General features: G+C 59.8%; 15 protein-coding genes and 2 long non-coding RNA genes across 40 annotated transcripts in view; 9 read left to right on the top strand and 8 right to left on the bottom strand.

Moving 5' to 3' along the window:
- The first annotated feature begins 670 nt into the window (after positions 1-670).
- On the top strand, positions 671-3067 carry CDK2AP2 (cyclin dependent kinase 2 associated protein 2). Of its 3 annotated transcripts, none has more exons than XM_027089809.1 (4): positions 671-1382; positions 1688-1788; positions 1876-2008; positions 2538-3067. In XM_027089809.1, exons 1-4 carry the CDS (start codon positions 1301-1303, stop codon positions 2603-2605), a joined length of 384 nt encoding a protein of 127 aa, XP_026945610.1. In that variant the 5' UTR covers positions 671-1300; the 3' UTR covers positions 2606-3067. The 3 variants fall into 3 exon arrangements, with proteins under 3 accessions (XP_026945610.1, XP_026945611.1, XP_026945608.1); XM_027089810.1 differs by lacking the exon at positions 671-1382 and adding an exon at positions 1392-1524; XM_027089807.1 differs by lacking the exon at positions 671-1382 and having other exon boundaries at positions 1537-1788.
- A 1186-nt stretch (positions 3068-4253) lies between these two features.
- On the top strand, positions 4254-17545 carry PITPNM1 (phosphatidylinositol transfer protein membrane associated 1). 2 transcript variants are annotated; one of them, XM_027089803.1, is made up of 24 exons: positions 4254-4419; positions 5365-5483; positions 6973-7187; positions 7273-7394; positions 7598-7822; positions 9285-9611; positions 9689-9784; positions 9868-9975; positions 10695-10756; positions 10850-11100; positions 11418-11607; positions 11707-11814; positions 12051-12208; positions 12296-12501; positions 12955-13125; positions 13793-13957; positions 14186-14334; positions 14460-14570; positions 15008-15124; positions 15338-15486; positions 15573-15722; positions 15803-15986; positions 16280-16408; positions 17042-17545. In XM_027089803.1, the coding sequence occupies exons 2-24, from the start codon at positions 5406-5408 to the stop codon at positions 17303-17305; spliced, it is 3735 nt and encodes a 1244-aa protein (XP_026945604.1). In that variant the 5' UTR covers positions 4254-4419; positions 5365-5405; the 3' UTR covers positions 17306-17545. The 2 variants fall into 2 exon arrangements, with proteins under 2 accessions (XP_026945604.1, XP_026945605.1); XM_027089804.1 differs by lacking the exon at positions 12955-13125.
- A 558-nt stretch (positions 17546-18103) lies between these two features.
- Positions 18104-24441, bottom strand: AIP (AHR interacting HSP90 co-chaperone). Of its 2 annotated transcripts, none has more exons than XM_027089805.1 (6): positions 24231-24441; positions 21049-21228; positions 19560-19748; positions 18993-19169; positions 18750-18891; positions 18104-18418 (listed from the first exon to the last, which is right to left on the bottom strand). In XM_027089805.1, the coding sequence occupies exons 1-6, from the start codon at positions 24327-24329 to the stop codon at positions 18213-18215; spliced, it is 993 nt and encodes a 330-aa protein (XP_026945606.1). In that variant the 5' UTR covers positions 24330-24441; the 3' UTR covers positions 18104-18212. The 2 variants fall into 2 exon arrangements, with proteins under 2 accessions (XP_026945606.1, XP_026945607.1); XM_027089806.1 differs by having other exon boundaries at positions 18279-18418; positions 18758-18891.
- A 2789-nt stretch (positions 24442-27230) lies between these two features.
- TMEM134 (transmembrane protein 134) lies at positions 27231-32150 on the top strand. Of its 6 annotated transcripts, none has more exons than XM_027089981.1 (7): positions 27231-27475; positions 27648-27736; positions 28419-28483; positions 28954-29043; positions 31359-31403; positions 31619-31672; positions 31757-32150. In XM_027089981.1, exons 1-7 carry the CDS (start codon positions 27302-27304, stop codon positions 31837-31839), a joined length of 600 nt encoding a protein of 199 aa, XP_026945782.1. In that variant the 5' UTR covers positions 27231-27301; the 3' UTR covers positions 31840-32150. The 6 variants fall into 6 exon arrangements, with proteins under 6 accessions (XP_026945782.1, XP_026945787.1, XP_026945785.1 ...); XM_027089982.1 differs by lacking the exon at positions 27648-27736 and adding an exon at positions 29172-29248 and having other exon boundaries at positions 27244-27475; XM_027089984.1 differs by lacking the exon at positions 27648-27736 and having other exon boundaries at positions 27237-27475; positions 28419-28494.
- A 5699-nt stretch (positions 32151-37849) lies between these two features.
- Positions 37850-41008, bottom strand: CABP4 (calcium binding protein 4). Its single transcript, XM_027090324.1, has 6 exons — positions 40652-41008; positions 40229-40259; positions 40005-40148; positions 38845-38954; positions 38346-38493; positions 37850-38233 (listed from the first exon to the last, which is right to left on the bottom strand). The coding sequence occupies exons 1-6, from the start codon at positions 41006-41008 to the stop codon at positions 38205-38207; spliced, it is 819 nt and encodes a 272-aa protein (XP_026946125.1). The 3' UTR covers positions 37850-38204.
- A 1751-nt stretch (positions 41009-42759) lies between these two features.
- Positions 42760-44800, top strand: GPR152 (G protein-coupled receptor 152). The gene has a single exon (XM_027090688.1). The coding sequence runs from the start codon at positions 43077-43079 to the stop codon at positions 44460-44462; it is 1386 nt and encodes a 461-aa protein (XP_026946489.1). The 5' UTR covers positions 42760-43076; the 3' UTR covers positions 44463-44800.
- Positions 44801-47388: 2588 nt separating this feature from the next.
- LOC113611430 (uncharacterized) lies at positions 47389-48885 on the bottom strand. The gene is made up of 2 exons (XR_003429463.1): positions 48592-48885; positions 47389-47655 (listed from the first exon to the last, which is right to left on the bottom strand). It is a non-coding gene; the product is annotated as an uncharacterized LOC113611430 (long non-coding RNA).
- Positions 48886-49043: 158 nt separating this feature from the next.
- CORO1B (coronin 1B) lies at positions 49044-54473 on the top strand. Its single transcript, XM_027090152.1, has 11 exons — positions 49044-49138; positions 49947-50146; positions 50546-50668; positions 50773-50902; positions 51069-51250; positions 51339-51458; positions 52152-52256; positions 52338-52483; positions 52665-52722; positions 53547-53825; positions 53999-54473. The coding sequence occupies exons 2-11, from the start codon at positions 49949-49951 to the stop codon at positions 54122-54124; spliced, it is 1467 nt and encodes a 488-aa protein (XP_026945953.1). The 5' UTR covers positions 49044-49138; positions 49947-49948; the 3' UTR covers positions 54125-54473.
- A 111-nt stretch (positions 54474-54584) lies between these two features.
- On the top strand, positions 54585-57193 carry PTPRCAP (protein tyrosine phosphatase receptor type C associated protein). Of its 2 annotated transcripts, none has more exons than XM_027090156.1 (2): positions 54585-54868; positions 56344-57193. In XM_027090156.1, exons 1-2 carry the CDS (start codon positions 54866-54868, stop codon positions 56956-56958), a joined length of 618 nt encoding a protein of 205 aa, XP_026945957.1. In that variant the 5' UTR covers positions 54585-54865; the 3' UTR covers positions 56959-57193. The 2 variants fall into 2 exon arrangements, with proteins under 2 accessions (XP_026945957.1, XP_026945956.1); XM_027090155.1 differs by lacking the exon at positions 54585-54868 and adding an exon at positions 54880-55547.
- A 109-nt stretch (positions 57194-57302) lies between these two features.
- Positions 57303-63889, bottom strand: RPS6KB2 (ribosomal protein S6 kinase B2). Of its 3 annotated transcripts, none has more exons than XM_027090144.1 (15): positions 62799-63889; positions 62396-62610; positions 62179-62299; positions 61761-61829; positions 61074-61221; positions 59946-60003; positions 59727-59827; positions 59558-59648; positions 59383-59473; positions 59158-59265; positions 58551-58613; positions 58329-58406; positions 58138-58245; positions 57926-58038; positions 57303-57726 (listed from the first exon to the last, which is right to left on the bottom strand). In XM_027090144.1, exons 1-15 carry the CDS (start codon positions 62874-62876, stop codon positions 57534-57536), a joined length of 1635 nt encoding a protein of 544 aa, XP_026945945.1. In that variant the 5' UTR covers positions 62877-63889; the 3' UTR covers positions 57303-57533. The 3 variants fall into 3 exon arrangements, with proteins under 3 accessions (XP_026945945.1, XP_026945947.1, XP_026945946.1); XM_027090146.1 differs by having other exon boundaries at positions 62396-62436; XM_027090145.1 differs by lacking the exon at positions 58329-58406.
- Positions 63890-63995: 106 nt separating this feature from the next.
- Positions 63996-75065, bottom strand: CARNS1 (carnosine synthase 1). Of its 4 annotated transcripts, XM_027090140.1 has the most exons (9): positions 72471-75065; positions 71997-72036; positions 70394-70667; positions 68766-69592; positions 68360-68534; positions 68189-68274; positions 67260-67491; positions 66886-67166; positions 63996-66226 (listed from the first exon to the last, which is right to left on the bottom strand). In XM_027090140.1, exons 2-9 carry the CDS (start codon positions 71997-71999, stop codon positions 65000-65002), a joined length of 3105 nt encoding a protein of 1034 aa, XP_026945941.1. In that variant the 5' UTR covers positions 72000-72036; positions 72471-75065; the 3' UTR covers positions 63996-64999. The 4 variants fall into 4 exon arrangements, with proteins under 4 accessions (XP_026945941.1, XP_026945942.1, XP_026945943.1 ...); XM_027090141.1 differs by lacking the exons at positions 71997-72036; positions 72471-75065 and having other exon boundaries at positions 68766-69253; positions 69503-69592; positions 70394-71980; XM_027090142.1 differs by lacking the exons at positions 71997-72036; positions 72471-75065 and having other exon boundaries at positions 68766-69253; positions 69503-69592; positions 70407-70514.
- Positions 75066-78131: 3066 nt separating this feature from the next.
- Positions 78132-84855, bottom strand: TBC1D10C (TBC1 domain family member 10C). 5 transcript variants are annotated; one of them, XM_027090148.1, is made up of 10 exons: positions 83986-84855; positions 83575-83753; positions 82727-82826; positions 82394-82501; positions 82154-82307; positions 81832-81946; positions 81075-81282; positions 80761-80950; positions 79111-79265; positions 78132-78811 (listed from the first exon to the last, which is right to left on the bottom strand). In XM_027090148.1, the coding sequence occupies exons 2-10, from the start codon at positions 83748-83750 to the stop codon at positions 78464-78466; spliced, it is 1554 nt and encodes a 517-aa protein (XP_026945949.1). In that variant the 5' UTR covers positions 83751-83753; positions 83986-84855; the 3' UTR covers positions 78132-78463. The 5 variants fall into 5 exon arrangements, with proteins under 5 accessions (XP_026945949.1, XP_026945948.1, XP_026945950.1 ...); XM_027090147.1 differs by lacking the exon at positions 83986-84855 and having other exon boundaries at positions 83575-83951; XM_027090149.1 differs by lacking the exon at positions 83986-84855 and having other exon boundaries at positions 81832-81942; positions 82201-82307; positions 83575-83949.
- A 123-nt stretch (positions 84856-84978) lies between these two features.
- On the top strand, positions 84979-88310 carry PPP1CA (protein phosphatase 1 catalytic subunit alpha). Its single transcript, XM_027090154.1, has 7 exons — positions 84979-85137; positions 85663-85794; positions 85948-86178; positions 86791-86895; positions 87340-87563; positions 87646-87780; positions 87862-88310. Exons 1-7 carry the CDS (start codon positions 85083-85085, stop codon positions 87970-87972), a joined length of 993 nt encoding a protein of 330 aa, XP_026945955.1. The 5' UTR covers positions 84979-85082; the 3' UTR covers positions 87973-88310.
- RAD9A (RAD9 checkpoint clamp component A) lies at positions 88096-94891 on the bottom strand. The gene is given in 12 exon segments (XM_027090153.1): positions 88096-89032; positions 89120-89327; positions 90063-90200; positions 90292-90356; positions 90446-90517; positions 90519-90556; positions 90647-90753; positions 93242-93341; positions 93429-93543; positions 93997-94125; positions 94577-94647; positions 94735-94891. Coding segments are annotated over 12 exon segments (1173 nt in total). The 5' UTR covers positions 94769-94891; the 3' UTR covers positions 88096-88936.
- An 11940-nt stretch (positions 94892-106831) lies between these two features.
- Positions 106832-116823, top strand: CLCF1 (cardiotrophin like cytokine factor 1). Of its 4 annotated transcripts, XM_027090672.1 has the most exons (4): positions 106832-107100; positions 112548-112580; positions 113364-113530; positions 115378-116823. In XM_027090672.1, exons 1-4 carry the CDS (start codon positions 107085-107087, stop codon positions 115870-115872), a joined length of 711 nt encoding a protein of 236 aa, XP_026946473.1. In that variant the 5' UTR covers positions 106832-107084; the 3' UTR covers positions 115873-116823. The 4 variants fall into 4 exon arrangements, with proteins under 4 accessions (XP_026946473.1, XP_026946475.1, XP_026946474.1 ...); XM_027090674.1 differs by lacking the exon at positions 112548-112580 and having other exon boundaries at positions 106833-107100; XM_027090673.1 differs by lacking the exons at positions 106832-107100; positions 112548-112580 and adding an exon at positions 107598-107755.
- Positions 116824-116944: 121 nt separating this feature from the next.
- LOC113611537 (uncharacterized) overlaps positions 116945-128004 on the bottom strand; it is a 38400-nt gene continuing 27340 nt past the window's right edge. For both annotated transcript variants that reach the window (XR_003429497.1, XR_003429496.1), the window contains one exon: positions 116945-117793. This is a non-coding gene — a long non-coding RNA (uncharacterized LOC113611537). The remainder of the gene's footprint in view (positions 117794-128004) is intronic.
- POLD4 (DNA polymerase delta 4, accessory subunit) lies at positions 124728-126651 on the top strand. The gene is made up of 4 exons (XM_027090676.1): positions 124728-125148; positions 125386-125475; positions 125690-125801; positions 126154-126651. Exons 1-4 carry the CDS (start codon positions 124833-124835, stop codon positions 126176-126178), a joined length of 543 nt encoding a protein of 180 aa, XP_026946477.1. The 5' UTR covers positions 124728-124832; the 3' UTR covers positions 126179-126651.

Below are 128004 nucleotides of genomic sequence, written 5' to 3'. Positions count from 1 at the left end.
CCCTTCACTGAAGCTGTTTCATACATTTGTGATACAGTTTGATTCTTTTGTCATATTCTGCGTTCCATCCTGGGATCCCCTGACCTCCTAAATGATTTTTTAAATCATTAAAAAAATGTTCGTGATTGAAGCTCACTCTTTGACAAATGCTTGAGGAGAATGAAACAGTAAGCACTTTATGAATATTCACTTAATCCACACAACAACCCTAAGAGATAGTTATTATTAGCGTCCCCATTTTACAGACGGGGAAGCTGAGGCCTATTGAGGTAACTTGCCCAAGGGCAAATCGCTAGCTGAGGTGGTGTGACATTCGAACAGTCAGTCTGACTCCAGATGGTGCTGTAGTCCATGATCCAGGACGGCGCATGGTACAGGGCCCGGCCTGCAGTTTAGTATTCAAGGTTAGCTGTTCCTGCTATTGTCATTATGAGGCACCGGCGTGGGGCCTTAGGGGGGTGGGGGGTGGGGTGCAGGTTGAGGAGCCTTTGAGGTCGCCCTTGGACCTTACACCAGCCTAGACCCGAGGTCCAGGCAATTGGGAGGAAGAGGCGCATCAACAGCGTTGGTGACGGACCCGTTGCCATGGGAACAGACGGAGGCCTCAGGAGGGCGCATGCGCCGATCGAGGACAGGTTGCTGAACCGGTGAAAGGTGACGTAAAAGCGCACGGGGTGGGGCGCAGGGTTGGGAACGTCAAAGCCCTGCGTCCTCCGGCACTCAGAGCTGAGCAAAGGCGCGCGCGCGCGCGCGCGCGCGCGGCGGCGGCGACGGCGGCGGCGCTGGCGACAGCAGCCCAGCTGGACCGGGACCGGGCAGCGGGAAGCTGACGTACGAAGCAACGTGAGTGAGGCGCGAGGGCGGCACCCAAGCCCGGGAAGCCCGGCTCGGCGCGAACCGCGGTGGACCAGACCCAGGTCCAGGCTTCCGAGGCCCCGCCTCTCGGGTTTTGGGACTAATCGGATTGAGAGCGCGCCGGCCCGGGCCGCGAACTCGCCAATTGCGGAGGGCGTCGGCCACCGCCCAATCCGAAGCAGACAGGTGCGAGGTCCGGAAGGCGGAGACCAATCAGCAGCGGTTGCGGCCTGTTGGGGCCGGTCTCGGCCAATGAGAAGGCCCGAGTGACATCTTCGCGCGCCAATCGGGAGTGAAGGAGCGTTCGTGCCCGCCCGCCCTTCCGGCCTGAGCTCTATTTACCAGGGGCGTGCTGCCGGCTTGCCAATCAGAGCGCGGCTGAGCGGCCAGGCAGCCAACCCGGGAGGAGCGGCCGGCCGGCGTCTGCCGCACCCAGGAGTTGGGGATGTCCTACAAACCCATCGCCCCCGCCCCCAGCAGCACCCCCGGCTCCAGCACCCCTGGGCCCGGCACCCCGGTCCCTACAGGTGAGGATCCAGCTCCACCCCTGCTTGCCTGCCCGGGCGGTCGAGGTCTCGAAGAGAAGACGGCCTGAGTTCTGCAATACTGGGCCTGCCGCCTACCCTCGCTGAGCCTCAGTTCGCTGGCCTGTGAAGTGGGCGTGGTCACGTAAGGGCTTGTTGGTGAGGCGCAGGGGGAGGGGTTTGTCCTGAAGTTTAGCAGCCTGGAATGAAGCCCTTTGGAGGGAATCGGGCGAATCTGGTCCGGGGCTTGGAACGTCGGGGCGAGGCGTCCCTGCCCCACGCTGACCTCTTACTGGCGCATGTTGCAGCCGGAAGTGTCCCATCGCCGTCGGGCTCGGTGCCAGGAGCCGCTGCCCCTTTCAGACCACTGTTTAACGACTTTGGACCGCCCTCCATGGGCTATGTGCAGGTGAGTGGAGCCGAGGGATTGCCTATGGACGGGGACTGGGGGCCCCTTCTTGGCCTGAGCTCACTGCCCTGTTCTCTTTTGACATAGGCAATGAAACCACCTGGCGCCCAGGGCTCCCAGAGCACTTACACCGACCTGCTGTCGGTCATAGAGGAGATGGGCAAAGAGATCCGGCCCACCTATGCTGGTAGCAAGAGCGCCATGGAGCGCCTGAAGAGAGGTAAGTGAGGCCAGGCCCACCGCCCCTGCCCGGGAGACAAACACTGGACAGTGCTTCACTAGGTAGGGAAGGAAAGACATCTGGAGGCCACCTGAGCCAAGCCTGGACTCGGGCCAGGGTCACTATCCAGAGTGGCGGGGTTTTTTGGGTTTTTTTGTGTGTTTTTTTGGCCACGCCATAAAGCATGCGAGATCTTAGTTCCCCGACCAGAGATCGAACCCATGCCCCCTGCATTGGGAGCGTGGAGTCTTAACCACAGGACCACCAGGGAAGTCCCCCAGAGAGGCGTTTTAAATTGAATTGACATTGAGTTAATTTCCAGGGAAGGACCTGGGAGTTTGTATTTCAACAGGGCATATTTGAGGATTAACCTCTAAACCTCTAATCTCATCCAGCCCCTCATTAGATTATAGTCCCTTTTACTGAAAGGGAAGGGGATGGAGAGGGAGGGTGTTTTTCACTGGCGGGTGAACTTGGGACTTGGAGGGTCGCTGAGATCCTGTATGTTACTTCCGCATCCACACCCCAGGCATCATCCATGCCCGGGCGCTAGTCAGAGAGTGCCTGGCAGAGACAGAGCGGAATGCCCGCACGTAACAGGACTCGACTCCGCCTCAGCATCTGGACCTTTCCTGGCCACTGCAGAGCACCTGCTTCTCCCTGGCCTTCACCCCGAGTTGCACTTCCCATCCTGGGCTTCCTGTTCTGTGTCCTTTGGTGGGTGCCCTCCAGGAACCAGTGGGCGGCTCTCGCTCCAGTCGGCAGCACTAACTGGAAACCCCCAAAAGAGTTAGCAGCGAGGTCACTGTGAATCCCACCCATGACCTGCCAACAGTGTTGATCCAACTGGAGCTTCCTCCTTTCTGTGGCCCCCACCACTCAGCACTTACCCAGGACTTCTCACCACTTTTCCCAGACCCCTTCTCCCCAGCAGGGCCTCAGAAGGCCTGTCACCTCCCTGCCCTGTCTCCTGGGCCGTGGCGACTCTTTTCTCAGTGTGTCTTTTGCTAAATATGCCCTTTTTGTATGAATAAAAGATAATTTGGAGTTGTTCTCTCAGCTCGTAGTTTTTGAGTCTGGTGCTTTTGCTAAGCCTGGATGGGCGGAAGGTGGGGTGCAGTGGGTGGGAGAGAGGCCCACGGAGCCTGGCTTTGCCTTGCCTCCACTGTCCATTGACCTTGAGTGGAACCCTGCCCTTCTCTGGCCCTCAGCCTTCCAGCTGTAAGTAGTGGAAAGGGTTGAGCTCCAGTAGCCGAGCGCCCTGCCCTCCCTCACGTGATGCCACCAGGGGGCAGCGCAGGGCCTTGGCTGCCTCCACGGCTGGAGGGCACTGTCTCCAGCCTGAGCCTAGAGGGTTCTTTCCCTGGACTAGCAGTGCCTAGCTGGTGGAAATGCCAGTTCACTTAAGCCACACCCTCACATGCCTTAATGCCCTAACATCCTAAGCTCGGAATCAGCCCTGGAGGCTCTGAATACACCCCATCTCTGAGTCCTCAGAGAGGAAAGAAAGGGAGCATTGCTGCTTCCCTCCCCACAGGACCTGAGAAACAGTCAAGGAGAGAGAACTGGTTTCCAACATGGGTGAGACCCAGCTCGGTGCTGCCATACACTGTCCCAGTGCCTTGTAGCTGACTGGGTGTGGTCCCACGAGCCCAACCCTAGGCTGTCTCAGCCTTTGCGCAGGATCTGGTGGCCATTGACCGGACTGTGGACCCAGAAGATATAGGTGGGGAAAGCCACGGGTCCCCATTCAGGGACTAGCGCAAAGATTTGGAGTGACTGCAGGCCTCTGCCTGTGTGTGTGGCAGAATGACCCTAGAGGTCTGGGGCACTGGAACCGCACCAGCTAGGTAGAGGCAAGTCAGAGACCAGCTTCTGGCTGCACTTTGGACGGGGAGGCATTTCCCCCGCCCTGGGCCTCAGGATCCAAGGGCCTGGGAAGTTGGGAATGGGACTCTGTCATATTTCCATAGCACACAGGAGGGCTGGGCCAGGGTGGAGGTGGGAACCCAGAGTGCTTTGGGGATCCCAAAGAATACAGCGGGACTGAGAAGCGCCAGCCTGTGGAGAAGGGCCTCTTCTTCCCCCGCCGCCTAGGGGAAGGAAGAATGGGGCCGCCCTCCTCCGCCGCGGGCGGGGCTGCCCGGACCCGGCCCGGGTGGGGGGGAGGGCCGCCGGGCCCAGGAAGGAGGCGGGGCGGCCGCAGTGACGCGGCGGGCGACGGGGAGGGACAGCAGGGGCACCGGCGGGCAGACCTGGAGGAAGGTCGGGGCCATGGGCCCGCGCTTCGCCTCCAGGGGGTCCGGCCACCGCTGGAATCCGAGGCCGGGGCTCGGGGCGCTGGGGGCTCTGACCCGCCGCCCGTCCGCCCCAGCCCGTAACGGGTGAGGGGCGCCCGCCCTAAACTAGAGGTGAGCCGGGACGTTGGCGGGCGGGCCAAGAGCACGGCGGGGGACGGGGACGCCGGGGAGTGGAAGGAAGTGGAGACAACGGGGGCCTCTCGCCTGCTCAGTGGGTGCGAGGTGTAGGTAGGGGCTGCGGCGAAACCGGGGCGCAGGTGGACGGAGGGGGTCTCTCAGGGCGGGGGCCCGTGGGATACTTCTGCCTCAGCCCGAAGAGGGGTCAGCCCTCGGGAAGGATGTTGGGGCGGCTGCGTAGACAAGTGCCGGGGGTCCAGAAAGGATGCTGGGAAGGGGAGAGTTGGGGACTGGGCTGCCGGCCAGGGTGGGGAAGGCAGGTCTAGCGGCCGGAGGTGTTAGTTATCTGGTCTTTGAAGGTAGGTTTGGGGGCGGGGGGTGGGGAACACTGACAGAGATGCTGAGGAGGGGTGCACGGGGCTGCTCCGCATAGAGACACCCCAGGGGACAAGGTTCTAAGTGGACGTCCAAGAGTGGGGGACACGGGACCGACTCGGGGAAAGGGATGCAATGGGCGGGCCCCGAGGGGCCGGTTGTGGAAGGCGGGCCCGGAAGGAGGGGCCCGGGGGTTCCTGGGGGCGGGTCCCTGAGGGATGCCGTTCCGAGGGGCTAGGACGCGGACGCGGCCGAAGAGGCAAGGCTGGCCAGCCAGCCCGCCGGCCTGAGCCCGCGGCTCCGGGGGGCCAGCGTCAGCGCGCGGTTGCCGTGGCGATGGGCGGGCGGGGGGCGGGGGCTGCGCGGAAAAGAGGTCAGCGCTCAGCCTCGCCGAGGCTCCCGGCCCCCCGCGGCGCTGGCTGCAGAGCTGGGCTCGCCTCTGCCTCCCCTGCGGCGAGCCCGGGCATGGGGTCGCCGGGCCCGAGCCCCTCGGCCCTCGCGCAGGGCTCGGGGCCGCGCGCCGCCGCCGCCCCGCACTGACGGCCGCGCGGTGTCCTGCGCCAGCGGGAGCGGAGGCCGCGCACCGCCGGCCGAGCGCCTTCAGGATGCTCATCAAGGAGTACCACATTCTGCTGCCCATGAGCCTGGACGAGTACCAGGTGGCCCAGCTCTACATGATCCAGGTGAGGGCGGTGGGAAGTAGGCGACCAAGGCGCGGGGTGGGGGGAGGTATGCTTCATGTTGGGTGTCCGCAGGAGCGCGCAGGCCGCACCTGGGACCAGGGGCCGGGCCCAGCTCAGTTCCCCTCCAGTCCCGCTCTGGGGCTTGGAAGGGCTCAGGCCAGAGGAGGAGAGCGAGCTTCCCCGGTCGGATGTGGGGGAGGGGTGGTGGTGGTTAAAGTCTGTGGGAAGAGCGGCAGAAGGGCCTAGTGGTGCCTCCCCACCCCAAGTGCCCAGCCCCTCCTGGGCGCTCAGCCCCCATCTGACCTCCTTTAATCCTCCTTAGAATGTGTAATCCTTTGGGAGTAAGCAAAGGAGCGCAGGAGGATGCAAAGGAGCGGGAGGCAGAAAGTGAGGAGCAGGTCCCAGGTGGTAGGGAAAGACTGGGAGGGGTTCCCAGAGGGCCTTGGCAGGACTTCGGTAGCCCCAGGCGGTCAGGGAGATGGGCTGAGGATCAGGCCCCAAATCTGTCATAGAGAGGAGCAGGCAGGGACCCCAGATGCTGAGGTCTGGGCTAAGAGGAAGGGGGTAGAGGCCCTGGACGTCGGGAAGAATGAGCCAGAGCAGGCTCTCAGGGAGGGGAGAGGGTTGGTGCCCGTTCCAGACGTGCTCCCCAGAAATGTGGGACCAGAGTCTGAGCAGGCAAGGGGGCCGGGATCTGGCCTCAGAGGGTTAAGTGGGCCAGGTTCAAACTCCAGAGCTATGTAAGGACGGGATCTGAGTGCTCTCCGACTATGAGGGGTGTGGCAGGAGCTGGTGTTGGGGTCCTAGAAAGGTGGGGGCCCCTTTTACTCTCCTGGATTCTTCCAGCCCACCCACCCTGGCCCCTGGCCAGCAGCACACGCAGCATGCGCCCACCTCAGGAGCTTACACTGGCTTCCCCTCTGCCTCGAATAGTGCCCCCACCTCACACCTGCTCAGCACCCTCCCTTCCCCCAGGTCATCTTCAGATCAAGGTCATGTTATCTTCTCAATGAGGCCTTCCCTGACCATCCCATCAAAATTGCAACCCCCAGCCCTATCCCCCTTACCCTATTCTGTGCTTTCTTTTTACCACAGCACTTAGCACCTTCTAATTTGCTTTTTTTTGTTTTCTGTGTGTTATCTATCTCCCTCCACTGGAACATACGTTGCACAGGGGCAAGCAGGGGTCTGTGTTCTGTACATCAACAGATCCCAATTAACATAATCCCAAACAATGTCTGGAATAGAGCAGACAACAAATACTTGAATGACTGAATGAGTCCTGGCTTGCAGAACCCCATAGGGGACTGGACAGCGGCTGTAATCCTGACCCCAGGAGCTACAGGGGACCAGGGTCAGGTTTCAGAGAGTTAGAACGGCTGGGACTAGGGCCTCAGAGCTACACAGGGGACCAGGCCTAGCTTGGGATCCCATCCCAGGAGCTGATCTGGGGCTGAGCTGCCCGTTCTACTCTTGCCCTGGGCTGCAGAAAAAGAGCCGAGAAGAGTCAAGTGGTGAGGGCAGTGGCGTGGAGATCCTGGCCAACCGGCCCTACACGGATGGGCCCGGTGGCAGTGGGCAGTACACACACAAGGTGTACCACGTGGGCTCCCACATCCCAGGCTGGTTCCGGGCACTGCTGCCCAAGGCCGCCCTGCAGGTGGAGGAGGAATCCTGGAATGCCTATCCCTACACCCGCACCCGGTGAGTGGGTGGGGCAGGTCTGGGACCAGGAGGGGAACAGCACTGGTGGGCACAGCCGTGACCCTCACCCCCACCCTCTGCCCAGGTACACCTGCCCCTTTGTGGAGAAATTCTCCATTGAAATAGAGACCTATTACCTGCCTGATGGGGGGCAGCAGCCGAATGTCTTCAACCTGAGTGGGGCTGAGCGGAGACAGCGCATCCTGGGTGAGGCCTGGAGCCAGCGGGGGGACCGTGGAGCCCCTCTCAGGACACCTGCCACCTCAACAGGCGGCCTCTGACAAGTCCCAGCTCTCTCCCGGTCTAGGCTTCCTGTGCATGGAAAGTTGCCCCCCCAATCCCGAGGTGGGGGAGGAGTGGCAGGGGCCGGAGGGGGCTGCTGTTGCTCAGCGCTGCCGGAACCCCCCCAGATACCATCGACATTGTGCGGGATGCAGTGGCCCCAGGCGAGTACAAAGTGGAAGAAGACCCCCGGCTGTACCGTTCGGCCAAGACAGGCCGAGGACCACTGGCTGATGACTGGGCACGCACAGCAGCCCAGACGGGGCCCCTCATGTGCGCATATAAGCTGTGCAAGGTTGAGTTCCGCTACTGGGGCATGCAGGCCAAGATTGAGCAGTTCATCCACGATGTCGGTGAGTGCCCAGCCTTGTGAGGTTCTATTTACTCGGCATGCACCAGGCCGCGCGTTTGAGCCAGGGATGCTCTCAGTCTACTGGGGACACAGAAACATAAAGCCGTCATTTCCGTTTGATGTGGTGGGCACTGAGGCAGAGGGGAGCCGCACAGCCTAGCTAGGGGTTGGGGGAGCCTAGCCTTGAGGTACAGGTGAGAGTCAGGCAGGCAAGGAGCTGACAACGTGATCTCTGAGGTCCATGCCGGTTCTGACATTCAGAGATGCTGCTTCTCATCTATTAAAATTCTAAGACTCTCCAGTGTTCTGTGGGTCAAGCGAGACTTAGAGGCTCTCAGGCGGGTCACCAGCTCTAACCTGCAACACGCTAAGGAGTGCAGGCCAAAGCTGTGACTCTGTTGCTCTCTCCAAGTCCCATCCTTTGGCCCTGTTATCCAGGAGGCCCTGTTTCATGCCCCCCCTAAAACTAACCCCACAGTTCCTGTGGCTCAGCCCTGCCCCACCTCCCAGGTCTGAGGGTAGACTACCTGCAGGTAGAAGGATGGGGGTGTCCAGGGACCTGGGTTCCATTCCACCACCCTCGTGGAAACTCTCCTCCAGGGAGCTACTTCCCATCTCTGCGCTTTAATTTTCCCTTCTGTAAATGAGGAAGAGGTTGGGCCAGATAGTAAAAAGCTAATATTGATCACCACATGCCCAATTCTCTGCTAATCACTTCCCATGCAAGATCTCCTTTAACACCCCCAACACCCCTCAAGGTAAGAACAATTATTATTCCCATTTTACAGATGAGGAAATTTAACTCAGAGAGTAATACAGGCACCGTATCTTAAATTTGGAAAAATGCCAAAGAGCACAAATTAGAAAAATGAAACTCACCCACATATAACCACTATTAAGATTCTGGTGTATTTCCTTCCAGAAGTTTATAACAATAATTCAATCATTATGACTTTATTTCCTAGATATTGAAGTCTCTAAGTTTAGTCCTCTGCTTAGGATGAAAATATCCCAGAATGGGTATCATGTTTTGCTTCATTAAGTGCCAACACTTCCATTAACTCTTAACACCTTCATTAACCATCAACAATTTCATTAACTATCAACGCCTTAATTGTTAACTCTTGTGAAGAAATCAGCAGGAAGCCAGCTGAAAGAACAAACATTGCTCCCAGCTTCCCAGGGTGTCGGGGTGGGCTCAGCGCTCAGAGTTGGGGTGTCCAGAGGGATAAAAGAGGCAGTGGGCAGGGAGGGAGGTGGGGCAGGAAGACAAATGCCAGTTTCCACTCCCGTCTCCCGGACAGTGCTCACCCTGCCATACTTTGTGGCCCTGGGTGGGTGGTGTGCCCAGGGGAGCCATTACCTGAACTCACGGGCTGGGCATGTGGCTGCAGTGGCAGGGAAACTCGGGGCTGGGGCGTGTGGGTGGGGAGGGCATGGCTTTGATGCCTGGGCGCCTACAGGTCTGCGTCGGGTGATGCTGCGGGCCCACCGCCAGGCCTGGTGCTGGCAGGACGAGTGGACAGAGCTAAGCATGGCTGACATCCGGGCACTGGAGGAAGAGACCGCCCGCATGCTGGCACAGCGCATGGCCAAGTGCAACACAGGCAGTGAGGGGCCCGAGGCCCAGCCCCCCGGGAAGCCAAGCACTGAGGCCCGGGCTGGGACCAGCCGTGCTGGCACCCCCGATGGGCCCGAGGTGCCCCCAGGCCCCGATGCCTCGCCCAATGCCAGCTTCGGCAAGCAGTGGTCCTCGTCCTCCCGTTCCTCCTACTCGTCCCAGCATGGAGGTGAGGCTGAGGCAGAGGGGCGGGAGGGAGCGGCCCTCAGGCTGGACTCCCAGGCTGAGGCCAATGTGGCCCTGCAGGGGGCGTGTCTCCCCAGACTCTGTCCGAGTGGCGCATGCAGAACATCGCCCGAGACTCTGAGAACAGCTCTGAGGAGGAGTTCTTTGATGCCCACGGTCAGCACCCCAGACCTGTTAGGGGAAGGGGGGGTCCCTGAGCAGCTCCCGCCAAACCATGACGCAGCCCTTCGTCCCTTCAGAAGGTTTCTCGGACAGTGACGAGGTTTTCCCCAAGGAGATGACCAAGTGGAACTCCAATGACTTCATCGACGCCTTTGCCTGCCCCATGGAGGCAGAAGGGGCGCCAGGTAAAGATCCCACATCCAGTTGCCAGCCACCAGCACTCCGTATGCGGTGGGGACTTGGAGAACAACTCATTCCTAAGTTTAATGGGGTCCTGAGATGAATGTCAGTCCAGAAAGGGTGCTCATTAAATACACAGACGAGTAATGAGCAGATAATGGGTGGGTGGATGGATGTGGGGCGTGTATTCAGGGTTCAGACACAGCACAGAGAATGGAGGAATTCATTCGGAGTCCAGGAAGGCTTCACGTGGGAGGTGATGTCTAAGCTGGATTTTGAAGGATTGGACGAGCTCTGTCCAAAAGAACTTTCTGAGATGATGGAAATGTTCTAGCCACTAGCCACATGTGGCTAGCAAGTACTTGAAATGTGGCGAGTGGGACTGAGGAACTGAAATTGGTATTGTTATTTTAATTCATTTCAGTTTAAGTAGGCACATGTGACTAGTGGCTACCATATCGGACAGGGCAGGATTAGAAGGAATTTTCCAGGCAAACAGGGCTTGTGCGGAGACGCATGCCTGTCAGCAGCAGGACTGGCCATGTGCAAAGACGCAGAAACGTGAAATGACCTGGGAGAGTCGGGTGAGAGGAGAAGGTCAGAGGAAGATGGGGGGCGAGGGCGGGTGCTCAGGCAGACAGCAGAGCAGGGGTACCTGAAGTACCAGATGAGGGGATCCCCACAGACCCCTCAGTCCCCTTCACTGGCTTTCCCCATCCTGCAGACCCTGGAACCGAGTCCACCAAAGATATCGGGGACGGGGCCCGAGCACCCAGGGACCCAGAAGTGAGTATGGTCGGCCACCCCGCGTCTCATTCTGCCCACCCACCGGCCAGGCCACTGCTCTGACATCCCTGGCACCCCCCCTGTGCCCCGCAGGGCCCGGATGGAGCGGGGGAACTGGGGGCGGAGACATGCGCAGTCCACGCCCTCTTCCTCATCCTGCACAGCGGCAACATCCTAGACTCAGGCCCTGGAGACACCAGCTCCAAGCAGGCGGATGTGCAGACGCTAAGCCTGGCCTTCGAGGCCATCACCCGCGTCCATTTCCCCGAGGCCCTGGGCCACGTGGCGCTGCGCCTGGTGCCCTGCCCACCCATCTGCGCCGCTGCCTATGCCCTTGTCTCCAAGTACTGGTCAGGGATGGGAGGGTGGGGGACACACAGGGTCCCCAAGGTGTGGACAGCCACTTGGGGGCTCCTGAGACCAGAGAGGCCCCATGGGGGGAGGGGGAGGAGGCCAGGAAGCCAAACACCTGGGCTAGTCACCTACCCAGCTGGATTTCAGTTTCTAGTCAATGGCTCCATCACAAAGGCCTCTGGGATACTGACGGTCCCCACAAAGGCCCTCCAGTGCTAGGACTTGCCAACAGGTCAAGGGGACTTAGAGGGGGCAGTGGAGGGCCTGGAGGCCCCCCACCCATCCATTATACCCCCTCCTCCTACAGCCTGAGCCCCTACAGCCATGACGGTGACAGCCTGTCCCGCTCCCAGGACCACATTCCACTGGCTGCCCTGCCGTTGCTGGCCACCTCATCCTCCCGATACCAGGGCGCTGTGGCCACGGTCATTGCCCGCACTAACCAGGCCTATGCCGCCTTCCTGCGCTCGTCTGAGGGTGTCGGCTTCTGCGGGCAGGTCAGGAGTTAGGGATGTTCCCAGGGAACTTGCTGCGGGAGCCCCCCATCCTCCTGCCTCTGCTGCAGCCCCTCCTGATGGCGCTGCCCTTCCACCCAGGTGGTGCTGATTGGGGATGGCGTCGGTGGAATCCTGGGCTTTGACGCACTCTGCCACAGCGCCAGCGCAGGCACTGGGAGCCGCAGCAGCAGCCGCCGCGGAAGCATGGTCAGTGTGGCTGGACCTGCCTCCCCAGGAGGCCGGTGTCTCCCCGGCTCTAGTTCTCTGCCCCTGGAATATGACCTCTCTCCGGCCTGTCCCCTGCTGCCTCATTCCACCTCCTCTGGGGCTCTACTCTTTGTTTAAGTCCCTGCCCAACCCCCAAGCCTCTTTCCTCACTTCCAAATAAGTAGAAATCGACTGTCTCCAGTCCTAAGGCTGTTTCTGTCCCCTATTCCGTCTAGAACAATGAGCTGCTCTCCCCGGAGGTTGGCCCAGTGCGGGATCCCCTGGCAGATGGGGTGGAGGGACTGGGCCGGGCCAGCCCAGAGCCCTCAGTGCTGCCTGCCCAGCACACCCACAGCGACATGGCCAGTCCTGAGCCCGAGGGCTCTCAAAACAGGTGACATTCCTGCCCCATCAACCCCAAACTGGGCTTGTGCTGGGCTGCGGAAGCAGCAGCACTGAGCACCCTCCCGCCCTCCCCCAGCCTGCAGACGGTCCCCTCAGCCACCTCCTCTGGGGAGCCCAGACGGGCAAGCACAGCCTCCTGTCCACCCGCTGCCGCCTCTGAGGTTCCTGATGGTCTCACCAGTGCCACCCGCCTTGACTTCAAGGTCTCCGGCTTCTTCCTCTTTGGCTCCCCTCTGGGCCTGGTGCTGGCTCTGCGGAAAACCGTGATGCCCACGTTGGAGGGTGAGCCCTCAGGGTGGGGGTGGGCTTCACCTGCCCCTCCCCCATCTCCTCTTTGTTTCATCTGAAATGGGGGTGTTTATACCATTCCCCACTGTACAAATAAATGGCTTGGCTAGAGAGGGAAAACCTGAGGCCCAGAAAGAAGGGACTTGCCAAGGCCAAGTGTCCCAAAGTGCACCAGGAGGAATGCATACCCACAGATGCTTTCATGAGAGGGGGTCCAACAGGCATGGGGAACGCTTCATCTTGAACATCAGCAAATCGAAGGCTCTGATCTCTTTTTAGCCGAGAGACCTGTCTCACTTTTAAGCACTCCCATGGACCTCCCAGGGAGTAGAGTCTGGGAAGTGCTGGTTCAGGGTCACACAGCATGTCAGGGTGCCGCTTCCCACAACCCCTGCCTCCCAGTATGCCCAGATGAATCCCCTCCCCCCTTTATCTTCTGGGTACCAGTGGCCCAGATGCGGCCAGCCTGTGAGCAGATCTACAACCTCTTCCATGCGGCCGACCCCTGTGCCTCCCGCCTTGAGCCCCTGCTGGCCCCCAAGTTCCAGGCCATCGCCCCACTGGCTGTGCCGCGCTACCAGAAGTTCCCCCTGGGAGACGGCTCATCCCTGCTGCTGGGTATGCCGCCAACCAAGATAAAGGGGAGAAAGAGGACGGCACCAACAGTGAGGGATGGGTGTGGGCCCCCCTCTCCCAAGAAGACATGAGGTAGTTCCCACATCATTGGTACTCTCTCATGTCACCACTCCCAGGACCAGGGAGCCCTCCCCTGGCCCCTTGGGCAGTCTGGATCCCCAAGACCCTCTAACATTCTCTGCCCAGAAGTTGGGGGCAGTGGTGACAACTGGGCTGAAGGGAGGAGGTGGTGACACTGAGAGCAGCTGCCCACCACCAGCGGGGAGAGAGGCTGCTGTGTCTGTGTAGGGATGCGTTGTGTCTCCGCATGCACTTGTGTTCGTGTATTGGTTTGGGGTGTGTACTCATGTGCATGCGAGTGAGTAGCCCTTTGGCCCCATGAGACAAGTGGGCCTGGGTCCAGGTGGTGGCGGCAGTCATGCTGGCAGGAATGCGGCTGGCTGTTGGGGTGAGCTAACAGGAGAGGCTGCCCCCACCCTTCACCTCCACCCAGATGTGGGGCACTTCAGCCTTAGCCAAGACCCAACCAGGGAGGGCTGGCAGGGGGGATGGGGGAGGGATGGGGGCCAGGCTGTCCTGGAACCTTGGGTGGGAAGACAGGAGGGTGGCCTGGCCCAGCCCGCCACTGAGGTCGCCTGTCCACCCACAGCTGACACTCTGCAGACCCACTCAGGCCTCTTTCTGGAGGAGCTGGAGATGTTGGTGCCCTCAACGCCCACTTCTACCAGCGGAGCCTTCTGGAAGGGCAGTGAGCTAGGCAGTGATCTGCCAGCCCAGCCAGCTGCCCCCAGCACCACCAGTGAGGTGGTTAAGAGTAAGTCAGCCAGCCACCCAGCCTGGGCAGGGAATACTTATTCCACCTTCAAAGCCCAGCTGAAACACCCCTGCCCCAAGCGTTTGCTCTGGAATGAGTGCGCCCTAGCACCCAACTCCAGACTCAGCAGGGTTGGCAGAAAAGAGGGAGGGAAGAGCATTAGGGGCCAGACGGGTGGGCATGGGGTGGGAGGCCACCCCTGACTCACTGCCCACCGTGGCCGTACAGTCCTGGAGCGCTGGTGGGGGACCAAGCGGATTGACTACTCGCTGTACTGCCCTGAGGCGCTCACCGCCTTCCCCACCGTCTCGCTGCCCCACCTCTTCCACGCCAGCTACTGGGAGTCTGCGGATGTGGTGGCCTTCATCCTGCGCCAGGTGGGCCCAGGGATGCGGGGTGGGAGAGGGAACCGGACAATGATAGGGAGCCGTGGGCTGGGGGAGGGGCAGCCCCAGGCACCCTTCCCCCCTTCACGTGGCCTTGCTGGTCTGATTCTTCGCAGGTGATGGAGAAGGAGCAGCCGCAGCTGGCCGAGTGCGAGGAGCCGTCCATCTACAGCCCGGCCTTCCCCAGGGAGAAGTGGCAGCGCAAACGCACCCAGGTCAAGATCCGGGTACGTGCCCTGCCCCTCGAGCCCTCAAGAGCGAGGCCCTGCCTACTCTCCCCAGGATCCCCGCCCCTCAAGACCTGCCGGGGTCCAATCCCGCCCGCTGACCCTGGGTCCTGGGTCCTGGCCCCACCTCCTCATGCCTCGGCCCCGCCCCTGGGTACCAACTGGTCTCCTCCCTTAACCATCCCGCCACCTCCTCATCCTCTGCACCCCAACCTGTCATGCCTCCGGCCCCTTGGAACCGCCCTCCACACAGAGGCCCTCATGACCTCAGATCGGGGTCAGCAAAAGCGCCCATCCCTCGGGCCTCGCCCCTCTCTCGCCGCGACCCCGCCTCCTCCAGGCCAAGCACCCCAGTCTGAGCGCGGGTCCCCCTCACCAGCACGTCCCGCATCCCTGTCACCTCTTTGCTGCGGGCTCACGCCGTCTCCTCCCACCAGAACGTCACTTCCAACCACCGGGCGAGCGACACGGTGGTGTGCGAGGGCCGCCCCCAGGTGCTGAACGGGCGCTTCATGTACGGGCCCTTGGACGTGGTCACGCTCACCGGAGAGAAGGTAAGGACACAGAGGCCTCAGTCCCGGGTAGACCGGCCGCCCTCGGGCCGAACTCGCCCCAAGCGGGAGGTCCGGGTGCTGCCTCCTGTCCCACGGATAGCTCCCAGTCACACTAGGTTGAGCCCCCAACCCCGTCCTCCCCCAACAACAGGCCCGCCTCGGCCCTCCTCCGCTCAGCGTCAGGGGGACCCTCTCGCCCCCTCTGCCTGCTAGGTGGACATCTACATCATGACGCAGCCGCTGTCAGGCAAGTGGATTCACTTTGGTACCGAGGTCACCAACAGCTCGGGCCGCCTCACCTTCCCGGTGCCCATGGAGCGTGCGCTGGGTATCGGCGTTTACCCGGTGCGCATGGTGGTCAGGTGAGCGCGGGGTGGGCCGGGCCTCTGCGGGGTGGGGCTCCTCTGGGCCCCGCCCCTATGTCGCTCAAGCAGCCCTTGGGCCGTAGGGGCGACCACACGTACGCTGAGTGCTGCCTGACGGTCGTGGCCCGCAGCACGGAGGCCGTGGTGTTCAGCATCGACGGCTCCTTCACCGCCAGCGTCTCCATCATGGGCAGCGACCCCAAGGTGCGCGCCGGCGCCGTGGACGTGGTCAGGTAGGAGCGGCCGCCCGGCTTGCCGTGGTGACTGGTCTCCACCCCTGGCGCGTGGAGCTGACCGCCGCCCCACCCTGCAGGCACTGGCAGGACGCGGGCTACCTGATCGTGTACGTAACGGGCCGGCCCGACATGCAGAAGCACCGCGTGGTGGCCTGGCTGTCACAGCACAACTTCCCCCACGGCGTAGTCTCCTTCTGCGATGGCCTCACCCACGACCCGCTGCGCCAGAAGGCGGTGTTTCTGCAGAGCCTGGTGCAGGAGGTGCGGCGACTGGGGAGGGTCCCTTCCCCGCCGTCGCCCCGGGAGGAGGCCCATCTGGTCTCACCCCCATCGGCCCCCGAACCTAACAGACCGCCAAGGCCCTCGTGGTCCCAGGGGCCCCTTGTCCTTGGGGCCAACTAGAGAGATACGGCCGGTCCCGACCCCACCCGGACCTGGTGAAGTAGACCATATGGCCTCGACCCGAAACATTCTGAACCGGATGCCCACCAGACCCCACCCCCTGCCTCACGACTCCGCCCCCCGGGGCTGCTGATTGGCCTCTCTGGTCACAGGTGGAACTGAACATCGTGGCCGGCTACGGGTCCCCCAAAGATGTGGCCGTATATGCGGCGCTGGGCCTACCCCCGGGCCAGACCTACATCGTGGGCCGCGCCGTGCGGAAGCTCCAGGCGCAGTGCCAGGTGAGGACCAAGTGAAGGTGGGGACTGCGAGCCAGCTGGGGAGTGGGAGCCTGGGTCTGGGCCGGAAGGACCACCCGTGTGTTAGGAAGCACCTAAGGCAGGCGGCTGTGAGAAGGATGGCTGGCATCAGGGAACCTGGGCTCCTCCTAGGATGGGGGTCACAAGCAGCTTGGAGGCGCTGGGCAGGCCAGGATTGATACTATGCTCAAGACCTTGAGTACTGGTTCCACTTTGGCACGGTCCTGGGCATAGGCCTTGACCTTTCTGAGCCTCAATTTCTCGTCTGCAAAATGGAAATGATAAGATGGACCAGACCTCAACAGCTATCATGAAGAGCACGTGATTTACTGCATATCAGCGTGCACGGGGCTGGGCGCAAAGCAAGTGCTTGCTAAACGTTAGTTGCTGTTGTTTTCCTCCAAAATCCCATTCTACAGATGAGGAAACTCAAGATGAGACCCAGAGAGAGGCAGAGCCAGGAATAAAGGTGCCCTGGCTCAGCCTGGGGTTGGTCAGGCTGTGCCAGGCCTATTATGCAGCCAGCACTGCCCAGGACCCTGGGGAGGACAGGTGAGGGCAGCGTGTGGGCCTGAGACCAGCCATCCCCTCATCCCTGCCCACCTCTGCCCGCAGTTCCTGTCAGATGGCTATGTGGCCCACTTGGGCCAACTGGAGGCCAGCTCCCACCCTCATGCCCCTGTGGGACCCTCGAGGGCCGCCCTGGCCAAGAGCAGCTATGGCGGGGCTGCCCCTGTGGACTTCCTCCGAAAGCAGAGCCAGCTGCTTCGCTCGAGGGGCCCCAGCCAGGCAGAGCGGGAGGGCCCAGGGACGCCGCCCACCACCCTGGCGCGAGGCAAGGCCCGAAGCATCAGCCTCAAGCTAGACGGCGAAGAGTGAGGCCCAAACTGTGGCTGGACTTGGGTTATTTACTCACACACTTGAGAGGCCCACGTGGCCGCATGTGGAAGGCTGGGCCCCCAGCCCCACATCCTGCATCTCTGTTTGCCCCTCGGTGTTAGTTCCCTTTCATGTTGGGGGACCCAGCCCTGGGGGTGGGAGGAGGGAGCAGCAAGGGCCCAGAGGCTTTTCCAGTGTGTGTAAATCCATGAAAATAAACACCACCTGCATCCCACCTGATCGCCCGCCTGCTTGGCATCACAGGGCAGCCCAGCCCCCAGTTTCCAGTTCAAGAGAGATGCTGAAGGGCAAAGAGGAGTCAGGATGTGCCCAGGGTCACGCAGCAGGTCAGAGGACAGGGCCAGGATTGGGGCCTGGAGAGCCAGCCTACCCCCGCCCTCTGCTCACCACCCGGGCTGGCCTTTCAGTTCCCAGGGGCCACACTTGGCTTCTCACTGGAACCTCTGCCTGCATTAGCTGAGGCCATGGGATCGGAGGGGAGCCCGCCTCACCCGGACACTAGGCCCCCTGGCTTGCACTTGCTTCGTCTCCCCCGTTAAGACTGAAAGCTCCCAGGCAGCTTAGCCCTGGCCAGCAAGAAACACTTCCTTTGTGACAGAGACCACCCTCACTTCTCTGGCAGGGACACTGAGGCCCAAAAAGGTCTGAGTTGGTGAATGGGGAGCTGGGATTAGAACCCCAATTCTTTGCCTCCCCAAACCACCCAAGGACCAGGAAATGAGGGGTGATGACCCCAGCTCTCCCAATGGATCAGCTCAGCAGGCCCAGAGAGAGAGAGAGAGATAAATAAGGCCTTTATATACAGAGAAGCATGATACGGCGGGGGCGGGGGGGCTGCTAGCAGCAGCAGTGAGCTGGGCAGGGTGGCTGGGCCAGCAGGGCCCTGTCAGTGGGAGAAGATGCCCCGGAAGCGGGCCCTGTCTTCCTCGTCCTTCTGCCGGATTCTTGCCTCGAGGGCCCGCAGCTCACGGCTCACGATGGGCGCCAGGGCGGGGTCCAGCTCCAACACCTTGGCAAAGTCAGCCTGGGCCTCCTGGGCATTCCACACTGCCGCGTGCGCCTTGCCCCGCTTGAAGTAGGCCTTGACGTTGTCTGCAGGGGGTGCCAGTGGGCAGCAGGCACACAGGGCACGAAGGGGGGACCAGCCAGCTACTTAGCTTGACTTCTGGCACCAGGGGCCCATCATGGGACAGAGCCCATGCGGAGGCCAACCCCACCCCGAACCCCCTTTCATATCTCACTGGCGCAACAGGGCCCATGGTCCTGCCTGGGTGGGCGATATTTGGTCGGGTTCCCACGGGACTTCAGAATGGGGGTGATATTAAAGGCTCAGTTTCGTGCCCCGGTACCCAGGGGTTACGGAGGAGGCTGCTCTACTGCCCACCCGCTGGCCCACCCTGGCGGCCCAGCGCGCGGTGCTCACCATCATACTTGTTGAGGATGGAGGAGCAGTGGTCCAGCACCTCGTAATACTCCTGGGCCGCCAGCTTGCACTGACAGTAGTTGAGCAGCAGTGGTGTGATCTGCAGATCCAGCTGGATCCAGTCAGGGGACCCAGGCTGTTCCTGGGGGCGTGGGGGGAGGGAGAGGGCAAAAGGTGCTGAAACCTGGGCCCCCGGCCCCACCTCAGCCCCTCCGCTCACCCACTGCAGCCTCCAGGCGGCACCTTCATCTGAAGGTTCTTGAGGCAGGCGATGGCGTCGTAGTACTTGGCGGCAGCCTCCTTCACACGGCCCTCGCGGTACAACCGGTTGCCCTCCTGGTGTATGACCGGCACTGCCTTTGCCTTCTCCTCATCCGTCATCGCCCACGGGTCCTGCTGGTACGTGCCAGGGTTCTCCACCTGCCGGGGTGTAGGCCAAGTCAGGGCCGAGGGCCAGCCTCTGGGCTAGCCGGGCCTGGGACATTGGACACCGGAAACAGAATCACTTGTTCATTCTCTGACCATTCAACAAACTGTTTATGTAGCACCTCCTACAGGCCCAGCACTGTGCCGGGTTCTAGAAATAGAGCACCGAACAAGATGGTGAAAATCTCTGCCCTTGCAGTGACCTGAAGGAGGGGGAGGACACTGCCAGGGGGTCCACAAAGGTGTCCTTGTACCTGCCCCACCCCAAGCCCAACCAACAGTCAGTGGGCCCACCAACTCTGGGCAGGCAGGTGGGACCAGCACCCGCTCTGAAGCTGGGCAGTGGGAGTTTGGCGAGGTGCCTGGGGCTTGGTGGCCCCTCACCTTAAGCATCTCGATGTCGAAGATGAGAGGCTGGGGGTTCTGCTGCAGGGCGTCCAGATCGGCGTGGCCCAGGGAATTGTGCTCGTGCATCTGGGCGATGCCGCAGCAGTGCCGCTGGCCCTCCAGGGGGTCTTTGCCAGCTGCAATGTTGCGTAGACTCTTGGCCACCAGTGGATACAGGACCACATGCTGCCGGAGGGTGAGTGGGCACCAATGGGCTGGCTGGTCACCAGCCCAAGAGGCCCAGCCCCCTGCCCCCATCACCATCTGAGAAAGGACACTAAGGCCCAGAGAGGGGCAGGAACTGGTTCAGCAGAAACACAGGAGGGCGTTTCCCTCGGGACTCCTCCAGCCTCCCAGCCCTCCAGCCCGGTGCGGGCCTCAGCTCCTGCCACACTTTCTGGCCACCAACCCAAGCCAAGCGCCTACCCCGCCAGCCTCCACACAAACACACACTCCCGCTGTCAACCGGTCTCCCCTGTCCTTACGAGCCCAGTGGAATTCTTACCTCCGCCCCTCCTCCTTCTCCCAGGCTTGCAGCCCACAAGCTGGGGTCCCTCCACATTCTGTTCCCAGCGCCTCTTCTGTGCTGCCCCATCCCCACCCCTTTCAGGGCCTATCTCCGAGGTGGGTTTAGGGCAGCAACCTCAAAACCCTCAGGGGAGACCCTCAGGCATAGGGGACCTAGCTTTTTTTTTTTTTTGGCCACAAGGCTTGTGGGATTTTAGTTCCCCGACCAGGGATTGAACCCGGGGCCACGGCAGTGAAAGCGCTGAGTCCTAACCTCTGGAGCGCCAGGGAATTCCTGGGGACCTAGCTTTTGACCTTTCACTAGGAACATCTGCTGGGATGGTGGGAGCCAGACCACCCTCACCCCAGTCTAACCAGCTCCTCTCACTGACCCTGCACAGGGCAGACTGCTCGGCTAACATTCATCCAGCCAGCAGATGTGTTCTGAGTCTTGGCTCTGGGCTGGCCCACACTGCGCATTTTGAAGGTAAACAGGCCCAATCCCTGCCCTGAAGTAGCTTAGATGCAGACAGAGGACCAGATCCTGGCCATGCAGAGCATGAGGGGCTGGAGAACCCAGAGATGGGGTTCAAGTCAACCACCAGTAGTCAGGGAAGGCTTCCTGGGGGTGGTGACCCAGGAATTCAGTTTGAAGTGGGAGGGAGGATCTTGGCCAAGAAAGGGATGGAAACACAGGGAGGTGAGTGGGAGGGAGACCCTGCAGGGCCATGTGAGCATCTATGGCTTACACTTTAGCTCGACAGTGACCAGGAGCCAGAGGGGTTTGAAGTAAGGAGTTGTGTGGGTCATTACATTTGAGAGCCAGTCCCTGGCTGCAGTCCGGCTAAGGGAGAGGAAAAGGTGGAATAGGGGCCAGGACGCCAGTGTCCTGGTGGTGTGGTGCCCTGGAGGGAGTCGGTGGTGGCCTAGCCATTGGGTGCGGGCAGACAGATGCAGGCAGGCACAGGGCATCGGGTACCTTGACGTCGCAGCAGAACTGAGAGATCTCGCCCTCCCGCATGGTGCGCACAATGGTCTCCCACACGGGCAGCTTGAACTTCTTGCCGATGATGAGCTCCATGGGCTTGCCGCACACCCGGCTGTCGTCCAGCACGGTGCCCTCATCGTCACTGCGCAGAGTCCGGTAGTGGAACGTGGCCTGCGGGCCGCAAATGGGATCAGACAAGGGCACAGCCTTCCCCCATCCCCCAAGGACAAGCCCAGCTCGCAGCCTGCAGATGGCACAAGGGACAGGGCTCTCCCGGGGGTCACCGCCCAACCTTACACCTGGCTTTACCATACCACCCAGGTGAGGATACTGTCACCGAGAGGGAAGGGATCCACATCACATGGCTAGTGGGTGGACAGGCTGGGACAGGAGCCCAAGTGGTCTGGCACTAATCATTCTTTCAATAAATATTTACTGAGCACCTATTACATGCCTGAGCTCTGTGCTAGGCCCAGCAGTGAACAAAACAGACAAAAGTCCCTGCCCCCGTGGAGCTCACATGGAACTTCTAGAGGAAAGAGATGGGCCTCAACATGTGCTGTGTGAGGTTGAGCTAAGGCTATGAATCAGAAAACAAAATGCAGCAGGGTAAGGCAGGGTGAGTTCAGGGGGCAGGAGTCTCTGCGAGGACAACATTTAAGCAGAGATCTGAGGATCTGAGGGACTTCCCTGGCGGTCCAGTAGTTAGGACTCAGTGCTTTCACTGTCGGGACCTGGGTTCGATCCCTGGTCGGGAAACTAAGATCCCACAAGCTGTGCTGTGTGGCCAAAAAATACCCCAGAGATCTGAAGGGAGAAGCAAGCCAGGCAGATGCTGGGGTAGGAAGGGGTGGGAACTTTCTAGGTCAAGAGAATAGCAGGCGCAAAAGCCCTGCAGAGGGACAGTGTGTGGGGTGCTCACAAAACGGGAAGCCAGTGTAGCAGAAGCAGAGTGAACAAGGGCGAGGAGTTGTGCATCACGGGGTCACCAGGTCAACAAGGATGGACCCCACAGAGCCTGCAGGCAGTGGTGAGGAGTTTGTTTTTTCACTCTGAGTTGAGAGCCAGTGGGTGGCTCCAAGCAGAGGAGGGACATGATCTGACGTGGGTTCTGCTGCTGCTGGGATGAGAAGAGGCTGGAGCGGAGGGAGGACAGAAGCAGGAAGGTGGTTACTGCAATAACCCAGGAGAGAGATGATGGCGGCCTGGACCAGGGTGGTAGTGGCAGAAGTGGTGAGAAGTGGTCAGACCACCGGTGTATTCTGAGGATCTTCTGTGGGAAGTGAGAGAACAGGAGGAGCCATGGAGACTGGGAGGTTTTGGGCCTGAACAACCAAAAGGCTGGAGGTGCCCTTAACTTAGATGGGAAGGCTTGGGGGGAGCAGGTGAAGTTTCAGGTGCCAACCAGACATCCAGGTGGAGATGGTGAGTAGGGAGCCGGATATCAACTTTAAAGGAGAGGGAAGGCTAGAGATAGACATCTGGGAGCGGCCCAGGCATGGAGAGTTTTTTAAAAGAGATAAGCCTGGATGAGATCATCTCAGGGAGAGTGAAGAGAGAAGAGGTCTAAACACTGAACCCTCCACAGGATATGGTTAGAGGAACCCACACTCTTTGCCACCACCCCTAGCCACTCCTCTGAGCTCTGTTTCCACATCAGTAAAATGGGGTCAACAATAGTACCTATTCCTCTTGTGAGAAGGAAAGAAAATAAACTTGTGAAGCATTTAGCACGGTGCTCATCTGAGCCCTCAATCAATGCTGGTGATTGGTTTTTTAATTTACCTGTACCTGTTCCTTCAGGGTCATTGTTCACAGATCTTCACTATTTTTACAGTGTTCTCTCCAGCTGGTGTCTGTTCCATCCAAGATCTCCCTTGCCAGGACCTTCTTCAAGGCCACCAACCCCCCAGCCCATGGGGGAATCCACCCACATCCACCTCCCTTCTCGCATCTGGGAAAGGATCCCTCTTGGTATCACTGATCACTAGGGCTGTGCAGCTCTGCCTCAAATCACTCACACTGAGAGAGGCTAGGATCTTTATCTGCTGAATCTCGGCGCAGTAGCTCTTACTTTTGGTGGCCCCAGTATGTTTTGTTTTGTTTTGTTTTTGCGGTATGTGGGCCTCTCACTGTTGTGGCCTCTCCCGTTGCGGAGCACAGGCTCCGGACGCGCAGGCTCAGCAGCCATGGCTCACGGGCCCAGCCGCTCCGCGGCATGTGGGATCTTCCCGGACCGGGGCACGAACCCGCGTCCCCTGCTTCGGCAGGTGGACTCTCAACCACTGCGCCACCAGGAAAGCCCGGCCCCAGTATGTTTTAAATGTTAAACTGTTGTAGTCATCAACAAGGTATGTCACTTCGGTTATTTTGGGGGCCAGGATCTTTACTCATTCGCTCAAGATGCGTGTCCTATGTGACTGCTCTGCTGGGCACAGGGGCTGCCCCCAGGAAGCTCCTTACTCTACAGACAAGTGGCAACAGGGAAAGGCCCTCCAGGAGGAGGGAAATGCATAAGCAGAAGCAGGTAAGCCTGGAGATGTACATTGTTTGGGGGAAGGGGCCGGAGAGGCTGGAGGTGGGGGCCTGGATGTACAAAGGAGGAAGATGGGAGGCTCTTTATTTCCCAGCCCTTATCTGTCCCGAGCAATGCCACGAAGAGCACTCGGAAGGCTGCCAAAAGGATTCTGCTCTGGCAGACCCAACCTCTGGGCCTGTTTGTTCTCTCGGTTGGTGCGTCGTCCCTGGGCCTCGATTTTCCCATCTAAGAAATGGAGCTGGTCTGTGTTTTCAGAAGACCCTTCCGTCTATAGATTTTGAGGCTTGCAAACCAGGGGCCCCTCCCAGAGCCCAGGTATCCGGTTTAGGGTCTTCTCCAGCGCTGGATCTGTGCAAGCAATAGGGTCAACCCTCCCACCTCCCGCAACCTGTTTATAATGACTGACGGCCTCCCCAACCAATGTGGCCACATGGCCAAGCTAGGGGGCGGGGGCAGACGCATCCGAATTCACCCTCTACTTAAATCCAGACCAATCAGCGTCGAGCTCGGCATGTGAGAGGTAGGGTCACCGACCACTGCTATCTGGGCATGCGCAATCTCTCGCCTACAGCCTCCTCCCGCCTCGCATGCGCACCGCGCCACGGACGGTTAAGGGAAGGGGATAAACACGAACCTTAGTTCCATCCTGAAAGTCAGGGAGCTCTCCTCGGCCCTCCTCTATCACACGCTTTTGGATCCCGTCCTCCCGGAGTCTTGCGATGATATCCGCCATCCTCCTTCCCCGCTGCTCTCTTTCGGCAACTTCCGGACTCGCTCGGCAGCTTCCGGACCTGCTTCGTCAACTTCGGCAACTTCCGAGCTGGCGCCATTTTGGCTAAGGGCAGACGCCGTAAAGGGCCTGAACGTGGAAACGGACAGTGATTGGTTCTCTGCGCTGCGGCTGAGCGCGCGGATCTGACCAGGGGCGGGGCCTGAGACTGTCTAGGGGAGGTGAGAGAGGCGGGGCCAGAGTCGGCCGGGCGGGGCGGGGGCGTCCCTAGCAATTGTGTCATTAAACTGATATAGACTGGGCCCTCCCAAGTGGCCGTGTGCCACTCTATTTTAAGTTGTAGGAATAGTACAACAGCGTTACAGAACTAGGATGGAGCGGGGGCTGGGGGCCCGTCGGTAACGCCACCCCCTAAAACTACTATTTTTGTGTATTCCTTTCTGGGTTTTTTCTTTTAGCATACCTAGCACAATAGTCGTGACTTTTGCATCCTGGATTTTTCTCTTTAAATATAAATAAATAAATAAGTAAAACTAGGAGTAAGAAAGAGAGGAAGGAGGGTTTCTGTGTTCCTGTGGGAACCGTAAACTCCCCAAGAGACTGATAGTCCCTTGTGGGGTCCTGGCTGGATGTGTCGTCACCATGGAATCCTCCGCGGTGTCTGGCACATAGTAGTTGCCCAGTGAGTATTAGGAAATATAGGAATGATAGAAGTGAGGCACTTCGGGGGTAGTACAACATTTCTCTCCGCCTCTGGAAACTAGCTGTGAAGAATAGCTGTAAGAGTTTTCTGCTCCCACTTTCGAGGTTTAGGCAACCGAATAAAGGAATGTCTTGGGACCTGTGCACTGTCTTCATTCCATCCTCATAACTGCGAAGAATTATTGTCCGTCCCCTTTGCCCCACGTGCTAAGGGCTTCAGATATTTATGCTGGTTCATTTCCCCCCCCCCCCAAAGTCCCCTGAGAGAGGTGGAACCTCTGGGGTGAAAGGGAAACATGCTTTGTTTGTTTTTAGCTTTTTTTTTTTTTTTTACCCACACAGGAAGTTTTTCAGGCGACTTCTGCCGAATTCTGAAGCAACAAGTAGTCTGTATCCTATACAGATTGCTCCAGAAAATGGAAAAAGAGGGAAAGCCAACCAACATATTTTATGAGGCTATTTTAATCTTGATTCTGAACCAGATAACTATACCATAAGGCAAGAAAAATATACACCCATTTTACTAATAAATATAAATATGAAAAATCCTAAATGAATGTTCAGCTAATTAAATCCACTAGTATATATAAAAATACCTCAGGGCTTCCCTGGTGGCGCAGTGGTTGAGAGTCCGCATGCCGATGCAGGGGACACGGGTTCGTGCCCCGGTCCGGGAAGATCCCACATGCCGCGGAGCGGCTGGGCCCGTGAGCCGTGGCCGCTGAGCCTGCGCGTCCGGAGCCTGTGCTCCGCAACGGGAGAGGCCACAACAGTGAGAGGCCCGCGTACAGCAAAAAAAAAAAAAAAAAAAATGTAAATAGAATGAGTTTTATACATGATTCCATGTTTTTAAATTGCAAACACATCCACATACGAGCCAATGCCATGTGGAGTAGGGGGCCAGACAGAATTCAAGGCAGCCGACTGAGCACACTGATGTGGGATCTGATGAAAGGGAGGAGGAAAACGGTGGAGAGAAGGACGGAAAATAAATTAACGTAACTCAAGAGGGGCCTTGCTCATAGTGATGATGTGTCATAAACTGAGAAGCAGGATTGACTCAGCTCTGTACACGAGGTCATAAAATGAAGTGGGTCGGGTGAGTGCAGGAGGATGAGCACCCCTAGAGCTAGGTGGACCTGAGTTCAAATCCCAGTTCGCACTTGAAAGCATTTGGGATTTGGGCGAAGCGCTCATTCATGTGGTCCACAAATATTTATTGAGGACCTACTTAGTGCCAAACACTGTTCTGGGCACAGTGGACACAGTGGTGAATAAGACAGTGTAAAATAAGGTAATTTCGGGTAAGCACTGTGTGATGTGAAACTGACTTTAGATTGCATAGTCAGGGACGGCTTCTCTGAGAGATGACACTGGAGCAGGGACACCGATGATGAAAAGATCCCCCTGTGAAAGAGCAAGGTTAAGTGCTTTCCAGGCATAGAAAAAAGCACGCACGTGCAAAGACCCTGAGATGGGAACGAGCTTGGCCTGTGTGGCTGAGTGAGATGAAAGAGGGGCAGAGTAGGACTTGATGCGATTGGGAGAGGTAGGCAGGGACCAGAGCTTTGTGGGCCTTAGTCAAGAGTTCACATATTATTCTAACCACAGTGGAAAACCAAGGGATGGTTTTATGCAGAGGAGTGACTTGGCAGCATACTTTAATTAAAAAAAAAAAAGTTTTATTTAAGACTAACACACAGAAGAAAAGGATCAGATGTTTTAAAAGACCACTTTGCCGTCTGCGTGGAGACAGAATTGGAGGAGAATGCAAGCCACATAAGCTCTCTGAGCCTTTTTCCACATTTGCACGGTGGCGACAATCCCCCTCCCGTGCAGGGCCGTGGTGAGTAAGGGTGGGGAAACGGTCCCCAGGAGTCTCCTCAGCACTCGAGGAGCGGGCTGGGATGCAGACGACTCCAACTCGGGCCTGAAAGGTTGGCGAGTGGCAGCCCCTGCAAGGCCCTTGTACAGACCCAGGGATTGCTTCCGAGAGGCACCCGCTGTCGCTCGCCGAGGCGGCCGCTGGGCGGCGCGGCGAGCCCAGCTCGGTCCGGACGAGAGAAGGCGCGGTCACTAGTCTGCTCGGCGCTCGGCAGCTCTGGCCTGCTGAAGGCGGGCGGGGGCGGGGCCGTTATGTAAGGGCGGGGCCTCGACCAGGGCGCCGGACTGTCGAGCAACCTAGACGACGGCACGGGGCGGGGTCTGCGCGCGGGGGTGGGGCCGGCGGGAGCGGATGGCGACGGTGCTGGGCGTCTGAGCGGGCCGGGGCCATGAGTGCCGCCCGGCCCCAGTTCAGCATCGATGACGCCTTCGAGCTGTCCCTGGAGGACGCGGGCCCTGGGCCTGAGTCCAGCGGGGTCGCCCGCTTCGGGCCGCTGCACTTCGAGCGCCGGGCCCGGTTCGAGGTGGCCGACGAGGACAAGCAGTCCCGGCTGCGCTACCAGGTGAACCGCCCGGCCCACCTCACCCCCAGCCTGGGTCTGGGCAGACCCCAGGCCGGACCCTGGAGAACCCCAACTCGGGAGAATCTGACTAGAGGCCTCAGCCGGAGCGGGAGACCGCCCCCCGGAGCCAAATCACTGCCCAGACCCTCTCAGCTCTGATTTCGGTCCCCAGCCACTACTGGAGAGCCTAGAGCCCAGACCTGGCAGCTCGTCCCTCACCCCCAGCTGGCGATCCCAACCTGGAGTCCCCACCGATCCTGGGTACTGACCCTCCCTCCCCTTAGCACGCAGGGATGGGGAACTCTTCTGTACCTGAACCAGACTTTGTCCATATTCAGAAGGACTCCCCTGAGCCCCAGGCCAGATAACCCAACGGGAACCAGCACCCCCTCTTCTGTTCTAAGTCCCCACCCCATCCTTCCCTCCAGAGCTGGAGGTCCCCACTCACATGATGAGTCCTTGCCCATGCCTTGGCTCCCACTAAACTGGAAATCCCCCTTTCCCAGAAGACCTCCACCAACTCTAGAATCCTTTTCTTGGCAACCTGAACTAGATTCCTATGCCCCAAACCTGGAAACCATTGGCCTGCCCTTCCCTGGCACCGCAAATCCAAGGCCTCCACACTGGGCCCCTGAAATACCATCCTGACAACTCCACCCTGATTCCCAAGCTTGGGAGATCTCCTGGCCCTGGGAACCCTCAACCAGCCCCTGCCGGCTCCTCCCTGCCAAAGCCCCCAGCACCCACCTCCTACCTGGGTTTCAGTTTCTGTGAATCATCAAACCCGTTCTTCGGGGAAGGCGGAGGGAGCAGCTGTCAAGCGGCCAAACAGCTGTGTGTCCAGGCAAACAGCTGTGTGCGCTCGTTTTCTTCCTCTCCACCAGAGGGGAGGGAGGAAGGGCCTGAGCCCAGTAACCCTTCTGAGCCCTGTGTTCTGGAATAGAACCTGGAGAACGATGAGGATGGAACCCAGACCTCTCCGGAGCTGGATGGGGGAGCCGGCACCAGGTCAGGGCCAGGTGGGGACCCACCCCATACTCTTAGCCCCATGCTTCTGTCTCCTGTCCCCAGGCCCCTGCTCAGTCCTCCAGCTCACCTCACTCAGCCCTCTCACGTCCTGTCCTACGAGAGACTCCTACACGGGGTCCCCTGTCCTGCACCCTACCCTAGTGCCAGCCTCACCCACCCACCCCACCAGGCTCTTTATCTTGCAGAAACCCCCAGCCTGGTCTGGCCCCTGTCTTGTCACAGGTCACTTGTCCTACAGGAATCCCCAGCTTTCCTCAACCCCCCGTCCTGCAGAAACCCCCAGCCCTTGAATTCCTCTTCATCCCGTCCCTTCTTAGTGCCCCCTATTCTGCAGGAACACTTAGTTCTAGTCTCTGCACCATCCCCCAGGATGCCATCACGACTCCTATCCCAAAGGGTCCCCTTGCTCACCTCCCCTTGCCCCCTCACCGGGCCCATTTGTCCTGCAGGGATTCTGGCCGAATATCCATCCGCAGCTCCCAGTGGTCCTTTAGCACCATCAGCAGTAGCACTCAGCGCTCCTACAATGCCTGCTGCAGGTGAGACCCTGCCCCAGTACAGGCAGCCCTGACTACTTCCCCTTGGCTCTCTGGGTGGGGGATGGTGATGGGAGGGGGTGGGCCTCCTGTCGCCTCTTTCACACCCCTCCTGCTCTGCTGCCATCCAGCTGGACTCAACACCCTTTGATCCAGAAGAACCACAGGGTAGTGCTGGCCTCCTTCCTGCTCCTCCTGCTGGGGCTGGGTGAGTGCCCCCGAGGGCCCCCTGCATACCCTGCCTACCCCTTGGTAGGGTCCACCCTCCTTTCATTTGGGCTCTGCATCGCATCCCCCTTGGCACACTGAGCCTCCCAGCACCCTGAGGACGCAGCTGGCTGCCGTGACCCCACCCCCATTTTACAGGTTAGGAAGCTGAGGCCTTGGGAGGGGCAGGTCCAGCCTCCTGGTCACAGAGTCAAGAAATCACACATAGTTGAAAATGGAACGTGGTTCCATGCTCCAAACTTTTCCTTTTTTTTTTTTTTTTTTTTTATCCTGTTTAATCCATCAGGGAACAGAGAGTAACAGCTACTATTTATTCTCTGTCTACTTCGAGCCAGGTGCAGCGCAGGCTTATTTTCCTTCCGTACAGAGGTCACACAGCAAGCGAGAGGTAGGGCCACAACCCAGAACCTATATGTAGGGGCAGTGCTCAGGGATATGCCCAGCCCAGTGGCCAAAACTGCAGAGTGCCCTGCCAGCCCAATCCACAGGGCACCTGTCACTTCCCCTCCTCAGGAGTCTGAGAGCTGATAAGGACCTCTCTCCCACCCCCAAGATACTCAAGATAGGGAAACTGAGGCCCAGAGCAGGCAGAAACCACAGCCAGCTGTTTTCTAACTCCCACGCTCCTCATTCTGTGAGGCTGAGGAGTCAGAGTCCCCAAAAGGGATCTAGGGTTGGGATCAAGGGGAGCCCTTAGGGAGGGCCCAACTGTGGCACCTGCTCTCCCTCCTCCAGGAAGGTGAGAGTCCCCTAGCTGGAAAGCTGAGCAGCATCCTTGCCTCAGCTCTGGGTGTCTGTGTGCAGGGGAGGGAGCTGCGGCTTCCCCAACACCTGCGAGTTGCACTGGCCACCTGCCTTATCTCATTTCATCCTCAACACCTGACAGGGCAAGCATTATTACTATCCCAGTTCAAAAGTAAGGACACAGACGCTGCAGAAGAGCCACAGCTGGGAAGTAGATGAGCTGGGATTTAAACCCACATCAGTGATGTTGCGAGGCCTGTGGGCCACCATAGCCCATAAAGGCCTTTTGCAGGAATTAGAAAAAGATGCCTCCTCTGAGTGGGCAGAGCCCACAGCCCTAAGCCAGGGTACAGGGAGTGAGTTTCAGCCCCCATTGTACCCTTTTTGAGGTGCTCTGTGCAGGGCACAAACCACACAACAGTCCACGGTGGCCCTTCAAGCCTCTGTGCTGTACGGTCCCCCATCTCCCCCCCGCCATCCCATCCTCTAACTGGGGACCCAGGACTCTCTCTGCATCTGAAAAAGTGATCCAGCTATGACCACCCCAGCTTCCCCAGTGCCCACTGTCCTTAGCCAAAGTCCACATCCCTCCCCAGGGCCTACAGATCCTGCCAAACTCCTCAAGCCTGGACTCTTGCCTCTCCTGTCTCGCCAAAAACTGGAAGTTCCTAGAAAGCCCTGAGTTCCCTCCAGTCGCTGGGCCTTTGCCAGGCTGTTCCCTCCATCTGGAATACTCCTCTCCCTTTCTGCCTGTGCCATGCCCATAGCAAAGCCTCTGGAGTCAGATCACCTCCACCTTCTAAATGCAGTCCTGGGCAAGTTACTTCCCCTCTCTGTGTCTCAGTTTCCTCTGCTGTGAAATGGGGATGGTAATACCTGTCTCAGTCAAGGTGGCAATTAAATAAGGCCCTGCATGTAACACACTTAGCCCAGTGCCTGGCAGCAGCTGGTAGGTGGTCACTAAAAGGTAACTGCTACTGCTGCTGCTGTCCCTGCTCAGCTTAGATGCTACTGCCTCCAAGAAGCTCTTCCTGATACCCCAGGCTCCCGAGCTGTCTGATCACCAGGGTTGTAGCTTGGAGGTTCTTGTTGCTTGCTCCACTAGGGAAGGGCCATGGGGGCAGGGACAGACATTTCCCAGGGCCTGCCAGGTGCCCTGCTCTGAAAACACAGAGCTTGGTGAACTTCCCCTGGTGGTTCTCTGCCCAGGGGACCTTCAGCTTAGGTGGGGGACACCATTCCTCAGGCCTAAGCCATGTTGGGGGTTGCGGGTGGAGGTCCCCACCCTGCCACCAGCTGCTGCCCCCTGCTCCTGCCCTCACCCTCGTGTTTCCATCTGTGTGCAGTGTTGATCCTGACCGGCGTGGGACTGGAGGTGGCCCCCTCGCCAGGTGAGCGACCCCCTCCTACCTCCGCGGGCAGCGGTCACGCCCCTCGTGTGCCCAGAGGCCCTCGGCAAGCCCTTCCACCTCCCGCAGCGCTCAGCGCCCTCCCGGCAGAAAACGGCCCCTTTTACCTCGGAGAGTGAGACTTGCCCAGGCAGTGACCCCGCAGTCCCGCCCGGAAGCCTCCCTGCCCTGACCCGGCCCCTCCTCCCCTCTCGTAGGTGTCTCCAGCGCCATCTTCTTCGTGCCCGGCTTCCTGTTGCTGGTCCCGGGAGGTGCGAGTGGGCGCGGGCAGGGGCGGGGCGGGGCGGGGGCGGGCCCTGGGCGGGCCCCCGGCGCTGACAGACCCCGCCCTGCAGTCTACCACGTGACCTTCATCTACTGCGCGGTCAAGGGCCACCGGGGCTTCCAGTTCTTCTACCTGCCCTACTTCGAGAAGTGAGCAGGCGGCGGCAGACGGCGGGATCCATCGTCGGCGCCGAGAGGCCCCGCGCGGCCTCCTCGCGTCCCTAGGGGGCGCCCCTGGGGCCCGCGCCCGCTTCGGTACCCTCATCTCAAGGGAAAAGACCCTGCGGGACCCTCGAGGCTCCAGTCCCCTCAGGAGTTTGCTCCGGAAGTTTGGGGCAGTGGGCCTCAGGCCACGACCTGGGCCTGGGAAAGTCGCCCCTTCCGTGCTCCGTGCCTTAACTTATTCTTGGGGGGCTGCTGGGTTGGTGGTGTTTTGTGCTAATAAAAGGGTAATGCTTAATTCCAGCCCACAATTGCTTTTTACTTCCCACTTGCCCTGACCAGCCCATCAGCCTGGCCACAGCCCCCTTTCAGAAAGGCTGAGAAAAGGACTGACCCTGGGGCTGAAGGGCTCTAGGACTGTCCATCTCCCCATGGTACACATGACAGTCCTGATGCTCCATGACTTGCCCAAGGTCACACAGCACGTCAGGGGCAGAGCTGGGCCTGGGGCTCTTCTACCCTGCAAGCCTGGAGAAGACTCTCCCTCCCAGTCCTTAGCAGAGTCAGTCCTGCCCCTGTCTCCACTCAGAGAGGCAGCATTGGTGCCTCCCTTGGCGGCCCTGGCCAAGGGCACTCAGATGACACAGGCCTGGGGCCTGGAGGCTGGTATCCTGGTTCCAGCCTGGCTCTGGGGCCCTGGGCTGCCACAGCCGGCTCTGAATGTGGGCCACCAGGACGCAGCAGCCCAGCCTCCTCCACCCACTGCCCTACTTCCCAGGCCCAGAGGTTGGGAGAAGTAGGGGTCAAAGGACATAGGAAGCAGGCCTGTATAACAGAAAACCTCAGTGATCAAAGACTCTTAGAACCACAGAACATTGGAAACAGACCACTGCAGAATTTTGGAAGGTCCAAGCATCTCAGGATGTCAACAACCAGGAAACAGAATCTTTGAGAACCCTGAAAGCTGAGGTCATAATAGCTACCATTTATCAGATTCTTAGAAGGCGCTTGACACAGGTTCTTTCTGGTCACCCTCCATAGAAACTGAGGCCCAGAGAGACTGGCTTGGCTGAGGGCAGAGTGAGGAACACAACCCAGGGCTTCTGTGACTCAGAGGGGGGTGGGGGTCAGCAAGCTGGTCTGGTCCCCAGCTGACCAACTGAGGGGCTGGCCGAATGAGTGTGGGCCTTGGAGACCCTGTTCATATACTTCATGTTTACAGTCTGCCACCCCCAGTGAAACGCGAGTGCCATTAGGGTGTTCGGCCTCCACTGTATCTGCAGCGGCCAGGACAGTGCCTTTAGATTTCTGTGATTTTGTTGAAAGAATGAGCACCCAGACCCCCGCTCTCGCTCCTGATCTCCTGGCCCAGCCAGACTTCCCACCCTCAGCCACCAATCAAGGCACTTTTGGGGGGTACCAATTAGATGCAGGAACTCCTAAATGAGTGATTCTCAAATTAGCTGGGGACCAGTTTTCATTTCTAATGCAACATGGACCAATAATTTTGTAAGGTAAAATGAAAACTAAAAAAGTGAAATAAAAAAACAAAGATACAGAATATAAGCCCACAGTTTGTATTATCAGATTAATCAGACATAAAATTACATTTCAATAGATAAAATCAGAACAAACATGGAAAGAAGAAAAATTATGAACACCATTCATTGAAAGTGGGCAAATTAGCAATTAACATAGAGTTGCTACTACGCTCGTAACTTTCTGTCACTTCACAATCTTAGCTAAACAGCAAGTGATCCCAAAAGTGGTGATTCTCCATATTATAAGACTATCTCAGGGGTCAGCAAGCTGTACCCCACAGGCCCAATATAGCCACCAAACTAAGAATGGTTTTCACATTTTAGTAATGGTTGGGATAAAAGTCAAAGGATAATAAGCTTTTGTGACACAAAGTTTATAAAATTCAAATTTTGATGTCAATAAGTCAAGTTTAATTAAATTATTATTTATCGAATTTCCAACACAGCCACACTCTGTATTGACTTTGGCTGCTCAGCCATACAAACTACTACAGCAGAGCAACAGAAACCATATGGTCCCCAAAGCCTAAAATCTTTACTGTCTGGCCCTTCACAGAAAAAGTTTGCCAACCCTTGGTCCATAGGAACATGTTGACAGAACACTGAATCGCAACGCTTAAAGTTTTAATGTGACCAATGTGCTTGATTTTTGCTGGTTAATTTATGTAATCCAAGTTGGATTGACAGCAACACCATCCTCAGGAAATGATGAATACCCAAATTCTAAATATGATTTATTTTTAGTTGGAAAAGGCATTAATAGTTGCACACAGATTAAGAACATTAGATTTCCTTAGTGAATTGTGACTCAATTTATCCCTGATGCTCTTTGCCCCATAGCCCATTTTGTCTGATATGTCTGTAGTTATACTAGCTTTCTTTTGGTTAATTCTCCCCTAGTAAGTCTTTTTCCAAGCCATCACTTTCAGCCCTTCAGCTGTCATTATGCTTTGAATGTGTCCTTTTTTTTTTTTTAATTTATATTTTATTTTTAGCTGCGTTTTGCTGCACGCCGGCTTTCTCTAGTTGCGGTGAGCGGTGGCTACTCTTTGTTGCGGTGCACAGGCTTCTCACTGCGGTGGCTTCTCTTGTTGCAGAGCACGGGCTCTAGGCGCGCAGGCTCAGTAGTTGTGGCCCACAGGCTCTAAAGCGCAGGCTCAGTAGTTGTGGCACACAGGCTTAGCTGCTCCGTGGCATGCGGGATCTTCCCGGACCAGGGCTCGAACCCGTGTCCCCTGCATTGGCAGGCGGATTCTTAACCACTGCGCCACCAGGGAAATCCTGAATGTGTCTCTTATATGTGCACTTAGCTGTGGGAAGAGCCTGGTATCTGCCTTTATATAAAAAAAAAAAAAAAAAAAAAAAAAGTTTTTTTTTTTGTTTGTTTGTTTTGTGTGTGTGGTACGCGGGCCTCTCACCGTTGTGGCCTCTCCCGCTGCGGAGCACAGGCTCTGGAAGCGCAGGCTCAGCGGCCATGGCTCACGGGCCCAGCCACTCCGCGGCATGTGGGATCCTCCCGGACCGGGGCATGAACCCGTGTCCCCTGCATCGGCAGGCGGACTCTCAACCACCACGCCACCAGGGAAGCCCCTATTTATTTATTTATTTGTTTGTTTGTTTATTTATTTATTGGCTGCGTTGGGTCTTCGTTGCTGTGCGCAGGCTTTTCTCTAGTTGCGGCGAGCGGGGGCTACTCTTCGTTGCAGTGCGCAGGCTTCTCATTGCAGTGGCTTCCCTTGTTGCGGAGCACAGGCTCTACACACGCAGGCTTCAGTAGTTGTGGCACGTGGGCTCAGTAGTTGTGGCTCACGGGCTCTAGAGCGCAGGCTCAGTAGTTGTGGCGTGCGGGCTTAGTTGCTCCGCGGCATGTGGGATCTTCCCGGACCAGGGCTCAAACCCATGTCCCCCGCGTTGGCAGGCGGATTCTTAACCACTGAGCCACCAGGGAAGCCCTCTTTTGTTTTGTTTTAAGGATGAGTTCTACCTTGTGTTTTAATGTTTTCTGTAGACTTTGTTTTTCTTTGCTTTTCCCTCTTCCCAGCCTTCTGCTAGCTTAATGAGGAATTCTTCACTTTCTCCCTTTTCCTCCTCTGTTGATTTGACTATCGAGAATGGAACATTCTATCTCTATTTCTGTTATATTAATGGTTACCCTTACATGATTAACAAAATCTAAAGTTAATCAATGAATCTGTCCTCCTCTAGGAAAAACAAGCATGTCTAGAGTATCCCTTCCCATCTTCCATTTTATTTTTGTCTATTACTTTTTTTAGTCCCTCCTGGTTTTTAAAATCCCCCAAATTATTTTTTATAGTTCATGCTTCTTTAGCTCTACCAATATGTTTACTGATTTCTCTCCTATTGTTTAGTACATACTCTGCTTTCAATTTCCTTCCCACTGAAGCCATCCCTTCAACAAGAGTTTGTGGGTGGGAAACCTTTCAGCCTTTGTTTGCTGAAAAAAGTTTATATTTCATCTTCATTCTTGAGTAAGATGAGCTAAGTACAGGCTTCTCAGTTGGCATTTTTTTTCCCTCTGCACGTTGAACAATTTATTCCATTTTCCTCTTGCACGTGTTGTTGTCAATGAAAAAAGTCTTTGGAGAGTCTAATTGCTAATCCTTGGTAAGTAATCTGACTTCTTTCTCGAGCTGTTTACAAGATTTTCCTTTTGTATTCTGCAGTTTCACTGGCATGCATCTAGATATACATTTACTTTTTTTAAAAACTTATTTATTTATTTTTGGCTGCATTGGTCTTTGTTGCGTGCATGGCTTTCTCTAGCTGCGGTGAGCGGGGTGTACTCTGCTTCGTTGCGGTGTGCAGGCTTCTCATTGCAGTGACTTCTTTTGTTGCGAAGCACGGGCTCTAGCCACGCGGTCTTCAGTAGTTGTGGCGCACGGGCTTAGTTGCTCCGTGGCATGTGGGATCTTCCCGGACCAGGGATCGAACCCATGTCCCCTGCATTGGCAGGCGGATTCTTAACCACTGCGCCACCAGGGAAGTCCCTATACATTTACTTTTATATATCCTTCTCTGGCTCCAACGTGCTCCTTCAATCTGGACTCTTGCCTTTGTGGAATTCTTTTTTTTAATTTATTTATTTAGGGCTGTGTTGGGTCTTTGTTGCTGCACGCAGGCTTCCTCTAGTTGCGGAGAGCAGGAGCTACTCTTTGTTGTGGTTCGCGGGCTTCTCATCGTGGTGGCTTCTCTTGTTGCGGGCACGGGCTCTAGGCGCGGGGGCTTCAGTAGTTGCGGCACGCAGGCTCAGTAGTTGCGGCATGCAGGCTCTAGAGCGCAGGCTCAGTAGTTGTGGCGCACGGGCTTAGTTGCTCCACAGCATGTGAGATCTTCCTGGACCGGGGATCGAACCCGTGTCCCCTGCATTGGCAGGCAGATTCTTAACCACTGTGCCACTAGGGAAGTCCCTGTTTGTGGAAGTCTTTATGGAAGTTTTTCAATCATCATCTCTTTAAATATTGCCTCCTGCCTGTTCTCTACATTTTCTTCTTCTGAGATTCCTAATGACTTTTAACTACTCTTTAATATTTTCTTTCATTCCTCAATGCTACCTTATGGGTGATTTCTCATATATAGCTTCCAGTTCATTAATCTTTTCTTAAATTGTGTCCAATATGCTGTTTACTTTACCCCTTGATGTTTTTTCATTCCAATGGCTATATCCTCTATTTTTAGAAGTTCCTTTGGGTTATTTTTTTAAATCTTTCTGCTCTGTTTTCGTACCATCCTGTTACTGATAACGGTCTCCTTTCTTTTACCTCAGTTTTTTCTGTTTGTTTTTGCGTTTCCTTAATGGCTTCTTTTACATTGTTTTATGATTTACACTTTGGGTGCTGACTCTTCTGTTTACCGCATCTGCCTAGTCTCCCTCATGGTGATTTGTTTCCTTATGTGATTTGTAACTTTTTGTCATGAGTTCATCTTCAGAAGTGACAGGGTTGTTTGGGTTTTTTTTAAGTCCTATGTGCCCTGGGTTGAAAGAGTGCCTTTCTCAGCAGTTTTTTCCTATTTCTTCTGCTTTGCACACCACAGAGATAGACCGCACTCCTGCTTGACATGCACACCTGAGTTGCAGGTTCACTGGGGTAACTTTTTCCACTCAAGGTCCTGAACATCTGTACCTCGTCACTTTCTCAGGCTGGTGGGTGGAGGTATATTTGGGTCGCCTTTTCAAGAACAGGGTAGCCCGCTGAGACGCTGGAGTGTACTGACGTCATGCCCTGCTCCCCAGCCTCTTACAGGTCTTTTGTCCCGCCTGGGTGTCAGAGCCCAGGCTCCCAAACCTCTCCACCTCTGAAGCCCCCATGGCATCTCCTCCTTCCCACCACCCAGCTTTGGGTTCTCTCTTTGTCTTTGGTACCTGGGGTTATCCCTCTCTTTCACGTTCAGCTTTAAATAAAAACATTTCCACATATAAAGAGTGGGAGGTGTCCAGCCACCTTCTCAATTCACCGTGTTACCAGAACCAAGCCCTACACTGCCCCGTCTTTGAATGCTGCCAGTGCCAGGGAGCTCCCTACCTCCCAAGTGTCTGGAGAGATTCAAACCTTGCTCACACCGGGGAATGATGGGTGGTTGAGGGCACATTTCCTCCAGGCAGCTCGGGTGGAAGGGAGGTGAGGATGAGGGTGGGCAGGTGACATCACAAGCCAGCTCTCCAGCTAGAGGGTATCAGGAGCAAAAGAAGCCTGGGGCTGCTGGGTTTCTTTCATCCTGGGGCCTTGTAGGGAGGGTGTGCAGCACGAACCCTGCTGGCGTCTGAGGCCAGAGGGGCAACAGTCTCCCTCCTGGAGCCTCAGCGGGTGGAAAGCATCATCACAAACTCTGCGGGGGAGAAGGGGCAGGGCTTGGGCCAGTCCAGGTCAGCCGTGCCGGGAGACACTGAGCTCAGCCTGGGAGCCGGAGGGATGCGCGTTTGTCTAGGTAGGAGACTCACCATCAAAGTCTACGGTGCCGTCCCCATTGAGGTCCACTTCTCGAAGCATCTCGTCCAGCTCAGGACCCACCAGTGGCTCCCCAAGCAGAGCCGGTGCTGCCTGTCGCAGCTCTGCCACCGTGATTCGCCCGTCCCTGTCCCTGTCAAACTGGGATTCCAGCAGGGCTCAGCCCTTCCTACCCAAAGCTGCCTCTGCCTGCACCCGCCTCCACCTTGCCACATCCTGTGCCTGGACGCCCACACCTTCGTCCGTCCACACACTCCTTCTTCTACCAGGCTGAGGCCGTGGGCTCCCTGCCCCAGGAGGGCTCCCTGGCTGGACCCCCAGCTGGGAGTGAGCCAAACCCTCGTCCGACCCCTCCCCAGCCCTAGTCCCACCAGCTGCAGGGCCCGGGGCCTCCAGAGGCTGAGGCTCCCAGTCTCCCCTGGCCTCCTGGGGGGGAAGCCAGTAAGGATGCCACCCAGCCACCCACCCACCGCCCATCTGGACGCTCCACACCTCGCGGAAGGCGATGCGCAGCTCCCGCACCCCCAGCATGTGCGCCGTCTCCTCCCTCAGCTTCGGGCCCATCATCTCCACAAACTCCTCGAAGTCCACGCGGCCACCCACTGCAGACCCAGGCAGAGGGTCACAGTGGTGAGGGCTGGGGCCCGAGGAGGGGCATCACAAGGGCCAGCCCCTCCCCGGCTCTGCATCCAGGAAGGACACCGGTGTCCACGTCCCTGGGCAGGGGCGGGGCGGGGGGGTAGGAGGCTACAGCCCGGGGCTCCGATGGGGGCAAAGTGCTCAGGTGTTCTCAGTGAAGCCCCGGGTGTGGGGGAAAGAGATCAGGCTGTGGAACCAGACAGGCCCCAAGTTCAAAGCCCCCTGGCTCTGCCACTGATGGTGTGGCCTTGGGTGACTTACTGAGTCTCCCTCCTCATCTGGGGACAGGGTGCTGATGGGGCTGGGGTTCATGGCTGTAAAGTGCCGGAGCCCCACGGGTGGCAGCAAAGACCCCAGGAAGCATCCCCAGGTTGTCCCTGGATTCTAAGGTGCCGTCAATCATAAAAAGCACCAATGGTCAACTAGCAGCTTTGGGGAGAAGAAAGAAGCATGACACGAAAATATTCACGTCAATTGTACATCACATCCCATTTTGGAAACTGTAAAGAAAAAGTAAATGCGGGAGTCCTGGGATGAAAGGAATCTGATATTTGACAAATTGGCTAATGATAATCACACAAGGGCAGCCCATCAGACATTTAATCGCAAGGCATGGCCAGGGTCTGTCACGCTCGGCCTCACAGAACCTCAGGAGGCTCTCTCAGGAGCCTCAGGAGGGTCAGAGAGAGAGACAGAGACAGCCCTGGTGGCTGGTACCAGCATGGACCACTTTACCTCAGTCAGAGACGGGGGTCCTCGACCTGAGCCCCAAGGGGCTCTCTTGGGTCACCCGGTGCCTTCCTTGTCACCCTCAACCCCTGTGCCCCCGGGGGCCAATGTCAAACTGTCCTGGAAACTGTCACCCCCTCACGCCACCGTCACCGGGGCCTCACCCCACAGCCGCCTCCCACCACCTCTCGTTCCCCTGAACCACGAGGCCGAGAGAGGACCCGCCCAGGTGGCTCGCCGTCCTGCCCCGCCCCGCCCCCAGGCAGGTGTGGTCAAGCACTGACTTCGCATCTTGACATGCTGGGAGACCTCGATGAGCTCCATCTCCGTGGGCATGTAGCCCAGTGTCCGCATGCACTCGCCCAGGTCCCGGTAGCCGATGTAACCATCGCGGTCCGTGTCAAACTCCTCGAAGGCAGCCTGAAGCTCTGCAGGGGAGGGAGGTCAGGCGCAGGCAGCCAGGCTCTGGGGCGCCTCCCACCCACCTTCGCCAGCATGGGCCACTCACCATCCAGCTCCTCGGGGCCCAGCTCGCGGTCCTGCAGGGGCACAGTCCAGCATGTCCCTGGGGCCGGCCAGGGCTCTGGCCGCCCTTCCTCCTCCAGCCCCAGCCCACGCTGGCCTGGCAGGGCCCATCCCACAAGGGCAGGAGAAGGCAACTGAAGTCCCGCAGGCCCCAGGAGAAGAGATGACCCCCTTCCTGCTTCTGGGGCCCCACGCTGCCTCAGATCCCTGGGTTTGGGGTCTAGCTCCGCCCACTGCCCAGGCCACCCCCAAACTGCAGAAACTCTACCCCCTCAGCCCAGGCTCCTGAGTCTGGAGCAGAAACTGGAGGAGGCCTGAGTATAAGGGGCAGGGTGGGCTGAGCCTGAGCCCATGAGTCCCCAACCTCACCCCCAGGCCCCCCAGCCCTGCCCCAGCCCCACCTGACCTTCCCAAAGATGCGGTTGAGCAGGGGCCCGTATGTCCTCTGAGCAGGATCGTGCCGGGGGGCAGGACGATGCCGGTGGGACTGGCGACGAGAGGCTGGCCCCTCCTGCCCGTCTCCAGTCCTGGAGGGGTCCTCGCTGCCCCCCAGGGCCTTGGGGCCCTGCGTAAGGGTCTGCTCCCCAGAACTGCCAGTGCCCTTCCGGGACCCTCGGAGCCCCTTCGTCCTCTTGCTGCTTTTCCTCCTGGTCAAGGGGAGCCCCTCAGCACCACTACTGGAAGCCATGACCCCCACAGGGGGCTGCTGGGGTCCGGGGGGTGGGTCTGGGCCATGCTGCGCCCTCACCTGCTCTGTGGCCATGCGGAGCACCCCTGCCTCTCCGGACCCATAAAGCTGCTTATGTACCCGCAGCCTGAGAGCTGATGGCCAGGGATCGGGCCCTGAGGGGGATTAGGGTAAGTGAGGCAGGCAGCCCAGGCGCTAATCCCAGCCCTCTGCCTGGGGGTGGCCAAGGCAGAGCCAGATGGGTCAGGGGGACCATCCTCAGCAGCACAGCGTGCCAGGACATGTTGGCTGCAGTGAGCTCTGGACGCCAGCTCTGCGGCTTATGAGCTGGGAGACCCAGCAAACTCACTTCTCTAAGCCTCAGTTGCCTCATCTATAAAACGGAGGCCATATCGCTGAAGCGTCAAAGACGGCCCAGTTGTATGAGACAGGCAGGATTTAGCTAAGAGGACACGGAGAAGCATCTCAAGCAGGAGGAAGAGTGTGGGCAAAGGCTGGGAGGTGGGAAAGGAGAGGATGAGGTGCCCACCGCAGCCCCCACGTGGGCGACATCCTGGCCGGAGCAGAGGCTTTGTGAAATTCAGGAAGAGAGGCCAGACCAGAGAGGCCTTGAATCACAGATGATTGAGGGTGACCTCGGAGGAGGTGGACCCTGTGGGAACCCAGAGCCTGCCCTGAGCTGGAGGGGCCCAGGGCGAGGGGTTTCAGCCATCTGGCCCTGTCAGGAATAGGGGGGCCTGGCTGGTCACTTGGCCTTACTGGGCCGGGGTTAGGGTTTCCCGGCGAGCAGCCCCATGAATGATTGATGTCCTCCCAGCTTGGGTTTCACACCGGCCGCCTTAGTGCCGCCGGGAGCCATGCATCAGGCCCCGGCGTGGGGCCGTGCGGACGGCCGGACCTCTGGGCAGGCAGGCACGCCCTGCTCCTTCCAGCCAGCAGCCTGCACCTTACAGGTAAGCCAGGCCTCACCAACCGGGCCCAAGGGGAGCCCAGGGCTCTGATCCAGTAGGGGCTGGAGCTTGCAGAGTGGGGTCTGCCTGAGTAAGGGCCCTGGAGGTGGGGAGACAAGCAGGCTAAAAGGTCAAGTGGCTGGAGCCATGGGCCACGTGGCAGGATCCAGTCTTTCCTGGACATCTAGTTTCTCCACCCTCAGAGGGAACCACCCTCCCCCATCTAGGGAAAGTGGGGTGAGGGCGGCGAGCCTCTTGGGACCCAGCCACCCTCATCCTCATCACATGGCTGAGTCCCCTGCCCCCTTTTCTATTTAGTCGCCCCAGGGGACAAATGGGGGCCACTCTCTGCCCCAGACTCCCTGTCCACCCTTGGATTCCTATGGGTCCAGGGGACCTGAGCCCTTCCTTCTTGGAATCTTTTTTCTTTTTTCTGGCCACACCACAAGGCACACGGGATCTTAGTTCCCTGACCAGGGATGGAACCCGTGCCCCCTGCAGTGGATTCTTAACCACTGGACCGCCAGGGGAGTCCAAATCTTTGAACCCAGGATACCGACTAAAAGGAGCCTGTGATGCTCTGACCAAGTGGGTTTTTTTGTTTTGTTTTGTTTTGTTTTTTGGGCCATGCCACATGGCTGGAGGGATCTTAATTCCCCAACCAGGGATGAAAACGGGGCCCATGGCAGTGAAAGTGCGGAGTCCTAACCACTGGACTGCCAGAGAATTCCTAAGTGGTTTTTAGACTGTGTTCCCTGGAGCCCTAAGAGTGCTCTCCCTCCGTTATCCTGAGCACACAGTTTGAGTTCACATAGGAGTTCTGCTATAATATTTTAATTGAAATATATTTGAAAGCCTCTGGTTTGGTCTGCTTGGACGCCATGAGAATCCCGTGTAGCAGAATGGTTAGAGTCCTGGTGCCCACATTCCTACCTCTGCCCTTGGGCAAGCCACTGATCCTCTGAACCTTCCTCTCCTCACATGTAGAATGGATTGTATGAGGACTAGGTGAGGTCATCTGTTTAAAGTCCCTGGCAAAGGTCAACTACCCCAAAGGTGATGATGATGGCCCAGAGAGGGACAGCGACTTGCAGGGAGATGCACAGCATCCTCTCTCTTCTTTTCAGTCATTCGTGCCTTCATTGATTCACCAGGCACCCACTCCACGTCTAGTGGGACACTGGGGACCTCAGATGGACACTGCTATGGAAATCAACCTGGGTGCCGCTGGCCACGGGCCCCGCACAGAGCTCGACGATGAGGACTACCCCCAGGGTGGCTGGGACACGGTCTTCCTGGTGGCCCTGCTGCTCCTGGGGCTGCCAGCCAATGGGCTCATGGCATGGCTGGCCGGCTCGCAGGCCCGGCAGGGAGCGGGCACGCGGCTTGCCCTGCTTCTGCTCAGCCTGGCCCTCTCTGACTTTTTGTTCCTGGCGGCAGCAGCCTTCCAGATCCTGGAGATCCAGCATGGAGGGCACTGGCCACTGGGGACGGCCGCCTGCCGCTTCTACTACTTCCTGTGGGGTGTGTCCTACTCCTCCGGCCTCTTCCTGCTGACAGCCCTCAGCCTGGACCGCTGCCTGCTTGTGCTGTGCCCTCGCTGGTACCCTGGGCACCGCCCAGCCCGCCTGCCCCTCTGGGTCTGTGCCGGGGTCTGGGTGCTGGCCACCCTTTTCAGTGTGCCCTGGCTGGTCTTCCCCGAGGCCGCCGTCTGGTGGTACGACCTGGTCATCTGCCTGGATTTCTGGGACAGCGAGGAGCTGCCGCTGCGGATGCTCGAGATCCTGGGGGGCTTCCTGCCTTTCCTCCTGCTGCTCGTCTGCCACGTGCTCACCCAGGCTGCCACCTGCAGAACCTGCCGCCGCCAGCCCGGCTCCACGGCCTGCCGAGGCTTTGCCCGCGTGGCCAAGACCATTTTGTCAGCCTATGTGGTCCTGAGGCTGCCCTACCAGCTGGCGCAGCTGCTGTACCTGGCCTTCCTGTGGGACATCTACCCCGGCTACCTGCTCTGGGAGGCCCTGGTCTACTCTGACTACCTGATCCTGCTCGACAGCTGCCTCAGTCCCTTCCTCTGCCTCCTGGCCAGTGCCGACCTCCGGGCCCTGCTGCACACCGTGCTCTCCTCCTTTGCCGCAGCTCTCTGTGAGGAGCGGCCGGGCAGCTTCACTCCGGCTGAGCCACAGACCCAAGCGGCCTCTGGGGATCAGACTCTACCAGGGCCAGTGGCTGAGGCCCAGCCACAGGTGAACCCCACAGCCCAGCCACTGTTGGAGTCCGCGGCCCAGCCACAGTCAGACTCTCTGGTCCAGCCTCAGCTGAACCCCAGGGCCCAGCCCCAGGAGAACCACGAGGCCCAGCCCCAGCCGGATGCTGGGGCCCAGCCACAGGCAAGCCCTGAGGCCCAGGCCCCTGGAGCCCCGGCCAGCTCAGCCCCCAGCCCCTGTGACGAAGCCTCCTCTGCCCCCTCCACGGATTCCACCCCAGAGGCCCCTGTGAACCCGGCCGAACCTGCTGCCTCTGAGGGAGAAAGCCCCAGCAGCGCCCCCCAGGAGGAGGCCCCGGGTGCAGGCCCCACGTGAGAGTCTGGGAAAGCCAGGGCCGCCAGGGCAGCAGAAGAGCTGGGGAGACAGAGGAACCAGCCGGTCAGAGGACGACGGCTGCCGTGGAGGAAGTCCTCATGGAAAACCCCAGCGAGCCCCTTGGCCTGGCAGACGGACTTGGGCGACGTGAACACGAAGCAGCCAAAAGTCCCGGACAGCCTTGTTGTGAGCGTCATGTCCCTGCCGGATCCCAGCAAGCTCCTCTGTGCTTGGCCCACACACGGTGGTCCAACGGTCCCCTGAGCTACCACAGCTGATGGTGCCCTGCCGGGCTCTGCCCTCCGATGCCCCCCAGACCCCACAGACAGTCTCCCCTTAGCCTCGGTCCTGCAGGAGAAAGACTGGCAGGGTGACTTCTCCGGGCTTGATCTGACCTCCCCTGATCCTTCCCTCCCTGCCCCACTTCCTATCCCAACCTCTAACCTGGATACGAGAAGCCGAAGAGGAAGTCCCTGCAGAGAAGGGAGCCGTTCATCAGGAGCCCAGGGTCTTAGGAACCCACAAGCTGGCCTGGCACGGCCAAGCCCTCTCTGCCAGCCCCCTGCACCCAACAGGCAGTGGGGCTGGGGCAGGACTTCCCTCAGCAAGGTGGTGGGCGCAGAGGCGAGAGCTAGCAAGCCTGGATTCAAATCCGGCGCTGGGTGACTCTGGACAAGCTGATTCACCCTCCGAGCTCCTGTTTCATCTGGCATTGTGAGGATTAAATGAGAAAGTGTGTGAGGTGCCTGGCAGGAACTGGCACACAGTAGGGGCTCGGTGAACAGGGGCTCTTCCTTCACGGACATCCAGGGATGTCCCTGCAGGGGCTGGGCATGGATTGGAGGAGGTGCCACCTGGCCTGAGCATCTGGGATCCTGTGAACTTCGGGGCAGACCATGGTGCCCATGACCAGCTCTGGGCTGCAGACACCCAGGTGGCCTGAGAGAGCATGTGCCCGCCTCCGTGCCTCGGGCAGCTCCAGGGGACTTCAAGGTCTGCTACGTTTAAGGGTTCGAGTGCTCACCTGCCCATCCCCCACCAAGGAGGAGGTACAGAGTGCCCTTGTCCTGCCTCAGCCTGAGCCCCTTCTATACACTCAGCCCAGATGCAGAGATGGGAAGATGTCCCAGCAGAGAACTCTGGGGACCAGGGGCTCCAGAGATAGCACAGGCTCCTTGGAGGTCACACGGTGTCTCTAGGGCAGAGCCAACCTCCTCCCTCTTAAGCTGCAGACACTGCTAGAAAAACTAGGAAGTGCTGAAGGTCTATTTTCAGAACCCCCACACCACTTCCTTTTCATACACATCACTCTCTACTGGCACTCACCCTACCCAATCCCCAGGGTTCCAAAATCATGAACCCTTTCCCCTTCCCCCCCCCTGCCCCCCCCCCCACCCTTTCCCATTAGCTCAGCGTTGTGACCTTTAGAAGCTGAGAGATGTCCTTACCAGTAGGTGTAAATGACAATGACATTTTACGTGCTACCCTTCCCAGGGGTGCTTGCTGTATAGGCAGACTGAAGTGGTGCAGTCAGATTTGGATTCTGGTTCCCAGGTCGCTCTTTGCCTCAGTTTTCTCCTCTGTAAAATGGGGTGATAACATTCCCTTTGCAAGTGTGGCTGTTGTGATCATTAACCAAACCCGGGGATGGAAGCATGCTGGGTGGTGGTGTTGCTGATACCAGCAGCATAATCATAGCATTTCCTGCAATTGTGGGCACCGAGGCTGGTGGGAGAGATTTCTGGACAGGCACAAATTTGTTGAATTCATTCATCCAGCAAATATTTATTGAGCACTTGTTAGGTGCTTTTTCAGCCAGGCTTCCATTTTGGGTGGGGTTAGCACATGGCCTCTAGTGCCCCTCAGAGGTTGTTTGAATCCTGGTTCTCCACAGCTCACCAGCTGTGTGATCTTCAGCAAGGCTCTTGGCCTCTTTGAGACTCAGTTTCCTCATCTGTAAAATGGGGATCGTAATCATGGTTCCATTTTCTAAGTGTTAATCCCTGTGAAGTGCTCAGATCCTTGCCTGGCACACAGTGCTTAATAATTGTTAGCCACTCATTCAATTATGCCAGTGGACACCCCCAGGTCTCACTCAGGCCTGGGACAGCACTGACCCCCCAGAGCCCACATGGCAGCATCCTGCCCACCAGGCATTGCCCCCCCCACCCCGCCCCACCACACAGCCTCCTCCTCCACTTTCCAAATGCTTTCACACTTCCCACCCCATTGGACTGCACACGTCCTTAGGGCAGGGTCTGGACTGATGTCCCCCTTGCAGAGTGCCCCTCTCCCTTCTCCCAGGTAGGGACCCCGAAGCTTTTTCACATGGCAGGCAGATCAGGGACTAAATCCTCAGTGCCAGCCACCTGCCTTCAACTCTGGTCCATACTCCTAACCCCACCTCTTGGGGGACCTCCCTGGCGGTCCAGTGGTTAACACTCTGTGCTTCCACTGCAGGGGGTGTGGGTTCCATCCCTGGTTGGGGGACTAAGATCCCACATGCCACGCAGTGTGTGGCCAGAAGAAAAAAAAGATGCTACTAACCCTACCTCTTGGAGAGTGTGGGCCAGCCCCACCTCCAAGGTCCCAGATGGGAACCCCACTCATAATGGGTACTTGCCATCCAGGAGAAAGAGCAGTGCCATGAAGGGTTTTGTGAGATAAAGAGGAGTTCTCCTCCCGGCCCACAGAGGAGGGTTTTGTATCGGAGGAAACATGCACACCCAAGGCCAGAGAGGATGAAGGGAGGGCTTACCCCCAACATTCCACAGCCCCTCCCCTCACCCCTAACACACTCCATGGGGCTGGGTTCCTGTTACCCTCTGGAAGATTCATCCCTTCCACAGGTGAGAGACACACTTCCCTCTCCTTCATAGGTACCAGACATTGAGAGCTATGAATATGAACATTTTTCAATTCCACATTCAGGGCTGCTGTTCATTTATTCATTCAGTATACATTAATTGAACACATACTGTATGCTAGGTCTTGTTCTAGGAACTGGGGATACGGTGGGAAACAAGGCAAAGTGCAATCCTCAATTTGCGGACATCCTAGCGGGACAAGGCAGACAAAAAGCAAATACACAAATAATTAGGGAATTCCCTGGTGGTCCAGTGGTTAGGACTCTGAGCTGTCACTCCTGAGGGCACAGGTTCGATCCCTGGTTGGGGAACTAAGATCCCACAAGCTGTGCAGTGCGGCCAAAAATAAAAAATAAAGCAAATACACAAAATAATTATACAATATAACATCAGGTAGTGATTAAGAACGTACAGGGGGAACAAGTAAGGGCCAGAGAGTGATGGGTAAGGGGGATAGTCAGGGAGGGCCCCCAGAGGAGGTGACATTTGAGCAGAGACCTGGAGGAAGTGAGGGATGGAGCCTTTTCAAGATGTGGGGGAAGCGCTTCCAGATGGAGGGAACAGGATGTGCCAAAGCCCTGGGGTGGGAAGGGAGGTGGTGTATTTCAGGGATAAGGAGGGTCAGTGTCACTGGGCCACATGAAGAGAGGAGGATGGAGGAAGGTAACAGGTGGGGGAGGGGGCAATGACAGTGGGTCATTGATGTGATGAAGGGCAAAGGGAGAGGGTTCGGGGTAGGGGATCTGGTGTGGGCTTTAGACAGACCCCTGGCTGTTGCCTGGGGGACACAACAGAGAGGGAAGCTTTGTGGCTGCGTTTCCTTTTCCAAACCGCCCACATTCTGGTCCTGGGCTGGAAGGATTGGCCTGTCCTAGGGGTTATGGAGCAGTGGGAAAAGCAAGGACTTTGGAGTCAAACAGAATGCCAGATTGGAGGGGGCAGATTCTGCCTATGGGACCTACAGGGACACCTAAGCCTGCCAGGGTGGGATGGGGATGGGGTAGATCCAGTGGGCCAGCCTGTCTCAGGAGCTGGCCAGGAGGAGGGAGACATCTGTGGACAGACCTCCAGGCCTCGGTGGGAGATGGTTGAGGAAAGCAAGGAAGGTTTGAGGGGTCTGGAGGTCATGGCCCTATTTCTCTTTTTAATAAGGAGGCCAGGCAGGACCCAAAGGTGTCCATCGGGGAGAATGAGAGGGCTGGGCCTTCCACTCGCCCCCTAAAACACCACTGTTTTATTTACATTGTACCAAGAGCACGTACCTTTGTAACTTGAGGCACGTGAATATATCGCCTGTCCGAATAGATACTATATTTCGAGTTGAGGTGGACTCGACCGGGAAGTATGCATTGAGGTGGGGGATTGGGAGGGCGGGCTCCACCCAACCCTGGAGACTCCTGAGGACACGGACAGGAGGAGCAGGATGGGGAAGGGGTCCGGGTATGCCGCCAGGCTGCCGCACCACGGCCCCATTCCCATCCCGGCCCCTACCGCTGCCCCTGACCCTTTGCCCCAGAGGGACCTGGAGGGCTGCGGGGCGGAGCTCTCTCAGGCCCCGCCCAGGCCCCGCCCCTGAGCCCCGTGAGGCTCCGGACCCGCACTCCTGGCTCCGGCCTGCCAGGCCACAGCTCACAGCCTCCCGCCCCGCCCCTCCGCGCGTGACCTCGGCCCCGCCCCCTTGAGCCCCCGCCCCGCCCCCCGCCCCCCGCCCCTCTCTCCTCTGTCACTTCCTGATTCCCGCTTCCTGCTTCCCAGAGACTGGGATACGGAGCCACCCGAGGACAGTGCAGCAGCCTCCAGGCGTCCCTGGTGAGCGCGACGGGCCGGGGCTGGGGGCGCAGGCGGGGGGTTGGGCGGGACTTCGGGGGCAGAGCCGCAGGGGGCTGGGGTGGGGGTCGCGAGTCCGAAGAGCCCTTCCCCTCCGCGGCGCCCCACCCTCAGTCCCAACTCCCCCTGGCCGCTCAGCGTCTCCCCTGCCAGACCGGGATCCTTGAAGTTGGGCTCCTGCTTCACCTTGGACCCCCGCTCTGAGGGCGCTCTGGGATGCTCTGTGGCTGGGAGCGGCGTCCCGACCCCCGCCCAGTCCTGCCAGGGCCCCTGGACCGGCTTGGGGCTCCCTGCACATTCCTGCAGGCACTGCACATTCCGTGGGACCCAGAACTGTGGCCTAGCGCGGACCCACAACGGAGATCATTCTGGCCTCCTCTGTCTGTCCTCCCCATCACCCTGCTTCCAAATCCTGGGCAGGAAGGAGCCTGCTGGGAACTGACTAGGACCCACCAAGGAGCTAAGCTTGCACTGGCTCGGGCACCTCCCCCCTCCTCCACACGCATACCAGAGGCCGGGGAGACGCCCTGGGTAGCGTCCAGCAGAGCCCCTCAGGACTCAGCAGTGGTTCTGCAGGAGGTCAATGCATTTCTACCTTCAGATCCCCCCTTGGGGAGAGGCGGCCAGGTCAGCCCTGTGACCCTATCCTGTAACTTGGGAAACCGAGAGCCAGGCAGGTTATCAGGCCCAGGCGCCCTGTTGCATCCTCCCCACTCCCTTCGTGCAGCCCTGGGAGGCTTGGGGGTTGTTGGGATGGGCAGCGGCTGACCTACGCTTCTCCACTCTGCAGTCATGTTCCGCAAAGTGGTTCGGCAGAGCAAATTCCGACATGTGTTCGGGCAGCCTGTCAAGAATGACCAGTGCTATGAGGACATTCGAGTGTCCCGTGTCACCTGGGACAGCACCTTCTGCGCCGTCAACCCCAAGTTCCTGGCAGTGATTGTGGAGGCCAGCGGTGGAGGCGCCTTCCTGGTGCTCCCCCTAAGCAAGGTGGGCCCCATCGGGGCTGGGAGGGGACTGGAGCCAGCTTGGTCGCATCTGCCAGGTCTCTCTGCTCCCTTCACAACCCATAATTTGCCCATCCCCACACTGCCCGGCAGCTGTCGTAATCCACATTTACCGCCTGGGAGGTGTTAGCACAGATAGGGAAAGCCTGTTTTTTATTGCCACAGAGTCAGGGTCAGAGGCAACAAACATATCCTGCTCATCTGGTGACACCTGTGAGGAAGAGGTGGGTCAGGAGGAGGCAGGGTGAGAGTCACATCTGGGCCACCTGTGGGCCAGGCCAACCACATCATTCCTTGTCCACCGAGGGGAGGGCTGAAGTTCTGGGAGGGATGGAGCCTGGGCATCTTGGGTCCCCCTTGACTGCCCCCCTCATGCCTGCAGACCGGCCGCATTGACAAGGCCTACCCGACAGTGTGCGGACACACAGGACCTGTCCTGGACATTGACTGGTGTCCCCACAACGACGAAGTCATCGCCAGCGGCTCGGAGGACTGCACGGTCATGGTGAGGCATGGGGCTGTGATGGGGCGGGGGTCGCAGATGTGGCTCAAGGCTCCTGGCAGCAGGGCCAAGCAGGGGCCTCATCTGCCCTCCCCACCCCTCCCCAGGTGTGGCAGATCCCGGAGAACGGGCTGGTCTCCCCTCTGACGGAGCCGGTGGTGGTGCTAGAGGGGCACAGCAAGCGAGTGGGCATCATCACCTGGCACCCGACGGCCCGCAACGTGCTGCTGAGCGCAGGTCTGCACCGCTGCCCCTGCCCTGCCCCTCGATGCGCACAGCTCCGCAGCATCCCACACCCTCTCCCAGGCCCGTCTGACACCCAGGAAGGTTGAGGCCCACAGAGGTCGAGTGCCGGGTCGGGTCCCAGGAGGGTGGTCATTGCTGATGGCCCCCCGCTCGGCAGGCTGCGACAACGTGGTGCTCATCTGGAACGTGGGCACGGCGGAGGAGCTGTACCGCCTGGACAGCCTGCACCCCGACCTCATCTACAACGTCAGCTGGAACCGCAACGGCAGTCTCTTCTGCACCGCGTGCAAGGACAAGAGCGTGCGCATCGTTGACCCCCGCCGCGGGACTCTGGTGGCGGTACGTGGCCCTGGAGGGTGAGGATGGCTGCAGACTGGCCGAGGGGCTCTCTTGGGGCTCCACACTGACCGCTCCGTCTCCCCGGCAGGAGCGGGAGAAGGCTCACGAAGGGGCCCGGCCCATGCGGGCCATCTTCCTGGCAGACGGCAAGGTGTTCACCACGGGCTTCAGCCGCATGAGCGAGCGGCAGCTGGCGCTCTGGGACCCGGTGAGTGGCCCGGCCGGCCCAAGCGGGTGGCCTCAAGACGGGCTCCACCCTGGGCGAGGAGGGCGGGGTCACCTGGAGAGGCCTGTCGTTCCCAGGTTCTCAGCCTGGCACCTGAGGCACCCAGGACCTGCAGCCCTGCCAGCCTCTCCTCTCCCTGCCCCCTGCTCTCTGGCCTCCCCCACCGCCTCCACCTGCCTCCGTGTCTGCCCACAGTGTTCTTGCCCCTGAAAGGCCCTTCCCTCCTTTGCTTGTCTGTTAACACTCGGCTGTCCTTCGAGGCCCAGTGCAGAGGTCCCCTTCTCCAGGAAGGCTTCCAGCCTTTCCTGTGATGTGCTCTGTCCCACAGGCTTAACCTTCTGTCTGGCGACCTCCGGGGGCCCCTCTGAGACAGCAGCTAGCGCTGCCCGGCACCCCTGGCTCCTGCGTGGTGGGGGCTTTCTCAGTACTTGCTTGGTGGCCTGGCGGTAGTCTGAAGGCCTGGAGTAGTCGGGGAAAATGGGACCGTGGGAGTGGAGGGAGGGGAGCCAGGAGGGCCTGGCGGGGCTACACCGTGTGGGCAAAGGGTGGCAGTGGTAGGGGCAGTGCCAGCCAGCTTGTGAGGCTAGCTGGGGCCAGTCCCAGTGAGGGGTTAGGACAGTGAGGGGAGAGGGCAGGTTCTGGCCTGGCCTGACTGCCCTTCAACCCATGTGCCAGGAAAACTTCGGGGAGCCCATGGCCCTGCAGGAGTTGGACTCTAGCAACGGGGCTCTGTTGCCCTTCTACGACCCTGACACCAACGTGGTCTACGTCTGCGGCAAGGTAGAGCTGGGCAGGGCTGCTGGGGACAAGGAAGAGATAGGCAGGCCCAGGTGCTGACCCCTGGCCCCTCCCGCCCTGCAGGGTGACTCCAGCATCCGGTACTTTGAGATCACAGACGAGTCCCCCTACATCCACTTCCTGAACACGTTCACCAGCAAAGAGCCCCAGAGGGGCATGGGCAGCATGCCCAAGAGGGGCTTGGAGGTCAGCAAGTGCGAGATTGCCCGGTAAGAAGGTGGATGTAGGGAGCTGCTCGGGGGCAGGAACCGGCCCAGAGGGGCCCCGGGGTCAGGGGTCAGCCTGTGGGAGGGGCCAGGGTAAGGACTGGAAGGGGAGGGCAGAGGGAGCTGGGAGAGCTGGTAGGGGGCAGGTTCCACCCATGGGTCCTCCCTCCCCGCCCTTTCCCAGGTTCTACAAACTGCACGAGCGCAAGTGTGAGCCCATTGTCATGACAGTGCCACGAAAGGTGAGGCCACCTGGTTCCCTGCCCACCCACTCCCTTTCTAGCAGACAGACCACACAGGGGTGCCCCAGGTGAGGCTCGTGAATGGGACATGGCCGAGTGGGTGTAGCCAGCGGGCTGGACAGATGCCAGCGTGCCCAGCGAGGGCCAGGCAGGGATGAGACACAGGGTGAACGGAGGCCTCGCTCTGCGTGAGCCACAGGAGGCAGATACTGGGCAGCCTTGGAGTCTCCCTGTAGGAGGCAAGGCAGGAGCAACAGCATGGCTGGGGCCGGGCCTCCAATGAGGGGTGTGTAGTAAGCCAGGCGAAAGCACAGAGGTGGGAATGGAAAGGAGCGGGGAGTCTGGCTGCAGTGGAGGCTCCTGTGAGGTGGGGATTCGGCCACATGTGGCTCGGCCTCAGAGCCCCAGCTGAGAGCCTTGAACGTGCTTCGTTTCTCTCCAGCCAGCGTTTACTGAGGGCACAGGGTAGCGTGCCAGGCACGTCCAGGGAGCAGAGCTGAGGGCGAGTTCAGCGGGGCCAGCCCCAGGAACTCACTGTCCACAGGGCACAGACGTGGCTCCCAGAGTCCCACAGAGCCACGTAGGTGGCCCCTGCTTGGGAAGGTGGGGGGAATCTTCAGAGGGAGCTGTCGGTGGTGTCCAGAAGAAAGTGAAAGAACAGATTTGAGCTTTAGAAATGTCACTAGGGGTCAGGCCGTGGGAAGATGGGTTGACAGGGTGCAAGCCTGGAGGCCAGGAGAGTGTTGAGGAGGTGGCCACTCAGGGTCCAGACGAGAGGACCCTGCAGGTGGGCCCCAGCTGACCCAGACCTCCCCCCGGCCCAGTCGGACCTCTTCCAGGATGATCTGTACCCCGACACAGCTGGGCCTGAGGCGGCCCTGGAGGCAGAGGAGTGGGTGAGCGGGCGGGATGCCAACCCCATCCTCATCTCCCTGCGGGAAGCCTACGTGCCCAGCAAACAGCGGGACCTGAAGGTCAACCGGCGCAACGTGTTATCAGACAGCCGGCCCGCCGCGGCCCCTGGCTCCCCCCGCCCAGGGGCCTCCACGCCTGCTGCCTTCACCAGTATTGCCGCCCCTGGCGGCAGCCTCGCCGGAGCCGGGGTAGGTGCCCCTCAGCTCAGGGTGGTGTTGGGAAGCCCGGGTGTTGCCCAGGTCTGCTGTGCCTGCCTGAACCACTCACTGCCCCTCTCTGGGCCTCAGGCCCCCTCTGCCTGATAGTGAATTTGGGGAGGGCTGCAGCTCCGAAACCCCTGCCCCTGCTCATGTCCCTGCAGGAGGCTGGGAAGCTGGAGGAGGTGATGCAGGAGCTGCGAGCACTGAGAGCGCTGGTCAAGGAGCAGGGGGATCGCATCTGCCGCCTGGAGGAGCAGCTCGGCCGCGTGGAAAATGGAGACGCCTAGAACTGGGCCCAGTGGATGACACTCCCCATTCACCTCCTCCGCCCACCCCTTTCTCACTCAGCCTCTGCTGGCGGGTCACACTGACTCCGGCTGGCTGCCCCTGCCCCCGCTGAGGGTTTCTGGGGCAGGTTCAGGGACCAGTCCACACCCTGAGCCATCCTGTGGGCCTAGGCTGGAGCCACCGCCTGGCTTTGGGCATTGTTACTGGGGAGGGTTTTTGTACCCAGGAGAGCTTCTACTCTGAGGCACCATCTCCCCCACCCCCACCCAGCCCCCCTGCTCCCTCCCCTGAGGAAGCAGGAGGGATGGGCTCTATATTTTCATTCCAAATAAAATTCTCTTTCTAAAAGCCAGGTTTGCCCTTCTGCTGCAAGGGTGGGACTGGGAAAGGAAGTCTGGACCCCTGGGGGGGGACATAGGGCGCCCCCATGGATCATAAATGTGAGAAAGGTCTGGGGGACCGTGAACATCCCCCGCACTGCCCCCCATAGCCCCAGCCTGGCCCGGGGAGAGGCCGGTGAGGATCTGGTGTGGATCAGGGTGGTTCTGAGAGGCCCCGGGGTCGGGGGTGGGGTGGGGGGGCGACGAGGGTCCTGTTGCAGGGAGGGCTGAGCGGGATGTTGTGGGCAGGAAGCGGAAGCGCCGAGTTAACCCCAGGTGCGTCGAGAGCGCAAGCTCATTTCTCGCTCCACACGGCCAGGGCTGGAGGTGGGCGCCCGGCGCTGAGAGGCCAGCAGACCGATGGTGAGCCTGGAGCCTGGTGGGTCCTTGGGGTGGGGGCCACAGGAGGTCAGGGCTGGAATGTCTAGGCCCCAGGAGCTAAGGAAGGACCCCCCGCGGGCCTGGGGGCAGGAGCAGCCAGGCAGGGGACAGAGGCGAGACACCCGGGATGAGCCCAGGGCATAAGCTGGGCCTTCCTCTCACCTCACATCAGACCTGGGCCTCCCTCAGATTCAGGGGGTGGCCACCCAGTGCCCCACTCCATGCCCGACCCCCCTTCAAGACCCCCAGGTGGACTCTCACCTGCTCTGCTCGGGAGCTGGGACTCTGCACGGCCTCTACTCGCATCCCTGGAGCCTGGGCAGACAGTGGGGTGGGAGAAGGCTTGCTCACATCTCGGCACCCCTCCCCCCACACACCCCCCACCTGCCTTGTTCCAACCGCAGGCTTCCTCTGGCAGCTGCACCCGCCTGCCCCAGCCCCTGGCCCTGCGAGGCCCGAGGCCCCAGGGACGGAGAGTTGAACGGAAATGCTGCAGCTAGGGCAGTCCCCATGGGGCAGTCCCCGTGGCTGGGAGGGAGGAAGAGGGGTCTCAGTGACCCCCATCCTGGGACCTGGCCAAATGGAGGCTACACAGTTGCCTCGGGCTCGGTCCCCCCATCCTGGGCCTCAGGAAGAGCCAGCTCCAACACCAGCCTTGCAGGTGCCTGCCTTCCCTTCCGTCCCCTCCTCCTGGGGGCAGAGTCTTTACAGATATATATTTTTTTTAATTAATTTATTTATTTTTGGCTGCTACTCTTCGTTGCGGTGCGCGGGCTTCTCATTGCGGTGGCTTCTGTTGTTGCGGAGCACGGGCTCTAGGCGCGTAGTTGTGGCACGCAGGCTCAGTAGTTGTGGCGCACGGGCTTAGTTGCTCCGCGGCATGTGGGATCTTCCCATACCAGGGCTCAAACCCATGTCCCCGGCATTGGCAGGCGGATTCTTAACCACTGCGCCACCAGGGAAGTCCCTACAGATATTTCTTGAGCGCCTACTCTGCGCTAGGAATTGTTTAGGTGCTTAAGCCAAAAAGAACCCCATCTTCCTGGGGGGAAGAGAAAAGAATAAGCATACTAAACGGGCAGTTATCTCCTGTGTCGGGGAGGGGGTAGGAGGGTAAAGCAGGGCTGGGCTGTGGGGATGAATGTCAGGGTACTAATCCAGGCCAGCTTAGGCTGCACTGAGGTGCCTTGAGCCAGGGTGAGCAGGGAGCCATGTGGCTCTCGGGGGGGATGGAGCATTCCAGACAGAGGGGACAGCCGGTGCACAGGCCCCAGGCAGGAGCTGGCTTACGTGGTGCAGTGGGAGAGAGGGAGGTGAGAGGCAGGAGGACGCATCGCTGGCGGACATCACAGAGCCAGGAGAGGCCTTACTGACAAGGGCTTTTCTGCTTGACTGTCCCCATCTTACCCAAGAGGCCACCAACCGCAGGCAATGAGCCCCTTCCTGTCTCCCCCCAGGACCTGCGCTGCGTCCTAGGGCTCTGGACGCTGCTGGCCCTGCCAGGGGCCCTGGGCTCGGGCCGCAGCGCCGAGGACAGCCCGGGCTCCAGCTCCTCGGTCACCGTGGTCCTGCTGCTGCTGCTGCTTCTGCTGCTGGCCACTGGCCTGGCGCTGGCCTGGTACCGCCTGAGCCGGGACTCGGGGGGCTACTACCACCCGGCCCGCCTGGGCGCCGCGCTGTGGGGCCGCACTCGCCGCCTGCTCTGGGCCAGCCCGCCAGGCCGCTGGCTCCGGGCTGAGCTGGGGTCGCCAGAAGAGGACCTGGAGCGGCAGGAGGATGAGCGGGACGTGGAAGATGACTGCGACCTGGGTGGTGGCCAAGAGGAGCGTGAATCCCAGGAAGAGGGGCAGCGTGGAGAGGGGCCCAGCCCACAGCAGGCCCCGGAGCCGGCCGAGGAAGCCTATGACGATGACACCGAAGGGGGCCTGGGCCTCGGCTCCCAGGGGCCGGTGGGCTCCGGGGGCAGCGCCGAGGCCCTGCTGAGTGAGCTGCACGCCTTTGCTGGCAGCGCGGCCTGGGACGACAGCACTAGGGCAGCTGGGAGCCGGGGCCTCCACGTCACCGCACTGTAGGAGCCAGCCCTGGCGCCACATCCTGGTCACTGTGCCTCTGCTTCCCGAGCTGCCACGGCTGGACACAGCCTGCCCTGGGTGCATGTGACCCACACCCCCGCTTGGAGAGCCTCAGACAGTCACTCCCCGCAACGAGTTCTAGTCCCCAAGTCTGTGTATCCCTGGCCCCTCCAGGAAGGCCATCCGTCCCCAGGGGGCACTGGGCAGCCATCTGAAATAAAACCCCTCCGGCCCACCGCCGTTCTGTGGTCCTGTCACGGCCCCTCCCATCCCTTAGCAGGGACTCCTCCCGGCACGACCCCACCCGCCCCTGCCCCAGAAGTCCAAAGGAGAAACCAGGTCAGTGCCATGATTGAACACTTTAATAATCCAAGGGCACAGCTCAACTGCGGGAGGCCGGGGGGCAGCCCCCCTCGACTGGCAGCCGTTGTCTGCAGTCCTTCGTGTTCATGATTCAGGGGCACGGCCACCCCCAGCAGAGACACTCACGCACACTCGCTCCTGTACCCCTCGGCACAGCCCCAGGTCTCTGGAACTGGCCCGGGGTCCCACTGCCCTCATCTCTACCCACTCTCTTAGCGCCCGGGGCGCCCACGGCCTTTCTTGGACTTCTTGGTCCCTGAAGGGGGTCGGATGGGGAGGGGGGCAGTGCTCGAGGGCGGCGGTAGTGGCGGCGGCGGCAGCAAGAGAGGGGGTAGAGTGGGCTCCAGGGGCTCTGGTGGGCCGGGGCTGGGCCGGAATCCCTCAAAGGGCAAGAACTTCAGGGGGCTGCAGGGGAAACCGAGGCAGAGTCAGCATTTCCTGGCACGGGGCCAGGATGCAGTCAAGTGCCCACCCAGGCGGCCCCTGCCATAGAAGTTCCCATGGTAGACGGAGAAACAGAGGCTGAGGCTGGTTCAGAGACGGCCAAGGCAGCCCTGGGGTTGACGGCAGAGCCAAAGCTAGAACGGCCCCCGCCCCGCGGTACCTGATGGGGGTCCAGGGGCTGCCGTTGAGGCGCCTGGGGGAGCGCAGCTTGGGCTGGAGGGAGAAGCCCTCCTTGATGCTGTCCAGGACGGAGGGCGCCACGTACGTGAAGCCCTAGGGGGCAGAGGCGGGGCCAGGCGAAGCTCAGGGTCCACCGCTCCTTGGCCACACCCCTGCCCGTGTCCCTGTAACCCTCAGGCCCCCAGACCTCACCAGGAAGGCCTGGTTGGCGCTCTCACTGAGGGCCGTGTCGTCTGGACTGTCCACCGGCGTCTGCCTCGTGAAGTGGGAGTCAAACTGGCTCACGTCCTCCTCCGACTGCTGTGGGCACCCCAGGGGCAGAGTCAGGGGTGTCCAGGACAGGGGCCTCCATCCGCCCCCAGGCCAGTGGGACCTCCACTCACCAGGGACGGCCGGAAAGGGGGGTCCACTCGGCGGGCCAGGAGGTCATCCCAATTAACGTGCCGGAAGAAGGGGTGCCTCTGTGGGCAGAGTGCCCCCAAACGTGCCAACATTTCACCCTCCATGGCTCCCTCAGAAACCCCCTCTGCTCTAGGGCCCTGTCCCCTGCACCCAGACACCCTTGGGGGCTCAGCCCTGCCCCCTCGTAATGGTCCCAGACCCACCTGCACATCAGCGGCGTCCCCAGGGCCACCCCCGATACGTTGGCTGGGATTCCGCTTCAGAAACTGCAGGACAAGGGCAGGGGGTGAGGGTCTCGGGCGGAGGTACCGGTTGTTTCCGAGTGGCCCCAGGGGGTGGGGAAAGGTGAGAAAGGGGTCGTGGCTTGCGGTGGGGGCCCTGGAGTGTGGTCTCCACCTACTGACACCCTCAGGATTTCCAAGGTTTGGTCCCATGGCCCCTTCTCCACAAAGCCTTTGCTGGCATCACCCCAGGGCACATTCGTGGGGATCCAACTCACGATCTGGATGGGGTGCCTAGCCTCCCACTTTGATCCCCAGTGACCGACTTTTTGAGGAGAGCGGCTAGTGCATGGTGCAGGCCTCGCTGATTAGGACTCAGACTAGGGACCTGGCCAAGGTCGGCAGCTGGTCTGCGCCAGAGCTGACGTCTCACACCTCACAGCCAATGCTCCTCGTCCCAAAGGGACATCGTACAGGTGGGGGAAGGGGAGTGGGGAGCTCCAGCAACCCTGGCCCAGGGAGACTCAGGAGCCTATGCAGGGCCTGGGAGAAGAGACGGGGGCCGTACCAAGGGCAGGAGGGAGCCCACCTTTTTGACGAGGTCCCGGGCATCTGGGGTGAGGTAGGCGGGCAGCTCCAGCTTCCCTCTGATGATCTTATCCATGGTTTTCTTCCGGTTCTCTGCAGTGAAGGGTGGCTGGAGAAGGCAGAGGGTGAGAGGAGCCTTGCGGGCCTCCCACCGGGCCCGCCCCTGCCCCGGGAGGGGGCCCTCCTCCCGCCCCCATGCCCACCCTCCCGAGGAGGCTGGACTTGCCGATCCAGTGAGCATGTCGTACATCAGGGCCCCCAAGCTCCACCAGTCCACCGCCCGGTTGTGGCCACTGCGCACCAGAATCTCAGGGGCCCTGGGGGCCAGGTGGAACCATCAGTCAGGCCGAGCCCTGCCTGGCTGTCCTCCCGACCCCTGGGCCCAGCCGGCTGCCGCTTACATGTACTCGATGGTGCCGCAGAAGGTGTGGGTGACGGCACCCTCGTGAATCGACTCCTTGCAGAGGCCGAAGTCCGTCAGTTTGATGTGACCTGAGGAAGAATGTTAGGGCGGGTCGGTCAGGACCCCAGGCCACCCCGCGGGGCTCAGCCCTCCCCACACATGCGCACCCTGGCTGTTGAGCATGATGTTCTCAGGTTTGAGATCCCGGTAGATGATGCCTTGGGAGTGGAGATGGCCCAGGGCCAGTGTGATCTCTGACAGGTAGAAACTGCAGAGACAGGACAGGGTGAAGGCAACGTGGGGGTGGGGGGGGGGGGGGGGAGCCAGGCCCTGGCGGGGAGGGGTCCCTGGACCCCCTCAGGAGAGAGGCTGGAGGTAACACCCACCAGGCCGTGTCTTCCAGGAAGATGCCCTCTCGCTCCAGATGTGTGAAGAGCTCGCCGCCTGCGACACAAACATGTCAGCAGCTGTGTGCTGGGACCAAGCTCCTCTGCTCGCCGAGCCTTGGTTTCTTCTCGGGGAGAGTGGGGCTCGTAATTCCCGCCCTACCTGCCTCCCAGAGCTGCCGTGGGGACTCAATTCAATTCAGCAAACGTCTACCGACGCCTACTCGGTGCCTGGCCCTGTGCTGGGTGAAGCTGGGGACAGAGATGAGGAGCCCCAGCCACTGCCCGCAGGACGCTCAGTCTACTGGGGAGACAGACACGCACACAGCTGCTCCAATGTGCCAGACTGAGGCAACGGCCCTGAGAGCCTACCAAAACCTTCACAGAGGAGACAGGAGGACACAGTTAACCCCAGCGTGAGGGGACAGAGAAAGTCCCTGGCAGCGGTGAGACTTAAAGGGGATGCAGAGATGGAGCGCAGGAAATGAAGCTCCCAGGGCTCATCGGGACAGATGGGGTCAGTAGGAAAAGCAGGCCCGGATCGCTTCATGGCGAGCAGGGGACACCAGGCCAAGGAGGCCAGGCTTGATCCGGGCAGTTGCAGGGAGCCATGGAATTCTGGGTAGGAGTGTTGGGGGCAATCCCGTGCTCTGAGACGAAGACCCTGGAAGTTGGTGGAGGAGACACTAGGAAGAGGGTGAGCTGGAGGCTTTGAGGCCAGTTAAGAAACAACTGTGACGCCTCCCCTCCGCCCAAGAGAGTAGAGAGGATAGAGGACACTGCAGAGAATGAACCATCTGGATTGGGATCTGACTGGATGCAGGGCACACAGAAGGGGGGACCAGCACATGAAGGGCTACTGGAAATGGACAAAACAACCCTCTGGACATCTATACAAACTCCCACCATTCCCATCCACCCCCAACACCGGTGAGGGATACAAGAGGCACTGGACAGACGTTTGCTGAATGAATGAATGAAATGAATGAATGAACGAACGGACAGAGGGATGGATGAGGTGGGGCCCCCCTGGCCATTCTACATACCACGTCTCTCCCAGCTCCCCCCAGAGCTCCCTGTGCTGGTTCCCTGGCCTTGTCCACACCCCAGATGGGCCCGCACTCATACCACTGAGGCACTCCAGGATGAGGTAGAGTTTGCCACCAGTCTGGAAGGCATAGGCCAGTTCCACAATGAAGGGGTGCTTCACTGACTCTAGAATGTTCCGCTCAGCCCGCGTGTGTGCCGTGTCCTTGGCGTTGCGCACAATTTTGGCCTGCAGAGGCAGGGATCAGTTAGAAGGTGGGCCCCCAGGACTCCCTCAGTCCCTCCAGCCATTACCCTTCAGCCATTCTCTATCACCGCATTGTATTTCTCCATAATTCTGCAGCTATCAGCAACCATCCTTTCCAGGGACTGGTTTATTCCAGCAGCACCGTGTTTCTCAACTTCCGCACTCGTGACATTTGGGGCAGATAATTCTTTGCTGTGGGGGGCTGTCTTTTGCATTGTAAGACCTTTAGCAGAATCCCTGGGCTCGACCCACTGGATGCCTGTGGCAGTCCCTCTCTAGTCGTGACTCAGAAATGTACACCGACATCGCCAGCATTGCCAGACGTTGCCTGGGAGGCAGTACTGCCCATGGTTGAGAATGTACTGCAGAACAATATAATTGCTACTGACAATACACAAGCAAGTGCTCAAGATAGCGACCATCCCCTCCACTACGTTCACTGCTGTCTCCCAAAGGCCGGTGTAGTACATTGGGAATGGCAGCCACTGGGTGAGGATCTGCCGGCTGAACGAATGACTCACCTTCCTCAGGACTTTCATGGCATATATTCTGCCCACATTGGTGCCCTGCACCTTTCGCACCTGGAACACCTGCAGGGCAGGGGAGACAGGATCAACCTCCCTCTCCATATTCTATCTTCAAAAAGCCCTACCCTGAAGCTCTGGTACTGGGACCAAGAGGCCCACCCAGGAGTGGGGCGGTAAAGATTTCAAGTCCTCCAATTCTAAGAGGATTTACAAGTCGAACTATTTTTCTTTTAACTTTTTGGGTGCAGGGCATGTGAGATCTTAGTTCCCCGACCAGGGATCGAATCCCCGCCCCCTGCATTGGAAGCACTGGACCGCCACAGAAGTCTCTATAAGTCTAATTTGTTTTGAGACCCTTTGGTGCAGCAAGACTAAGGCTGTGAGGCCAGTGAGGAAGGAGGAGGGCCGGTACCTTGCCATAGTTCCCCTTGCCCAGCACGCGCAGCAGCTCGAAGCAGTGGGGCCCGATGCGCTCAGGGCCCGGGTTCACACTGCTCTCAGTCAGCTCCACCTCTTCATAGTGCCCCACAGGCCTGTGGACACAAGAAGTTAACGGGCGCAAGCTCCAATGCTCCTCAGGTCCCCTTCCCCAGCCCATTCCTTCCTCCCCCAACACAACCCTCACTCACTCCAGGCCAGCCGCCCTCAACTCGGCAAGGGGACACACGTCCTGTGAGAAACCGAGGGGTAAGAGCCAAGGGAGGTGCCAGGCTCCCTCCCCCCAAGCTGGACTGCTTGGCCCAGGCGTGGAAAGGGTGACGAATGGGAGCTGGCAGGCGATGGGCCAGGACTGCGGAGGAGAGGCGAGGGCAGGAAAGGGAGACGCAGGGGAAGGGCTGGGGGCCTGCAAGACAGGTGGGGGTGAAGGTAGGATCAGAGCCTAATAGTGGCCGGGATCTTAGACAGACCGGGGTCTGCAGGAGAGGAGCCCACTCTGGGGGCGGGGGGCGGGGCGGGGGGCGCACGAGCGATCCCACCGCCTGGATGATGGGATCGAGCCGGGATCGAGCTGCGCCCGGACGGACCACTCACCGCGGGGCTGAACTCTGGCTCGCCCTCGCCCTCGCTGCCTTCCTCCGTCTCCAGGTCCAGGTCAAACACCGCCGCCATGCCCGCACCGGCCCCGCGGGCTCCCAGGTGCTTACCTAGCAGCGCTCTGACTGACTGACCGGCCCGGGCCTTACGTCATCATTCCGCGACTGCGGTCTCGCGCGCCGATGACGCAAGAGACTGCTCCTCCCGCGAGCTGGCGGCGAGAAAAGTTGGCGTCCGTCACAAGGCATCTCGGGCATGGTAGTTCCTGAGTGCCGGGGTGCTAAAGCCCGCCGAACCTTCTTCCGCGGGCCCCTCAGTCTTCCCAGCACAGCTTCCTCCGGGGTGGCACAGGACAAGGGCCTCGTGGAAGCCGACCATTTTGGTTCTGGGGCGACTTTGACTTTGGACGGGGCAGAGTCGAAGTGCATGCAGGTGTGAGTGTAAATGCAATTCCCAGCCCTGTTGGAGCCCTACGCTGCCAGGTTGTCTGGGTGGTGGCGAGAGGCGGGTCGAGTATATCTCTCTGTTCGCCTCTGAAAGGGAGCCGGCTGCTGCATCACGGTCTCTAACGTGCCTCCCGCTCGAGGACCCTCAAGTCAGCATTTACTGCTCCGTGCTCAGCTCACTGCTGGGCTTTGTTGCCAGATTCCTGCCGGAAAGGGTTTGGGTCTCACTGATCCACCCGTAATTATGGGCTTGTGCTGTGCGTCAGACACACGAACTCGTGTTTGGTGACACTACAATAATGAACACACCAAACCTAGTCCGTGAGTTTAGATTTGGGGATGGATTCTTGTTGGATGGGACTCTGAGAGTGTGAACTGGGCCAGACCAGGCCTTGGATGAGTTCTAATTTTGGGAAGCTGTGTGGGTGTGCATTCCAGTTGGACAGGGGAGGCTAGATATGAGTTCACATGGACAGAATTCAGGTTCTCCAGGCTGGAGGAGGGTTATCTGGTTGGGTGTGGCCCTCGTTGTAATTCCACCCTCGGGTTTGTGTCCTGGTGTAGGTGCCCCTGGCAGGTCCCTCGCCAAAGGTCAACCCAGAGGCCTGGTCAGTGTGGCAGTTTATCCTTAGCTCTAGACGCTACATGTATCCCCTAACTACCTCTCCCTCCCCCTTCCCCATCCCCTGTCTACCTGAGCTTGAGAAGTGTTGGCCAAGTCGCAAGAACCTATCCCAGACTCTGGACGTTTCACTAGTCCATAAGCCTTTATTTGGAGAGGGACGCTTATGGAGCTGTCCACAGCTCCCGTGCAGCACAGAGGCAGAGTTCTTAAAGCAGCCTCCCCTGAATGAGGAAGGGAGTGTAGAGTCTCCTCTGCCAATGCTAGTTAGGTGTGCCTGAGGCCAAAGCACCAAAGCTTGGTGGATAAGGTGCATAGTGCACGGGAGGGGTGTTCACATGTCTCAGGGCCACATATAGGGGGTGAGTGGGGCCTGGAAGCTGAGTGGGCAGGTACAACTTAGTAAAAGCAGAAACCTGGACCTTGCATCTTGTCCCTCGACTCTTCATCCGCTGTGGTATGACACTGAGGCAGTGGCTTTTCCTCTCTGAGCCTGTTTCCTTTTCTGTAGAATGGGGCAATAGTGTCTGCCTGGAGGGGAGATGGTTACTACTGACCCCAAGTCATCTGCTTCTACTGCTCAGGCCAAATGAGGCACGTGGGGCACTGCCAAACATTGTCAGCAGGCTCCAGAACTATCTAGAATTTGTTAAATGAGGGAGTGAGAGTAGGAGGACGAGGGGTTTCGTCTCAGATTTTCTTGGGATTTGTCCAAAGGCAGAGGCCAGGTTCTCTCCTGTAGGCAGCAGGAAGAGACAGACCTGGAGGGGTGGGAAGGATGGGCTGGGTTTGGGCCCACTGGAACTAACCTGGGGGCAGGGTGTGTGTGTGTGCGTGTGTGCAGCTGTTGTTGCTTCTCCATGACTAGAGTCCTGGGAAGCTACGGGCTGGACTGGGGCCTTCGGGAGGACAAGCAGCCCACCAGCTACTTCTTTCGTGGCTCCTCAAGTCCAGGAGGCCGTGGTGTCAGAATAGCCCTGCCGCTCTGGGACAGACCTGGGGCCTTGGAGGGGACCAGACCTCCCAACGGTTGGGGCAGGGCCATGGGAAGAGAAGCAGGGAGAGCACCGGGGAGCAGAGGGCACCACCGCATCCCCTCCAGCACTTTGCCCCTGCCCTGTGCCCCAGCACTATTTGAAGTGGGACAAGAAGTAGGCAACGGGATAGTGGGGCCCGTCGATGCCCAGGCCCTGGCAGAGGCCCAACAGGCGGAGACGGGCCTCGGCCGGGCTGGGCCCAGCACAGGCCACACTGCAGTAGGGCTCCTCGTATTCTCCAGGCACAAGGGTCTCCTCCAGCAGATTGAGACGCAGCAGGCCCTGGTCATGAAGAGCCTGTAGGGTCTCGCGGCTGGCGGTGGAACTCAGCGCCTGCAGGTGCTGGGACACCAGGCACATGACACCCACCAGGTGGCCACGGGCGCGTGGGTGGGCAGGCAAGGCAGGCCGCAGGCCGCAGGCCACCATAGCAGCAGCGAGCAGCAGGTCCACACCATAAAGCTCCAGGATCCAGTCTCGCAGGTAGAAGCCACCCATGCGGGGGTTGATCTCGATGAGCCGCGGCCCAGCCCTAGTCAGCTTGAGCTCCACGTTGAAGACCCCATCCAGCAGCCCGCAGCCCAGGCAACAGCGGAAGGCTGCCTGCACCAGCTGCGCCTCCTGCTCCGGTGCCAGCCCAGTGGGCATGCAGGCCGCTGTCTCAGTGAAGCCAGGCAGCCGTGTGGGGCCATTGTCGGAGACGAAGGCAGCCAGCAGTCTCCCCCCAAACAACACCAGATCCACGTCGTGCTCGGTGCCCTCGATGAACTCCATCAGCAGCATGGCATTGCCCCAGCCCAGCCCGATGCCGGGGTGGTCGGCCTCGACCTGCAGGTCTCGGGCGATCCGGGAAAAGTGCTCGTGGCACTGTGACGCGTCCTCCACCAGCCGTACACCCACTGCACCCGCCCCAAACTCCAGCTTCATGACACCTGGCAGGGGCACCTGGCGGACAGCCCTGTCCACGTCGGCCTCGCTCTCCAATGGGCAGCAGGGCACAGCATAGAGGGAGGGTGCAGGCCAGGGTGGGCCATGGTGGCACAACAAGTGCAGCTGGGTGCGGCTCTTCTGCTTAGCCACGTGCATGGCGGCTGGCGGGTTGCTGGGCAGACCCAGCTCCTGGCAGAGCAAGGCCGTGAGCACCAGGCAGTCATCCCAGTAGGAAAAGCAGCCGTCTAGCTGCAGGCCGCGTGCCCGCACCAGCTCCGCCAGCACCCGTGCGTTCTCCTCATCCCTCTGGTGCTCTGTTATATTGAAGTGGATGAAGGTCTGCACTAGCTGGGACGCAAAGTGGTTGGGGTCTGAGTCCACCAGGTGCAGCTGCAGAAACCACAGGGCGGCAACACACCGAGATCAGCTTGTGCTGGGCGCTGGGCAATAGGATGGGGCCTAGAACATGGTCCTGGCCCTCAGGGGAGACAGCTTCACCAGTGCTACGCGCTCAAAACATATTTGTTGATGATTGAATAGAAGGTACAGAGGTGGGACACCTAATCCAGCCAAGAGAGTAGGGAAGGCAACCTAGAGGAGGCAGTGCTTAACCTGGGAGCTCAGTAAGGTTTAGCCAGAGGAAAGATGGCTGCAGGAGGGGGGCGGGTGTCATCTAGATGGGAGGGGTGGCAGAGAGGGCTGGTGGAATCTTTCCCACTGGCAGGCTCAGTCTGGCCAGGGTTTGTAGGGAAACCACCAGGGTTCGTAGGGAAACCACCAGGGTTAGGGCTTGGGACTGCTGGTCTGGTGTCCCGAGTGGCCTTTTACTCCTAGCAGGGACAAAATTCAGCTAGGGGCGGGAAAAAGTTGAGACCCCTAACCTGGACGCGGCGACAGGCCCCGCCCCTACGCTTGGGCTCCAGGCCCCCGGCTAGATCGCCCCGCGCAGGCCCCGCCCCAAGGCCAACACCGCCCCTGGCCCCGCCCCGGGCCCTGCCTCCACCACTCAGGCCGGAACTTTGAGCCCCGCCCCGCCCCACCCCGCCCACCTTGAGCCCGTAGTCGCGCGCCGCCTCCCACACGAACTTCTTGCTGACACCGCCCGCGCCGAGCAGCAGCAGCTGTTTTCCCTCCATGAGGCAGCGCGCCGAGCGCCGCAGCATCGTCTCCACCAGCGGCGCGGCCGCCGCCTCCTCGGCTGCCAGCCCCGGGCGCGGCGCGGCCCACAGCCCTTCGAGCGCGCCACACGCCTCCAGACACAGGCCTCCGTTCAGCTCCAGGGCCACGGGGGTCAGCGCGCGGCCGGCCACCGTCAGGGCGAAGTCCACCCCTGGGCCGGGCAGGGGGCGCGGGCTCAGTGCGGGCCGCCTTCGGCCCTCGGGCCCCCCTCCTCCCGTCCCCGTCCCGGGCGGCCTGCACTCACCGAGGAAGTCAGTGCGGACCTGGCGCCCGCCGCGCTGCTCAGCGCTCAGGCTGGCCTCCAGGGTCAGCACGGCGGCTAGCGCGGCCTCGGCCGCCGCCTTGACGCGCTGCCGCACGACTGCCACCTGCGAAGCCTCACCCAGGCCGCACTGGGCCAGCGCCGCCTCCAGCGTCCGTGGCAAGGAGCTCTGGTGCCGCAGAGGCCGGTCCCCACGGCCCACGCTGCACACCACCTGGGCAAGGTGCGGCTCAGGGGGCTGGTCCAGGAGGAGTCCTCCCGGGACTATCCCTGGCCCCAGCACACCTTCCCCTATGCCACGATCCAGGCCACAGCCCTCACTGGACATTCAAGTCCTGTCCTCCAATGTGACTTACACTGCCCGTCTGGTCCCCCTGGGGGGACTCTACCCAGGCTTCCAGGCCCAGCTGGGGCCTCTGCTCCCTAAGGGCTCTAAGCATGCTTGTTCCTAGTGCCTACAGCCCTGGGGGCCTGTCCCACCCTGGTGGGCTTAGCCCTAGAGCTCCCTGAGGGCAAGGTTGAGTCTCTCCCTCTCAGCTTGGCCCAGAGCTGTGTACCTAGGAGGGTCCCTAAGCCTCTCTCCTAAAGGGCTCCAGGCCCTGGAGGTTTGTCAGGGACCCTGGGTCAGCCTCTTCTGTGGGGAAGAGCTCTCTGGGAAGAGGTTTCAGCCCTGGGCCCTGGTACCCAGCATGGGATACCAGGTAGGGCTCCGGATGTGGGAGGAGCACAGGAAGGGTTGGAGAGAAGGGAGAGTGTCAGACGAAGTCCTCCCAGAGACAACCAAAATCCTCCGCCCCCCCCCCCCCGCCCCAAGATTTTGTCCTCTCTCTGCCCAGGGGCCCTCATCAGCTCAGTGGAACTGGGCTGGGGTGTGGCAGCAGGCGCATGACCTGGACCTGAGCCATGCTCACCTTGCTCAGCAGGGGCTTGTCACCCTGTGTCCGACAGACCACAGCACAGATACGCAGAGCCAGCTCAGGGCCAGGCAGGGGGCTGCCTGGGGGAAGACGGTGAGGCCTGAGCACAGAGCAGCCAGGAGGCCGAGCCATGCTCTCCCTCTGGCTCGCACAGGTGGCTCTCACCTGGGAAGGGCAGCCGGGCAGGTGGGCATACAGCCTCCACCAGGACACTCTCCTCCTCCTCTAGTTTCTCCAGCAATGCCAGCACTGTGTCCACCACTGGGCCCAGCTCAGCTCGGGGATACAGACGCATTGCCTGCCGCCCCCTCCAGCGCCAGCCACTGAGCTTCATGGCTACCTGCAACAGGCAGGGGAAGGGGGCCTCCTCACCACCCCACGTACATGCAGGGTGGGACGCTCATACCACAGGAGCTAATGAGTAAACTGAGGTAAGAAGGCAGGGGATTACCACAGAGATGGGGCAGTAGTAGGGCTCAAAGTTGGGGACCGCTTCCCAGCAGGACCCGGTAACCCTCCACGGGTCCCCTCCTGCTGGCCTCTGCACAACCTCGGGGGCAGAGCCTGTTACCTGCAGGGCATCACCCAGGGCCTCAGAGTGCAGAAAAGCCCCTACTTCCTCCTTCACCAGTGTCTCTTGGCCCTCTTTGCCATTCAGCTCCACCAGCCGTAGTCCCGGGCTGGCATCCCCTCCCCTCAGCAGTGCCGGCGGCTTGTAGGTGAAAGCCAGGGTAGCTGGTACAGCCACGTCACCCTGCCGAGCTAGCAATCGCCTCGTCAGCAGCCGGTCCTCCAGCAGCCGGGCCAGCTCGGCTGAGGCTCCTGTGGGGCAGGTCAGGTCGCGAGCGAGCTCAGCTGCCTCTCGACCCCGGCTAGGCCCCAGCCCCAGGCCTGCCAGGAAGTAGGTGGCGCGGCGAGGGGGGACAAAATCATCCAGGAATGTCAGGCCCCCCGGGTGGAAGCTCACAGCCTTGGAGACCAGCAGGGCTGCCTCGCCTGGCTGCCCTGGTGCTGGCACCTTTGTCAGCCAGGCAGGGGACAGGCAAAGGAGCATGTTTCCTGTGGGCAGAGGGAGGAGGGTTGCTGGCCAGGGAAGGCTTAATGCCCCCATGCCCTCCACCTCCAGCCTGGGCCCCTGGATAGTCAGGGGCAGCTGCTCCCAGAACCCACCCCCACTCGGAGTAGGGCAGCTGGCCCGGTGGAATGCAGGCAGTTGCCAGGGTTGGCGGGTATTTTGGGATGTGGCCGGGCCAGGGCAGGGCTGCCCTTTCTGTAGGAGGGGGTGGGGGAACTTGGGCACACACTCACCCGGGCTCTGGACCCCACCCTCCAGCAGCAGAGACAGAAAGGTGCTGGGCGATCCCAGAATGCACAAGGTCACCTCCGCCCCAGGACAGCCTTGAGGAAGAGGACGTTGCCAAGCTCACCAGGGGCTCCCCTTGCTCTCTTTCCGCCCACCTTTCCCCACCCCCATAGCCCTGCCCTCACCCTTGGACCCCCAGGTCCTCCCCGGGTATCGGACGAGAAAAGTAAAGGGGACAGAGGAAGCTGGAGAGCAAAGGGGAAGCTGCCTGTCTACCTTGCCCTCTGAGGCTAGCTCCCTCCCCTCTGCAGCTGGCCCAGAAGGCACTGGAGGCTGGGTGACTGGAGACATGGGTTCTAGCCTGAGCTCTGCCACTGACTTTCTGTGTGACCCTTGGTCCCTGTGCGGTGGGGGGAGGAGTCTCTGCACCTCAGTTTCCCAGTCTGTACAATGGGGCCCAGTCTGTGATGTTCACACACTCTAGCTGTAAGCCCTCTGTCCACACAAAATCTTTTGTGGCTGCCTGATACATAAAACAGATAAAGCAGAGGAGGAGTCCTGGGTCCCAGCTGCTAGCTGCCTCCACAGCAGCTGCCAGGACACTTCTGTAGAAGCTCTGGCTCCACAGAACATGGACTGCAAATCCCAGGGCTGGATTTTCCGGGGGTGGGAGGGAAGCCGTGGTCTCTGACTTTACTGGTGCCAGATGCCCTTTGAAAAGCCTGCCTTCCAGAGGTTGACTGGCCTTGTCTCCCTGGCTTCAGACCAAGCCAGAGCCTAGGGGAAGGGGCCGACCTTGACAGAGATGGGAAGCAGGCTGGGCTGCAGGTGTCTCCCTCCTCCTAGGGGTGCTCCCTCCCCCCAGGGGTGCCCCCCTCCATGGAACCCTCGGGCACCTGTGCGGGGCACCTGGCTGCGGTCTTGGGTCTCCGGAAGGCCAGCTTGCTGCAGACAGCTCTGCAGGAGACTGTAGTAGTAGACAGTCCAGGCCCGGGCCTCCGCCCCCTCGGGGGAGCCCTTGCAGTCCAGGGCCACGTCATGGCGCCAGGAACCATGGAAGCAGCCTGGGGGTGGCAGGCCAGAGCCCCCACCCCATGGGCCCTCCTCTTCTTCCAGGTCCTTGGAGTCCAGGGGGGAGTCACACTCGGGACCCAGCGGATCCAGGGACAGCTGAGGGAGGCAGAAGTGGTGGGTCTTGGGCAGGGTGGGCAAGGGGCATATTAAGTCACCCAAGGGTATAAGTCCCCCACTCTCCTAACCTTGGGCAGACACTGTCCTAGGAACAAAAGAGGATGGGTTGGGTTGGGTTGGGGGATGAAGGCCTGTCACCAGGAACATGTAAGTGGGAGTGCTTTGTAAACTGTATGTGCAGTGCCCCAGCGGGTGGGAGCAGAAAGCAATGCACTGCTGGCTGGATCACTGCCCCCTCATCCCACGCCCAGGTCTGCCCCAGCTTGGTTCAGAGGGGCAGAGGTTTTTTGCCGGTTTTGCTTATCGAGGCAGCCCTGGGACCTAAAACAGCCCTGGCACGCTGTAGCTGCTCAATGTTTGATGACTGAAGAATAAGTGAACGAATGAACCAAGCAATCACTCTTGGGCTGCTCTCTTTTCTCTGGCCTCAGTGACCCATGTACCACCGTGGAGTTCTGCTGAGACCTAAATATGTGGGTGAAGCTGGTCCACGGTCATCTCCAAGTAGCTGGAGAATCTACCATACGCCCAGTCCTGGGCCAGGCATTAGTAAGGAAGAAGCTGGTGCCCTTCTTTTCAGATGTTCTGAGTCATGGAAATGCTCACTTTAGATGAAATCTTACACCCTGCCCCTCTCTGAGGCTGGCTGACTCCCAAATGAGGCTGCTCAGAAGCTCACTGTGAACACACGTGCAGACACAGGTGGGCCTGTCCTCCGGGGGACAGGCTGGGCCTCCTTGGACAAGTCGTGAGGTTTCTTTGGGACTTGTGGGTGCCTGGTGCCTGCCCTGTCCCCCCCCCGGGGTGCTGATGAGGCTTGGACCTAGAGAATCACCGTGGTCATTGCGAGACAGCATACTGCAGGCAGCCGGGAGGGCAGAGGTCTGGGCCTCAGACCTGGCCTGGAATCCCGGTTCGCCGGTGCCAAATTCTGAGGCTTGGTGCCCTTTCTTAGGAGCTGAGTCCCCTAAGAGCCCAGAATGGGTTCACTGCTATGTTCCCAAACTTAGAATGGGGCAGGGCGCATGGTAATAATAAGTTGCAGGTTGAATGAATGCCAAAGGGGACCAAGAGTGCCCGCCTCCCAGAGCTGATGGGGGAGAGAGGCAGTGCCTGGCACACAGCAGCTGCTTGTCCCATGGCACACAGAGTGGGCGGTCAAGGGGTGTGTGCGCAGCTGGTCACGGGTCTGTCCGCACAGACAGCCCCAGGGTTAGGCTTCTACGCGCCCCGCCCGATGCCGCCCTCCGGGCCCTCCCTCTGATTAGGGTCTTGGGCTTTGGTGGGGAGGGACCAGAGGAGACTCACCATCTCACAGGTGGAGAGGCTGACAGACTGATGGAAGAGACTGACAGAGAGAGACAGAGGAGGGAGTCAGGGCGGCCGGATCTCTACTGCAGAGCCCAGCCCCTAAGACTCTGGGTCAGAGAGGTGCCCGCGACCGCGTGCGGCTCTCCTGTCCCAGCCAGGAGGTGTCCAAGGCTGCCCCACCCCCACCCCAAGGAAGCAGAGGGATTGCTGACGCCCGGACCCCATGGGGCCCGCACCCCAAGCTCACACATCCCAAGCTGCGCGGGGCAGGACCGGGGGTCCTGGCGCTCAGCCCTTCCAGCGGGGGGCGCGCCGGGTCCCCGCGCGTGTGTGCGCGCGTCTGGGAGGGGTATGCAGGCGGTGTCACGGGTCCCGCTGGGGGGCGCGGGCGCTCAAGGTCCCGTCCCCGCGGCCCCTGCCCCGCAGCCCCCTCCCTGGCTCTCCCCGGGGCGCGGGCAGCAGCCGGGGTACCTGGCGGGCGGCAGCGGCTCGGCGGGGCTCTGCCGGGCTCGGCGGGCGGCGCGGACCCGGCGGGACTCGGCGGCGGCGGCGGCGGCACAGCGCCCGGCCGAGGCGGCGCCGCTTTATATAGAAGCGCCCGGGGCATGCCCAGTGCCAGGCGTGGGGCGGCGCGGGGCGAGGTGGCCCGGCCCCACCGTCCTCCAGCCGGGGGACCCGGCAAAACCTCCGCCACCCATCCTGAACCTGGGGTCCTCGGGGTGGGCGGGCCCGACCCTGCCAGAGGCAAGGCGCGGGGGCGGGGGGGGGGGGCCAGGGAGAGACAAACAGAGGGACAGGCAGAGGGACAGACAGGAGACCTTCGGAGACACAGTAAGTCGAACAGTGGGCCAGGTTCTAGCGGATAGCGATCGTCAGAGAGGGTCACAGACTAAGGGGCCGCGGTAAAGAAAAGACAGAGGACAGAGGGGGATAAATAGAGAGAGACCCATAATGGAAGAGAAATGGAAAGAGAATAGAGGGGGAGGGGAAAGCTGGAGCCGGCAGAGACTGGTACCAGGGCTTGCCCTCAGGGCTGGGGTGGCCAGGAGAGCGGCTGGAGCACACAGTCCGGAGCTCTAACCTTGGATGGAGTCCTGAGCTCCCCAGCACCCGGGGCCGCAGCTGTCTGCCAAGGAGCACTGTGCCGTACGGCAGCAAGCACTCCCAGAAAGACCTTCTTGAACAGGGGTCCCTGTACATCTGAGGGGTCCCCTCCTCAACTCTCCCAGCCCCTCCAGAGTAGTGGCCACTAGGTAAGACGCCCCCCACAAGGGCAGTCCCAGTTCCCTGGGATACCCTCTGCCCTGCTGGGGGCCAAGAGGGAAGAGCGTGCCCAGGCTGGGAGTTCCAGTGGGTCTGAGCACAGCAAAGGAAGGGGCTTGTCTACACGATCTGCCCTGCCCATCAACACCCAGGTCAGCTGGACATCCACAGTTATACCCACAATCTCCCCAAAACGCACATCCTTACCCCCAGGTGCACCCATCCAAACACCCACAAAAGCACACCTCAAGAGACCTGGATCACAGCCACATATTCACCCCAAGAAACACACCCAGAGATTCATACCCTCGCAAGCGTTGTCCCACTAGGTGGAATCGGATCCTAGATCCAGCTGTGGGGCCTGGGCACCTCCCCTTCCTGTCTGACTGAACCTCCCTCTCCTCCTGACTTAAATGGGTCTAGTTACCATCTCATAGGACTGCGGTGAAGATTATCACAGCAGCCTGAGCCCAGCACACGTAGGTTGTTGTTGCAATTCTCCCACCTCAGCCCCGCAAACTCAGACCCTCTCTCCAGGGACACCCCCCGATTGTTCCCTAGAGCCTCCTGGGCTGGGGGAGGGTACCGACGGCCCCGCAGCACTTGTGGAGGCAAAGGTGGCTGCTTTGGCCCCTTTCTACAACCGTACACAGAGCAGCCTGTGAGGAACCACCCTGTCTACCAGTGGAGGGACTCAGAGAGGAGAAGTGACTTACCTGGGGCCCCCCAGCCCAGCCCACATTCCCCACACAGCTTTCCAGGGCTGCTCTGGGCTCCCCAGCACCAGATCCACACTCCACTCCTCCCTGTGGCCAGCCCAGCCTCCTGGAATGAGGTGCGGCCACCCAAGAAGATCCCTCCTCTTGCTGAGGGGGTGACCTGAGCTCCAGGGAGATCCACGGGAGGGAGCAGGGTTGGGGCATGGATGTCACCAAAGAGCATGAGATCTGACACTTAACAAATATTAAGAACCAAAATCCAACAGAGTAAATTTTAAAGATCTTATTGGCTTTATCCAGCGGTTCATGAATCGGGCAGCATCCCGTCCAGCAGACAGAAAAGAGCTACAAGAAGTTGTGTAAAATGCAAGACTTTTATAGGCAGAAGGGAGCAGACACAAAGAAGTTATACTTAGGCAAAAAAGGGGGTTGGTTATTGCAAGATCACTTTCTTTTAGGCAATAGCAGGGGTCTATCAGGCAGATGAACCTGCTAGTGCTGGTCAGGCAATTCCTGATTGACTGGTTTAAGATACAATTTCCAGGAGAGCTGAAACTGTAATCAAGTTATCTCAGTTTGGTGACTCCACCTTGGGCCTCCTGTCTTGTTTTTTGCATTTTTTTTTAACTCTTTTTAAATTTTTTAATTTATTTATGTTGGCTGCACTGCCTTAGTTGTGGCATGTGGGATGTTCAGTTGTGGCATGTGGGATCTTTAGTTGCGGCATGTGGACTCTTAGTTGTGCCATGCATTCGGAATCTATTTCCCGAACCGGGGATTGAACCCAGTCCCTGCATTGGGAGTGTAGAGTCTTACCCACTGGACCTCCAGGGAAGTCCCTGCTGTCTTGTTTTTAACCCAAGCAGTGTAGCATCTGTGGACTCAGTTTTCTCATCCTCAAATGGGGATTATAGTGCATACTTTAGCCCAGGCTTGGCTGGACAGGGGGCACCTGGCAGAAGGTAGCAGTGCCAGCAAACGGTTTTGTTTTTCTGGGTTTTTTGGTTTTGTTTTGTTTTGTTTTGTTTGCGGTACACGGGCCTCTCACTGCTGTGGCCTCTCCCGTTGTGGAGCACAGGCTCCGGACGCGCACGCGCAGTGGCCATGGCTCACGGGCCCAGCCGCTCCGCGGCACGTGGGATCTTCCCGGACCGGGGCACAAACCCGTGTCCCCTGCGTCGGCAGGCGGACTCTCAACCACTGTGCCACCAGGGAAGCCCCAGCGAACGTTTTTTGACTTGTCCCAGGCACTGTACAGAGGACTTTATGTGCCATATTTCAGTTAACCCTGTTGGGTAGCAGTTATGAGTCTCTGCCTTTTGCAGATGAGGCAATGGAGGCTCAGAGAGGTGATGTGATTTGCCCAAGGTCACACGGCTGGTGAGAGGCAGGGCTGGGGTCTTCCCTCTGCCAGAGTGTGTGTATACATGCACACAGAGCCGTGTGGTTCTGTGCCCGCTCCCACACTGCCCTGGCTGGGCACCGGCTGTGATGGCGTTTGCCTTGTGGACGCAGGGAGGAAAATCAGGGTTGGGAAACTGCAGCTCAGCCCAGGGCCCTGGGAGTTGGGGCAAGCAGGCTGGCAGGGCAGTCTTGCTCTGTTTGTGCCAGGAGAGCCTGGAGGTCACCTGAGGCTGAGCTGGGCCAGGTAGGCGTGGGGTGAAGAGACGCAATCCCTGGGTGACTGCCCAGCTTGACTAAACAATAACCATCATAGAAATGAGACAGGTAGACTGCTCTTGGGACTAGGACGGGAGCTGTTATTATCCTATTATCTGTAGGAGGAGACTGAGGTTCAGAGAGAGTGAGAAGGCCATTCCCATGCAGGGACTTTGCAGGGAGTCCAAGCCTGGCCTCCGGACAGTGTGGGATGGGGGGACTTATGGGGTGGGTGGCAGTCGAGATGGAGACCATGGCCCCCTACACGGGGGTCCATTTGCCCTTCCACTTCTTTGCTTGACCCCCACTCCTGTCCCCTGGGCTGACCCCGGCCGATGGACATCGCTGGGTGCCACCCCAGCTTTGGTCCCCACAGGCTGAGTACTCTCAGATGCGTGCCTTGCTTTCTCTTGCTTTCTCTGCCTTTCCAGGCAGGTCTGTAGGGAGCTGGGGCTGCTAGGTTCACTGGGTGTGGTTGTGCAGGTTGCTCACTGCACAAAGGTACCCTGCTGAGTGGTCACTTCCCTTCTGTCCTGCAAGGGATGCATGTACCTGGGGGAGGGGCATCTTTTCCCAACTAGTGCACAGGAGCCATAGGGGGCTAGCGCAGCCCTGTGGGAACAGCGTGTGTAAAAAAGCGTTCCGACAAGGAGGGAGCTGGTCGTCTTTTGGTCTGACCCCTTGGCTCAGGCTTCCCAGACGGATGGTTGATAACGGGACCTGCAGAAGGACTGCCCAGAAAATGCTTCCCTCAGTAGACAAGGCAGTGACTCAGCCCCAGCTAGAGAGGCCCCTGCTGGAGACCACCTGCCCCAGGGTCTATATCCAGGGGGAACGACTACCATGTGGCCTCTCCTTCAGACTCAGCAGCCCTGGTGCCAAGGCTGCTGCTTTCCTGCTCCTCTACCTTCCCAGCAGAAGAGCTGAGCGCACGGAGGGCAGGGAGTGCAGGGCAAATCCCATAGACTCCCTGCAGGTTCCCCCACCTACCTGCTCCCAGCAGAGAGTCCATGAGACACCCGCCCTAAGTCTAAGGCGTGGTCTAGCTGGCTCTGCCCCCCACTGTGATCCTGGGCTGGGCACTCAACCTGGCCATCTCCCCCTTCTCTAAAGAGGCTCTCAGTGCCACCTGCAGAGAGAGGGTGTGGGGGTCTGAGAAAGGGTCCGTGAACTGCAGGGGACTGTACTATTATTAAGCTCCAAGTACGCTAGTGGGGTGGGGAGTGGGGAGGGAGGGCTCAGGAAGCTCTCTTTAACTCACAGGAGCCCAGCCCCTGGCCCACACTCAGAACCCAGGCTGGGGCGAGACTGGGGCAGTGGGAGAGACAGCAGCCCCAGGATGGCAGAGGGAGGTGGGTGTCAGGTTCGTGGCTGTTGATGCGGGGGTAGCGGTGAACCTTGGGTCTGCCCTGGGCAGCAAAGCTTTGGCCCAGTTGCCTCCCCTCCTGAGCCTTAGTTTCCCCCCAGGTAAACTTCAGCTCTGGGTCTGGACCTCCGTGAGTCCCTCCTTCAGGGAGTGGGATGGTCTGCCCAGGACCCAGGGCCTGGCCAGTCACACAGTCAGCGCACAAGAGTATATGTGGAGGGGGCGTGTTCCTGCAGCCGTGGCCCTGTCACCAGATCTGAGGGTGCCAACACTCCAGCTCAGCCACTGAGAAGGATGGATCAAACGCTCCACCATTGCGACTTCCCTGGCGGTCCAGTGGTTCAGACTCTGGCACTTCCACTGCAGGAGGTTCAGGTTGGATCCCTGGTCAGGGAACTAAGAACCCACTCCACCATTTAAGTGGGACTGCAGACACTTTCTCCGGGTACTCCCCCTCCCCCTCCCCCCTTCAGGGGAGGGCACCCAAGGAAGCAGGAAGGCAGGGCACTGGGAACGGGCCCTGCAGGAACATAAGCCTACATCAGAACCAGCCCCGTTGTCCTGGCGATGGCTCCTGTCCCAGGCACCTCAGGCGCCCACGGGGGCAATTAGCGAGTGTGGGAGGAGTTTCCACAGTGGCAGTCCCCAGGGGGTGCGGCTGGGGCTTAGGCAGGGGGCAAGGGCTGGCAGGCCCTTCCTCCTTTGTCCGGGCACACTAAGCCTTTGTTCTCAGCGGGCTCTCTCTGAGGACGAGACCAGGACCATGGGTGGGGGGCGAACTTGCCTTAGAGTGCCCACAGCCCTGGGGGGAATCCTGAACCAGCAGGGAGAGGGAGCAGAAGAGGGGACAGAGTCCCACTTCTGGGCCCAGCATCCACTTGGGGAGACCTCCTCCCCCAGGTGCAGAAGCCTTCCCTGACCCCAAGAGGCTGGGCACTGCAGCTTACCATTGGCTCCTGGTGCTGGTGAAGACCTTCCAGCAGCCAATGGGCAGCCTCAGTGAGCCCTGAGGCGCCAGGGCTGGGCTCGGAGGGGCGGGGCCGTGAGGGGAGTGAGGGTTGGAGGGGAAGGAGCCGCTGGTCCGGGGTTGATACTGGAAGGCGTTCCATCTGACTGCATACGGGCTTCTGCTCAGACTTTATTCCAGGCCTCCCCAGGAGCCTTCGGGTCCCCTAAGCCCAGCCTGTGCCCCTAACCTCACCCTCCTTCAGCGCCAGCTTGATGCTTGCAAGGGCCCAGGCACCAGGACAGCTCCGTGGGCGGATGATGGGCCTGGGTCCTCAAAACCTCACTCTCTCACCTTCCTTCATCCTCGAGCCTGACACAGTCCACGGGAAAGAAGCTGAGGCATCCATCCCGGCTGTAAAGTGCGGTGCCTACTTGGAGGCTGGCATCCACCGTTCAGGCAATTGGGGTTGGGGGACCCTGAGTCTCTGGTACCCTCAGAAGTGGGACCTTCAGAATCGGGTGTCCAGGGAGGAGGTGGAGCCTCGATGGGACCTGGCGGGGCTCTCGATACGGGGGGCCCTGGACCGAGTCAGCAGCCCGTGGAAAGTCTTGCCTCGGGTCTGGGGCTTGCGCCGCGGCGGCCTGGGCTCCTCCGGGGGCTGAACCACGATGCGGGGCACCTCGGGCCTCGTGGCTCCCCGGGTTCCTGCCAGCTGCTGGGCCTCAAAGATGGCTTGGGCCCCAGGCAGGCGGGCCTGCGGCCTCGGGGGTGGCCCAGATGCCGACGCGGGCAGCTGGGCCAGCTGGGCCTTGATCTCCCGCTGCAAGTCCTGTTCGGACAGGGCCACGCTGTGCACCTGTGGGGAGCAGTTGATACTGAATCTGCCTGGCCTGGGGGAGGGCAGGAAGCGATGAGATCCCTGTGGGGCGGGCAGGACACAGCCGCAGGAAGTGGCTGAGGGCTGAGGGGCTGACAGACAAAGAGACTAAAGGAGCCACTGAAAGCCACTTGAGGCCTGGGGTTTCCACATTCTCTGCTGCTGAGAGGACAAGAACTGAGCCCCGGTTCTTACTCTGACTTCCCCCTCTGGGACTCAGTTTCCGCAACTGTGCAGGGGGGCTGGGCCATTGCAGAGGGCGGGCAAGGGGCACCCACCTGGGGCATGAAGACCTCCTCCTGCAGCTGGGTGGGCGGGATGGCTCGAAGGGCGCCGAGCGTCTCCAGGAGCCCCGGGCAGGCCAGGCGCTGTTCAGTGGTGCCCAGTGCCAGGCGTACCAGTGTCAGACCCACGCGGAACAGCACCTTCACACCTGCAGGCCGGGGGCTCACTCAGTTGGGGGGCCAGCCCTGGGCTTCCTCAGTCTGCACCTGAACCTGCCCTCAGCCAGACTCCTTCCACCCTCCTGCAGCTCTGCTGCCGTGACCCAATGACTGAGAGCACGGTGGCAATCTGAGAGCTCTGGCCAGCATGTCTCAGCGGCCACAGACACTTGTGGGCAGAGCAGCCTGCCAGGAGCCAGGGGCTACTGAACGCCTCACGCCAAGCCTTCTCATTCTGGGCCTCAGCTCCTCGTCCCTCCAAGGAGGGGCTGGGTGGTGACGTGAAGGCCTTTCCAGCTCAGACCTGTGGGCTTCTGATTCTAGAAAGATTCTAGCCAGAACTCCTCACCTCTAAGCCAAGAGCATAGGACACACATGCACACAAACACGCACACACGCACACACACACATGGGTGTGACCTTGGGCCTGTTCCTGGAGCCTCAGAATTCCTTCCTGGTAGCCTCGGGTCTGCTGAGAACAGCAGTCAGGGGACCAGCGAGGTCTGGTGACAACTGTGACTTGTAAAGGGACAGCAGCGACTACTAACGGTGTCACCGTTATGAAAGGGAGCCTGAGGCAGAGGGCAAGGGTAGCTCAGCCACCCTGACGGGGAGCCCTGCCCTGCCCCGCCCTCGAGGTCTGAGTCTGCAGGGGAGGCCATGTAGATGGCAACTTGGACACCCGTGGCCAGAGCTCTAAGCCAACCTGAAGCCAACTGGGCATACAGCAGGTGCTCAATAGATGTACTGATTGATTTCTACCATTTTTTGGTCCAACCACCCTGCTCTCGGCCTGGCACTTCTCCCATGTCCGCACCCCCACGTCAGTCGTCTGTAGCCTGGCCTCTCCGCCTCCACACTGGCCCTGCAAGTTTGCCTCTTCCATAGAGCAGCCGCGAGCACCTTTAAACTCTCCTCCTGCCGCCCCCCTACACTCTGGCACATCCTTTGTTTTATTTTCTTCACAGAACTTCTGACAACCTATAAATATCTTGTTAATTTAGTACCGTCGCCTCCCATCCCCACTTCCACCAGAATGTAGGTCTCACTCACTCAAGTGGCCCTGGCTTCCGGAGCAGCGCTGGCCTCCGAGAGCGCTCACCAGGGCCCGTGGGGCTCCATCGGCCATGCCCCCACTGTGCCCGCTCCCTGAGCTGGCTCACTGCTGTGATCTCTGCAGCGCCCCCCGACTCCAGCCCTCCCCCAAGCAGATGGTGCCCTCCCTGTGGTGGTCTCACTGCTGGGGGTGGGGGCTATCATTCATTACATTGGTGATCCGTGGCCAAGGGCTGGGCCGTTTCCCCAGAGCCACAGGGCGCTGTCACCCTCAGCACACCCCGGCACCCAGACCCCAGGCCAGGACTGGCAGTGGCGGTGGGGCAGAGCAGAGCTGGCACCCTCATCCCCTCTGCACACCAGGCACCCGAGGCTCCCGGCCCCAGTTCCCACGCCTGCCCCCGCCCACCTGGCCAGCCACACACTCACCCTCACTAAGGAAAGCGTCCCAGACACGCAGCACCGTGGGGAAGGGCAAGGAGCGGGCGAAGAGGCACAGGAACCACTCGGGCAGGTAGAGCAGGGGCCCAACGCCCACCTGCTGCAGGTGCTTGTGCACACGCGGGAGCAGCCGCCGCAGCAGGGCCGTGAACACCTCGGCGTCCAACCGTACACCCTCCTGTGGCCACTTCCGTCAGCATCTCCACTCCCGGTCCCCAGGTCCCCACCCAGTCCCCAGGCCCCTCCCCAGCCCCCGCCCAGCCCCTCCCCCTGTGCCCTCTGGCCCCATCCCAGCCTCTCACCATATGGGGCCCGTAGTAGCCAGGGAGGTAAACCTCGCAGATCTGTACCAGGCACCAGAAGGCCTCCTGGGGGCGGGCACAAGCCTTGAGTGCCCACCGCAGAGGGGACCACGGAGGGGACCACAGGGTGGGGGAAAGGGGTGCAGGGGAGGGTCTGGACACCATCTGGGGTGACTCTGGAGCCAGGAGCCTGGACTCAGTGCTGGGGCTGGTAAGGAGGGGCAGGTCTTACCAAAAAGCTTCCTGTTGCCCAGATAGAGGCCAACAAGGGGTGTAGGGAGTTGGAAGTCACAGGGCTCAGGGGGTTGAATTTGAGGGTCACAGGGTAGGGGCTCACTGGTCAAGGCTAGGGAGGGTCCCAAAGTTCAGGTCTTGGGTTCTTGGGGTCACTGGGGTCAGGGATCATGGTCACAGGGTTCAGAATCAGAAGTCATGAGGTCAAGGTAATAACAACCAGACTCCTAGATCATTGGGGCAAATGTCAGGGCTCAGGGTTCCATGTTCCTGCAGTCAAGGTCGTTGGGTTTGAAGGTCGCTGAGGTTGGTGGTCATGAGGCCCTGGGTCACTCACTAGGACAGGTTTGGGTAGGAGTCAAGGATCCCAGGTCCCTGAGGCCAGAGTTCCTGGGGATGGAGGGGTCATGGGTCCAGGGCACAGGATTACTAGGTCCCTAGGTCACCAGCGTTGGGGGTCATGGATCACTGGGGTTAGGGGGTCAGGGTCTTGGGTCCCCGTAGCAGGGTTGAGGGTACTCACCTCTGGGGGCAGATACATGAGCAGCACGGCAGCCACAGGGCCCTGGGCCTGGCAGTAGCCCTGTTCCGGCCGATATAGGGTGTAGGCCTTGAGTACCTGGAGGAGCCCCTGCTGCCTGTGCCAGAAGACCCCGTTAGGGGCCAGTCCTCCGGGCATCCCTTCCCCACCCTCTGGCGGCCCTTTCCCAGGCCTCAGCCCCCTGAGGGCCTTGCTGGGTCCTCTGAGATGCAAAGATACAAAGCTGGAGCGGGGGTGGGGGGTGGGGGGGGGGGGGGGGGGGGGGGGTGGGGGGGTGGGGTGGGGTGGTACTAGGCCAAAGCACCTGGGGGTTGTGGGGCTGGGGGTCCCTGGGCATCACTGGCCTCGTACCCGTGACCCTGGGGTGACACAAACATCTCATGCAGAGGGAACTGGCGGTGCAGGTCCCTGCCGATGGTCTCCATCCACTGTGGGTCCCCAGGGGCCTCAGCCAGTTCCTGTGGGTGGACAAAAAGGTGAATGTGAAGGCCCAGAGTGGTGAAGGGCCAGGGAAGGGAGGTGGGACCCCTGCCAGTTCCCTCACCTGATAAGTGTCACGGCTGTTCTGCTGACACACATGGGCCCCACACAACAGGGGCCAGCACCGGGCCCGCAGGGCCGAGGGGATGCCTTTCCGGCACTGCATCTTTACCTGTGGGTGAGGCCAAGGGACCCCGTTAGGCCAGCCACACCAGCTTCCCCTGCTCCTGTCGGCAGGCCCCAAGCACAACCTGTCATCAGGCAAGAGCCACTTTGGGTAGCAGGGAGAAAAGGCAGGAGGTACTGGGACATGGGAGGGGTGAATTTTGCCTGGGTATGGGCCGAGGCAAAGGGGGCTGAGCCACGGAGGCCTGGGTGGGACCACTCTCCCCCTCACCTTCTTGTACCGCCGAGACATGGTTTTCTCCCAGTGTGAGGTCATCTCTACCCACTTCATCTCCCGCTGGCGGATAAGGTCTGCAGGAGGGTGACCTGGCCTGGGGACATATGGCACAGGTGTCCAGGCGCTGGGCAGCTGTTACCCAGAGCCCACATTTGCCACCCTTCATGCTACCTGGGTGAGCCTAACTCCTGGCCCTGGAGATCTCTGGGAATCTCTGGGGTGGGGTGGGGACCTGTCACCCAGGAGTTGCCAGTGGTTGTCATGGGGACAGGAAAGGATGTGGCTCCGATGTGGGTGGAAGCAGGAGAGACTGAAGGGGGTGTGTAGGTGTGTGTTGAGGGAGGGGCTTGTTGATTGTCCCCCAGGATAGGGACACAGACAAGTCATCAGGGAAGTTGGGTAGACAGAGTCCTAGACTAGAAGCCAGGAGTTGTGAGTTTGGGTCTGATTCTGTCTCTGATCTGCTGTGTGATCTTCCTAACTGTTTCTGGACTTGTCTTCCTGTCTGTACATGAGGAATGCAGAAGATTGGTGGGGGAAGAAGTGTGGGTTCTGTGATCTGGATCTGGGATTCCCGGGCCAGATTAAAAGGAGAAGAATGTTTGGCCCCAGAGGTGGGTGGAAACCCTCAGAAACTGGGAGTAAAAGAGACATACAGGAGCCACCCGCCACAGCCCTGCTAACCTTAGGATTCCATCTGGAACCCGAGAAGGGATGATAGTGGCTGAGTCCCCAGACCCGCCCAGGACCCTCGAGGTTGGACCTCACTCTAGAATTCAGCCCTCAGCTCCCACCCTTATTCCCAGCACCCCACCGCCCTACTCCATCCCTTCCCTACTTACCCTGGCTCTGCTGAGCTGCCCCCAATGAAGCCATAGCGGTCAGCCTGGCGATATGGGCCGGGCCCACTCAGCTCTGAGTCAGACCCCAAAGAGCTGGAATCATCCTGCAGCTCACCAGGCTGCACCAGGTCCTCCCCCAGGGCCTGGGCCATGGTGCTGCAGACGCCTGATGCCATAGGCTGCAACATGTGGGGAAAGCCAACATGAGAGGCGGCTCCTAGCCAGCCTGGGGCCTGGGCTCCTATCCAGCCAGGCCCCAGCCCCAGGACCTGACTGCGTGGTCAGAGGGAGCAGATTTCAGGGTATCTCTCCAAGCCCCTTCTGTCCCCTCTTCTCTTGTGGGGTGGGGGTGGAGCATGGGCCCAGAAGTGGCAGAAAGGCCAGGCCCCTGTCCCCTGCAGCCCAGCTTACCTCCTTGCTGCACCTCACCTCCTCCTCTCACTTCCTCCTCAGCCACAGCTTCGTCAACCAGCCGGGGGGCCCCTCCTAAGTGCGTGTGGGGGGGGTAGTTACCCCTTCCTGTCCCGGGCTCTTCCGGCCTGCCCCACTGGCCCTGGGCCATGGGCTCCTCCCACCATCCCGGTGGGCTGGGTGGGTGCAGGCTTGGGTTCCTGTGCTGGGTGTGATGCGGCCAGGGCCTGCCAGAGGTAGAGAGGGCAGGCTGCCTCCAGATTTGAGGTCACTGGCATGTAAAACACTCGATTCAGGGTCCAACGAGTATCATGGTGTATTTAGTGTTTGCTCTTTACAAAGTAATACTTTCAACAGGCACACAATGTAGCATTACTATGCTACTCAAAAGGCAAGGATGAGACATTACAAAAAGTAATAATTTAGCATGCACCACAGGCAGTGTGGACCAAAATGAGCTCGGAGTTCAGCAACAGGTGTCTGGATCTACCTAGCCAGTCGCCCGAGGGCCCCAGACTCAGGAGGTAGAGGTCCTCCGTGAATTCGAGGCTAACTCTTACTATCTCTGAGCCTCAGTTTCCTTTCCTGCACTTCAAGGGCTTAATCTGCACTGTTTGGGGAGACCCAATGAGTTACCAATGAGGTCACACAACCTTCCCGACCAGGACAGAAGTGGGAAGGACTGCTTAGCCCTTGAAAGAGAAAAACAACTTCCACAGTACTTCCGACCGCACCTCCTCCGAACAGCCGAGGGTAACTCAAGTGCGGAGCTAGGCTTGACCTCGCCCCATGAAGCCCCGCCCACAGGGCAGGCTCCGCCCCAGACACACGAGTCAGTCCAAGTCCGGTCCCCTGACCGAGGCCCCGCCTCCCGGGCCGCCGCGACCCCTGCGTCCTGCGTCCGGCGGAGGCGCTAGAGCGCAGGGGCAGCGGGCGGGGCGGGGCGGGGCGGGGCGGGGCGGGGCGGGGCAGGAGGCCTAGGAGGCGGGGCGGCGAGCCGGGGCGGGCGGAAGGAGCGCCAGGCCGGAAGGAGGCAGCGGGAGGGCGGGAGGCAGGAGCGGGCCCGGAGCTGCTGGGGCCAGAGCGGCGGCGCCGCCATGTCCGACAGCGAGAAGCTCAACCTGGACTCTATCATCGGGCGCCTGCTGGAAGGTTGGCCGGGGCAGGGGAGGTGGGCGCCGGCCGCGCCCTGGTCCCCTGCCCGGCCCGGAAGTGGCGCGCGGGTGGACTTGCCCCTCCCAGGACCAGCTTAGACTGGGCGGGGACGGGCCGCGAGGTCCCGTGGCCGCAGGTGCCCCCCTTCCCAATTGCGGCGCCCCTGGGAGGTCTGGGGTTGCTCCCCTTGCCAGAGCAGGGCGGGGGCGCACGGGTTAGCCAGGGCTCTTGGGGTTAGAAAGAAATCCGAGAAGCCTAGCCCCCCCAAGCAAGGGGTCCTGTGTTCTGAGGTTTTGGCAGGCCTCCGCGCACAGCAGTCCCCTTTCGAGTGTCTTGAGGGTAGTTGGGGGTCTCGTCCCTTGAGGCTTGAGGCGGGGGTCCCAGGAGGCTGAGCAGCAACAGCTGCCCCTGGGCGAGGCGGGGCCCGGGAGGCCCAGGCGCCCCCCAGAAGTGCCAACGGGGCCACCCATGTCACCCACCCTCTTCTCGCCTGAGGGTCCTGACGCCTCATTCCACTCCCAGTGCAGGGCTCGCGGCCTGGAAAGAATGTACAGCTGACAGAGAACGAGATCCGTGGTCTGTGCCTCAAATCCCGGGAGATTTTCCTGAGCCAGCCCATTCTTCTGGAGCTGGAGGCACCCCTCAAGATCTGTGGTGAGCCCCCTGCCCAGGCCCCTTTGCTTCCTGAAAGTGGGTACCCACCACCACCAGCCAAAGTCCCTGGATCTCTCCACCCTTGAGTCCAACCCTGGCCCTGGGTTCAAGTTCAGACTGCATCTAGTGCTGACCTGGTTCTCTGGGTCACAGGCGACATTCATGGCCAGTACTACGACCTTCTGCGGCTGTTCGAGTACGGCGGCTTCCCTCCAGAGAGCAACTACCTGTTTCTGGGGGACTACGTGGACAGGGGCAAGCAGTCTTTGGAGACCATCTGCTTGCTGCTGGCCTATAAGATCAAGTACCCCGAGAACTTCTTTCTGCTCCGTGGGAACCACGAGTGCGCCAGCATCAACCGCATCTACGGCTTCTACGATGAGTGTGAGTGGGCGGAGCCTCTGGGGCTGAAGGTCGCCATTCAGTGCGACCCTCGTGTTGACCTGGTGGCTGGGGTAGCAGTGTTTGACAAACACCTGCTAGACTGAGCTCTGTGAAGGCAGGGCCAGTTCACGTCTCTCCGCCCTGCCCTCCTGGCACGGGTCCTGGCACTCAGGAGGGACGTGGTGAATGGTTGCCGACTGAAGGGCTGCCAGCATTCTAATGCAGGGCCTTGCCTGCCGACACCCCCCTCCACTGCATCCGTTACTTAAGCACTTAGGATGCCTGTCTGGACTGGACTCTCTTGGCCAGAAGCTGAGAGAGACCAGACCCGGTCTTGGCCTGGCTCTGCTCATGTGCAGGGGGGTGAGTGCCAACCCTGAGGTTGTTCCAGAACTGGAACTTGGGGGTTCCTGTGGACTCAGCTGCCTTAGAATTCGTCCTGGGAGGCAGTGGGGTGGGGATTGGCCCGGGGGGGGGGGTCCCTTCTTGCCTTCCATTCTCTTCTCCCAGCTGTGTCTGAACAACACACAATGTGCCCTGGAAGGCCCAGAGACCCACACTGAGGGTGGGGCAGACAGGCCTTCTCGTGAGCCTTCTCCTTCCTCTGGGCAGGCAAGAGACGCTACAACATCAAACTATGGAAAACCTTCACCGATTGCTTCAACTGCCTGCCTATTGCTGCCATTGTGGATGAAAAGATCTTCTGCTGTCACGGGGGTGAGGGCGGCTCTGGGCCGCATGGCGAGGGAATGCTTGGGCAGGACGAGCCTGGCCACATCCCTGGGGGATTTGGGACAGAAGTGTTAGCTGAAGGACACATTCTCAGCCACCTGGAACAGCTCTCCCTGGAGCCCTGGTTTGGATATCACTTCTTCCACAAAGTCCCCCCGCACCCCAGCATTAGGCTGCACTCACTGTCATGTCGTGGCCTCGGTTTCTTGCGTGGAGTTTGCTTGTCTTTTTCCAGGGAGCACTGTGCTCCTGGAAGGGACAGGGACTTGAAGAGGCAGAAGGCGATGAGCTCTGCCTGTCTAGGCTCCCAGGAATCCAGGAGAGGGCGGCGGGTTGAGGGAACAGAGGCTGATTGGCAAAGGCTTCCTGGAGAAGGGAGGGCCCTTGTTTTGAGGCTTGAGGAAGTGACCTGCCGCCGGTGCCCCCCAGGCCTGTCCCCGGACCTACAGTCCATGGAGCAGATCCGGCGTATCATGCGGCCTACAGACGTGCCAGACCAGGGCCTGCTGTGTGACCTGCTGTGGTCTGACCCTGACAAGGACGTGCAGGGCTGGGGCGAGAATGACCGTGGCGTCTCCTTTACCTTTGGAGCTGAGGTCGTGGCCAAGTTCCTGCACAAGCACGACCTGGATCTCATCTGCCGGGCACACCAGGTGGGCTGGCAGCTCTGGTCTGGGTGGCAGCGGGGGCCGGGCAGCAGCACCTGCTGAACTAACTGTCCCCACCCTCGTCCAGGTGGTAGAAGATGGCTATGAGTTCTTTGCCAAGCGGCAGCTGGTGACACTCTTCTCAGCTCCTAACTACTGTGGCGAGTTTGACAACGCAGGCGCCATGATGAGCGTGGACGAGACGCTCATGTGCTCCTTCCAGGTGGGGGTGGAGATGGGGATGGAAGGGGCGGGAGGGGCCCATGGCTCAGCCCCATGAGCCTGACCAGCTTGCCTCTTTTAGATCCTCAAGCCCGCCGACAAGAACAAGGGGAAATATGGGCAGTTCAGCGGCCTGAACCCTGGAGGCCGGCCCATCACCCCGCCCCGCAACTCCGCCAAAGCCAAGAAATAGCCCCCGTGTGCCCGCCCTCTGCCCCAGACGGTGGATTGTACAGAAATCACGTGGCTGTGAGGGTTCGTGCTGGCCCCCTAGGGCCGCCCATCACAGGGAACACGGAGCCTTGGTGTATTTTTCTTTTTTTTATGAATCAATAGCAGCGTCCAACCCCCAGGGCTCCTTCCACCTGCACCTGCAGTGGCTGCAGGCAGGATCCTGGGGCTGAGGCTGCAGCTCAGGGCAGAGCAGGGCCAGATTGTGGGTCCCCAGCCTTGCTTGGCCTCAGGGCTGGCAGCCGGATCCTGGGGCGACCCATCTGGTCTCTCGAATAAAGGTCAAAGCTGGATTCTCGCCATGGCGTCTGTCTCCCTTGTCCGAAATGCCGCGCCTGGCGACCTCTTCTGCCTAGGGCCACTTGGGAGGCTTGCTGGGCATGGGGCCCGAGCGAGGGAAACACCAGCCACACGCTCAGGTCACAGGGGCCTTTGGAATTTCCAAGTCAGGGCCAGAGAGTTTTGGAAAAGCAAGCAAAACAGTGTGTGCCGGGCACAGGGGATCCCCGAGGTGTACCCAGGATCTGAGGGAGGGACAGGTCCTGGTTGGCAGAGAAGGTGGATCAGCAGGGGCCAGCAGCCCCACCGAGGTTTTTTTCTTAGGGAGGTGGGCTTAGAGAACGCAGGCCCCCAACCCTGCCGCATGGTTGGATAAAGAGGTGAGGGGCCTCCCAGCAGGTGGCAGCTCGGCACCAAGACTGGGAACAGACATGATTGACTGGGGGCCGAAGGGAGACGACAGGACCCAGGCCAGTCACAGATAGCCGAGCAGGGCCTGGGGGAGGCGGCAGGACCAGCCAGCTGAGCTCCAGCACAGCCCACCTCTACCACCCACCCTGGAGGAGAGCTGGCCCCGCCCCTGGTTGGCGCTGGGAGATGGGGAGGCTGGGGCTTCCTCTGGTCCAGTCCTCCAAGGACCTCTCGGCTCAGCCTTCCCCCTCACTGTCTTCAGCCAGCACGGGGCTGGGCCCCTGGGGAGAGTGTGCAGGGGCCAGGATGGAGCCAAAGAACAGCGAGCGGAACTGGCGAGAAAACAGAGGAAGCCAAGTGAGCTCTGGAGGCTGCTCCCTCCGCCTCCCATCCCTGCCTCGTCTCCAGCCAGCCCCTACCTTCTTGGGTGGGGGAGTCCCAGGCACCGTGCTGGGCTCGGTGTCATCTTCCTCCTCTGAGTGGGAGCCAGGGCTACAGTGGGGCTGGAAGCCAGGTGAAAGGGAGGTGGAGGGCAGTGTCCGTGAGCCCTCACTGCCCACGGTGGTTTCCATGGCGATCATGTACGAGTCAATGTCATCAAGGGCAAAGTCGTCCAGGTGGGGCGTGCTGTAAGCAGAGACGGCTTAGCAAGGGCAGGGAGAGAAGCGGGGGAACAGAGGCAGGGCCCCGCCTTGGAGGGCTCAGCGGGCGGCTGCAAAAGCCCTGTGCCGTTGGTGGCCTCTTGGTTTTATTACTTCCTGGTTTGGTGGGAGGGGAGAGGATGCCTGGGGTTAAGTGGCTGCTTCCTGGAGGGGGTGGACCTGGAATCCTTTCATCAGAGTTGAGGTAGAGGCCTGAGGGAGACATCTTGGGGGCCGGTTTAGCTCAGCTGGGGGAGGGGAGCAGCAAGTTCTGTAAGCTGGGCCACCTGGGGCCCAAGCCCGTACCTTCCCAGGGGACAGGAACCGGAGCGCACTGGGGCCCAGGGACATGCTGGGCAGAGGGCCAGGCCAAACTTCCTCTGCTTAAACTACACTGGGCCCATCCTCCCCAACCCACCTGCCCTTTCAGCCACCGGCTTCCCCAGTCCCAGGCAGCCCCCCGCTTCCCGGCAGCCCTTTCCCTCCTTGGCCTGGGAGGAGGCTCGGAGGGGAGGCCTCAGCCAGAGAAGGAAGCCAGCCCGACCCTGGGGACACTTCCCTGGGTGGGGGGAGTCTCTGAGTACAGCTGCCTGGTAAGGTTGAGCTTGCAGGGCTGGGGCCCAACAGGAAGTGGGGGGAGGGGAGGCGCTGATGCTGGAAGCAGCAGGCTCCCCAGGGTGCGCAGAGGTGGGGAGGAGGATTGGGTGGGCAGCGCTCTCACCTGTGAGCCTGAAGCTGAGGCGCTGGCTGCTGGAGCTCCGGGGCACGCAGGTCCTGGGGGTGCGGGTCCGGCTCTGAGAGCGTGGCCAGGACAAAGTGGCCGTCTAGCAGAGAGTCCTTGATGGCAAAGATGGCTGGCCTGGGCAGGTGACGGGTCCAGGCAAGGTCAAGGCCCTTTGGCTCCTGGCATCCCAGATCCCTCCCCACCCTGTCCTGAAGCTTGGAGTTACCTGCCAGGGCCATCGAAGTAAATGCTGAGAGACAAGTTCGCTGACTCGGCAAAGCTCAGGAGCCCCTGGGAAGGGAGAGGCAGAGCAGTGAGGCCCCGCACCAGGCAGGGAGGAGTGGTGGACCGGGCGGTGAGCGCGTGGCGGGCAACCTCACCCGGAATTCCTTGAGGCAGAAAGTGATGGCCACCCCTTCCTGGGCCTGCAGCTGCTGGAAATCCTCCCCCCCCGATGCTCATCTCGGTCACCATGGCTTTGACGGTGCTGTCTGTGGAGACAGCAACAGGAGGAAACCTGCGCCCTGCCCCATCCCAGCCCATCTCTGCCCCCTGCCCCAGGCCATGTCTGGCTCCCTCACCTGCCTCCTCCTGGTAGCTACGCAGGATGATCCTGTGGCCACGGCCAATCCCCAGCGTCACTTCAGCCAGCGCAGGGGGGAAGGGCAGAACAGCCTCCCCCAGGACCCTGTGAGGAGTACACAGCATCACCCCAAGACTCAGCCCCACCCAGTGGCTTCGCTCTCAGGATCTGAGGCGGGATGGTGACACACACCAACGTCCAAAGGGAACCAGGCCAGGCCTAGCATACCCCCAGGGAGGACAGGAGCGGGACATGGTCCCTGCCCCGTCCAAGGCTCCCAGGCTGTCGTGGGAGGAGAAGTCCACTTGCAAGAGACGGGGCGGACAAGAGCAGAGCCCACAGAGGACAGCAGGAAGCACGGGCTGTTTGCGCTGAACCAAACCGGGCAGGCGGTACCTGGCCACCCAGGGGCGGGAGACCATCCCCACACGGTCTGCATAAATGCGGCCTTCAGGGAGAGCCCTCAGATCCTTGTCTAGAAAAGACACATGCCGATAAACAGCTACAGGTGAAATAACATCTGGAATTTGCCTCAAAACACTTGGGACAGGAACTGGCGTCTACTTTTATATGAATTTAAAATTGCCCATAAGAAAAAGAGAAACAGGGGCTTCCCTAGTGGCGCAGTGGTTAAGAATCCACCTGCCAACTCAGGGGACATGGGTTCGAGCCCTGGTCTGGGAAGATCCCACATGCCGCAAAGCAACTAAACCCATGCACCACAACTACTGAGCCTGCGCTCTAGAGCCCGCGACCCACAACTACTGAAGCCCGTGCGCCTACAGCCCGTGCTCCGCAACAAGAGAAGCCACCACAATGAGAAGCCCGCGCACCGCAACAAAGAGTAGCCCCCGCTCGCTGCAACTAGAGAAAGCCCGCGCACAGCAGCGAAGACCCAATACAGCCAAAAATAAATAAATTAAATTTAAAAACAAGAAACAACTACTTTTTTTAAATTTTTTTTTTGTATTATGTCTAACAGAGACAAAATTATTTAAGTCAATAAATTTTTAAGGAATTTCACGTTCTGATTCTTTCCACTGTCAATCACCTTAGTTCCTCCAAACTCATAATCTTCAAGATAAAATAGCCTTTTCAGAAATTAGCTGTCATGTGAGTCAGCCCCCAATTCTCTTAGCTGGGCTTCTTTGATCTCCAATGGAATATGGACACACTTCAGAATTCCCTACCTGTAATCTCTGGGATCCAATTTCCTCAAGCAATTTACTTTAGGACCATGTTTAGGGTCAGGAGGTGGATCTGCCTGGTTCTGAATTTGACACCCTCTAAAAATGTATTAGGTTCAAATCACATTCACTCCTAAGCCATCACACCCTAGAACAGTACAGGTTGTTGGGATAGGCCAATACCTAAGATACAAAAAGTCTGACTGTTTTTCCAACGATGTAGGTTTACGGAAAATGCCCCATCAGGATACATCTCAACACAACTGCTCTTTTTAAAAAAGAAAGAGAGGGGCTTCCCTGGTGGCGCAGTGGTTGAGAGTCCGCCTGCCGATGCGGGGGACGCAGGTTTGTGCCACGGTCCGGGAGGATCCCACATGCCGCAGAGCAGCTGGGCCCGTGAGCCGTGGCCGCTCAGCCTGCACATCCGGAGCCTGTGCTCCGTGACGGGAGAGGCCGCAGCAGTGAGAGGCCCGTGTACCGAAAATAAATAAATAATAAATAAATAAAAATAAAAAAGAAAGAGAAAGAAAAATTCTCAAAATACAGACCACAGATTGATTCCCTCTTTCTCTACCCAAAGGGATCCTGGGCAGTGCTGTTTCAACAGAACTCAGAAAAACAGAAAGTCAGGACCCAAATGGACCTTGAGGTTACCATGGCCTTCGGCTACCAAAAGAAAAGAAACACAAGACCTTGGGTTACCTGGATGCAAGTGGCACCCAGCCTGTGGGCGAGTGGGAGGGGAGCCAATCCCCTCTGCTCTTGTCTTCACCAGGGACCTTTGCATCTGCTGGAGTCTCCTGAGCCCTGCACAGCTCCTCTGATTCCCCAGAACAGCTCCATCTCTACAGCTGCTTATTCAGGCAGCCCTCCTGGACCAGGACTTCCCCTCCTAGCCTCCTTCCTTGGCCTCCTGCTGGGACCCCTCGAGGCTAGAGCCCAGCCAGGTAGGAAAAGAGGCTGCCCTTGAATGGGGATCATCCCAGAAGGATGACGAGGCCAGAGAAGGGTCATGAGTCCCTGAGCCACAAAAATTAAGGGACCTTCAAAGGTGTTCAGGCCAGAGAAGACTTGAGGGCAGGCCAGAGACCCGTTCTCTGACAGAGGAGTCAGGATGGGTCTGAGTGGTCAGAAAACCAAGTCAGACCTTTGAGGTAGAGAATACAGACTCCAGAAGACAATGAGGAACATGGAACAAGGGAGCACCCAGCCCCTCCTCACTCCAGCCTCTGCCCTTAGAGGAGCCAGGCAAGGACCTGAAAGCAAACCGGGTTGGATAAACTCCTTGAGGTCTACAGAAACCCTGTAGGGAAAAGGGAAGAGGTGCCTTCTTAAACTGACCGTTGAGGCCCAAAGAAGGAAGAGAGAAACCTAGGCCTCAGCTTGAAACCAGGGAGCGTGCTCACCTTGCTGGGGCACAGAGCACATGGGGGCACACGGCTGGGTCGAAGACAGCCTGCAGGGACTCGCAGTCCTGGAAGGACAGGTTGTGAGTCTTCCTCACCCCTGGATGGGCAGACAGGGTCTCAGTGGGCCTCGCCAACCTCCACCCCACGCCGCAAGGATGACCTGGCCAGCCAGCTGCTCACTCACCGTATTTGCAGTACAGCTGAACTACCAGGCGGCTGCTCCTGCCATTCAGGGAGATGCAGCATTTCTCCACGGTCTTCTCCAGCATCGCCAGCGAGCGGAAGACTGACAGGAACGACTAGGCGATGGAAACACATCAGCCCAGTGCCGCGCCTCCACCAGCCAGCTCTCACATCCCCTTAGGCTCTGGCCCATCACGGGCTCAGCACTGTCACACCAGGAAAGGACCTCCCACACACACAGAAATTTACACCCTTCCAGGCCTTCGTTCATACTGTTCCCCTTGTCTGGAATGCCTTGAAAGACCTGCTTACCTTTCAAGGACCAGCTTGAATGTCACCACTCTCTGCAGGTCCCTGGCAGAATCAATTAGCCTCTCCGTATCTCCCATTACCGTACCCTGTGGATGTCCGTACTATGCCCCTGCGCTGCATTTTGCATTGGATTGCTCCTGCGTATGTTTCTGTCTCCAGCTGGCACCTACTGTGTGCCTCAGAGCAAACGCACTGGTAGAGGTTCCTGGGGGGGTTCCTGGGGGAGTGCACTGTCACCGCTGAGGGAGGGGCCTCACCTTCATCAAGATCTTACAGCGCAGCGGGTCCTGACCAGGGGTGGCCGCCTGGTACTGCTGGAAGAAGAGCGGGGCAAAGAGGAAGCAGGCATAGGCCGAGCGGGAGGAGTTCACGGTCCGGAGGGAGAGCTGGGCCAGGAAAAGCAGGGAGAGAGATGCAGTCACCTGCAATGTCAGGCCCAGCCCTCTGGCCGGCTTTTGCTCACACACTTGCCCTAATGTCCTCCACTTCCACCATCGTCTGCTGAATCCCTCCCTCTCCTTCCAATCAGCGGGTATCTTCTCCATGAAGCCTTCCCGGAGTGCCCCTCAGCACCGCTCCCGCAGCAAGGGCCCTACACAGCTTTCAGCGCCGACCCCACCCGCCCCCGGGCACTTCAGGGAGGGCAAATGCTCTCAATTCACACACTGGTCTGGGAAGATGACAGGGCTCAAGGTGACGTCCCAGCAACAGGGGAGGAAACTGTAACTCAGCAGACAAATCTGCCCACCGGCATCCTATCTGATGGGGGCGAGACTCGAGCCCAGGTTAGGGCTCCCTGTGGGAATCTCACCCCCCCCCAATACCGTGGCTCCTCACCCCGTCTTCCAGGGGCTCCAAGTAGAGTTCGTCCCCGATACGGGACAGGGAGTGGACGGCCTTGCCGAGCACTGCGGGGAGGAGAGGAGAAAAACACTGCTTTGCTGGCGCTTTGGGCCCTCCCATGTGCCCCCAGCCCCGGGCTGGCCCCAACTCACCCTTCACGTTGCTGCCCGTAACCAGACACTTCATGCTGCTCCCTGCGGCCGGGTTGTGAAAGGCGGCGGGCCCCGGACTGGACCCCAGCTCGCTGCCCCCCTCCGGGTCTCCCCTGCCGCCGCGGGTGCCCCGGGTTCTCTTCCCGCGCACCGCCCCCGGAAGCCCCGCCCCCGCCTCCTCATTGGGCCACACGCCTGCACCTCCGTCACGTGAGAAAAACGCTCGCCGGCTGCGCCGTCACGTGACAGAGTCCCGCTGGTGGCGGTCACGTGATCCGGGAGCGCCGGGCGCCTTCCTGGCTTGTCTCTTGGCGGGGTCCAGGGCCTCCCTCGGCCCTTCAGCGCCCCGGGTGAGCCGGGCCTGTCAGCGGGGCCCAGAGCGGCTGCGCGCCCGAACGCAAGGCGCTCAAAGGGTGTGGGGAAGCGAATCCGGAGATGTGCGGGCGAGCCCGCCTGGGTCACTAATTTAGAACGGATTTTCTGGGCGTCTGTCGTGGGTACGGGGTCGAAGGCAGACCGTCGCACCCAATCCGAGCCGGGGACACGCACAGAAGCAGCAACCACTGGCACTAAAAAGAAATTAAAGCACGTTGCGGCAGGATCCCGGGGTGGGAAGTGGCTGTTCGCTCTGGCTTCGAGGATCCTGCGTTGATCCCGAAGAAGAGAAGATTCTCCGGACAGAAAGGGGTAGAAGGGTGTGGCTGGCAGGGGAAGGTGAGAGTAAAGGCTCAGCGGTGCATGGGGCTTTGCCCCCGTTGGGAGGGAAGTGGGTCTGTGAGAGGAGGGGTGAGCGCTGCCAAATGAGGAGGGTCACTAACGGGAAGGGCTGGAAACGTTTTCTGAGGTTAGACGCATGCGTATGTGGCTCTTTGAAAAACGACCAAGGGACTGTGCCGAAGGAGGGGCTTCATCGGCGGGCAGGTCTTCCCCTAGCCCTGGGCCTCGGTCCTCCGCTGCGTGAACTGGAAGGGAAGTCCTGGAGGGGCTCCCTGACCTCTAGTTCCCTGCAGCACCCAGTGTGCTTTGAAGGACCCTGGGCACCACTGCGTTCCTTTAGGGCCCATCTGGACTTGCCCCTCTGGTACTGTCCCCAGTGAGGAGGCCATGTTTGTCTGTGGGCCCCTTGCCCTCCTGCTCCTGGCCTGCAGTCCTGGACCCCACTTTGTTTCTTCCTCTCCTTGCCCTCAGCTCCACTCCCTCACCAAGTTTCCCTGGAGCACTGGGAGAGGTTATTCTTGCCTTTTAGCAGGGTCTGTGTAAATGGTACTCCCTCTACCCAGGCTTTAGGTCAGTAAACCTGGAGTCATCCTTGACCCCATGCTCTCCCGCACCCTACATACTGCAAGCCTCCAGCGAGCCCTGACTGCTCTGCCTCTCAAACAGATGGCAACTTCGTCCTTTTCTCCCATGTCCACTGCCATCGTCCTGGCTCAGGCCACCATCATCTCTCACCCGAATGACTGTGGGAGCTCCCTGGGTGGTTCCCTGTCTCCTCCAGTCCACTCTCCAAGCAGCATCAATGTGACCTTCCTAAAATGTAAACTGTGTCACGCCTCTCCCTGGTGTAGACCCTGCAGTGGTTCCCAACTACTATACTCGCCGTCAAATCTAAACCCCTTGGGGATTCCGTGGCAGTCAGTGGTTAGGACACCGCACTTTCACTGCTGAGGGCATGGGTTCAATCCCTGGTGGGGGAACTAAGATCCAGCAAGCCGTGAGTCCTGGCCGCCCCCCCCAAAAAAATTCTAAACCCCTTACCCCAAACCTGCAGGAAGGAGCGGGCCCCACCCATCTCTCCACCTGTCTGTGGCCTTCCTGTGCATCAGAACTGGCCCCATCAGTTCCCTGAACGAACCACATCCTTTTCCACCTTGGGATCTCTGTAAAGCTGTCCCCACTACTTGGAACACTCTTTCCCCTTCTCATAGGCTGGTGCCTTCTCTTCCTAGGGCTCAGCTTCAGTTGCCCATCCTCAGATAGGCCTTCTCCTCTTCCCCCTCCACCCGCCACCCCCCACCCTGCATTGTCTAGCTAAGCCCTTGCTCTGGGTTATCCACAGCACTTCTCCCAACTCAACATTATTTCATAGTGTCTACTTCTTTAATGCCCCTAGTTATGTCAGCTCCATGAGGGCAGGGACCTAGTCTGTTTTGTTTGTTACTGTATCCCTCTACCTCCCGCAGGGCCTGGCCCTCAGCAGGTGATCAGTAAGTATGCGTTCAGTGAATAGGTGTGTGACCCAAGTGTAGCCGAGTTGCCTCTGGTTCCCTCGTAGCACGTAGCATGGTGCTGTGATGAAAGGAACAAAACTTCCAGCCTCTGCCCACAGTCCAACCCTTCCATGAACAATAGCTGTCCCCCCACATTCTGTGCAAACCCCTGCCCCCCAAGGAACCTAGCATTCGTTATTCTCTTCCTTACTTTCCTCCTTCTCTCTGGATCTTGTCCTCTCTCTTTTCATTCCAGTGAAAATCAGCAGAGCCTTCATGGCTTCTCCATCTCTTCCCCACAGCCATTGCCGGAGCAGCCCAGCTGGAACAGAAGATAGATGCCAAAGCTCCCTGGAAGGCAGGGAGGGGAAGGTGTGACTAATCGCACCCCCGTGTCTCTGCCCCTGACACCTATGGGACCAGTAGGGTCCTGTGGCGTCGAGGTCGTTGGAGCAAGGCCCCGGGGGAAGGGAGAGGGAGATGTAAACGCTTTAGGACTTTCTCTCTTTTTTTTAATATTTATTTATTTGGTTGCACCAGGTCTTAGTTGCTGCGGGCGGGCTCCTTAGTTGAGGCATGTGAACTCTTAGTTGCGGCATGCATGTGGGATCTAGTTCCCTGACCAGGGATCGAACCCGGGCCCCCTGCGTTGGGAGCACGGAGTCTAATCCACTGCACCACCAGGGAATTCCCAACGCTTCAGGACTTTTGATGAGTCTTTCTTCCACTGCACGCACACACCTGCCAAAAGTTGGGAAGCACCTGACCCTTCTGAAGGGTTCAGACACGAGAAAAGAGCCTAGAGCCAGGACTCGGGAGTCCTGGGTCTCTGGTCTGTGCTTCAACGCTGACTTGCTGTGTGACTTTGGGCGAGTCCCTCCTGTCTCTGCGGCTGTACAGTGTGGTTGGTGGCACGAGATACTCACTGAGGTCCCTTCCCACCTTGACGTGCTGTGATCCCGAGGGGGCCCTTCGGCTTCCCTGAGCCCCTCACCTAGCCGCAGCTCTGGAGAGGAGCTGGAATTGGCAGGCCTGCTTCCCCCAGGCTGTGGGGCTGGAAGGGAGCTTTCCCATCGGAGGCCAAGCAGCCTCTCCAGGCTTGCAGTTGGCGTAGCCGAAAAGGCCCTTCAGGTCCAGAAGGGAGAACACACAACGGCGGACGAGGACCTTGCGACTCTAGCCCTGCTACAGACAGCCTCAAGCAAGTCGAGGCCCTTCTCTGAGCCTGTTTCCTCCTTGATAAAATGAGGGGGTTGGATGAGATGCTCTCTCAAGATCCTTTCAAACCCCACATCCTTACAGTCTTCGCCATACCCCACAGTAGAGGTGGTCTCCTTCAAGTACACAAGTATGTGATTGTGTGTGTGTGTGTGTGTGTGTGTGTGTGTGAATATCGGGTGGATATGGAACGGATGCAGGTGGTTACCATTTCAAACTTTTAAACTAATTTTCTGTCTGGAAATACCTTCCGTTCGACCACCGCTTCTCACTCAGCTAGTTACGTTTGGAATCGCAGAATCCTCAGAGCTCAGTAATTCGTTCATTTAACACGTGTTAGACACGCTTTCCTGAGTGTAGGAAAGAAAGCACACGACGAAACTCCCTGCCCTCGTGGGCTTCCACTCGACCGGAGAGAGACAAACCAGAGGGCCTGACTGTGCCAAAGCCTCTGGCAGAGCCTGCTGGGCTGCGCACACGGGAGACGGGATTTGCCTGGTGACTCTGGGGTTGCCGAGCGGGTAAGGGAGCTCTGAGCTGCTGGGGGCACTGAGCTGGTGGGGCTCTACTTGCCCACCTAGCATGCCTTTGTGGCACACCAGGTGCCTCGAGCCCCCAGAGGCAAGCCCTGCCCGGGCCTTTCTTGTTCACTGGCATTTCTCCCAGCAACCAGAACAAGCCTGGCACATAGCAGTGGTTTAATAAACAGGTCAGATGCCCCAAGAGTATAGGGTTCAGAGAGGTTACAAGACTTGAAGCCAGGGACTTCCCTGATGGTGAAGTGGTTAAGAATCCACCTGCCAGTGCAGGGGACACAGGTTCGAGCCCTGGTCTGGGAAGATCCCACGTGCCGCGGAGCAACTAGGCCCGTGCGCCACAGCTACTGAGGCTGCACTCTAGAGCCCGCACGCCTAGAGCCCGTGCTCCGCAACCAGAGAAGCCACCCCAAGGAGAAGCCCGCACATCGCAACCAGGAGTAGCCCCTGCTCGCCGCAACTAGAGAAAGCCTACGTGCAGCAACGAAGACCCAACACAGCCAAAAAAAAAAAAAAAATTATTAAAAAAAATAAAGCCCTTAGTTCACACGGTCAGTGTTGCTGTTACTGGGATTGCTGTGTCCTAGCACCCCCATCTCTGGAGTGACCCCCTCATGGTATTCTGGGGTCAGGACCAGGGACAAAATACATCACCAGCACGGACGAAGCCAGGGTGAATCCATTCTAGGAAGTGAGAGGGAAATCCCCCCACAGAAACATTACAGAGGAAAGTTCTGGAGGCCAGGAACTGGAAAATACTCAGAGAATTAGGGTTGGGGTAAAAGTCAGCCCCAAGAAGAGGCGTGGGTGTAGGCAGGGCTGCGTGCCGCCCCTTGATTCTGGGCCCCCGGTGTGCCCTCTGCCGCACCAGCTAACTGGAGGCTGGCATGAGGTAATGGCTGTGCCTGCACTGCTAGGCTCCAGGCACAGGTCAGAGACCAGGTCCCTTCAGACTGCAGGGCTGAAGGTGGAGGGAGATGGGATGGAATTTTTAAACCTGCAGATGGGAAGGGGAAGCTCAGGCTTGTTCACCAAAACCTGGCATGCTGGAGTTACAGGGCCCCCTTGGAGCACAAGTGAGGTAAGTTTAGGACAAACGAAAGGCAGCGTGCTTCACCCAGCAGGGGAGGACTCCGATGGAACTCATTACCCCGAGATGCGGTCTTGGCTGGAAGTATAAATAGCTTCACAAAAGGTTTAGATAAATCTGTGGTTGACAGCTCCATTCATGGGTTAGAAGGGAAGGAAGCTGTTTGTGGCCTGCGGGCCCGCAGGGAAAGCATCAGGGAGGCGACCTGGCCTCCCTGAGACCACCCCTCGGGGCCTCTGTTGGAGGCCGGCTTTGGACCGAGGGAACCTGGGCAGCAGTGTTGGTGTTCCTACAGCCTGGAGCCCAGCCTGAGTCCCCAGACCCTTTCCTCAGTGCCCCCATCCCTCGCCATCCGCTGTTCCGGGAGCCACGGGACCACCCGCTCTGGGGAAAGCGCTCTGTCCTGGCTGTCCCCTGAGGGACCAGCAGAGGGAGACAGACACCGTGTCCAGTCCCAGCTTCCAGCACAGAGACCAGGCTGGTCTGCCCTGGGGAGGGCAAGCAGGCACCCGAGGGTCCCAGCTCTGTGTCCAACACGGGGCTAGGCGCCCAGAAGGCATCCTCTCTGGCCAAGGTGGGCTTCCTACAGTGCCGGGGTGGGGGGTGGGGGGAAAGGAGAGACTTCAGAGAACTGGGGGCAGGGCGGGGATGAGGCCCCTAACTAAGAGCAGGGTGGCTCTGGAACCATCTTCCCTCTGTCCCCGCAGACCCCCAGCCCCTGGCGGGCAGGGTGTGGTCTCCGTAGGACCATGCTGTTCCGCGGGCACATACAGGAGATGCTTCAGAAAGCCTTGGGGGGGGGGTGACTGAGTCCTACAGGCCCGAGTGCCAGTTCCTCCCGGCCCAGGAACCGCTTCCAGGCCAGGTGTGGTTCCCCAACTCTGGCTGCTCGGTTTCTCCCCAGCCACCCTCAAAGTCTCCCTTGACATCCCCCTGACCTCTGACCTCTCCCTTCTCGGCACTACAGCCGTTCTCACACCTGTCCGAGCTCTTGAGTCCCTGTTTCATTTAACAATGAAATTTTCATTTTGCAGCCGTCAGCGGCGGAAACCGACACGTGCTCAGGGCGCTCTGCCGAGGATCACGAGGTGGACCTCGGAAAGGAGGCTTTGGGGCCCGGCGAGCTCCTCACAGACAGATGGGGGCCGGCGCCCGGCACAGCCAGGGTGGGCTGTCTCCCCAGGTCGCTTCAGAGCTCACTGTGCCCTGTGTCCATCCTCCCCGCTCCGGCCGGCCCTCCTCCAAGACACTGACCCCCTATGAGGAAGCTGTCTGGGATGCCGAGGCAGACGCTCAGGATCGTTTATCGTTGGAGGAAAGCTGAGCGGCGGCCCAACTCCAGAACTCTCTAGAGTTCTGTGTCTGTGCCCAGTGCGGGGAGTCAGCATGGGGGTGCTGGGGACAGGCCTCAGGAAGAAGGCAGAGTGGAAAGAACAGAGTAGGTACAGACAGACAGACTTGTAGACATGGAGGCTTGCAGGGGTCGGGGCACATCCTTAGCAGAGAAGGGAGGATAGGGCCTGGAGGGCAGATAATGATAATATTTAACCTTGTCGCGTGTTAAGTGCCAGAGATTTGACTTGTGTTAACTGAGGAAGGCATCATTATCATCTCCCCTGTCTTATGCAAGAGAAAACTGAGGTGTAGAGGGGTCAAGTGGCTCTCCCAAGGTCACACAGCTGGTGAAGGCGGAGCGGCACCCTCATGTGCTGCCAAGCTCCCAGCGGTGCTGGGACAGCCCCGCAGAGGGGCCAAGTGCAGTCTGTCCTCTGACACCCGCCCCCCGCCCCCGGGGCCCCTGTGGAACCCAGACAGTCTGGAGAAAGCCTGAGAAGGCTGAAGGAGGAACGCTGGCGGGAAGGAGGGGGCAGAGCGGAGGAGCGGCAGTGACTCAGCAGGGCAGGATAAGGATCCTCCTGCAGGGTAAGAGAGAGGTAACCCCGCTCCTCTGCCGGGGTGCCGGAGTCCCAGAGCCCGAGGCATGGGGTGTCCAGGGCAATGGAACATCCCGGAGAATGGCGGGGGAGCTGCTGGCGGACTGGGGTGGTGGTGGAGCCCCTGAGGGTACCCCTCCTGCCCCTGTCTTCCTCACACAGCCATCACCCTGACATCCTTGCAGACGGGGAGCCAGCCCAGGTAGGGCAGGGGAGAGGCAGGCGGCAGGACCTGGTTCCTCTCCTCGGCTGGGAGGCACGGGCTGTGGGTGCCGTTTTTCTCGGGAGGCCTGAGCTGGGCCAGGTGTAGGTGGGGGATGCAGGACTATTGCTAAGGTAGGAGGAGGCCTTTGGCCCTGGGGTTTCCGCTGACATCACAGCCAGCTCAGGGTGAGGCAAGGCCCTCTGGGCTCCTGACCCTGGAAGAAAGGGGAAAGTGCACTCCCTGCCGCCTTTCCTCCCCCTGCTGCCCTCGGTGGCCCCTGTGCCTGCACAGTCACGCTGGAGCATGCGTGCGTAGTGGCAGAGGGGCGCCCCTCCCGGGGTGCACTTTGCAGGCCACACGGTCGGTCGGGCCCTCAGGAGGCACAGCCTTGTCCTGACTCTGTGTGCAGGCAGCCGTCTGCCTTCCAGCTCAGTGCTCATTCCATGATTCAGACTCACTGCTCTGCTCGCGGAATCCACAATTCCAGCTGAGGGGACTGAAGGCTCCCAGGCTGGCACCTCTCACCGACCCAGGAGGGCCACGTGGCATGGTTGGCCCAGTTAGTCGCGTGTGGCGGGTCGCGGGCAGGAGAGCCCAGGTCTCCTGCTCCAGGCACATGGGGACTCTCTGTCCCAGAGAACGTGCTCGTGTCCTGAGGAGAGAGACCAGGCGTGCCCCAGGTTAGATGCCTCATAGCCAGGGGGTGCTCTGCACGCGCTGCCGTCTCCGCATCCAGCCTCTTCTCCTTTCAAGAGTCCCTGCGCCTGCGCCGTGGGGGCAGTTAAGGGGGCGAGGTGCTCAAGGCAAACGGTCCTCAGTTCCAGCCCTGGTTCTACCTCCTGGTGTGACCTTAGACAAGCGACTTCACGTTACCAAGCCTCAGTGCCCTCGTGTGTAACATGGGGAAACTGCAGGTCTTATTTTCTAGGGTTATTGTAAGAATGGAATGAAATCATTCACAGAAAGCCTTAGCCCAGAACCTGACTCGTGGTGAGAGCTCAGTACGTTTCAACGCCTGTCATGAGTTAAGCCTGAGAGGCGCAAAGGAGCAGTGTGTCGCCAAGGAATGCCAGGCGTTGCAGCAGGCTGGCGGAGTCTCTGGGGCCGGCCGCTGCCTCTCCTGCCTGCGGCACAGGCCAGCCTCTGCCTCTTGACCCCAGGGCCTCTTAGGCCTCCTCTCTGTGTCCCTGGCACCTGGCACAGAGTAGGAACTCAAGGAATGTTTGGTGAACAAATGAATGAATGAGTGAATGTCCTTGCTCATCTCTGTGGGCTTCTCCAATACCACACTGCTGCTCACCCACCAGGAGGGGACTGGACCAGAGGCTTCCCCGGACACCCCAGGGGTCAGGGCCCCTTCAATGCCAGTTCTGCATCTGCATGGGACATGGGGCCTTTTGGGCATATAGAGAGCCTTCCCTGGGGATGCCAGTTATGGGGGGAGGAGGGGAGGCAGGAGGGAGGGGTGGAATCCTAGCCTGTCCCTGAGCCAACACTGACTCACCCCCAGCCCCTTGGAGGGCAGCTCAGTCGTCTCTGGGTGCCAGCCCTGCCCCCTACCCAGACACACCCTTTGAGGCCTGACCTGCCACCCCCTGCGGATGGTAAGGATTGAAGTCTGGAAGGCCAGAGAGGGCATCAAAACAGCATCCTCCTTATCAGCTCACTGATACTCCCACCATCCCATGGGAGGGGAGGCAGAGGTGGTCACAGCGCATTCCGCCAAGAGGTGGTGGGCTTGTCCCAAGGCCCGCCGCCCAATTGGAAGCCTGGCATCCTGACTCCCAGTCCTGCCCTCTGCCCTCTGCCCACGGCAGGCAGCCCCGTGAGCTACGCCCTTCGGCCTGTGGTTGGCTGCCGCTGCCCCTCCTGCCATCCAGCCACATTTCCATCCAGAAGCTCCACCTCCGCCCAGAGCTCTCCTTCCCTCATCATCCTCTGATCTCAGTTTAGTAGTGTCCCTTGTCACAAGACTGTGAAATTCTTGAAGGCAGGGGTGGGTTTTCCTTGTCTCTCTGTCCTTTACGGGACCTGGCACCCAGCAGGGGCTCAGGAAATACCTGTGCAACGCTTCGTGGGACAGATGGATCTGGAGCTCAGGGGGCCAGTGTCTCCTCTAACCTCTGCCCTGCCCCCAGCAGCAATCCCAGATCGTGAGAGCTGGCAGGGCCCCAAACAAACATCCCTTTCTGAGAGCCACAGGGGTGCAGGAACTTCCCCAAGTTCCCCAGCTGGAAATCAGAGGGCAGCCACCTGTGCCCACCACCCCACAGAAAGCCTGGAGGGGCTCTCGCTGCTCTGCTTCTCCCTTCTCCCCGCAACTCCCTCAGCCCAGCCCCCTTTGGGATTTGGCAGAATAAAGGCACAGTCTTTATTCTAGCCCCTACCCCAAACCAACTGGCAGCTCCTAGCCTGCTGCCTTTGCCCAGACAGAGGGGCAGAGGGGCACTGGCAGCTTGGAGACGGAGTTGATTTTCCCTTTGGCAGTGGGGAAGATGGGGGAGGGGAGAGGCTTGCCCCCCACCCCCCACCCCGTCCCCGCCAGGTGAGGGGAGAGGGCAGGGATGCAAGTCCAGACAAGAGGCAGAGGGAGAACACGACTTCCCCAGCTTGTAGGGTCACGGCATCAAGCCCGGGGCAGTGTGGAAAGCCAGTTGTCCCTGCACCCAGCTGGCCTGGGTCCCCACTTCAGAGCTGCAGCCCTCGGTTCCTGCAGACCGAGGCTCTCTCTCTCGATTCCCGAGGTGAACATTTGCTGGCAGGGGTGAGGGCATGGGAAGCTTTCCTCCCCTTCCACTGCAGTCTGCTCCTCTTTGTGTCTCCTGCCCCGTCCCTTCTTTTCTCCCTCCTCTTCCCTCAGCCCCCCCTTCCTTCGGCTCCCCTCTCCCTCTTTCCCCTTTCTCCCCTGGCCCCTCCTCCTCTCCCGTGTTGGGGCCGCTTTCTCCCTGACTCAGCAAGGTGCTTTATAAGGTGCTGAGGGGCTCAGCCAAATCCAAACCACATTGTCTGTGCAGACACTCTCCACAAGGAGCAGGCTGCACACCAGGGGAGAAGGACTTGAGAGGCTCCCTTCTCCCCCTCCCGCTCCCCTTCCTTCTGTGGCTCCCTCCCTCTGGAAGGGTGGCTGCTAGGGGACCTCCTGGCCAGCCTCAGTGCCAGTCACCCCCTGGGCATCTGCCTCCTTGACCTTGGCCTGGGCATCAGAAGATCTTCGGGCTCACTGGCCAAGAATGTCATTGAAACTCCACAGCATTCTGGCTGGGGGAGGGGTGGGCGGGAGGCCCCCCCCCCCCAGCCCTTTTGCAAAGGGCCCTTCCAAGGCAGGTTTCATCAGAGCTGCTCCTGACGCCCCAGAAAATCCCCTGCCCCCAACCCCCCGCCAGCTCCCCTTTCTCAGCTCATTTTCTCCTCGTTTAGGAAATGAAAGAAAGCGGAAAAAAAAACCCAAAACAAACCCAACAACAAAGTCTGTCCCACTCCAGTGAGGTAATTGAAAACAAACTTCTTCCCCACCCCCCCACCCCCCCATCCCAGTTCTCGAAGTGCAGAAAAGGGAAGAGCTGCCCTGGGAACCCAGCGCTGGTCATGCCCACGCTGCCTGCTCTGACCCACAGGCTGCAGGGGCTATGGCAGGGCGGGCAGGGTGTCCTTCCTTCTCCGGTCGGGGGGGAGGGGGGACCCAGGGCAGGAGTGGTGAGCGCAGGCTCCGATGCTATTCCAGAGAGGAATCACCTCTCAGGTCTGGCCCACCACCTCTCCCTCCTTGAAACAGCAAATAAACAACAACAAAAGCAACGTATTACCAAGTGATTTAATTGGCGGTCCGGTTCTAGAGCACTCAAGCCTTGGAGACCAAGTGACCGTCCCCCAAGAAAAGTCACAGAGTGGGGATGTCTGCAGGCCTCCAGATGAGAGCTGTTTCCTTTGCACGCTCCTTGGCAGCCCTCTGTACAGGGAGGAAGGGAGACCCTCCAGGGAGGGTCTGGGCTACGGGTCCCCTAGGAATCCCGCCCCGGCAAGTCCCAACCCAGGCCTGAGGGAAGGACGCAGGGAGAGCACTCCACACTCAAGACCACCCCCACCCCAGCACCGGAAAAAACCTACAATCCAAACCCCAAAGGCAGGAGATGGCCAAATGGCTTCTTGGGGAAGCATTTCACAAGTGGGGACTCTTGGTCTGTCCATCGCCTTGAATTCGAGCGGTCCCGCTGAGTCACCCCTGAAGCCTCTGGTGTTGAAACTGGTCCGGTGCCTCGTGCTGATTAATGAATTACAAATCCCCCACCCATGAGCACTCTCCTGGCGGCTGGGAAGAAGAATGAAGAACCCTGTGAACTTGAGGGAAAAACCCTCAGCCAAGTGCCCTCTTCTCTCCTCCACGCTGGGCAGTGCGCCTGTGTTGCCCTCTTCTTGCCCCCCACGGGGCATTGTGAGCCGGTTAGTCACCTGCCCCAGCCCCGGAGCCTCGCTTAGCCTCAGCTTTTGGAAATGGGACAGGCGGCGGGACAATAGGCAAGGGGGGCGGTCAGCCCAGACAAAGGGCAGCAGGAAAAACACCATCACTTGCTTCGAAGCCAGCTCGCTGGCATTTGGGAGGATGTGTCATTGCATTTACTCAGGGGGAGGGGGAGGGGGAGGGGAGGGAAGGTTAGAGACTTGGAGGCAGAGGTAGGGTGAGAGCTGGGACCCCGCCGGGCAGGGGGCAGGCGCCCCGGGCCGACACCGAGGGAGAAGAAAAGGAGAGGCCGGCTCACTCCCCTGGCTCTTGGGAGTTTGCAGAAGCACTGATGCCCTCCCGCCCCCTCCCCCAGGGAGGCCCAGGGTGGTACCGCCGCAGCCTCGCCTCACCTCACCCCCCCTCGGTGTTGTGGGAGGGAGAGGAGCCCCAGAAGCCCTCCCTTCCCTCCTCCCCCCTCCTCCCCCCACCCCGGGGAGGGCCGCTACAATTTGTGGTTACAGCTTTACACGTCAGAAAAAAAAAGTTTGCAGAATGTCCCACACCGAAAAAAAAAAAAAAATCCGAAACCGAGCGAAAAAAACCTGCGAGTGGGCCTGGCGGATGGGATTATTAAAGCTTCGCCGGAGCCGCGGCTCGCCCTCCCACTCCGCCAGCCTCCGGGAGAGGAGCCGCGCCCGGCCCGCCCGGCCCCCAGCCCCATGGACCTCCGAGCAGGTAGGAGCCAGGCGTCCGAGGCCCCGGCCCCCGCCCCCGCCCGGGAGCCGCGAGATCCGGTTCCAGTCCTTCCCCCTGGGAGTCCCGAGCCGGGGCCCGGCCGGGGAGCCGGGCGCTGCCCCCGTCCGCGGGGCTCGGGCCAGGAGAGGCACGGCCGGGCGCCTTCGAGAGGGGCCGGGCGGGGACGCGGCATTCCCTGAGTCCGCTCGGCGGGGAGCCCCGGCGGCCCGCAGACCTGGGAGGCGGCCACCTGGAGCCCGGCGAGGCGGGGTCGCGGGATCCCGGAGGAGAGAGCCCCGCGCAAAAGTCGGGGAGAGCGCGTCCGAGGCGGGAGCGGGGCTGCGGGAGGGAGACGCGGCGCGCGGGGAGAAGGGGGCCGGGAGAGGAAGAGGGAGGGAGGGAGGGAGGCACGGGGAGCCCGAGGCCGGGCCGGCGGGAGGCGAGGAGAGGCCGACACCTCGGGCCGCGCCGCTCTCCCTCCCCGGCCCGCCGGGAGGGGAGGGCGGGAAGGAGGGCGGGCGAGAGTAGAGAGGAGGGCGGAGGGCAGAGCGGAGCCTGGCTGGTCCGGGCCGGGCCGCGGGAGTCGCGGCTTCCTCGCTGCGCGCCGCGCGGCCGGAGCCCACCATGCTGCCCGCAGCGGGGGAGCCGGCGGCAGGTAGGGGCCGGGCGGCGGGGCGGGAGGCGGCAGCGAGCCCCCCGGGCCGGCCCGCCGTGGCCTGGGAGTGATTAGTGCGGGGGGCGGGCGCAGCCCGGCCGGACCGGGCAGGAAAGTCTGTCACCGGCCGGGGAGCTGAGGCAGCGGCCGCTCGGCCCCGGCAGCCCGCGGGAGGGCGGGCGGGCAGGGCAGGGAATTGACGCGCGGGAAAGGGCAGCGGCCCGGCCGAGCCCGGAGCCCGGCGCCCCGGACCCCGCCCCCGCCCCCGCCGCCGGGAAGGGAGAGACCGGGCGGGAGCGGGCCGGGGGCGGGGCCGGGGGCGCGGGGGCCACACAGGGGGAAGGCGCCGCCGCTTCGGGGAGGGGGCCGGGAGCGAGAGGTCACCGCCGAGGGTGAGGGCCGGCCGAGTTCTCGGGCCGAGCCCCTCGAGGGAAACCCCAAGTCCCCGGGCCTCGCCAGAGTGCCCTCATCCCTGCTCTCCCTACCTTCCTTCCCAGCAACTCCACACTGCGCTCCAGAAGCCCTCCCCAGACTCCCAATCCCAGAGGACGCGTCCCTGTTTCCTCCTGCGCCCGGCCTGGCCCTCCCCGCTGGGGTAGGAGGGGGCTGCCAGGAGGGGAGGGGGCTGGAGGCTTGGCTCGGCAGGAGCGGTCCGAGCCTCGGAGAGAGGCTGTGGGTGCAGGCACTGGACCCACTCCTCTGTCAGGCGCTCTCTGACCCTGACCCATACAGGCTGACACCTCTGAGCTTTCACTGTCCCCACGGACCCCCTCCCGGCTCCAGGAGCACACAACTGTTCCCCCCGCCCCCGCCGTAGGACACAGGGATACATCCCCCTGACAGATCAGACCCATTCCCCCCACTGGCTCAGACACCCTCGCTGCCCTGGAGCCAGGCACTCAACCAGGGGAGGAAACGGGCATCATCAGGCAGAGGTGGCAGCAACTGTCACCCAGCCGCCCCAGAAGTCTCTCCTCCCAACTGATGTAATGGCTCCCTCTCCCCCTGCCAGAGCCCTGCGCTGGGCCCGTTCACACTTCTGCACACCACCCCTCTGCACCAGCTACTCCATTAGTGACACTTCACATTCCTCCCCACAATCCCACCTGCCTATTCACACCCTGGTTCCTGCACGCTCCCTCTGAGCCCCTCCCATACCCGCTGGATAACAACACCTTTTCAAGCACACCTACACAATTGCCGGACTCTTTCCTTCATGTTGCCCCTGTGCCTGCCTTCTGCTGGCTGCCCAGCTCCCCGGCTCCACCCAGGGTCCTCTTGCAGCACCATCCGGACCCTCTGGCTCCAACAAAAGCCCAACTCCTGGGTGGGAATGGACTCCACAAGGCTGGAAGGCTGGCCCGCCCATCTGTTTCTTTCCCTGGGCCTCAGTTTCTTCTTCTGTCATTTAGGCTGGACGAGAAGGGCAGGGAGGGGGCTGCTGATGAGCACAGCAGAGGTGGAGCATCACGTGGTCTGGAATTTCACACGCACAGTGTAACCCCTTCACACAAGCCCAGTCACCGGATGAGCTGGTGACAAAGTGAGGTCTCCTCACTTCTGGGCCCGTGTGTACCCACTCACTAAGCCGATTCTCAGTTGCCTGGGGGATAGGGAACCAAGGAGAGGATGGAAGGGAGAGAAGGAACAGAGGGGAGGGCAGCCAGCCTAGAGGACAAGGAAAGATGGGCTGTTTCTTTGGGCCCTTCCCTGAGAAGGGGGGCTGGGAGGTGACCCCCAGGGCCGTTTCCTGGATCTCACACCACAGTGGACCCACCACCCCCTAAACCACTCGTCCCCTCAGTGCACCTCAACAGACCCCTCCAAGGTCACCAGGATGCCAGTCCTGGTCTGGCCTTTCCTCTGGCTCCCACATTCAGCCCAGCACCTCTGGAGCTCTGCGATGCCTCCCCGGCTCCTACCTGTTAGGCTGATGGCTCTTAGCCACCAATCCCAGGTGCACGGTCTCCTGGCTGACCTGTCCTACCCACCCTGACTACCCTGGCGTATCTGCACTGCTGAGCACCCTACCTTCACTGCGTGAGGTCAGACTGGGGGAGACAGGCTGAGGGGGCAGCTGCCTAAACATGCGTATACGGGTATGCCTGCCTGTGTAGCCGTGTCAGGGTGGCCATGCGCTTGCATGGGCTGAGTGTGTGTGTGTGAGTGTGTGTGTGAGTGTGTGTGTGTGTGTGAGTGTGTGTGTGTGTGTGTGTGTGTGTGTGTGTTCATGAGGGGGGGCCTCGGTGCCCAGGGCCCAGGGATCTGGATGGAATTAGGGGCTGGCCCGGGCGGGGGCCAGGATGGGGGTGGGGGGGCCGCAGCAGGAAACGTGAGCTGCTCTCATCAGCTCCTCACGTGCTCAGCTGGATTTATAAACACAGGGGAAGACGGGATGTAAACAATCAGTGGGCAGCAGCCAGAGGCAGAGCTGGGGTGGGGCTGGGCGGGCGGCCAGGACTCCGGGAGGGGGCCCAGGAATCAGCCCCCGGTGGCCGGTCCACCTGCACACCACGAGCCTGGAGAGGGCTCCAGGATGCCCACCGGGCTTGCCCTCCTAGGAACACAGGCAAGTGGCGAGCTGTGCTGAGTTCCAGTGCTCACGACTAAACCACAGGTGTTCCCTGCCCCGGAAGGCTTTCAGTTCTGCTGCCTAAGTTATGGGACATCTTGCCCAGAGTGGAGGCTGTCCTAATGGAGTGTAGAGCCCTGTCACCTTACTCCTCTCCTGGCCTCTTCTCCCTCTGGATTTCTGAGGCTCCTTCCCTCTTTCTGGTTCTCTCCATGGGTCAATCCCGAAGCTCCTTCAGCTTCCCCCCCCGCCCCCCACCCAGCCTTCAGTGACACAGTTACCTCAGAACTGAAATATTCCTGGAAACACCGGCCTTGTCTGGTTAATTTCACGAGCCGTTTTTCTGCCCAGATGACTTCGTTCTTGTTTTTGCAAAGGCTTCTCCCCCTGCTGTCCCTGTATAGGGAGCCAATCCTCCCCAGGGATGTCCCGCAGGGCCCAGAAGGGGAGGGGGCAAACAAGGCCCAGAGCTGGGTTCCTGACCCCCCCTACCCCCCCGCACCACCGTGGGCCAGGCAGAGCCCAGTCCCAGAACTCTGGCTAGCAAGGCTGCCCGGAGCAGGGTGTGGGGTAAAGAGGCGAGCCTAGTGCTCAACTGCTGCTTCAGCTGGGACCCTCGGCCTTGCCACTAACTGCGAGAAGAGACCAGGCTCAATCCTGAAAGCTACCTCAAGGCTGCAAGGACTGCTGCCCACCTCAGCAGGTCTCCAGCCTCTGAAACTAACCCCACATTGTACCCAAAGGATCCTGGAGGTGACTCAGCCAGATAGCCAGGCTGAAGGCAGCAGAGGAGAAGGGCCTGGAATTGTGTTGGGATGTGAAGAACGGAGAATAGGAAGGAACTCAGAGAGTCAGCAAGAGCTAGGGGTGGAAAGGAAGAATGAGGAAGGGACCGTTTGGGAGGGAAGCCACAGGCTGCAGATGGGGAAGAGGAGAAGGGGAGCCTGTCTCCCCAGGGAGCAGTTATGAGCCTGATCCTGCTTTCTGTCCTAAAACACACATGGATGGGGCGCACACTCACTCACACACACACACACACACACACACACACAGCCTAGAACCAAGAGCCCTCCACCCGAGAGGGCAGGGTTCCTGAGACTAGTGGCAGCCCTGCTACTGCATTCTGTCAGTGAAGCCAGCCAGGAAAGCATCTGAGAGTCAGGACTGAGCAGCTGCGCCATTGCCAAAGTTCCCACCTGAGCCCTGCGCTCTCAGAGACATTCCATAGCGTGTGACTCCTAACCCCTCCTCGTTTGTAACCCTCTCTAAAGCCCCGACCCAGTGTTATGACTAAGTCTAAACCTACCTAGTCTTAATACTTTCTTAACTCCACACTTATCTTAAGTACAATCAAATTGTTAAACCCCCATCCAACTTATTTCTATCAAAGCAACGTATGTCATTGTAGAAAATTTGACAGTATATAATGTAAACTATACGGGTTTTTTTTTGTTTTTTGTTTTGCGGTACGCGGGCCTCTCACTGTTGTGGCCTCTCCCGTTGCGGAGCACAGGCTCCGGACGCGCAGGCTCAGCGGCCATGGCTCACGGGCCCAGCCGCTCCGCGGCATGCGGGATCCTCCCGCACCGGGGCACGAACCCGTGTCCCCTGCATCGGCAGGCGGACTCTCAACCACTGCGCCACCAGGGAAGCCCTATAATGTAAACTAGAAGAAAGAAACCACTCGTGATCTCACACCTACCCAAGCGCAAAGCCCAAACTAGCCCTACTCTTGCTGACGGGCCATGCATCACCCCATCTGGCAGCTAAGTCAACAAATTCACAAACCTTAGCCCCAGCCCCTGCCTGCCCAGGCCCAACCACATCCCCCGCTGGACGCGGACCTCAACCACACTCAGTCAGCCAAACCCCAATAAACCAACCTGAAGCTTTGAAAGGAACCCAGTCCGTAAACCTAACCTAGCTCAATGCCAATTAGAGCCTTACTCTACCCTAACCCTCATTGCCACTGCCAGTCCCAATGCCCACTGACTCCTGGCCTAGCGCTCTTGACCTTGGACCTCACCTAAAAGCTGGGAAAGTCATGTTTCCCAACTGCCTAGTCTGTCCTCACAGCATTGACCCCCTGGCCTCTGGTATCCTGCGGGGCCCAAACCCTCCAGCACCATCATCAGACAAGCCCTACTCGGCAGATACATCATATTCTCTCTCTCTCTCTCTCTCTCTCTCCCCTCCCCCTGCCCCCTCTCTTCGCTGAAGGCAGATTACCGCAGATCACCGGGTCTCATTCAGGTCACACTTTTCCCCATCCAATACCCTAGAGGAGAATGGGGCAGATCTCCACGCTGCAGCCAGCCTCTCAGAGTGACACTAAATCTCCTTCAATCTAAGTCGATCCTACACTTTCCACACCCGGGAATCAAATCCCAGAATGTACCCACCACCGCCTGCCGGAGCCAGCCCCGTGTCCTTCAGCCCGCCCCTGGTGGTCCACAGCTCCACCTTGCCTCTGACCCTGGTGGTTTGACCCTATGTCCTGCCTCTGGCTCAACTCCCACTCCTGGCCGCCTCTGGGGCACCCCTCTCAGGGCTGACTTCTCTCAGTTTGAAGCTCTGACACGTGCTGTTTCCCAACCCCTTGGCTCCCCCTAAACTGCAGTGGGACCCGGAGGGTGGGAGAGGAGGCCGAGGTACACCTGGAACCTGGGAATACTGATCCTGATCCGCAGTCCCTTGGCCTGGTCCCCCATGTACACACACACACACGCGCACGCACGTGCACACACACACGTACGCATGTCGGCACACATAGCGACTTAGCTGACGCACAAATACTCTCCAGTACCTCCTGGTAGACACACAGGCCAAGTCCTCTTCCTCAGACACATACATGCCTCCGTGCACACACTTTCTCAGGCCAGGAACACTCCCCTCTTCCACTCCCCGCACCTCCCATCTGGTGGTCCACCCTCACCCCCTCCCAGCCTATGGTGGGGACAGACACCTGAGGGGCTGCTAGCTAGCTTCCTTGACCGGGCCGGGCCACCCTCACGCGTCTCGCCGTCTTGTCCACAGGGGACTCGTGGGGGATGCTCGCGTGCCTGTGCACCGTGCTCTGGCACCTCCCTGCAGTGCCAGCCCTCAACCGCACAGGGGACCCGGGGCCTGGCCCCTCCATCCAGAAAACCTATGACCTCACCCGCTACCTGGAGCACCAGCTCCGCAGCTTGGCTGGGACCTATGTGAGTATCCAGGGCAGCTCAGGGGCTGGGAGTTGGGTGAAGAATGGGAGTGGGGGAAGAGAGGCCCACCGGTGGGGGTCCTGGTGAATGATGGGGTGATGGGGAGGGCCTGTCCCCGCCCTTCCCTCTTAGGGAGGGCGCCCCTCCTCCCCATCCCTGGCCCCAGGACTAGGCATGTGGGCAGGCCTCGCACCCGCCTTGGCCCCTCGCCCTGCTGGCTGCCGGCCCAGCCGCCCGCCTCCCCCTGGGGGCCGGGGAAGTCTCCTCTGTTTACACCGTGTTGTGGTGTCTCTCGTGCACGGGTGGGGCTGGGTGGGGATGGAGGGGCCCCACCTCCCGTGCCTGTGTTCCAGCTCGTCTCTGCCCCAGACCTGGGGCCCTGCAGCTCTGGACCCATGGGCCTCCCTTCTGTCTGCCTCTCCCATCCTAGCTGGGCCTCCTAGGGGGGACTTGGGGGAAGGGGGCTGCAGGGAACCCAGGCCAGGAGTGGCAGGGGGTTCAGGGTGCAGTTGGACCCTGTGCCATAAGGATCTGGGGGCGGTCCAGAGGTGCTCAGAGAGCCCAGGAGGGAAGGCAGGAGGGTCAGGGTTCCGAGGACCGTGGGGAACTGGCCCCTCTTCCCGTGTTCCTCTTCCACATCCCAGACCCTACTTTGGAGCCAGGGAAAGAAAGGGGAGGAGGGTGGCGGGGGGAGCTGGCTCCGGCCCCAGGATACACCGAGGAAATGAGTTTGTCTCTGTGCTTGTCAGCGTGGGAACCTCCCCCGGGCCCTTGCCTATCCCAGGCCTCGCCCCTCGCTTCTCCCTTTCTCTCCCAGCTGAACCATCTCCCTCGCCCTTTCCCGGGGCCCCAGGCCTCTCCCCGGAGGCTTGGCAAGGCTCTCTCCTCTTCCCCAGACTGTCCTCGATACCCTTCCTCCTGCCCAGCTTTTGAGATGGCCTCACTTTCTTCCTTCTGCCGCCTCGCGCCTATGAGCGCTTCTTTGGGGGCTTAGTGAGTACCTTGTCCCCTGCCCTGCAGCTGGTGGACCATGCGTGCCAAGGGGCAAAGGCAGCTCGGATGGTCATGAGCCCCTCTGCCTTTCCACCCAGGGCAGCTTGGATGCTCACGGGCCCCTCTGCCTTTCCACCCGCTCTTCCCTCTCTGGTTTCCCGTCCAGAAAACCTTTGCTTGACTGCTACCCCCCTAGCTCCCGACCCTTTTTCTCCCCGGGCTGCCAAATCTCTTGAAGGAGTGGTCTGCAGCCTCTGCCTCCACTTCCTCTCCACCCACTCACTCCTTAACCCCCTGCAATCTGGCTTCGAGGCCACTGGAACGGTTCTCTCCAAGGTCGTCAGGCACCTCCTTCTTGCCAAACCCAATGGCATTTCTAAGGTTCATTCTCCTCGCTCTCTGTTTTGCAGCCCCACTGCTGAGCGTTGCTGCCTTCTTGAACTCCTCTCCTTGGCTCTGACTCTCCTGGTCCACCTTCACCTCTGCAGCCTGGCCTCCTGGGTCCTCATGGCTCCTCTTCCTCTCTCTCCCAACCCCCACAGTGGGCGCTCTCCCAAGGCTGGTACTCTCAGCCAATCAGCGCGTCCTTCCTGAGTTTCTCCTGCGTGTTATTCTCTTTCTGCACTTCTCCATAGGAGAGCTCATCACCCCCATTGCTTCAACTGTCACCTCCATGCAAATGACTTCCCCAGAGAAACTTAGGGGAGGCCCGAGAACAGAGAGGCCTAGCGTGGAGGTGGGGCCCGTGTCAGGGGACACAGGAAATAGCAGCTTTGGGGGCAGGTATCTCCCGGCAGGCAGGCGAGCTGGCTTCTCCGCCCCTCTCCCTCCCCATCGCCCTCTCCTTTTCACAGCTGAACTACCTGGGCCCCCCTTTCAACGAGCCTGACTTCAACCCACCACGGCTCGGGGCGGAGACTCTGCCCAGGGCCACTGTCAACCTGGACGTGTGGCGAAGCCTCAACGACAGACTGCGGCTGACCCAGAACTACGAGGCCTACAGCCACCTCCTGTGCTACCTGCGTGGCCTCAACCGCCAGGCCGCCACGGCTGAGCTGCGCCGCAGCCTGGCCCACTTCTGCACCAGCCTCCAGGGCCTGCTGGGCAGCATCGCGGGTGTCATGGCAGCTCTGGGCTACCCGCTGCCCCAGCCTCTGCCCGGGACTGAGCCCACCTGGACGCCTGGCCCTGCCCACAGTGACTTCCTCCAGAAGATGGATGACTTCTGGCTGCTGAAGGAACTGCAGACCTGGCTGTGGCGCTCGGCCAAGGACTTCAACCGGCTCAAGAAGAAGATGCAGCCTCCGGCAGCCGCGGTCACCCTGCACCTGGAGGCCCATGGCTTCTGATCCCTGACCTTTACCACCGTCTCTTTCCCCTCCGCCTTCAAGCCCTGCTCCCACTCTGGGAGGGAGAAAGGCGTACACCAACACTTGTTGAGCCAGGAGACAGAAGCCATGAGCCTCTAGCCCTCCCTGGACTGGGAGGAGGGTGTGATGCAATAAGGCCCATCCCCTCCCCGCTGCCCTAAGTCCTACGGGTCTGGGGAAGAGGTGCAATAGGCCCCATCCCATTTCCACAGGACGTGATGCTCAAGGGAACCCACAATGGTTCAAGTTGGTGCAAGGCTCTCACAGCTTCCTGCTCCCTGCCAACCACTTGCCAGTGCCCACCCAGCCCCTCAAGTGGCACTGCCAGGAAGCGTGCCTGTAGGGCAGGGAGGGGGCCACCATCGCATGTGCCTTTCTGGGGTGAAGCCCTTTGGCTGCCCTGCTCTCCTTAGATGGGTGTTGCTCCCCTACCCCCAAATAACTCAATACATCCCATTCAGGAAACAAACACAGTGGCAAGTCCAAACAGGAAGAGATGGGATCAAAAATGGAAGAGGTGGGATCTGCATTGGAGGTAATACTGAAAGCAGAGGGGCAGGGACAGACTGGACCCAGGGGTCCCCAAGGCAGTCGGTGGCACAGGGTGGCAACCAAAAGGACATTGCCTTGAATTTTCTTGCCAGCCCCAGGGTGCCTCCAATCCGCCCCCTTTCCCAGGGTATCTGTGGGTTGCCCAGGCTGGGGAGGGCAGCCATAGCCACAGCCACAGAACTTCCTGAAAGTTTACATTGCAGTAGCATTTCGGGGTGCGGGGGGGCAGCTCCCCCAGGCCCTGCCCCCCAGCCCCACCCACTCATGACTCTAAGTTTGTTGTATTAATATTTATTTATTTGGAGATGTTATTTATTAGATGATATTTATTGCAGAATTTCTATTCTTGTATTAACAAATAAAATGCTTGCCCCAGAACTTCATCTTTTTGCTTGGCGTTGCCCCGCCCCCTGGCTCTCCTCCTTGTTCTCCGGGCCTTCCCGCCTCCTCCCCACCACCCCCGCCACCACCCCCGCCCCCCACCCCACCCCCACCCCTGCCACGGCCCTACACCTGCTGGTGGAGGGCCAGAAGCCCAAGGGTTAGCTCAGGAGATGCCAAGAGCTGGGGAAGAGGCTCTCTCCCCTGTGTCCACTGGGAAGACATGAACACAGCAGACTCCACTGCTGCCCCTCCACCTACCCCTCCTCTAGTCCTCCCAAATATCTGTCTGTCGCTTACCTTCCTTCTCCTAGCCTTTGCTCGTCTACCTCACTCTGGCTTACTTTAGTGGTCTTATGGGTCTGTCCCCCTGCACAGCTGTCCTTCTGCCCTCCGGTGCTCTCTCCGAGCCCCGCGCATCTAGCCCTCAGCTTCCCCAGGACGCCCACCTGTGGCCGGCTGCCGGAGTCCCTCAGCAGTGACCCTCACCTTCTCAATACCCTTCGTCTCCCAGGGAGGGTGACAGACTGAGGCCAAGTATCAAGTCTCCGCTGTGACTCTACCCTTTTCTCTCCAACATAAAACAGCCAATTAGGGGGAGAGAGAGAAACTCATATTGGACCGCGAGCAAACGGGACAGATGCTGTTTGAGGGATGACCTAAGATCAAATCCCAGGTCCGTAACCTACCAGCTGAGTGACCTTGAACAAATGATTTAAAGCTCTCTATTCTCCAGTTTCCCCATCTGTAAAATGGGAATAATCAATACCTTTATAAGAACGTTGGAAAGGAAAAGAGAAACAACGAAGGGAAGATGCTTGGCTGAGGCAGCGGCGGTCAGTAATCACAGATGACTGATGTCTGGCGTGTCGGGACGCTCTAGTGAAGAGCCACTGGGTAGATCGATGGGCTAACTGCTCCCAGGTAATACGGGGATACTTTACCAGGGCCTCCTGGAGACAGTGCCCTAAGCAAAGGAAGCAACAAATAATGGTGATGTCAATCAGTTGACAAATATTTTAAAGACCTAATTACTTGCCCATCACCGTGCTAACTGGTGTTGGAGAGCCTAAAGAAGTCCAAGGCTTGACTTGGCTCCTGCCCTTACAGAGCCTGCAATCTCTCTGGGAAGAGAGCGAGCTTACCTGAGCCGATAAGAAACAAAAGCACGCTCACATGATGTGCACTGGGAGATAGTGACAAGTGCAGAGCCACCAGAAGAGGGGGAGCTGGGAGTGTAGGTGCAGGAGCGACAGGACCTGCTTGTGGGCGGGGTGAGCCAGGCTCTGCCGAAAGTCCCTGAGTCACCTGACCCAAGTTGGGGGGAACACATCCACCCAGAGGAGTCCAGGCTCTTCTGGCAGAGATGGCTGCCCAGGTGTGGCCAGGGGCAGCTGCAGGCCCCACCACCAGCCTAACTAGATAGAAAGGAGAGGGCCTCTGGGCTGTCTCCATCCAGAGGCTGTGCTGTGAGGCACCTAGCAAGGGGCTAAATGGGATACAGGGAGAAGGAAGGTACGTCCCACGCTACATACTGTGAGCTTCCTGGGGGCAGATTCTGAGTCTTCCCCTTCTCTCTGTCCAGCACCCAGCTCAGGCTCAAGCTCAAGTCCAAAGAAGGTGTTCAATTAGTGTGTTGAACAAAATCTGGGAAGAGGGACCAGCCCCCCCATCCCCCCATCTTCACCCCCTGCCAAATGCTAGAATCCAAAGCAGAATTTGATTAAGTGCAGAAAGACGCAGGCAAAGTACTATTTAAGTCAAGAAGGAGGGAGTGATCGCATCCAGTTGGGCGAGGGCCCTGCTGGTCTGCTGGGCCGTGGGCCCCACAGGGCAGGAAGTGGCGTCTGAAGTCCATGCTGTACTCCCAGTGCCTAGGACACAGTAAGTGCTTCCGCGTGGGACCTGATGCCGTTCTTGGAGGATGGGCAGGACAAGGGCTGTTGTGTCTGCCTCCCTTTTAAGCAGGTAGCATCTAGCATCGTGAGGGCATCCCTGCAGCATTTTAGCACAATGCTGGGCACAGGATAATGTACTCGATACTTTGATTTAAACAGATTTAAAGAGTGTCAAGACAATAGTGCGTGAAAAGCCAAGAGAAGAGAGTCTCAAGGAGGCAGCTGATCCGCAGTGTCAGATGTCCCAGGAGAGCGGAGGGGAGACGGGTGGGGGTGGGGGTGGGTCTCCTCCCTGATTACCACCTCTCTGGTAATCAGGGAGTCACAGGCCACCTTGGCAAGAGCAGTTGAGAGACACCGAATTGTGAGATTAAAGATGGAGATGGTGAGAAGAAAGTCGGAAGGGTAAATCTATTCCCTCCGGAGTTTGGTGGCAAAGTCAACATCTAGAGGGAGCAGCAGGATCACGGAAGGTTGTTTGTTTGGTTGGGTTTTGCTGTTGCTGTTTTTTATAAATTTATTTATTTATTTATGGCTGCGTTGGGACTTTGTTGCTGCACGCGGGCTTTCTCTAGTTGTAGCGAGCGGGGGCTATTCTTCGTTGCAGTGCCCGGGATTCTCATTGCGGTGGCTTCTCTTGTTGCGGAGTATGGGCACTAGGCATGCGGGCTTCAGCAGTTGTGGCACGCGGGCTCAGTAGTTGTGGTGCATGGGCTTAGTTGCTCCACGGCATGTGGAATCTTCCCAGACCAGGGCTCGAACCCGTGTCCCCCGCGTTGGCAGGCGGATTCTTAACCACTGCGCCACCAGGGAAGTCCCCTGTTATTTTTTTTTAATTTTTGTTTGTTTGTTTATTTGTTTTTTTGTGGTACGCGGGCCTCTCACTGTTGCGGCCTCCCCCGTTGCAGAGCACAGGCTCCGGACGCGCAGGCTCTGGGCCACGGCTCACGGGCCCAGCCGCTCCACGGCATGTGTGATCTTCCCAGACCGGGGCACGAACCCGTGTCCCCCGCATCGGCAGACAGACTCTCAACCACTGTGCCACCAGGGAAGCCCCCTGTTGTTGTTTTTAAATGGAAGAGATCAGAACATGGTGCTGCTGTGTGAGGGGTGGTGGCTGGAGAAGGATTGGGAGGTTTGGGAAATGGAATCAGGGACAAACAGAAGAGAATCAAAAGGGTTGCTGGGTAGCCATGTGGCACCAGTGATATCAGCAAACACATCTCTGTCATGGACTCATCGGCATGACTGTGACATTCCCTGACATTTCCTATCAAGCCAGAGGTGGGGACACAGTGAAGAGAGGCTATTGCCCAAGGCTGAGGACAGGCAAGCAGGGATGGCAGTGAATCAAAGGGCGAGAGACTCTAGAGGGCTAGAGATTGCACTCTGAGTGGCTGCCAGCCCAGCGCTGCATATGCCTACAGGGTGGGGAGTAGAGGGAACCAGTGGCAGGGGTGGGGGGCAGGGGGTGGACGCATAGGGGAGCCTGACCAGAAAGGGCATTTCAGAGTCTGAGTTCTTGAACTCTCCCCCCACAGCTCCCTACTGATGAGGTCAGGGGTGTGAGTCCTTCCTTTGGGTTTGGGTGCTGTGGACCACCAGGCGGGTAGCTCCGCATGCATGACAGCTCATCAGGTTTTCTGTGAATGGGTTTGTCATTTGTTCTCCATCCACAGCTGCTTCAGGAGAGGTGATGGGTTTTCATTGGTTATCTTAGGTTCCACCTCTCAAGTACGGTCTCATAGTCAGGCGCCCACGTACACAGAGGTCAATGTAAGAACCTGGGACACCTAGGGCCCTGCAGAGTCACAGGGGGAAGGGCATTATCTCTAGAACGAACGCCTTCTGCTCCCAGGAAGGTTAGGGAGAGTGGGAGAGAAGGAGAGAAGGCCCTCCTCCCTGTCACCTCCAGATAGCATGCTGTGGAGGAGAAATCTCATCCTCATCTTGGGTGCCTGGGAACACACCTGTGTTTGAGAGGATGCCTACAAGATGGAGAACTGTCACTTGGGCGAGGCAACTTCTGGGGTGGGGGAGTGGATAGAGTAGAGGCTCTGCTGGGGGGCGGCAAGGGGGTAGTCATGCCTTGCCAGCTTCCTGCTTTTGCAAAGACTGACCCATATCCAGGACTTAGGTCCCCCTTGGTATGTGGGGAGACTCATTGAAGCACGCACCACACACACACACACACACACACACACACACACACACACATTCCCCACTTGCCATAGCCATCCCAAGTGGGGAAGGGCCAAGGGTGGCCCTTGTTCCCCTTAACCTACAGGGCAAGGGCTAGTGATCCAGGCCTGGCTGAGCGCTCTGATGGGTGGCTCCCCCTTAGCTCCCCCTTATTCTCTGGAGCCACAACTGTCCCTGCCTTTGTTCCTTCAATTCTTGAGCTCCCTGACTCAGCCTGGTTCCCCAATTTCCCAGCAGTGGACAAAGCCGTTGTCAGTAGGCTGGGGGTAGGGGCATTGAGGGAGTAACTGTGAGCTTTAGAACCAGAGCTCTGGCCCTTTCCCCAAGCTTCAGCATCCCTCAGCCTTCCTAGTTCAGAGGTCACCTCTAGGCCCCTCTCCAGTTTGTCCTGATCGCCAAGGCTAGGCTGATGGGGTGGAAACTTAAGTAGGACCTTCCTCCCAGCTGGACAAAGTCTGACACCTGGTGGCCAAGGTGAGGAATGGCCGGAAGGGCCCCTTTTCAAACCTCCCTAGGATTGCCCTAGAGCCAGGAAGGCCAAGGTGAAAGGGAGGAGGTTTGGGTGGGGTGTTTGGGACAGAGCAGAAGAGACGTCCAGCAGCAAAACACCCAGACCTAGGGGAACTTTTGCCTTCCGCCCCTTAAGCCCACGGGGCCAGAGAGCCTGGAGCAGGAGGAAGGAGAGTGTCTGGGAGGGTCAGGAGGGACCAGGAGGAGCTGCCTGAAAGAATTTGCCCCACAGGGTGGAGAACGGGGCCAAGGGTGGGAGTCTGGCGCCCAGAATCTCCAGCTCAGGGTGGGTGGCAGGGCCTGAGGGCCTGAGGAAGGGGGATGCAGGGAGAGGGAAGGAGAGCGGGCTACGCCCCGCACCCCGCTGGGCCCCAGGCAGCTGATTCCCTCCCTCCACCTGCCCCCACCTTCCTAGCTCTAGCTGGCTCTCCCCACAGGCCCCATTGTGACTGGGGGAAGGGAAGGGACTCTTAGGGCACGTGCGCAGTGCTGAGGCCCCCCCATCCTGCCACATTGTCTGAGCTAAGCCAGGTCTAATCCCCCTTCCCCTTGGAGCAGTCAGTGGTGGGCCTCAGCCCTAAAGAAGGTGCTGGGATCCTGTTCCAGTTCTTTTCTCTCCTTTTCTCTTGCGTTCCCCCAAGACTCTGGCCTTGGCTGTGAGGCAAGGGCCTTGAGTGTTCCCAGGCCAAGGTGCAAAGGTCACTCCTGCCAGTCTCATCACCAGCCTCTAGGGATCGGGGCTGACAAGGAACCTACGCCTGGGTCTCGGAAAATTTCCTGAAAGAAAGAGAACTTAACCCCCAGGTCAGACCTCTGGCCTGGGCTTCCAGCCTGAAGCCTGAACTGTGTGTGACAGGACCCAGGACAGCAGTTTTGGGGATAGGCCAGGAGATTGCCTGAATAGGGATAGGGGTTCCAGGAAGGAAGGTTAAAAGTGGCAGACAGGGTTGGGGGAGTAAAGAGGGAAAAGACCTGAGGGTGGGCAGGCCAAGGTCTGGCCTCGTTGTGCCAGCACAACTTAGGACTTCAGATGCCTCGTCAGGGAAGGATACCAACTGGACAGAGATGGCCCCCAAACCCCTGGGTGCCTACTCCTTCGAGCCTTGGGGCTTGATCCCACTGCTGCCCAACTAGGTGAGGGGGGCAACGCTGCCTGTGGGGAGTTCCCTCAACTCCAGGCCGGAAAGCCAGTCCTAGGGTGCCTGCACTTGAGCGGATGACCTGGACTGGGACAAGCTGAAGGCCAAGGGACACATCTTCCAGGCTGAGTGGGAGAGGCTAGCGGGGCCTGGGCCAGGCAGGGCTGTGGGCAGCTGGCAGGGATGGCCCAGACAGTGCCCAGAGAGCAAGCCAGGGTGCCAGAGAGGAGAGGGACTAGCTCAGGCGGCAGTGGGAGCCGCTGTGGCCGCCCAGCAGCATACCCCATTTCACGCTCCCTGGGCGGTGGCAGGGCCCCACGGCTATCAGCTTTCAGAGGTGGGAGGGACCAGGAATGAGGAGGGGTCTGCCCCACCCATGGCTCCCTACTCCCTCAGGGCTTTGTGGGCGCAGGAGGTGGGTGCCACACACCTCCAGACACGCCCTCTGAGGAGGGGTGGTCAGTTCCACAGAGCCTGGGCACCATCCCTCCCTGGAGCGCTCTGTGCCCGACTGGACCCCACACGGAAGCCCTTCCCAGGCCTGGTGGAGAGGGCCTCCCTGCTTCCCTCCCCAAGGCAGCAGGGCCCCTGTCTGCCTCAGCGTGGGCCCCACATAGTCCAAGAGGCAGAAGGGGGATTAGACCAGGCCCAGCCCAAACAGTAAAGCAGGGAAGGGCCCTCCAGCCCCGTGCAGTGCACCCATGAGCTCTCCCTCCTCCACTCCGCCCTCCTTCAGGAAGGGATGGGGAGAGCCAGGCGGGAGGAGGCCCCTGAAGACATGGCCGGCTCGTTCCAGCTCCTCCTCTTTGGTGGTCTACTCTCCAGAGCCTTCTCCTCCCATGTGCCCACAATCCTCCTAAGGCAGAGTGACAGGGGGAAGGCAGAAGCCTCTGAGCAGGCCCTTGCACCCCGGGAAGGAAGAACTGGATGGGATCTCTGGAGGGCGATGGGGCTGGGCTGGGCCTCACACTGATTCCCAGACTCCCGATGGCCGGCGCTTTCGCCTGCCGCCAGGAAGCTGGTGAGGAGGAGGCGGGTATAGGGGTGAGTCAGCGATGACAGGAGCCCAAGGGACAAAGGTCATGGGTGGAGAATTGAGAGACGCTGTTTACAGCAGCCCACCTCTTCCAGGAGGTCTTCCAGTGCTAAGCCAGCCTCAAGGTCCAACCCACTCTGACCCTCTCTTCCCCCTTTTCCTGTTTGTTAGGAATTTTATCCTGGCACTGACAATGTGTGTGTCCGTGTGCTTGCCCTTTAGCCTGTGAGCTCCTGGGGAGCACGGAGGGACAATGGTTTTCTGGGGCCCCACCATTGCCTGTGACTATCAGTACTTCCTACTTCCTCATTTTATCTTGTACCGGCATGGCTTGCGGGATCTTAATTCCCGGAACCAGGGATCAAACCCTCGCCCCCTTCAGTGGAAGCTCCGAGTCCTAACCACTGGACTGCCAGGGAAGTCCCCAGTACTTCCTACTTTCAAGAACCATTTCTATCTCAGTAGAGTAAGTATGTGGGAAAGTGCTTAGCACAGTACTCGGCTGTGCGTGCCATATATGTGTCAGGTTTACTGTTGGTATTTTCTGCTCATACTCTCACATTGGGGTGGATTTTACTGACGAAGGACTGGGGATCCAAACGCACTCTGGCCTCCTGCGCGGTGTGGAATCTTCCTGACTAGAGGACGGGTGGGGGCAGGCTGTAGGACCCCAGGAGAGCCGAGGAGGCGAGCACTCGTCTGGACTCAGAGTGGGCAGTGTCTCTGGGCGTAGCTTTCAGAACCCATGGGCTTCTCCGGGGAGGTCTCCTAGGGCCGGTGGGGGTGCCGTGGGAGCCGGGAAGGGGTCGGGATGAGCCCAAACTCTCTCCGGACCTCCAGACCTGCCCACACAACACTCGGTGGGCCAAGGGGCGGGACTGGAAGTCTCCGGCTGGGCTCTGGGGAGTTACACACCGGCCACGGGGATTAGTGAGGCTGAAAAGAACATTTGCCTAGGAAGGGAAAACGGGAAGTGAGAGGCTGAGGATAACACTCTGCAAGTCCCCAGAGACCCGCTGTAGACCAGTGGGGGGGGCAGGAGGAGGTGGTGCAGTCTGGCGATATCATGACAGGTCCCCCACCCCAGCCTCACCCCTTCTCCCCCAGAACGCAGCTGCATCAGATGCCCCGCCCCCTCTGCCTGCACCACCTGTCATTGGCTGGGGATAAGCCCTGCCCCACAGAGGCGGCCTCCCATTGGCTTAGGTCTTTGCTGTTTGCATGCCTGTGGGGGTGGGGGAGAGGCGTCATTCCTTGGAACCCTCGGACTTCCTTTCTGTTTGTCTGGGTCATCCGTCTGCCCATCGCTGGCCCCAGGCTTGCTCTCTGGCCCCAGCCGTCTCTCACTCTCTCTCTCTCTGCAGCTGTCTCTCTCGTGCCCGCTGGCCTGTCTCTCCTTCCCGGCAGTCGCCTCCTTCTCCGCCTGCCTGGGTGGCCGCCATGGGCCGGAAACGGCTCATCACTGACTCCTACCCTGTAGTGAAGAGGAGGGAGGGCTCCGCTGGGCACAGCAAGGGGGAGCTGGCACCAGAGCTAGGTCTCTGAGGTGTGGGAGGGCGGGAGGAGTGGATGTGAGGGACACGAAAGAACGTGGGCAATGGAAGGGGAAGTGAAGTATGTCCTCTGCTTCCTACACCAGACCTGGCAGTGGACAGCAGAGGCAAAGGGGCGGTGAGGGCTGGGGAACAGTGGGTCAGCTGTGAGGCAAGGGGCAGGGGACCAGCCCGGCAGGGCACAGGCTTGGGCAGGCCTGAGGAGCAGCATGTCATTGCAGGGGAAGAGCCCCAGCCCCTGAGCGTGGATGAAGCGGAGATGGAGCTGCTGAGGCAGTTTGACCTGGCCTGGCAGTATGGGCCCTGCACAGGTGAGAGCCCCCTCAGGCCCCGAGAGCACATCCCGGAGCCAGTCCTGCCACCCACTCGGCACCCAAGCAGCCCCAGCCCCTGCCTGACCCTCTCAGCACTGTGTCTGGAAACCAGGGGTGTGGAGGTCCTGACACACCCCTCCACCCACACTCTCTAGCCTGGACGCTTCCCTGCCCCCCACGAGGCCCCACTGTCTTCTTTCCACCCCCGCAGGGATCACACGGCTGCAACGCTGGCATCGCGCAGAGCAGATGGGCTTAGAGCCTCCCCAAGAAGTGTGGCAGGTGCTGCAGACCCACCCCGGTGATCCGCGCTTCCAGTGCAGGTCAGAGGCCGGTGGGGGGCTATCAGGGGAGCCAGGGACTTCTCCAGGCACCGCCTGGCCCTGGATGGGGGCCGTCCTGACCGGAGGAAGAAATAGGTGCAGCCTTGGGGGGTCCTCGCTGAGCAGGCAAGAAGGTTCTACAAGGTGCTGCGCTCAGGAGGCAGAAGCTTGCCTTAATACTTATCTCTGAGCTAATGGTGGAGGAAGGGTACACTAGGGCCCAAGGGACTATTTAATACTGAGAGGTTGGCCAAGGACCAGAGGCCGTGGCCAAGAGCTGGGGCTGGTGAGAGCCGATCAAGAGACTTAACTGATGCGGGTTTTTCCCTCCATCCCACACCCCCTCGCACAGCCTCTGGCATCTCTATCCCCTCTGAAGCACCACCTTAGACCTCCCGCCCACTACTTGAGGACCTCCAGACACAAGCTAGAACCAGTTGCTGCCCCTCGGCTCAGCTCTGCTGTGGAGAACATTTGGCAGGAAAGAGGTTCACAGTGAAGGGAAGAGGCTGAATGTGGAGGTCCGACCAGCAGGCTCCCAGTGCCCCCTCTGAGATCCGACACAGCCGAAGCCAAGCACCTCCTACGTGGAGAGTGGTTTCTGAGGACGAGGACCTGGCCATGACCCTTCTGAAGCTGCCACGTGCCTGACCTGAACACTGTGGTCCTTGGGATGATGTGGCAAATTAGGCACAGCTTTGGGAAGAACCAGACTCCGGCAGAAGGCAGAAGACCGAAGAGGCAAAGATGTACTCCGCACCTCAGGCTGGGAATCTGAGGGCAGAACTGGCTGAGCTTACGGGGCGAGGGGTTCACTAGTGCTTATCAATAAAGAACTCTGAGCCTGGGAGCCTGACCTCCAGTCTCGTAATGTGGCCCTGCTTGGACGGGCAGCACCCAGAAGGTTGATAGGTAGGAGAGAACTAGCACCATGCTTTCCTGCAAGGTGCGTGTGCCTCTTCCACTGCCTAACCCTAGACCTGAGAGGAAGGAAAGAGAGACACCTTAAAAAAAAAAAACCAACAGTCAGTCTTCACAAGCGCTGAGCAACCTCTGGCGCCCCCTGGTGGCGCACACTATTCTAGCCACCTTCCCTTACCAGCCAGGAAAACCCCACTGGAGCCACCACCTAGCCTGCCCAGGGCTGCCCACCTCACAAAAATGGGTTCTTTGTCAGAGCAGGATCCATGGGGCCCATGACTCATAAGGTTCAGACAGACATACACATACCCAGCAAGCACCTGTACTTTCCCACATGGGGGCCACCTGGATCCAAAGCAGGGTTGGGGGAGCGTTTCAACCTGCAGGACCTGCTCAAAGATGGCCATCATCTGAGGAGCTTTGTTAGGGAACTGGAAGGTCCTGGGGATGGAGGAGAACTGGCCGTATTCAGAAACAGCGCTTAGGGGACCCTGGGACATACGACGTGGAGAACGGAATCAGTACTCCTTTTAATGGTGTTACTTCATCTGATGCATCAGCCCTCCATCCTGGGGCAGGCAGAGACAGAACTATTAACTCCTTGGGAACAGGCCTAGAGGGCAATCAAGTGGCCTTTTTAGTCCCCATTTTACTGAGTACTGACCATGCCTCAAGTACTTTAAATGTATTATCCCTAAATTTCCTAAAAGTCCTTCATGGTAGGTTTTACAGAGAGGGAAACTGAAGCCTAGACGGTTGTCCAAAGTTGCCCAGAAGCGCCAGCAGCAGGTATGTGGTGGCGCAGAGACTGGGGCCGTGTGCACTGGGCTCTTCCCGTCTCCGCCGTGGCCCCTGCCCGGCTGCTGAGCACCTGCTGTGTGCTGGGCTCTAGAGCTCCTCTGGGCTGTTAGTGGTGAGGAGATGGACAACAACACACATGTAAATATGATGTCAGGCGGTGGTCAGTGCTGGGCAGAATTAGGGTGAGAGGTCAGAGAATGCCAAGGGTGCTGAAGAGGTTGGTCGGGGGAGGCTCTCCAACAGGGTGGCATCGGGCAGGCCGAAGGGACAACAAGCACACCCTCCCCAAGGCAGGCGTGTTTCCAGACTGGTCCAGGGGCAGCACGGAGGCCAGGGACCGGGCAGAGGGAGCGAGGAAGTGGGGGGGCAAATGAGGCCAGAGAGGTAGCAGGTTGGTCCCACAGGGCCTTGTGGACCGGGACGAGGAACCTGGATTTTATCCTGAGTGAGAGAGGAAGACACTGGTGGGGTGGGTCTTAAG

Source organism: Aethalodelphis obliquidens, unplaced genomic scaffold (assembly GCF_003676395.1).
Source record: "Aethalodelphis obliquidens isolate GAN/ISIS:26980383/991018 unplaced genomic scaffold, ASM367639v1 scaffold69, whole genome shotgun sequence".
Classification (NCBI taxonomy): domain Eukaryota; kingdom Metazoa; phylum Chordata; class Mammalia; order Artiodactyla; family Delphinidae; genus Aethalodelphis; species Aethalodelphis obliquidens.
Note: the sequence above shows the minus strand (reverse complement) of the source record. Positions and strands in the feature narration are given on the sequence as shown.

Bases quoted from the DNA above. Each gene is read 5' to 3' on its own strand.
- CDK2AP2 (XM_027089807.1), top strand. From the start codon at position 1,585: ATGAAGCCCTTTGGAGGGAATCGGGCGAATCTGGTCCGGGGCTTGGAA. The intron at 1,789-1,875 runs GTGAGTGGAGCC...CTTTTGACATAG, and splicing joins CCTCCATGGGCTATGTGCAG to GCAATGAAACCACCTGGCGC. The intron at 2,009-2,537 runs GTAAGTGAGGCC...TCCACACCCCAG, and splicing joins CATGGAGCGCCTGAAGAGAG to GCATCATCCATGCCCGGGCG.
- PITPNM1 (XM_027089803.1), top strand. From the start codon at position 5,406: ATGCTCATCAAGGAGTACCACATTCTGCTGCCCATGAGCCTGGACGAG. The intron at 9,976-10,694 runs GTAAAGATCCCA...CCCATCCTGCAG, and splicing joins GGAGGCAGAAGGGGCGCCAG to ACCCTGGAACCGAGTCCACC. The intron at 13,958-14,185 runs GTAAGTCAGCCA...GTGGCCGTACAG, and splicing joins CACCAGTGAGGTGGTTAAGA to TCCTGGAGCGCTGGTGGGGG.
- AIP (XM_027089805.1), bottom strand. From the start codon at position 24,329: ATGGCGGATATCATCGCAAGACTCCGGGAGGACGGGATCCAAAAGCGT. The intron at 19,170-19,559 runs GTGAGGGGCCAC...ACACCCCGGCAG, and splicing joins TCGACATCGAGATGCTTAAG to GTGGAGAACCCTGGCACGTA. The intron at 18,419-18,749 runs GTGAGCACCGCG...CACCCCCTGCAG, and splicing joins CATCCTCAACAAGTATGATG to ACAACGTCAAGGCCTACTTC.
- TMEM134 (XM_027089981.1), top strand. From the start codon at position 27,302: ATGAGTGCCGCCCGGCCCCAGTTCAGCATCGATGACGCCTTCGAGCTG. The intron at 27,476-27,647 runs GTGAACCGCCCG...TTCGGTCCCCAG, and splicing joins AGTCCCGGCTGCGCTACCAG to CCACTACTGGAGAGCCTAGA. The intron at 29,044-31,358 runs GTGAGACCCTGC...ATCTGTGTGCAG, and splicing joins TCCTACAATGCCTGCTGCAG to TGTTGATCCTGACCGGCGTG.
- CABP4 (XM_027090324.1), bottom strand. From the start codon at position 41,008: ATGGCCACAGAGCAGGTGAGGGCGCAGCATGGCCCAGACCCACCCCCC. The intron at 38,955-40,004 runs GTCAGTGCTTGA...CTGGGTCTGCAG, and splicing joins CCAGCATGTCAAGATGCGAA to TGGGTGGCCGCGTGGACTTC. The intron at 38,494-38,844 runs GTGTGGAGCGTC...CTGGAATCCCAG, and splicing joins TGCGCATCGCCTTCCGCGAG to TTTGACAGGGACAGGGACGG.
- GPR152 (XM_027090688.1), top strand. From the start codon at position 43,077: ATGGACACTGCTATGGAAATCAACCTGGGTGCCGCTGGCCACGGGCCC.
- CORO1B (XM_027090152.1), top strand. From the start codon at position 49,949: ATGTTCCGCAAAGTGGTTCGGCAGAGCAAATTCCGACATGTGTTCGGG. The intron at 50,147-50,545 runs GTGGGCCCCATC...TCATGCCTGCAG, and splicing joins TGGTGCTCCCCCTAAGCAAG to ACCGGCCGCATTGACAAGGC. The intron at 51,251-51,338 runs GTACGTGGCCCT...TCTCCCCGGCAG, and splicing joins GCCGCGGGACTCTGGTGGCG to GAGCGGGAGAAGGCTCACGA.
- PTPRCAP (XM_027090155.1), top strand. From the start codon at position 55,374: ATGCTGCAGCTAGGGCAGTCCCCATGGGGCAGTCCCCGTGGCTGGGAG. The intron at 55,548-56,343 runs GTGCCTGCCTTC...GTCTCCCCCCAG, and splicing joins CTCCAACACCAGCCTTGCAG to GACCTGCGCTGCGTCCTAGG.
- RPS6KB2 (XM_027090144.1), bottom strand. From the start codon at position 62,876: ATGGCGGCGGTGTTTGACCTGGACCTGGAGACGGAGGAAGGCAGCGAG. The intron at 61,830-62,178 runs GTACCGGCCCTC...CCTGCCCTGCAG, and splicing joins GCAAGGGGAACTATGGCAAG to GTGTTCCAGGTGCGAAAGGT. The intron at 58,039-58,137 runs GTGAGGTCTGGG...TCTGCCCCCTAG, and splicing joins GCGCCAACCAGGCCTTCCTG to GGCTTCACGTACGTGGCGCC.
- CARNS1 (XM_027090140.1), bottom strand. The intron at 67,167-67,259 runs GTGAGTGCAGGC...TGCCCGGCCCAG, and splicing joins GGTCCGCACTGACTTCCTCG to GGGTGGACTTCGCCCTGACG. The intron at 66,227-66,885 runs GTGGGCGGGGTG...TGGTTTCTGCAG, and splicing joins CGCGCGACTACGGGCTCAAG to CTGCACCTGGTGGACTCAGA.
- TBC1D10C (XM_027090147.1), bottom strand. From the start codon at position 83,762: ATGTTGCAGCCTATGGCATCAGGCGTCTGCAGCACCATGGCCCAGGCC. The intron at 82,827-83,574 runs GTAAGTAGGGAA...ATATGTCCCCAG, and splicing joins GGCAGCTCAGCAGAGCCAGG to GCCAGGTCACCCTCCTGCAG. The intron at 81,283-81,831 runs GTGAGTACCCTC...CCTCCTTACCAG, and splicing joins TCATGTATCTGCCCCCAGAG to CCCCAGCACTGAGTCCAGGC.
- PPP1CA (XM_027090154.1), top strand. From the start codon at position 85,083: ATGTCCGACAGCGAGAAGCTCAACCTGGACTCTATCATCGGGCGCCTG. The intron at 85,138-85,662 runs GTTGGCCGGGGC...TTCCACTCCCAG, and splicing joins CATCGGGCGCCTGCTGGAAG to TGCAGGGCTCGCGGCCTGGA. The intron at 87,781-87,861 runs GTGGGGGTGGAG...TGCCTCTTTTAG, and splicing joins CGCTCATGTGCTCCTTCCAG to ATCCTCAAGCCCGCCGACAA.
- CLCF1 (XM_027090672.1), top strand. The intron at 112,581-113,363 runs GTCACACTTTTC...TCTTGTCCACAG, and splicing joins GATCACCGGGTCTCATTCAG to GGGACTCGTGGGGGATGCTC. The intron at 113,531-115,377 runs GTGAGTATCCAG...TCCTTTTCACAG, and splicing joins GCAGCTTGGCTGGGACCTAT to CTGAACTACCTGGGCCCCCC.
- POLD4 (XM_027090676.1), top strand. From the start codon at position 124,833: ATGCCTGTGGGGGTGGGGGAGAGGCGTCATTCCTTGGAACCCTCGGAC. The intron at 125,149-125,385 runs GTCTCTGAGGTG...ATGTCATTGCAG, and splicing joins GGAGCTGGCACCAGAGCTAG to GGGAAGAGCCCCAGCCCCTG. The intron at 125,476-125,689 runs GTGAGAGCCCCC...CCACCCCCGCAG, and splicing joins GCAGTATGGGCCCTGCACAG to GGATCACACGGCTGCAACGC.